The sequence below is a fragment of the Trachinotus anak genome, unplaced genomic scaffold (genome assembly GCF_046630095.1).
Source record: "Trachinotus anak isolate AG129_WGS33_773 ecotype Australia unplaced genomic scaffold, CSIRO_AGI_Tana_v1 ptg000028l, whole genome shotgun sequence".
Lineage (NCBI taxonomy): Eukaryota > Metazoa > Chordata > Actinopteri > Carangiformes > Carangidae > Trachinotus > Trachinotus anak.
This window is the reverse complement of record NW_027273879.1, coordinates 14588652-14710547: the sequence shown is the minus strand read 5'-3', so window position 1 is coordinate 14710547 and position 121896 is coordinate 14588652. Positions and strand designations below refer to the sequence as shown.

Here is a 121896-nt window from a genome sequence, read left to right as displayed (position 1 = left end):
CATGCTTGTAAAATGGTTAACATTGACTTACTTTTCGGTATTATAGACAAGGTTAGAAGACTTTTGGCCAAGGAGGTCAGGAGGTTCAAGACTGCAGCTCCTGTTTTTGGTGCTATCATGGTCTATTTTAAGTTTTGCTCCATGTTAAAATTTGTTCCGTCTTGCCTTTGGTGTCAGCGAGCTGATAAAATATGCATGGTTTGGACTTTTCACCTTTCCGATTTTTATTCCTTGTATAAATCAAAGGAAAATGGAGCCTTTTATGGTTGGAGCTCATCCATGTTTGATGTGCAGCCAGGAGGGAGACCTAGATAATAGAAGCTATCAGAGACATACAGCGCTCTGAGTGTGTGTGTATATGTGCGTAGGCGTGTGTGTGCGCATGGGCATGCATGTGTGTGTCCGCGTCCTTTTCCAGATTCTGTTTCATTCCCAGGCTTTAATGGACTTGAATGTATTACGACATACACTTTCAGAAGGTCTGACACTGAGCTAAATGGGTTCGCACGCACATGCACGCACTTCTACACATGTGTATAATGACCATATTAAAAAATCTGACTGCAGTAAAATGCAACAACATGAGAGAGAATCAGCCACTGCACCAAATGAGGTCAAGCTGTCAAGGATTTCTTTTTCCATGTCAGACAGATGTTAAAAAGCAGAAAGACATTTCAAATGTGCTCTGAAATGTACTTGTCTCAACCTTATACATCATTCATTCATTCCTTATCCATTCAGACAAATTCATCCATTCAGAGTAATTCAAACATTCACTGATTTTTCAGCAGAGGAAGACTACAAAATAAGATGAAAATACCCCGAGGGGAACATCAGTAAGGGAAAAGTGATCAAAGTACATCGAAGTGATTCATCATCAGCTGCGGATGATGACTGATCATCTGCAGGGATTGTCTTTATAGAAACGTCACTCATATTTCCCTGTGTGCATTTTGTCGTGGCCCTTGGCAGCTCGGTCTCACTGTGGGAGAAAATCAATAGTCGTTTTAGAAACATGACTTAATAATGACTTATTACATACTTAATGAGCACTGCTGGTGGGGAGAAGGTCAGTCAAAGAAACCCTTCCTTGGAGATTTATGTTCATTTGCAACTATTTTGCATTAGCTAAATACCTTTTGCAACCTTGAGTATTTTTTTTTACCAACATAAAAGCGAAATCTTCTTATAAGATTATATTAAGTATTATTTTTTTCTTATTTCAATCAGGAAAGACGCAAATACAGAAGCATTATTTAATAAAGACTTTGGTGATGACCCTGTCAGTTAAACAGATATATATATAAGGATAGAGCCTTATGAATAGCAGCCTATCTGAGATCCCAGAGGGAGCCTTACATGGGGCCTTGACATCAATGGTAGTGGGGTGGTGAAAGGGCGAATGTGTGAGAGGCAAAGACTGGAATGATAGAAGAAAGAGACAACATTGATAAGATGGTTCAAATAGAAAAAAATAAATAAAACCTGGTGAAATCAATGGATAACGTTGGCGATGATAAGATAAGACTGACAGTTTTCTTCCTGTTTGAACTTGCTCGAGAACCTTTATTTCCATCCTTATGATATCGGCTTCAGGTAACGAGAGTGTTGTTCAGGTAGTTAAATAAAAATGTCTTTTATCTTTGAGATTTCTGATGCCATCAAAAAACACTGGAAGTGAATAGAAGCTTCTGTGCTGCTCAAAGCGTTAGGAGGATTATTACCTCTGCCAAGCATGACCTCCTTGGCAGAGGTAATAATGCCATTTACCTCTTAAATTACTGTGGTGACAGACTTTCAGATGTGGATGTCTCAAAACTTAATACTGAAAGTATCCGCGGGAGTAGATGCTTTTAGGGATTGTGTTGTGATCTGGGTGAGCCAACCCTTAATCTAGAAAAAGTCAAATGCTGACTTGAAGTATAAAAACAAACATGAACCCCAGGCTTCAGGTATGAAAGAGAAACACTATGAACACAGTATGCCCAGCCTTCCTCACACATCTTCACTTGCTCCTATGCTACATGATTTCATACCACTCTGTGCATTGGCCAGTGAGCGTACCCCACAATTCAAATGCACTGTATAGGCATGAAAATCCTGAGAGACGGGTTTAAACGAGAGCCACTTCATTACACATCTGTGATGCATTACACGTATGTGATATTAACAAATGTGCAACAGACGTACAGTTAGAGGGACCGAGGGAGAAAAATTGTCACATACTCAAATAGTAGACAGACAGTCACACACACACACACACACACTTTTATATTAAAATACAATATCCAGGTGATGCATTGCAGTCATTAGTTTGTCTATGCAGAGCACAGTGAATATTAAGACAAATGGGCTGTTTTTCCACAGACACCATGACATTCTCACAGCCATTAACTCCAGTTTATACATATCTGAGGAAAACCACAAATTTTACTTCACAACAAAAAGCGGTGGATGTGCCACACTATGTTTTTCTGCTCTGTTGTGAGGTGAAGAATTTTGATCTTTCTCAGATTTGAAAACGTGAGCCTCATCATCTACAGTACCAACACTTTCTGGGATCAAACATTTTGTTACCTACTGATATGATTTGAAATGAACTGAATTACATTGAAGTGATTGGGTTGTAATGAACAGAAATTAACCTATTATACTCCACCAAATTTAACTGAGCTGATTGAAACTAAAAAATCTACTGAATTTACTGAATATGCAGATTTAAATGTCTTAAATGGTAAAGATGAATAGATTAACTATTTAAAAATTTGTGTGTGGATTTCTAGACAGGAAAAAAAAAACAAAACTACTTTTAACTTCAGAAATTAAAACTATTGTGACTTGCTCAAACTGTGAGAAACATCTGGCCCTGCTGTCCCTCAGGACTTTTTCACTGTGGGTTGCTGCTGCTTTGCATTACTGTACGTAACATGTTAAACCCAGTCACCATTACGAGCAGGTGAGCTGTGCAAACATCACTGTGAGGGACAAGGTTAATAAACAATCTTACGTGGTTTATCGTGAGACAGCAGCAATGTTGCAGTGCCTCTGAAAAAAAGAAAAGAGTGTCTCTAATGAAGCCGTCAGCCCAGTGTTTTAGCATCCTGCACGACTATCGCTGTTGCTGAAGTGCCTTAATTATTACTAAATAATGGATTACATTCATTAGTGACACTACTCGTTACATTATGTTTGCATTAAATAGTAAAACAATTGTGCTAATGTAATTTCTGGTCATTAGCTCAATTAATTTTGCATCACAAGCTGTCAAAGTAAAGTAGTGCTTTGTGTTTTCAACATAAATAATTAAGCACAAAGAACTGTGCTCTGAGCTTCAGCATTTGATCACCAACTGTAATATGGTTATTTAAACTGAATCATTCATCTTTATTACAGCAAAGAGTAAAGTGGCTGCGGTTCATTTGTAACATGTTATCCCCAACCACTGTTACACACACATTTTGCACTCGCACGCAGCGCACGCACAAATGTATCCATGCGTGCATGGCGGGACTGATTATGGAGAATGTATGGCAAGCAGACGCTGTGGAGGATAATTCGCTTCCAGCTCTCAGTGGGTAATGTCAAAATAATTATCAGAAGAGACAGCTCAGTGGGCAGCCAGCACCTCTTCATTATGGAGCAAGGCTGAGGGGGCTAACAACCTCCAAATGTGACACTGCACACCATGCAAGGGTTGACGTGAAGCTCTTCAAATCCTTTTCACTTTTATCCTTAGTTTTTGCTGCTCTTTTTTTTTTTTTTTTGTACCTCTCCGTGATCCCTTCATACAAAGTATTATGTCGCAGCTGTAGAGCTTGGTCTCTTCGACTTCTCACGGGAGCGTTCCCTCCGAGTGTGAATTTTGGTTTGTTTACCAGGTGAAGTCACTGTTGAAACACAGACATCACTGAGTGAAAAGGGTCTTATATGCATGACAAACATCTGCATATGCAAAACTTTTTATAGATTTAAATACAGATAATTCTATTATATTTTTAATAAAATATAACCAATTTCTATGTATCTTTCTATGTATCTCTGTACATTCAAGGACTAGAAAATTTTGTGGGAATTCTGTTTTAAACAATAGCAGGTAAAGATTTATTTCTTGTTGACAAAGAAAAACACTGACAGACTGGATCATGTGATAGAAGGATATTGAAATATGATACATGTAGCATGTCTTTTTTAAATAAAGACTGTGTAAATAAACATTAAATTCATCTGACTTTGAGTCTTTTCTGACATATTAGCAATAATTATTTCTTAACATCATAGGACATGCATTTTTATAAGGTCATTGCAGTTGATTTCATCACTAAACATGGTTTGTGAACATTTAGGAGGATCATGACTGAACTCGTGTCAGATAAAGATGCTTGATTTTCTTTTCATAGACAAAAAAGGAACAAAGACCCTGTGCCCAGTGAAGTCAGTTAACATCTCTGTGTGTGTGTGTGTGTGTGTGTGTGTGTGTGTGTGTGTGTGAGTGTACGTGTTAGAGTGACAGACCTCATTAGACCAGAAAAATGGCTACTGCATGTGTGTGTATGTGTGCAGTGTGTGCAATGTATTGTAGTTGTTATTAATATATTACCTCCCTGTGTCTCAGGTTAACTGCATTTTCATCTCACCTTGACTGACCTTCCACACACACACACACACACACACACACACACACACACACACATGCATGGATGCACCTACACAAACTTAAACACACACATAGAGCCATTGCACCCGAGGGATTTCACATTAGGGACATTTCTGCTCACATGATTGACTGCTTCGAATAAAGGACCTTGGAAAAACATCTGGGCAAGTGACAAATACGTCCCTCTGGCTGCCTTTCTATGAGGGAGACAGAGAGAGAGAGAGAGAGACAAAGAGAGAAGCAAGTGTGTGTGTTGTGTTATCTCTAGTGCTACACAAAGACCTGCCAGACTGCTACCGCTGGCGAGGTTTCTCTCTCTCTCTCTCTCCCCCTCTGTGTGTGTGTGAGAGTAAATGTGTGTCCTTGCCAGCCACTTGACATCACACAGCCCTCTCATGGCAGGCTTCTCGGATCAGTAGCAGAATGGATAAGGCTATTTACCAGCAGCTTATTTGGTCCGGGTCAGACCTCTAGTAACAGTTTAATGGGTGTTGAGGGTGGCTGCTACACAGAGAGAGAGCAGCTTTATCTGTCCATATGCACCTGGAGCTCACATCTGCATGAACAATGATTAAAAGAATTACAAACTAGGAAGCCAGGAGCTGGACATAAGAAAAACATGAAGAAAACATGTTTTTAAATCTTCACATGTGAAAATTCTATTAGTATCATTTCCTAAAACCTGCCCACACTCAGTCCTACATTTCGGACACACTTCATTTCCTCATTCAACTGATCATATGCTTCAGTGAACCTGCTACATAAACATTTTCCGTATTTCAATTTCCATACTTCCATTAGTGCACTAACACGTAGTATACTATGTACACCATATACTCCCCTGACTTAAGAATTAATGTTTGTGTGTCCCCTGTTTCTTATGACATGGAAATAAGGTTGGCACTGGCACCAACTTTGTGTCCTCCTTCCTTAGCCGCCATTTTTACAACAAGTTTCTACAACAGTTTGAAAATACGTTGGTGGTCCCTCCCCTTCCTCTTTGTAGTCAAGATGGTGACCGTTGAGGTTAAGAAATGTCCAACATTTCACACTCTTTTTGACCATTTAGAGTGCAACACCCAGCTTCTTATTACACTTCACTTAAGCACTCAAAACAGCAAATATGCAGACTGAAAACCAAGTATGCGAGTATGGAAGGAGGTGAATTGAGATGGAGCAATTGTAAAAACACTGCTGGGATTGCTGGGAAGTTTTAAGTATGTAAAAAAAGAAAAACATATATCCCAATATTTTTATTTTTTTAAGGTTATTCAAAAGTGAAAAGAATGCTGTATTCTAACAGTAGGTACTGTAAATGTGATTTTAATTCAGTTTTTTTTTAAACAATAGTCAACACAATATGCACACCTGCACACAAGCACAAGCTATTATTTCAGCGCCGATGATTCCTTCTTGGAAAACAGAATAAAAATGTGAGGTAACAATAACGCCATGAAGCTTAGCCTATAATTTCCCTGCAAGTTTCTGCAGTTTAAAAAGGCTAGTTCAAGCCTGAAGTCTGCTCTACAACAGCACTGCCATTTTGAACACCCACCCCACTAAAAAATCTGCACCGGCAGCAGCTTTTGACTGCAAAGTACTTCCTGCACCCCTTTCCTGTTGGGCTCTTATGATAACTTTTTTTCTTCAGACAAACAAATTGCATAAAAATGTATGAATCAGCACACCTAAAGCAAACATCCCACACAAAAACTCCACTCCAAACACACAGAGACAGAAAAATGCAGGCAATATGCCCACAGACATGCCGACACTCACATGCTTACACAAAAACGCATAGATTCCCAGACACCCACACAATCACACCTAAACTGACAGCTAAGGTTCTGCTGAAGGTCATTCATAATGATTAAAGAGGCGTCTCTGCAATGATTTTCAAATGACCCTTGGGATGCCTCGACCACTGACACCTCTTCAAAAGAAAATTACTTTATTGTGCCCTGGGACACCTGACTTTAGACTGACACAGTGACGATCTAATAGACAGTGAGGGAGTAAAGAGTGGCAGACTGGGAGAGAGATGTTAGGGCCAACAGGAAGCCAGACAGGAAGAGCTAATAGAGTCACAAAGCAAATGCCATGCAGATATGGAGATGTACGCCACAAGCGTGTAACAGTCGAGCAGACGGAGCCGGTCAAAGCAAAGAGAGGAAAACAAGAGGGCGGGTATGTGAAGACATGCATACATACATGAGACAGCCAGGTTAGCCCGAAGCCAGAGACCTGTCCATCCATCCAAGAACAATCTCAGTCAGCACCAGTGGGAGTATGGCCCCAGTGCAATCTCAACACACACACACACACACATACACACACACACCCTGCAGCTCTTTTCTTCAAGCCGCTGATACAGAGGTTTTGGTAATAGCCACACTGATGGTGTGATGGCTAATTTCACCTTCATACACTTTATGTGTGCGTCAGTGTAGTAATCACCTTGAGCCACGCAGGCAGTGGATTCCCCCAGAGATCAGACAGGCCTGATTTGACATCATAAAACACACACACACACACACACACACACACACACACACACACACACACAAACATTCAGTGATGATATTTACATACAAACTACTGTAGAAGCGGATGAACTGAGCATCACCTTCACACATGATTCAAGGTTATTGAGAGAATCATGAAAAGATGTGTGAATTAGATCTTTTTTATGTATTGCACATGGGATTAAGTCGATGATGTTCTATTGCAAAAATCAGTTTGAAGAATTTAAATAAGAAATACTAATGAATGTTCACTACATTCTGTATATATTTTCTGCAAACAAAATCAGATATAGTCTTTTATAATACGCAAGGCTCTCCCATTATTGACTCTTTTGTGTAAACGTGATCGCACAATTATATGAGCTGCTGACATCATCAACTAATTTCACTGCATCTGACAGACACATCATTGCCAGGCCTTGCATCATCTGGTTTTAACACATCATGCATTTTACAGAACCTCACAGCTCATTATCACTATAACCCAGCAATGAACTGTATTCTACTTGTGTGCAGCCACGAGGCACCACTGACAATGAGTTTTACCACATAGCTCAGCACAGGGATGGGAACAGCGTTATTTAGGGTGACTTTCTTTTCTTCTTTTATTTTCTCCCTACATCAAAAACTGTCTCTGTGTTCATTTAGCCCATCCATCTGTCTCCATCTATCCCTCCCTCCCTCTCCCTATCAGGACAAAGAGAAAAACTGCTAACTAGCTCCCTTGTTACCCTGACAATCGGTATCTCAACCAATAAACCATGTCTAATTGCATTGCTGGGAAACATCTTTTAGCAATTAAATTGTTTGGCTAAAGTAGCTCATTACATAGAACCAACCAGGGATATAAACACTGACGAAAACAAATAACAAATTCTTACAAAGTGCATTACAGTAAAGTGCACAGCATGTAGTATGGTCTGTTAACTGTTGAAGATGAACAGCACACAGCTGTATAGATAAAACATTTACTAACTGAAATATATTCTATTGATTATTCTTATAATTTGAAAGGTAAGTGTTTGAGTTCCCGATATTCCTGAGGTAAACTCAAAACAGGCATTGTTGCTAAGGACACGGAACAAGCCAGCCCAACAATTGTTGGTAAAATGTCTTGAGCTTGTGTTAACCGTAGACCTTATTTCAACCACGTAACGAAAAAGCCATTCAAAAACCCACAGACTTCGAGACAAGGGAACCGGAAGTGCCAGAATGCTCACTATTTTCTGGGTTTTCTGGCTCATTCCTGCAGTGCTGTATAGCATGCTGATGTTTAGCAGATGATGATGAAACATCTTCGTGTAGTAGCAGGCTAACATTTAACAATTAACAGTCGTGTGTTGCTTTGTGAAGCGGCGAGGGCAGCGAGTCTGTACGAGAACAGATATCAGCCACAGGCAAGTTGAGCTGAGTTTGTCCAGAAACAACTCATTAAACCCCACCTGCCAATGTACTGTGTCATGTACTGGCACTGCCACTTGGGTAATGAGACAATGACAATCAAACATCAGGAGCTGATTTTTTCAAGGTTTTATTGCAAAAATATAGAATTTGATAACACACTACAAAAACATCAACACAAACATAATACATGACAGTCTCAAAGACGAACCAATAGCACATCAATAGCTAAGTTTTTTTACTGTGCTTTCAATGAATCACAAAACAGTTATTCAATTGTTTAAAACCTTATGTGTGAGTTACCGATAAAATGATTATTGTCTTTGACCTGGGGAAAACCTAATAACTGCATAACTGCTTTTGTATGTTGACACTTTGAGGGAAAACTGCACATTTTGCCCCTAAGACCACATGTGTTATGTCCCAATGAATGTACCTATTTTCCACTTCCTGAGAAGTTATCTATATAGTTGCAAAGTGGGCGGGGCCATTGGTCACAGAAGTATCTTTCCCACTGCAAATTTTCATTTTAAAATGTACTTTTAACAAATATGGGTTTATTTGCCTCAATGTGGTTTGTCAAATGGCACACAATATTACAATACCCACATGCCTCATTAGCTGCTGTTACAACAAAGATGTCGGCTAGAGATGTGAATTCAGTTCAAACTTATTCCAAACACCAAGGGGCAACCAGGGACAAGACTCTTGATGTACAAAGTCTTGTAACATTGACTTTATCTGTTAACAGTTGCTCTTTGAGTTGATGATTCAACTGACAAAATACAAAGCAAAACAAATGACCTAAAAGTTTATGAAAATGTCAAACTGCTAGTTGAAAAATGTTAGGACTGTTGCTATAGAACCCTGGCCCCAGATATAACCCCGCCCACTTCTCTGCTTTATTTCAGAGACCTTTTATTGTTGTTATATCCCCATGCATTTGTGTATGCAAATATGATTTTTTGCTAATAATACCAGGTATCAGGTATTGCTTTTGTACATTTGCTAGAGCTCAGTCAAACCATCAATTTATGCAGTTCTTTCATGGAGCCAATTTTAACAAACCCCGATGTATACAAAAGCAAGAACCTGCTGTGTCTATTGGTGTAAATAAATGAGATTACCTTCTTCTGAAAGTCCAGAGATCAAGGAACAAAGTTCTTGGTTCAAATGTTACACCAAATGTGTTAAGTAATGTAGCTGGACATTACAGGATTGGTTCCTGCATACACACTTCACTGCATGGTTGATGGAGTTCCAGCTGACAGTCACTGTAGAGTAACAACACATCAATAAATCTTTGCTAATCTTTGCTGGTTTGCTGCGCTTTGTTTCTTCCTGCTAAATGAGAATTGGTTTTTAAGACACGGCCAGGATAAAATCATGCCATTGCAAAACTGAAACAAATCAATACCTGTTTTCAAACTGTTTCACTCATCAGTGGTAATGCTGAAATGCCACAAATACTGTCAAGGCAAAATCTCCAATTGAAGTTTGTTGACATCGAGAGCTAGTGCTACTGACCTCTTCTACAAAATCATATCATCTGCTCACTGTCCTAAAATATTCCTGTAAAACCCTGTGCTCGCGTTCTGAAAGTGTATAGTTGTGTTGTGGAAATGGTGCTCTACATCAGTGATGCTTTAGTTTTCCATGTATATATATATATTATATATATAGCTTTGATTTGTTTTGAAAATATTACAGATGGCTTGTGCTTAACTGTCAAATTGGGAAGCATTGAGAATATGGAGTGATATAATCAGCATCAGGGAACACATAATTATAGCAAGTATATAGTAAATTATTAAGAAAAACTTTGATGCTAAAAAGTCAGTTACCTATAGACATTTTAGTCAAACAGAAGGGCAACAGATTTGTCATAAAGTGCAAATTAAATTAGTTCCAACATACACATTGTCTGACATTCTTCTTATTGCCTGTAGATATTGTTGGCAAAAAGTAAATACATACTGTAGAAAGTTGGGGCACAACAGGAGCATAGCATTTTGGCGGGGAAGGAAATAACGGTGCTCGAAAGATGAGAGGCACTTATAAGGGTGTACTTTTCACCAATTGTTCATGCCCCAGGCATAGGTTTTAGGTAAAAAAAAAAAAGGGTGGGTGTAAAAAGCCAATAACATGAAACTTGGGAGGGATCAAAACACTGTGAAACTTCATCAAATGCCTGTGGTATTCATATGACTGAGGAAGCTTTAATTGAAAACATGCTGGGTAGTAAAATAAAAACACCCAGTTCAATTACTTTCACTGTACATGCCTTATACTGTCTACTATAAAAAGTGCACCATATTACTGATGCATTTCCCCCCCAAAATTACAGATCTGCATAGCCGCAATAGTCCACATATATACATGTTTTACTTCCAAAAAAGGACAAAAAGAGAACAGCTTGAATAAAAAAAGTCTGCTGTGGTTTAAAAAAGGTACAAAACCACAGATCTAATGTTCCAAATGGCAACTGCTCTAAAATATAGTATATTAATGTACAAGCTAGGGCAAAGCCTCCAAAGTGATAAATGTAGACTAAAGAGACTATGCAGATATTTTATCTGACAAGCAAACTTTCACTTTGTTAGAACACTTTGACTTTTAAAAACACATACCCATGTTGAATATCATTTGTGACCATTCCTTACTCAGATTCTTTTATGAATCCAGTCAAAATGATCTTGATTTTGACACAATGCAGGAAAAGCTCGAGTGCCAAGTGAGACAACTTTCTTCCAGCAGATAACCACTTCACGTTCACTTTGCCTCTACCTGAACTCAGAGGGAGGTCTGAGTGTTTAAAAGACAAACATGTTCTCTAAAAAAAAAGTGAAATACCCATTTAAAACCTTACATTCTTCTTGTGTGCTTTTCTATGCTTTTCATACAGTCAGGTGATGCCACCTCCTATAAAACTAACTTTACAATCTCATTTCATTTCCACTCTTACGCCACAGCACTAGTAGTACACTGTGTGTAACCAAGAAAAATATTAGCATGTCATCCGAAAAGAGGATATATATATCTACTGTCAGAACTCAGTTCCTGCTTTAGGTGAACACAATGGTGAAAAGGGTCAAGTTTTAGCAATAAAGCACTGAGCAGTAATGTATAACATACCATACCAAAGAGAAGTAAAGCAAGGGCTTGATCACTGACATCATTGTATAACTTTAAACCACTTTAAATCATACACCAGAGGCTCATATATCAATCCCTGTGTGCACTTCTCCTGCTTTAAGAGAGGCCCATTGAAAATATTTCTAGGTGTTGCACCAAAACTTGAAATGAAACACACTCACCAACAACATAATATGAATATTTGATCTGTCTGCATACCCAATCGGGCCTTCTTAGTTGGAGACAGATGTGCTGGTTGCCCCCACCTGACAGTGGCCCATGTCTAAGAAGCAGGAATGCTGATTTAGAGTATTTGTCACTACTTACTAATGTATACTACTCTGAGATGCTTGATCAATACCAACTTGTCCACGTGATGGTAGACAAAAGAACGATGCTCCCTGCTTTAAATATATAATACATTATATACATGAAAGACGTGTAGGCAGAGCTGCTCAGTAGTCCAAGAGAGTATTATGACGAAACACAAACTGTCTACATCATTTTTGCTCATGTCTTTAAACAAGTATAAATAAATAAATGATTATCAAGTTGATCAATATTGCCTCCTTATTTTCAGCAGTCCTGTTAGAGTGAGGTTTATTGTGGTGTGGCAGATGTGTGGGGCAGGCAGGCTCTGCAGCATGGTGAACTGAACAGATTTTTGAGGGTTTTCTGCGGTACCTGAAGGTTGTGGGTTCTAAGCGAAGGCTCCATGAAGATCTGAGTGCACTCTTGAGTGAAGGCTGCACTGGAATCCCAGTAGAGGTTTCTTTAGAATCTGAGTGAAGGTTCCATTAGAATATCAGTAAACAGTCCCACTGCATTTTGGGAAATCCTTTCCATTAGAGTCTGAGTAGCAGTTTCATTACTACTTGAACAAAGGTTCCATCAGGGTTGACTGAACTCTTTTCGACTTGAACTTCCATTGGATTGAATATTCCATCAGTCCTACTTAATGTGCCCTGGAACATGATGTGATATTTCCATTAGAACCTGTGTGACTGTTCAATATGGATGTCCGATGTTGCCCGTTAGAACCTGGGTGAATCTTAATGAAGGTTCACCAGAATCTGGGCGTGGGATGCAATTATGTCTGAAAGGAGGGTCCAGTTGAGTCTCAGTAAACAGCTCTACTAGACTCTCAGTGAAGCTGTGTGACAGATCTGTGATGTTGCTAGAAGTTGCATGAAAGTTCCTCAGAATCTCAGACTGACAGTTCCATTAAAACATGAGTGAAGTATCAAGTATATGAGGGACTAGTCTGAGTGAGTTCTTTAGGGACTCGTCAAAATCTTTGTCGAGATTTGTACAGATTTACAGGGAAAAAATGACAGAAAGCCAGCTGTATCTCTTATACAATCTGCGGCTTCATTCAGAAGCTGGTTTTAAGGACCAGAATGGTTCAATTGCCACATTCTATCCATATTTGACAGCATTTACATATCAAACTGTGACAGTTTGATGCTGCAACTGAGCATTGTATTCTCTGTAGTCCTATACATTCAGCCAGAAGAGCAGGTGTAGATAGTATGTCAGAGCCTAAAGCCTTGCAGCTTTTCACTCTTTTCCTATAGGCTCAGTAGGACCCAATTTTAGATAAAAACCTCTTTATGCAATGAAGGTTGCATTATGTCCTCTTCTCTTGCATTGCTTTGGAAGATAATGATGTATATGATGCTGAATATGAATCTGGACCTTCCATGAGTTGTATAGCTGGATTACATCAGTCTTGTGGCATGGATACCTGCCTAAGACAGGAAAACAAGGACCACAGCACATCAACATGGCAAAGCAAAAATTTAAACTAATGAAGATTTTGCTCTTGAGCCATTATTACATGGTTACACTGACTGAGAGTGGTGTTCAATTCAATGATGCCTGACGGAAATGTACTTCCAGAGAAAACTGCCAGAGAATAAGCCAGTCTTGTTCAGATTGGCTGGGCTCAGATCTCCTGAGACAGGCTGAAAATGTTCAGTTTGAGCCCCCTGCATGAAACTCCCATGTTTGTGATACAGCCAAAAAGTGCTGGTTGCTCTTAAAGCCAGATCTGCAGTCTATGTTTCACGTCAGATCTGAGAGAATCCAAACAGTGCACGAGATATCAAAGTCCCCAAGATTCAAACAAATGGAATACTTAGAATGTAAAAGTCTTGAGTTTAATGCAGTTCAGTTCACCATCATCTTCCCTTCGTGTAGAGTCACTCAGTGCAGTTCAGTTTGGTTTAAGCGCTGCAATGTCAAATATCCCCAATGACACCACAACCAAACTCCACACACAAGCACCACAAAAATGTGGATCCTCCAGTTAGATCCATAAAAACTGGGTGTCCTTGTCCAGAGAAAGTGCTAAGCCGCTCTAGGTCCAACAGTAAATCGTCACATACTAGGTCCATATATTGTGTGCATGTGTATGTGTATGTGTGTGTATGTGCGTGTGTGTGTGTGTGTGTGCGTGCGTGCCTGTACAAATGCGTCAGATGTTTACAGTAGAGTTGGTGTTGTTCATATGGACTCTCATCTCCTGAATGCTAGTGATGATTTTTTTCTGATGTCCGGCCAGATTGACGCCTACTCTCCGCAAATCCCTGAAAAACAGCACACAAACAGGCAAACAAAGACATGTATGGCTGAACATTTTTTAATGAGATGTTTCTATATAAGGTCTATTTCTCTATTTCTATCCTCACAAACCTCAGTTCTTTTAAACAGCCTGATTAAAGCAGCACATTACAAAATTTGTTAGAATACTAATATGGTAGTTTATAGTCATGCAGATTTTTGCAGCTCGTGCCAGATTTTTTAAAACTTTTTTTTTCTTTTAAGAGGCTTGCAACCCTGTAATAGATTATGCATTGTCATTTTGCGTTGACCTTCACAACACTGACAGACAAGATTAATTGCTTCTCTAACTAAAAAAAACTATAATGAAAATCTGTTCAGTTTTGTCTGTACTACAGGGAGTGTCATTAAACCTGCACTGCACATTTGATTGTTGCCATTTGAGTCTGGGTCAAGTTATTAAACTGAATTTTGAACTTTAAGGGTTCAGTCCAGCCAAAGTATTTGTCTGCAAAAGAAGTGTTGACAATGAGGTCTGTGGCTTAGCCTGAGAAATAGGGAGATTTTGCTGCTGAAATTTTTGAGTGAAATTTTGCACTGCTGGAAGAGCTACACACAGAATTCCATTTAACTTTATTGCGTTAGGGTGAGAGCATAAATCTTAGCCACAGACATCTCAGAGTAAAACCAAAGTTATCTTTGTGGATATACTGTATGTCATAGTGCTTGTATATGTTTACATATGCTGAGGCAGCCTTACTCTGATGTCATCTGAGCCACTGTTTCCAGTGTAGAGTAACCCCCTTCCATGAAGAGCTCAGTGTAACGACCCATCTTGATGGAGTCGAGCCATTCCCCGACAGTCTGGGTCCGAGTGCTACAGTCCCCTTCTACACTGGCATGCTCCACTAACAGGTTGGAAACTCTGGGACATGGACAGAGAAAAAGAACATGGAGAAAAAAAAAAAAAGTAGCACAACGATCAAATTAAAACACAAGATTATTCATGTATTTTCTCAAACAGTATCCCTGGTTATCGGTTTGTTTTGCATCATTATCATAAATGTAAAGGAATGGGTATCATCTGCATTTTGAAGCTCAATGCTTAGCTCCCGACAGCTACCAGTGAGGCATCAAAAGCTAGTTATGCACCATCACGCAAAGCTGAAAATGCTGTCCACTCAAAGCTCTTTGTCATTCAGCTCACTCTTCATGCTAAAAAACAGAGCTCTCCATGCTATCAAACAGAAATGTTCATGCTAGCTAACAATATTCTCCACGCTATAGCTAGAATGGACTGTCACGTGGGACAAGGGCTCTTGGTGTCCCTTTAATCTGGCTAACTGTCGTATGTTATTGCATGGGCTGTTAGATATGGCAATGATTCATTAAGCGGGTTCCTCTGTGTGTGTGTGTCTGTGTGCGTGTGTGTGTGTGTGTAAGTGGAAAAGAGAGAGGAGAGCGAAATACCTCGCATTATTTCATTATCTCTGCAAAGAAAATAAGGTAATGAGGGTGTCTGACTAAATGTCTGCTTCAGAGCACTTAAAGCAATTTAAGGCCATTATACACTAATGCAATGCATGTACATAGTTGGGAAATACTAAGTGAATGTTCAAATGTTACGATAATCAAAGGACACTCCACTGAAAACAGTTCAGACTAACGCGTAATTTTAAGAAATTCAAACCACTTTCATTTATTTCTCTGCTCCTCTTTGCTGGCATGCAGCCGTCAGAAACTATGCCCATTCTAATTTAATTATGCAGCTAAACACTTAATGATGAGTCTATTAAGTTGCAGTGCTGGGTTTAATTCACTTAAGAAAGAACAGGTGAATTAAAATACAATGCATTTTGATGTCTGAACATGATGAACATTGATGTCTCCATGAAAAATATATAAATAAATAAATAAATTTAAGAAAATATTCATATTCATGTGGAACTTTTGGCAGTCTATTGCTCAAATCCAGAAATATCAGTTTCTGTGTTGACACATTAAATCAACTTTATTCAATTCTTGAAATAGATTTTCTTAAAAAAAAAAAAAACAACCCAAAAATGTGTTTCAAAACAGTCCAAATGGATATATCATTGTGTGAGGTCCCACCTGTGTGAAGAGTTCACCAGCTTTTTTAATGAGCTGGGGTTGCGAATGAGTTTGTCTAGTAGACAGACAATCTCATCAAACTTGGGGCGGTTGCTGCGTTCTCGCTGCCAGCAGTCCATCATGAGGTGGTACAGAGCCTCGGGGCAGTCCATAGGACCCGGCAACCTATAGCTCTCCTCTATTGCTTTTATGACCTGCAGGGAGACAAGGAGTGAAGTCAGTTTTGTAAAAAGCCATGAGGTACTATGACACCTTAGGACAGTCCAACAGAGCCAAAGAATGACTTTGAGGGCAAAGTCATCAAGGGTTAAACCATCATCCTCATGATCACCCAAAAATATTATACGAAGACTGATCATCAGCTAATTCCAGTTGGAGAAAATGAGATGGTGAATACAAGAAAATCTACTGCAGGCTAAAGTGTGAAAGCCACAGTGAATCGGGGTGTGAAGGGGACACAACTTGCTTTGGCACCTGAACATGTATTAACTTTTCCTCAACAGCACCATGACACGCTTCAGCACAGTAACGTTACTTCCAATGTGAATTCTCCAGAGTGAGATCCTGGATTCTGATGCTCCTGCTCTCTATCTGACCCTAGATGAAAACGAACCCCCTGCAAGCATCACAACAGTAAAAAACATTATTTGTTTACTGGATATGCTGCATAGCCCAGTTAATCATTTCCTCAAGTAACAAGATGCAGCACTGAATAACAGAAATGTGTTTTTTTTTTTTTGTCGGGGGGGAAACTGAGTTAGATGAATAATAAATAAACCCCGGCTCTCTCTGTCGGACCCTGCAGTGAAAAGAGTTTTCAGCCTAGTTCTGCCAGTGCAAGACACTGGAGGGAATTGATTTGTTGAGTTCATGACAGCCTTTACTTGTGTCAAATTCACACAAAAGACAGACGTGATAGCGCTCCAATACACATGCGTGCATGAAAGCACACGTACGAACACCAAAGAGAGTAGCGCAGCATCAAATCATTGCTGGGTGCTGAGAGGGAGAAGAACTACACATAGCAGACTGGCAGGGAGGAAAGATCAGAGGAAAAAAAAAAAAAAAAAAAGAGAGAGACCTAAGAGAAGGAGAAGGCGGACGAGAGGCAAGAAAGAATACAGAGATTGCGTTTTTGAGAGACAAAAGATAGGGCGAGAGAAAAGAAGTGAGGAGGAAAGGGAGAGAAATGGGAAACAGAAGGAGAGAGCTTAGAAAAGAGTGTGAGAGCCTGCACTTTCTTGCACAGATCAGAGAAAATCCAGCATAACGCTTTCAATTAAACATCAAACGCCTTCTCCTCTCCCTCTCCTCTCATCCTCCTCTCTTCTCCACTCCTCCCCGTCTCTTGCCTTTTCGAGACAGACAGCCTAATAACCAAAAGGAGGAGGGAGGGGTCTGAAGCAGGGGATGAAGAGGTCACTGGAGGGCTGTGCGTGCATATGTTTCCTGTGTGCGTGTGTGCGTCTGTGGGTGGGAAGCGAGTGCGTGTGTGTGGTGTCGGAGTCAAATGCTACATTCTCACTCATCGCCATGTGACACGATTGCAGATCTCTCCATTAAAATGACCTTCAGGCCGCTGCCCGCTCCTCTTTTCATCACCCTCATCTTCTCTGACTCACTTCTCTTCATCTCCTCTCTAAAGAACAGACACATGCAGGTCATTGTGGTACTTGCTGAGTAGAGCTAACTCATACTTCCTACCACTTATGTGTCACTCCACATCCACTTATTTCTAAGTTTACAATTTTGCCTTTGGCCAAATATTTCAAAAGACTACAAGATTAAAGCTGTAATTTGGAAATCAACATCTGTATTTTGTTCAGAAGGGAGCTAAAAACCTTAGAGAGACTTATGGGTGATCTGTAGCTGAAACAAGCTGGATATTTTCCCTGCCACATTTTTCTGCTTAGCACTGCACCTCCATGTGTAATCATCTGTTTCACCCTTTTGCTTATGCACACCTTTCTCTACACCCCACTATGTTCCCTGTTATTGTCCACACTCTGCAGTAATAGATTTATAATAATAAGTTCCTACACAGCCTTCCCTATTACAACTCCATTCAGCCTCCTGACACCAAACATGTATATTTCGCCTACGTGTCTTTTTTTTCTTTTCAACATCACCATCTCTTTTTAAATTTTTCCAAAGAACATAACATTTTCTTCTCTAATGCAAGCAAATACATTGTATGCCAATTTAATGATGACAAAAAATATCAATGATTTTATGCTGTTAATTTGTAGATTTACATTATCCTTTTCGTTATATTAATTTGACTATGAAGTACATTTATATTTAAAAAAAAAGTAGATTACACAGAAGCTCTTCAAATTGGTAAACATGACACAAACATCAAAATACTTGTAATCAGAAACCTGTCATGGCCTGTGCTAACGTACTGTACCATATGAAGCTGCCCACGGTTTGGTCTTGCATGCACGACCCAAAGGGTGACAAACATAGTTGCACTAGGTGGTTGAATTGTGAATAAATCAAAACAAGACTAACTGACACAGAAGTTACAGCATGAGCAAAAGTAATTTCCATGACAATGTTACATCAAACTTACATCTTGATTGGACATCTCCCAGTAGGGCCTCTCTCCATATGACATCACTTCCCACATGACAATCCCATAACTCCACACATCGCTGGCTGATGTAAACTTCCTGTATGCGATCGCCTCTGGAGCCGTCCAGCGAATGGGAATCTTCCCGCCCTGTGACAAAATAAAAGAACATTTACCAGCTGACGGTGGATTAAAAGAAATCTGAATGTAAATGTAAACTCTGAGAAGGCTGAAATACCTTCCACATGTTGAGCAGCTTTGATATAAATAACTGTAATATGTTTACTTCGAGAGCAGCTCAGTGCCACACTTGTGCAAATGACCTTCTGGTATATAAATACAGCTGCAGTCATTGAAAATTTTTACATTTTGCTACACAAAGATGGAAACCAAGAACAGACCTTAATTGAGACACTTCTGCCACATGTGGTCCTACCCACAATTACACTAATGAATACCAATTTAGGAACACATTCATGATACCAAGTTTCACTCCCTTTTACAAATTTCCTGCCTTAACTGTCGGGGGGCCCGAGATTCCTCTGCGCCTTTCCCCCGTCTTCATTATTGTGCTTTCATTGCAAAGATAGTAAAGTTCACAGGATGACTGCTGAGTTCCAGAGGAAAATGTGTTTTCAGCTGATGAGTAGTGAAATTAGCTTGATGCAGTATTGATGAACACAGCAGCAGGATATCTCAGGGTCTGATTATTTGAAGGGTGTGAATTATGTTATTCTCACTGCTCTGTCAGGAAAAGAGAGCCAGGCAGTGCGACAGAGACAGGGAGAGAGAGCGAGAAGAGATGTAGCCTGGCAGTGAGAGGTGAGTGACAGGATATTTGGCGCTAAGGCAGCAAGACTCAGTGCTAATTGAGTGTTGCGGAAACTGAGCCGAGTACTAATTGGCTCTCCTCCTGCAGGAAGCAGCCCGTCTCTGGTTGACAGGACGCCACTCAGCTTGGGACACACAGCTCAATTTAAAACCCACTGCTGCCGTCTGTGTGTGTGTGTGTGCAAGACTGTATGTGTATTTGGTTAGAGCAAGACCGTTGTGTAACAGTCTCCCATTTAATCCAAAGTTTAAAATACCACTATCGCTGTGCACACACAGAGATACACACTGGATTAAATATAAATGCTTTCAAAGACACAACAATGTGCCCTCTAAATGTACCGTCCTCTTCCTCTCCCACTCCAATCCTGAATCCGAATTAGTTGATTAATTAATTATAGCTGATTGGCAGAAAATTGACCACAATTTATGAATTAATTATGTTTTTATTAAGCAGATACTTCAAGCTTTTAAATATGAGGAATTTGTAAGTTTCTCTGTTTTTATATCAAATTGAATATCTTTGGTCACACGGAACAAATGATTTGAATAAATCACCCTGGGCTCTGGGAAACTGTGACATGCATTTTAGATTACTTAAAATGATAATCAAAAGATTAAATGACAATGGAAATAATCCTTACTTGCAGCCCTATCACACACAAACATGCACAGTCTTACCCGTGTGGTGTATGCAGCCTCTGGGTCATCCTCCAGGACTCGGGACAAGCCGAAATCAGACACTTTACACACAAGGTTACTGTTGACCAGGATGTTACGGGCTGCTAGATCACGGTGGACATAGCCCATGTCGGACAGGTACCTGAATTTATCAGCACAAAGGAGACAATTAAACATTTTGCCCTAATGATGTGTTCAGTAATACATTGTGTGTTTGTGTAGACTCGTATCTATACCTCATGCCAGATGCTATGCCACGCAGCATACCAACCAACTGAATTACAGTGAACTGACCATCATTTTTCTAAAGAAAAGAATTGATAAACAGGAAGAAGACATTATTGACATTTGTACAATCAATGCAAATTGTGAAAAGAGGATGATGGGGACAGAATAGGAGAAACAATATCACATATCAGACAAAAAAAGATATAACAATTTAAATATCAAATCTTGTATGATTAAAATATATGTTATTATCATTTTACCCATATTTGACATGGCATCTTAATCTGCTTTGGTTGACTGCCTGCCAATAACACCCAATATGAATGCTGCTGATCCATGATGCCCTATATACACTTTCAGTTATGCAGCATGTAATGCAGTGCTTCCCTTTAGTGCCTACACTGCATTACAATTCTGTATAATATGTAAGCACATTATTGCAGCTTACTCTCATTTATTGTATCATATATGCAGTAGTTCTACAGTGAAAATGAAGTCACCACATGGTTTGAAGTTAAAACAGGAAAAACTTTACTGGTAATGTGGCTCAGCCCCCACCCCCTGTTCTGTAAGGTTTAAAGGAGCTATTTCCAAGTTTTGCTTTTGCTACCTGTCCAACATTAGCATTAACAGCTGTTTACTTACCAGTCTAGAAGAAATGTTAGAATGAAACATTACTCAGTTGTTGAAAGCAACCCTCTTGTTTTGCTTCTATTTCTATCACTTCTTTTCTACTTTTGAAGTTAGCATGCTAACTAGCTAGCCTCGGCCTGGTCAGCATCCAGTCGGCCCTGATGAATTGGTCCTGCTCAGAGGGTGCATTCGAACCTCTTGTAAATGGAATGACAGTAAACAGCTGTTAAGGCTAATGCTGGCTATGTAGCAATGGCAAAACGTACATATAGCTCCTTTAATTATACTTAAACCTCTAAGTTCAAGACATACAATTGGGTGTTTATCCTTTAAGGTATGTAGCCTGCTAAACTGGGTCAGCTTGCAAGATAAAATAGAAAAGCAAAAGAGAGAAGAGATGACCTCTGCAGTGAGGTAGCCGAGCATTCTGCTAATGGACACTGGAAAGTTGCCCTGTAGCATGAAAGCCACACACCCTGACAGCCAAAAAGCCAATTACTGGAACCTACAGTACAGCAATAAAAACACAACTGTGCACACCCAACTTTATCTCAGTTTTGTGTCAGCGGTGGATTTGAGGGTAAGCACATTATTGCAGCTTATTGTCATTTACTTCTAATTGCTGAAAACATAATTCCCAGGTAATTGTCACTAATGTCTACCATTTCTAATATCAGTAATGATAGTCATCCAATCATTGCTCTCGCCCTGTCTGTTATCATGTGTGCACCTTTGTACCTCAGGTCATTCCTCCCATGCATCCACATGTGTTCTTGTCAGTAGATCTCCTGCTCTACGGACGGACCCGAACCAAAATTAAGCATTCCACTAATTCCGACCAGGGCTCATTGCTGCTCTGAGTCACACCATGTTTTATGACTGACTCTGCTACAGCATGGCAGTTGCTCCCTCGAGCAAGTCACAGCCACTTTCTCATTCTTCACTCCTAGGCCTGACTCAACCTTCTCTTGTGGGCACTTCAAATTTCCATACCCCTGTATTCATAATTAGGTCTTTCAATATCCAACACAAAAATTATGTTAGAGCAAAGGTGCTTTGCCAAGGACAGACTCTGGTGTCTCTGCACCATTGCATGCTGATCAGGAAGGTAGCCCCCTTGAAACCCCGGCCAAACTTGATTCAAGTCACAGCACTGACCAACCAGCCCACAGTGTACAATTTTCAAAGTTCAGCACCAGTGCAGGAAGTAGTGTATGCTTTGCAAGACAGGGTGTAGAGGCTGTGATGATGGAAAGGTTTTATCTGACTTTCATGCTGCAGATTAGAGTTTGCATCCCATCACAGACCAACAGTTTACGGAATAGTTTCCTAAACTCAATAAAGTGTATTAGTTGCATAAACATGCATTAACCATATTTTATATGCCAAACTCCCTTTAATCAGATCATAACCATGATGTAGTTGCCATGCACAAGCGTAAACATTCAATTGGTGATAGGGTTTGTGTACGATTGCTTTTGCGGTGCGTAAATGGCTACCAAAGGCTTCCAAAGATATCTAATGCAAAAGGAGAAGCTGTTGTCAACTCAGAACAGAAACTAGCTTTGTACAATGCTGATGAAAACAGTAAAATAAAGTGACTGCTCTTTCCCTCCTACTGAAAACCTTTCCACTGTGGTCTCTCTTAGTTCTCTCCCGATGACAGCTCTCACTGTTAGTTTAAGCCTCAGCTGCTTCCAATCCAAGTGTAAACCATTCAATCTTCCTTTCATCCTTTCTCTATATTTCCACAGGAAGACATGTACTGTAGTTATGGCTCTACACTTCTCTTCCCCTCATGGTTCAACCTCACTTCCCATCAATGCTACAACTAATTTTCCCATCCATCCACAGCAGAACATCCCACTTGCATGCGAAATGAGATGTTAAGCCAAAGATGTGCGTTATGAGCCTTACGGTGCATTGTCCATAGCTGTGACGCTTAATCCAGGAGCCAGTCAAACCCCTGGTTTTCTCATGACTGTGTCATTTATACCAGCCTCAGTACACCAGCCATCCATGTAATTACTTCACAGACTTTTCTGTACTGCTCCGCCTGATGGTCCCCCAGCTCCTCTGCCTCCCCTTTGCCATCCAGGATCAATCCCCGAAGCACAGAGGACAGTCATGTCAGCAGTTTCCACAGACGATATAGCATATCTCATCCCGCCTTCCTCTATCTTTTGTCTCACAGCATCCTCTCATTCCACACAGTCTGGGTGAGAACATCCTGTGCAGGTTTTTGATATTTCCAGTCTGCATCAACTTTCAAGCATGCCTATACCTTCAAACACTACCATGTTGTTCTCACCTTTTCCAAACTTCTGCTGTTTCTTCTCTGAAACATGCTTTCACCATCTTGGACCTGTATGACCTCACTTTCTTTCATCTCGCCATTAGCCATCTGCTGCAGGAGTTTAGCCCTTTTTTCATGCAGGATTTAGTCTTGTCTGCCAACTGAGCATCATGCCATTGTAACCAGTGAACAGAATGAAGTGCTCTGGAGAGGCATCACTTAAGTCAGAGATTTGCCAGCCTGCCTCTTCATTACAGCACACCTGAAGTCCAGATTGTCTAGACAGCGCAGACGTGATTCAAGTCTTGAGTGCTCAGATGTCTTTCATATTTCCTGCCAAATGATCCGTCACATAGCCTGGGCTACTCGACATTTTTAGAATCTGAAATTTAATCTCTAAACCATGTAGACGGACTCAGAAGTCAGCTCTTTTGATTATTCTGTATTACTTATTGCTGCTCTCCTCAATGTTTTATATCATCTATTGAGTAACTTTGCTTTCCCCTTGAGCAATGTCAGTGTAACACCAGCCAAGATTTTACACAAACACTCATAACTATCACATATTGTTCTTTAGCTAATTTCTGCCTGAATGTGTAGAATGTTGAGCTATTGAATTGGAATAATGATAGGGTTGACGAACATATCCTGATCCTCTTTGCCCACAGTCGTGTATCTCCATTACAAACACCTCTGAAAAATGTATTTTCCTTTCCAGAAGATTAAATGTTTTTCCAACTCTATGATAATTGTCCTCCTAGTTTGCCATATCAGCAAGTGACAGCTCTCCACCCTTGTCTGTTTGTCACTTACTGAAGTAATTCAGCACAAAACTGATCTGTGTTTGAGAGCTCACTCCATTTCCTTTTAATAAAGCCAGACATGCAGTTTAAACATTTCCTGCTGCTTTCTTTTTTTTCCCCTCCCAACTTGTCACCATTCTTTTGAATCCCTGTGCCCCTCCTGTCCTACCTTAAGGAATGTGTCCAGTGATCCATTCTCCATGTATTCAGTGATTATCATCACTGGCTTGCCTGAAAAGCAAAATATAGGAACACACTTTACTAAAAAAATCTATAATACACATTAATGAACATTATGTTAACCCATCGTTTTGATGTTACCTATATAGAGGGTAAAAGTAGGTACTCAATATATATGTTCTTCTAAACAACTTTATTTTAACAAACATGAAGAATATTACAAAACTATAACACTGATGGGCATAAATGAGTGTGATCTATGTGTGACGTTGGCAAATCAGAAAGATAAATTCCAATGCAAGCAAAGAATTCAAAGCCATGTGGCTTCAGGTCTCATCTTTTCAAACTGAGTTCTGTTTCCACCACTCTAAACTGTACTACTCTCCCAATGAGCTGTACTAACCGTTAGTGTCATTATTGATTAATATGAAGATTATTTAATCGATTAATAGTTTGGCCTATAAAAAAGGAAAAATGTCCATAACATTTTTTTCAGAGCTCAAAGTGAAGTTTTCATGTTTATTTTGATGTTTTGTCCAACAAACTCTCCAAATCCAAATATTTTTTTGATCTTTTTTTTTTTTGGCTTAAAAATGACTTTTAATAAAAACAAAGAAACATCATACACTTGTTGCAATATGGTGCAATAGTTGAACAATCAACGAAATGAGCAATATAAAATTCATGAATTTAGTATTTATGACAGGACAGTTGTAGTAGATAGTATTAGTTTTATCTGTTGAAGCTAATTAACAGGGAACTGAGCATATGTCAGTATTCATTTTGCTCTCATTACCACCTGACATAGTCAGTGTTAGTTATGTGGCTGTAAAATACCAATTAAAACTGCACTGCTTTAGGATTTAGTTATCTTGGATGGTGAACCTGGCTGATTTGAGGCTGTTGTATGCTTTTTATTGCCAATTTAAATGTATATTGGACATTTCTTAAAAATATGAAACTACTGTGTGACTGTAGCACTTGAATGATGATGTCAACTATATGTGTAAGTCAGAAAAAAGTCAGAAAAAGGTGAAAGTACAACTCAAAGTGGAAGTGAGCTTGATAAACCTCAGCTAAAGCTGTCAAAGCAAATGTGAATCTGATTGATGGCACATAGCTGAGTCTGATGGATGTCGAAACACCTTGACAAAGTGCAGCTTTCAGGCTGAAGAAATCAGACTCTGACAAGTAGACTTGAACCTGACAAGTTGAGCTTAAGTTTCCAAGATAACTACACAGCAAAACTGCCATCTGAGGAGTCCCAGCAATCTGCATTGTGACATATGTTGCATAACCTATAGGGTGTAATTTTGGACCCACAACACAAAAAGCTAAAACACTTGGCAGCTAAAAGACTTGGCTCAGACATGCTGATGACTCACTCTTAGTGACCACGCCCTCCAGACGGATGATGTTCGGATGGTTAAACTGGCCCATGATCGACGCTTCCCAAAGAAAGTCACGTCTCTGCTGCTCTGTGTAGCCTGCTTTCAAGGTCTTAATGGCAACCTGGATCTCTCTTTTCCCAGGCAGCCTCAGTGGTCCGCTGCACACCTCTCCAAACTCACCTGAGTCAAAAAGACAGAGCTTGAGCGTGGCCTCAACACTTTAACCTGCAAAATTCTTGTCGAATGGTAAAACATCCCACCATAGATGTTTTATTTTAAAGAGGCTATTAACAACGTTTCTCTGCTGCCAAACGTGGTTTTGGAGATGCTGGTGGTGACTGTCGCTTCCCAAGAGCTTCAGCCATCGTCGTCCTTATAATAAAAGAGGTTATAATACACCCTCAGAGCAGTGCTATGTCTTCAGAGCTACAGTAACTCGAGATTGGAAAGTGACGAGACGGGTTGGAACGGGCCGGGCTAGCTGGTTAGCATGCTAACTTCAGTAGAAGAAAAGAAGTAATAGAAACAGAAACATTGGTGTTGCTTCCCACTGCTGAAGACAGCTCTCGGTGAGTAACGGAATGAAGTTTGATGCTGAGCAACGTTTCTTCTAGACTGGTACGTAAACAGCTGTTGCTAAAAATGGCTATGTAGCAATAGCAAAACTTACAAAGTAGCCTTCCCTGACAGAGATTTCTACCATTACTACCATCTTTACATTTCCCATTTTCACTCTTAGCACATGCTGCCCTTGGGACCAATTTCTTTTGCTTTTTGAGATTAAGGTTGCAATGCATTCATTTAATTCATGTATAAATATTGGGCAAGCATCACTCAACTACATATTCAGTGCTCATTATCACAATGGATAAGTGGCTACAAACCATGAAAATTTTTGCACTAAAGGCCTATGTCATTGCTGCACAGCTATAGAGTTTGTGAGGCTAACAAATGCTGCAAATCAACATGTTTGTCAGCAGAGCAGAAACACCATTTATAGCTGTGTGAACTGTCATTTTCTGCCACAGTGTTTGGCTTAATTGACGGTTTGTAAGCGTGCCTCTACACAATGTCATGCAATTATGAATGTGACAGATTTATGCAGGTTGAAGAAATGTGAGGTGCTGTGGTAGATGTAATGAGAAAGTGGTTAAATCATATACAATACAACAGAATTAGGCTAGACTCATTACTGTCATTATCGTACTCTAAGTATGTTTTCATAAATACATTTTTACCTGAGAATGCTCGACTGAACCAGTGGTTCAGAGTGAAGAATAATGAATTCTATAATGAATTATTTTGGTCAAATCAGCTCCAAACTGATGCTCAGAATATGAATGAGTGTATCTATAAGGCAGGCACACCGAGTTGACTCACCAGCTCCGATGATCCTCTCGATGGAGATGAACGAGACGTCAATCTCCTGAGCAAATTCATGCACAGCCTGGTTGGGATCTTCATAGGTGAGGGGGTCAATGTAGGTACGCACCCCCGGGAACTTAACTGCAGAGGCACATGCATGACATCATTACCATTTAGATGTCATTTTAACATATTAGCATCTAGTCAGTCTTGTATACACAGAGCAATGTATGCATACAAAACAGCTTCATAGTATTAGTTCCATTCTTTTATTCCAGGAAATGTTATTAGTTAACAAAAATTAACAAACAAACAAAAATAATAATAATAATAATAATAATAATAATAATAATAAAATAATAGTAAAATAAAATAAAATCTGAAATCTCTGATTGATGGGCTAACATGTCAATTCAATCCATGTTAAATTAAACCTACAAAATAAAGTGTGAAAAAAGTGAAGGGGTATGAACATAATTTCAGAGTTTTTCTATCAGCACAACAGTCTCTTAATTTGTTTTTGCTGATTACACTGAACCCCTGGGGCCTTAAGAACAAAATACTATGATTCATACCTTTAATTACTCCAAAAAGAAGATGCACTTTCAGTCACTTTTTGTGTGCATAATTAACATTAACAACATTAATTCTACAATATTCTTTCATGGTATAAATCAGTATGGCAGTATAATACATATACTGGTATTTCTGCTGATTTCCCCACAGCTGATGTTTCCGTCAAGGTCGGCTCTGATACCAGCAGATGGATAGCAAAACTGTGGCCAAATATATAAAGTTGTCAGAGCCTATAAATCATCAGCGTCCTCTACCAACCTTGCTGCCATGGAGAAGGTTTGTAACTGTCTCATTTAAAGAATAGCTCCCAGTACAAAACACTGTCAGCGGTACTGGTTTCCACACACATGCACGTGGCCCTGCAGGGATGGACAAACTCATACAGACGTGACCGCTGTCTGAACCCCCTGCTGTAAATGTAGAGTAAACTTTGGATGAACTGGCCCACACAGAGACACAGACACAGACACAGACACAGACACAGACACAGACACAAATAGAATAGGTGTGGGCTTTCTTAACTTACTGTGACCATTGTGGAAGTGCATCTTCTCCTCTTCAGGATCCTGTTTTGCTTTGCTGTAGCCACATCGCCTGAGAGGGAGGAGACCCAAACACATTAGTATCAGTGCCATGCCATAGTATTGTTATGTGCACGTGCAAAAGCATTGACTTGTGTTTTTATTGCATAAGATCTTACAGTGACACAACTGATGACTTTCACTGCTAAAAATGTAAAACAAATTAGGCTGTATCAGCTGTAACAGTTCTGGTAATCAGCACCTCTACTTTTTTGAACTTAACAACACTTCAGAAAACATTCAGTTTGAGAGATTTCAAATGGTCTGAATTGCGTTATTTAGCAAATATTATACAGAATTTTCATATTTCTAGCACAAAGTTTCACAAAATATTGTATGGCCTTTTGCATTCTATCTATGGTTTATCTAAAAAGGAGCAAACAGTGACATTTATAAACTGAGACAAGAAAGAGTGACAGACAGAGATCATGGTAAAGATACCATAGAATGGTCCAGACACAGTAAAGCAAACTCTGGTCAACACAAGACATAATCACACTTGGATCAAAATGCAAGATACGCTTTTTATTTCCTCATAGGATCTGCAAACTTACATTTCAAGGTTTTCAAAAATATTGCTGAAAACGCTGAAAACTACCAGCCTTTAAGATGAAAGCAAAGGACTGCAGTTTTCAAATAATATCATTTTCCAAGAAAGCCCTTGTCAACAGATCAAGTTTGACTTCTGACATGGGAGAAAACAGTCTTGCACTTTTTGATAAAGGCCATATCCAAAATGAAAGATTTTTATGCCAACTTGCTAGAAAAAGTCAAACGACATGTAAGAGAAATTCTTCAAACTGCTGGCTTTTGGCTATATCTGCGTCATATCCTATTCTCTTAGGTGTGTCTGAGCCGGCATATTTGTGCTTCCCTTCATGGCTAAAACATGTACTAAGCTGCATATTGTGTAGTATGTGTGTGAGTATAAGTCATGGTGTATGTCTGCACATGTATGGGCTCAAAAAGCCTCTGTATGTCAATATTTAGACAAGTAGCATCAGAGATAATCACAGATAACCCAGATTAAACAGCAGGATTGATTTTAAACTTGATCCTATACGCAGGCAAACACACACACACTCTCACACACACACACACACACGACAGACCGAACAGGCACACACAGTCAAATCACCATGTTTTGTGAGGTAGAAACACTGATTTACTATGAATTTATACAACTAAGAGTCAATAATTTTTCACTTTTTCCATTGTTCAGTTCTTGAAGACAAAAAGTGCATGGACACACTAACATGTATACACACACACACACACACACACACACACACACACACACAGGGGTCACGTCCAAGTCTTTCCTATTATGGCTCTCTGTAGGAAAGCTGGGCTTGGCCAGAGGGGTTTGATATGGGCAGCTGTATAGTCAGGGGGAGGGGAGTCTGTCTGTGTGTGTGTGTGTTTCGCACATGTGTGTCTGCCTAAGGGTGTTTAGTTTTACCGGATCTGTTGAGTCAAGAGGTTTGAGCTCGCTCAGTGCCCAGCCGGCCCTCCAACTTCCTGCATGTGCGCTTCTGGGTGTGTGTGTTAACTCATGCATACATGCATCAGTGCGTATGTGTGTGCGTGTCCACATGTGTGCCGCGTTTGGATGTCTATGCATGCTTGTGTAGTCTGGAGGGTCATGCAGGAGGAGGGGAGGTGGGAATTCAGTGGATGGAGGGGGTTGTGGTGCTTGTGTCCCAAATCGACCACCGGAAAATTTGGCATTCCTCCATCTCTCCTCCCCCACACAAAACCAGAGTGATCATCCATCCTCATCCCTGTTGGGTTAAACCAAAATCACCACTGTCTATTTCTGATTTGTTTTTTAATCCTTAAACCTCACCAGTGGACGCACTGTCTATTCATTTGATCAAGATCTACATTATCACCATGTGTGTGAATACAATTGACAATAAGGATGAAATAAATTACTAAAATTATAACCTAATAGTTGAAGGGATGAAGAGTTCAGTGAATAAAGAAGCAACAAAACGTGGGTATAGATGAATGAAGATGACTAAACAGATCCATGGATGGATGGATGTAAACACTATTACAAATGTGTGCTTTATGAAGCTGCCCCCAGCTTTGTTAATTATGGTTCAGCAAAAGGACATGGACATAAAGTATAAAGCCTGTAATTAACTTAATGAGATACATTTCATTGGGAGATGTGTTTAACAAAGTGGAAACCAGGTCGAGTTCAAGAGTCCAAGAAACTTTTACAGACAAATAAAAGCGTTCAAGGGACAAAAAATCTTTTAAGAGGCTGCATGTTTGCTCAACAACAGTTAAATACATTTTACCATGGCCAGTGAATACGTGCTCTGCATGTAATTGAATTGTTTCTCTACTATATATTTACACTTGTGTATGTCTGTGTGTGAAAGTGATATCAGAAAATTGGTTGTACCAATTACAACTCAAGTGAAGGTCATATGAGCCCAGGGGCATGCAAATACACCATTAATGCGGTGTATAATATATGGAGGACAGAGACCTTAATGCTGGCATGTAACAGAGCAAAGACTTAAAGAAGCTATTTATAGTTTTAGCTTTGCTATTGCTACATAGCTAACATTCGCATTAAAAGCTGTTTGCTTACCAGTCTTGCCAAGAGCTTCAGTTCATCATTGCATTTACAATATAAGAGGTTATAATACGCCCTCTGAGCAGCGCGATTTCAGCAGGACGCTACAGTGACTTGGTGTTGAAAAGTGATGGGACGGGTGGATCAGGCCGGTGCTAGCTGATTAGCATGCTAACTTCAGTAAAAGAAAAGAAGTGATAGAAATAGAAGCAAAACAAGAGTCACCACTGGTGTCGCTCTCCACTGAAGACAGCAATAAATGAATTAAGTTTGATGCTGAGCTTGCAATGTGTTGTCTAGACTGGCAAGTAAGCAGCAGTTCATGCTAACGTTGGCTATGTAGCAACAGCAAAAACAAATAGCTCCTTTTAGGGAAAATCCACTGACCTGCATCCATCAGCCTTAAAGCTTTAATCTAAAAAGCAACTCTTCATCCTGACCCATTGCAAAATTCTAACCTCAAGCCATGTCTCATAATGCTGCTCAGCAACACAGAAATATGGGTCAGATATGTGATTTGATATTTGTCATTTTTGTTAGTCAGCAGTGGGTCAGAGAAGGATAAGGGGAAGTCCTCTGACTGAGCTACCATATATCTATATATATCTATATATATATCTATATATCTATATCTATATATCTATATCTATATATCTATATATATCTATATCTATATATCTATATATATATATATATCTATATATATAGATATATATATATATATCTATATATATATCTATATATATATATATATATAGATATATATATATAGATATATATATACATATACATACATACACACACACATATATATACACATATACATACATGTCTGGTGTGCTTCACAAAACAATAATAACAGCATTTAATAATAAAACATACAATAATAAACACTACAACTTCAATAGGGTCCTTGCACCCGTCAGTGCTCGGGCCCTAAAAATAAAATAAAATCTCAGTTTCACACGTTAAGCGTCCTTTTCCTCTAGAATCTCATGTACAGAACAGTACAGATGTTCTGTCTTTGTTGAATGCAGTTCATTGTTATTCCCTTGGATTGAGCAATTAAACTCATTAAACTTGAATCTCACAGTCAAATAATAACATTACTTGCCCCAAACATGAGAGGATAAGGGATGTCGCAATCCACACGTCAATGTCCTCCAGTAATTCCCATCATGCAGTTAGTATCAAAGATATGACTGCTCATACACCCTCTACTCAGGTACTGTTCAGTGTACCCCACAATTTAACTTTATGAGTCCAATAACACTTATTATGCAAAATTATAAGTGTTGCATTAGTACTTTTGTATTAGATTCTCGGGTCATAATCGGCATGCTCTGTTTTTTACTTTATGTTGGCACAGCTGGTAGCATTTAATGTACTGTGGAGTACTGTTAAATTCTCACAGGAGAAAGATGTGTGTAGGTAGTTAGTATGCACCTGCATATGTATCTATATACTGTACATGCGTTCCTGGTGGTGTTTATGTTTCTTCAGGTGTGTATTTATGTCTTACCGTCCACTGAGCAGGAATCCAGCTACCACTGCCAGCAGGACCAGAGCCAGTGTGATGGCGACCGTTACTATCAAAGCCTGAGCACGCTCACTGGTAGCAGTTACTGCCAAAGAAAAGGAATAAATAAAGAGTTAGATACACACACAAAGTATGCATGCACGCACACAAAGACACACCTGGCATCTGATGTTGATGCAGCCTCCAAAAGCAGGTGGGAGTCACGAACAAGCTGAACTTTACTGTACATATAATGCTCTCTCACACTCTCAGGTGTACTCACAGTAAGGGCTGGTCTGGAATTCAAAACGCCGGCTAAACGCGCCGTAGCCTGCCGAGGTCCTGGCTCGCACCTGTGATACATGATATCCATATACATCACATCTAGGATGAATGTCACGTCATATGTTTAAATATATTCATATGTTACACAAGACTTTGATTCAGAAACTTCTTGATCATTTTTCCTCATTTAAACTCAAACTAGACTACAATGTTTTTAATCATTCATTTCCCCTTTTTTCATCCCATTATTATTTATCAGTGCTTTCTTTCCTCATTTTTTGACCCCATGTTTAACCTGGAAGATGTAGACTGAAGAGGGCTTCAGGCCATCAACCACCATCTCAGTCTCCTTGGATTTTATTATAGTGTAACTGGAGTCCTGCTCCTGTAGTGGGACAAAGGGAGAGAGGGTTACTGCAATTATTTCACATGCCCTACATACTGTATATTATATATTACTGTATACGCTACCTGTAGCCTATTATGTATGTATGTATGTATGCATGTATGTATGTGTGTGTGTGTGTGTGTGTGTGTGTGTTTGTGTGTCTGTGTGTGTGTGTGCGCGCAATTGCATGTGTGTAAGGATCAGTTTCCCAACCGTAACAACATCAGGTTTAAACACATAAATGCCCCCTCCATTAGCCAGAGGCCATTAGCTAACCACTGACCACAAACACTGAATACCTTTATTCTGACCTTCCCAGAAAAGACTTTAGAAGATCAAAGAGAGAAAAGAGCAAGGGCATGAGAACAATGGTCTGAATACAAGCATCAAATTGCTGAATCTATCAAGTTCCAACTTTGGAAAAAAAAAAAATTTAAAAATAGCTGTCTCGCATGACAGAGTCATGAAGAAGTAGTGGACCTGATGTAAAAGGCCACTTCAGTGAGCATAAAATCTTCATAATTCAGCTGCATCTCTTGGTCAATTTCGACAATGTTGGTCAAAAAGTTTCTGCAAATGCAATACATTAAATATGGGAAGGCAAAAATCTATTGCTGGTAGTTGACCTCGTAGCATTATCAAATTCTCACATGCATGGAAACGTAGATTTTCAGCATCTGTGAAAGTTCACTTTCAACCAGGTAACTTCGTAGAACACCAAATTTAAGCCCCGTGGTATTGCTTTTATCACTGACGTTAAAATACAAGGTTTTATAGACAACACAACTAATTTAGATTGCCCAGTAATCATAATCTTCCAAATCACAAAATCACAATCACAGATTTTGCAGTATTGTGTACTGTGTATCAAATACACATACACAATACACACACGCACACGCACACATTGCACTAATGCATTACTACCTCTATGCCCAAAAAAACAACGAACAAACAAATAATTTATACGTACTGCATATATGTTTTTTTTACCTTTTCAAAGTACTTGATCTCGTACTCCAGGATGATACCGTTGGGACGATCAGGCTCTGCCCAAGAAAGGGCAATGCTGCTCTTCTCTGTGTGACCTTTCCTCACCACACTCACTGGGGAGGGCGCTGCACAAACAGAAAAATATAAAGACAGTACAGTTTCAACCAACATTACTAGAAAAGTAAAAATCTAGCAGTTTATCATTACGCAAAACAGATCATTTCTTCAACTGTAGTATTTAACATGACTGACATAAAATCCTAATGAAAAGTGATTAATAGTGCCCAAGTTGTAAAGTCTGCTGGGTAAAATCTGCATCTATAAGACAGTTGTCTTTTGATGACTTCTTATCCTTTGATGTTTACATTTGCTGTGATTGTTGTACATTATGGAATTTTCAAGTGAAGATGAATCATCAAGGAACAAAAACACAAAAAAAGACCAAAAATGGTTTTAAAGATGGCGGTGTGGAGAGGTGGTTTACTACATTAGAATTCACAGTGTTTATTTACATTGGTCTTTGCTGTCACGTTATTTCTGTAATGCTGGGTAACGAAAATAATAATAATAATAATGATAATGATCTGACATTTTTTTGTTACATTTCTCCCCCGAATTTCTTGTTTGGAATTCAAGTTTGTTTGTTACCAGAGTTCCTCTGAGGTTGCTTGGCTCAGTCCACTGGGCTTTAACTCAACAAGTGAGACTATTTCTGCTTCCAAAGTAGCTCTGCCTCAGAAAGAAATGTCTGCAATCTGGGAATAAGGTGCACCTGCACCTAATTACACCATCCGTTTATATCTGGCTATTCAGTACAGGCTGGTGCAGGAGCCCGTGAAGTCAACTATGACTCTTCAGAGTGCTAAATTTGGATAGGATGCAACACACATTGTAAAACTGTAATATAGTGACAAAGCATCCATTAAAAAGTAGTTCCATATAGAGTAAGTCACTCACATGTTATACCACTATAAACTCAATTGCTGATGTAGTAAGTAGTTTAGTAAAGGTTAGTGCTCTTAAACCATGTTTATTAAATGATACTTAGTGTACAGGCTCTTCCACTACTCCCAAAAATCTCGATTATTACTATAGTGTGATTATACATATTAAAACCTGGGAGAACTTGGTTGGTTGGAACCAACTGAAATGTTTTGCTTTATGTCTGAAATGGTAGCAGATTTCTCAAGCTGCAATATTATCAGAAAGAGAACCTCACTTTGTCTGAGGGTGTTTTTTTTTCTCTGCTTGTTTTCCATTGTCATTATAAAATCTTTTTTTGTAATTTATTCTGTAAGTCCTGAAGTCAAGTGAGCTCAGTTGTGTGAGTTTGCATCAATCATCGAACTAACCTGTTGTAACCTGAGCTCTTGGCCCTTCTCTCAGAGGGACAGTTGGGGAGTCTCTGACACATAAAGAGCTTTTAACCAGGCAAAATGCTCCCTCAGGCAACTCTGTGTGTGAGTGTAAGCCTCTACTGCAAATGCTAAACACCGTTTAGGTTTCAATAGCCTCAGCAGAACTCCACAGGGAATAAATCATCGCTACAAACACAGTAACTGTATCCTGAGTGGATGGTCGCACAGAAGTGTTATCTGCAACATCTTAAAAGCCTGAAACCAGAGACCGAATCTCACACACACTCTCACACACACACACACACACACACACACACACACACACACACACACACACACACACACACACACACACACACACACACACACACACACACACACACACACAAACGCTTAAATGGTAAAAAGGCTGGGATGTGATGATAAAAGAGAGGACCTCTTTTCCCAGCAGCTAAACGGGTAACAATACACCACACTCTAAGTTTAAATCCTCCAAAAATGGCTGCAGTTTGCCATGCTATATTCAATTGAAAGTTTGAGGGTGTCATATGAGGTTGTGCAGATTGTAAAGTCCTCTAGTGTATGAATATGATATATGACATTCCACATGTAAAAATATGTATATTTGAACTAGACCTACAGGTATCAAATATTTCTTAGAACTGATTCATCTGTTTTTCCAAGTAATTGTTGTCAATAAAATGTCAGAGGAAAAAACAAATCAAAACAAAACAAAACAAAACAAAACAAAAAAAAAAAACAAAAACCACAGATCCCAGTTTTCCAGAGCCAAGATGATGTCTTCAAATTGCTTGTTTTGCACCCTGCAGAAAAAGACCAAACACCAAACTGTTTTCAGTTTACAGTGATAAAAAAAATAGAAAAAAAAGAGAGGAAATACTCATATTTGAAAAGCTGGAAGTTTTGCTTGATAAAAACTTCGATGATTAGTCTTCTATACCTGTTACTCTGCCATTTCCCCTTAATTCAACACACGAGTGAGGCCGAACAGTAGAGCAGATTCAAAACCACCAAATGCTGATTTCGTCATCAGCTCACTTCCGCCGGTTCCTTCTCAGCCTTAAAAGTCTCTTTTCACCAAACGCCAAACACCGCAGTCTTAAACTGTCCATATATATGACACCCAAAGTGGTATTTTAGCCAACAGAAGCACCCTTCACATTCCTAGAGAGTTTGACACCTTTCAGAGCAACAACTCAGCTGATGAGACCAAACAAACAAGTATTTTAAAATCTGAGAAACGCGAATGCTGAGAGAGAATGGGAGGTGATGGAGGAGAAGGAATGGGTGCTAAAGGAGGAGGAGGAGGAGGAGGAGGAGGAGGAGGGGATGAAGAGGGGTGGAAAAAAAAAAGAGTGAGAGATGAAATATGAGAGAGAGGGGAAGACATGGTGAAAGAGTGTAGACAGGGACCCAGCAACACTTTCATTTTAGCAACAGTGTTGACGATGGAATCACAGTCCCTGGTTCAGACACTTCCAGCGTGTGTTAAATCTGCTAACGAACACCTATGTAACAGTAACACAGAGAACAAATGATACATAATTTACGTCTGTAAGGCCACTGCCTGTTCTGTCCATCAATCTGCAGCCGAGGAGCATCTTCTATTTTATGAGGAGAAAGGTCAGAAGATGTTGTAAAAGTTGTTTAGTCGACGAGAGCAGCCCTCCAGTGTAAAGACCCTGGCCTCAGATAAGAGCAATGCTATCACAGTGTAGAACATAAGCTTCTCAGACCACTATCTGTCTGAACCATCACCAAAATCAATACACGCCTTCAACTATCTGGTTTATTATCCTTTTACCACCCTCAGAGAATAACAGAAAGATAGACCCCGAGAGAGGCAGAGAGAGAGAGAGAGAGAGAGAGAGAGAGATGGCTTTACTAAGGCTGTAAAGTACTGAACCTTCTCCTATTTCTTTTGTTTGCGACATCCCACCTGACAGCATTTAGTACATGTCATTCTCCAATTTTTCCTACATTTTCAACACTGACATCCTTTTGGCAGCCAATCCTTGATCAAGGACCAACACACAATGTTCTGCATTCCTGTCAGTTGAACAAATTCATATTTCAGTTCATAAAAGTCGTGATAGGGAGAATGCTGAGAATGTTGAACGTACCTAGGGGGTTTGGGCATTGACCAGGAACTGCAGCATCCACAGCTACTGTCCAGCTGGGTACCTTTGTCCTGTCATCTCTTCACTATGTTGATAAAGGCATATGATTGATAAAAAATATCTTTAAAAGAATAGTGAATGTATAAAGTCAATCAGGGGGAAGAAAATCTTCTCATATTATATTATTTTTAAGTGGGAAAAAAATGGTTCTGACTGCTCTAGTTGGGAGTGAGGAAGAAATCCTGCAGCAACTTTTCTTTCATTCTTTCTTTTTTTTTTGAAAAATAAGTTTTTGTTTTTGCTACTTTAAACCAGGCTTTTTGGTATAATATAGTAACTATAATCACCTTGCATCTGATTTTTTCCCCATTCTGTTTTAAACACATTTCACGAATCCATGACGGGTTGAAATGTTAGCTATCCAGGACTGTGATACGTCAATGCTCCTAACTCAAGGACATTGACAGCCATACTCGAAATAAGAGATGTCACCTGACCCAAAAGTGAAGTCACTCACTTCCTGCCTTATTGTGCCTGTGCCCATGACAAGAGTCTTCCCAACCCTCGGCCCTCTGAACCCGCTCCGCTCAGATCTACCAAAGGTCTCGTCCTCTTTAACCCTCTCTTATTCCAGGTTCAGTTCCACTCAGGCTCAGAGTTCCACTCCAGCAACCCCACTACTTTTATACACTATCTGTGCCTAAAACAAAAGTAAGACACATGGCCTGAGCACCAGACTGTGCACTTTACCACCCACAAGGTAATGTAGCACGATTCATTTGATTAATAGCCCACAATAGCAAAAACAATGTGTGGGAGCATATAGTGTGCCGTTACCTCGCAGCGCTCCCACACTGTGAACAACACAAAAAACAAATGATCGGGTATATAGACATAAAGAGCTACCACAGAAACCCATTTAATGAATATATTATCATAAAGCTTGGGCTGAATGCTCTGTGATTATTGACCATTAATAGTCAATTCAAGCCTTCACAGTGGTAAATGAGCAAATACTTAAAATGTAGATGCCTTTAGATTGAAGGGATAGCTCTGTAGTCAGTTTGGTGATTTTGATTTAACTTCTGAGTACATTTCTTCAACTTCATAGTGGTTTCTAGCGAGCTATCTCATCAAAACTATATGCATTGGTGTGAAAGGCAACATCAAAGCAGTGTAAAATACATGACTTGCTGTATTAAAACTGTTGCTGCACCAGACTGAGCGTTTTTGAGTGTCCACCGTCTCTATCAGCCTCACCTCTTCTTTACTTCTGCATCACTTCTCTTCCACAGTTTCCCTTCTCCACCTCCGTCCTGTTGTTTCGCCTTTCCCTTTCCTCCTTCTCGCCTGCCTTTCACCTCTCCTCCTCACGAGTACCAACACTTCATTATTCAGCAGGGCTTCACAGGGACACCGTGAAATCACCTTTTTCACGGATCCCTTATCAAGTGTGACACTTCCCACACATCAAACGGCAGATCCTCCGACTCTGTCTCTCTGCCTCCGTCTATCCAAGTCTCCCTGTTGCCCCCGTCTCTCTGTACTTTTGTTTCGGTATCTAGTCTTTGCCTTTTTACCCTCGCAAGCAGAAGCGCGGCCGTAATACACAGTCACGTACAAGCACAAAAAGGCAAAAACACAGATGCTTTCAACGCTGATCAAAGTCCTCACAGGGTAATTACATCTGCAATGCAGAGGCGAGGCCGGATCAGAGCATGTTAAGCTGTTCATTACAATTATGGCTCCGGGATTATTGTTAAAATGATTCTTCTCATTACTTTGTTAAGTCAATTTACATATATGACCTGCAGTGCTTGAAGTTCCCCCCATGGTGCAGTGAAAACTACCTGATGGGAGAAACAGATCAAGTAAATTCAGTCTAGTTTAAGTGCCACATTAAATAAACAGTGATTGGTTAAATGTTGCATTAAGAAGCTACAGCTCAGGCCTCAGTGCTTCCCAGCCGTTTTGCATTAGGAGCCCTTCAAATGAAGTTGTTGCTAGTGAACCTGTTGTCACGTATTTCTATACGTCAGTAGCGGTAGGCGGAGTGATTCCTCCTCTTCAGCTGAATCATTTTTGGAGGGCTAGATAGTTAAAACTATCTGGTGCTGCAAGAAAACAGCAAAGATGTGGGAAAAATTAGGCAACAACGAATATAAAGAGTTTTCTCCTCTAATCACTTTCTCCATAGAGGACACACGGCCTGAGTGTCAGGGTTTGGTGAACCAATGGGACTGACTGCACTTCATGAAATATAGAAATAAAATAATCACATTAATTCAATAATCATAAAACTTATATTAATATTTGGGTAAGTCATATAAAACCCTTCAGTACTTATTTTTATTTAAACTGATAATAACAGGTTTAGAGACTCACAGCCTTGCAGTTGTAATTTCTTGATGGTGAACTGCTTTACTGCCTGTGCTTGTTAATATATGATATTAGAGTTTACTGTAATGAAAACTGACTGTAATTTGGTTCATTTGAATACTTAACACATTTGCATATGAACACTGATGTTTGCACATATGTTATGCAATCTGTACTCCAGACGTATTGAACAGCTAACCACCTCTACACTTATGTCAGCTTAAAAACCTGTAAATCTCCCAATACTCAAGTCCTATTTCTTTGGTGCCACATAGGAGTTGTTTGCTGCTAGATCATAGTCTTCATGTATGTTTACAATGTATAATTTTATCATTCTCATTGTTGATACTGTAAATCTAACACATACTCTTTTCTATATAAACAACATCTATCGTCCTTCCCTCCTCAGTTGCTCTTCCTGAGGTTTTTTCCATCGTTGTTCCATGTTAAAGGGGTTTTGGGGGAGTTTTTCCTTCAGTGACAATCAGTGTCGTATGCTCTGCAGATTGTAAAGACCCTTGAGGCAAATTTGTGATCTGTGATATTTAAATGTGTTTGACTTGCTGCTCTTAAAACAACCTTGAAACATGAGTCATACATCTTTCAAGAAAAGTCGAGTGAATTTTGAAATAAAAAAAAAAAAAAAAAAAAAAAGACCATTACCCCATTAATTAAGCCATTTAATGTCACCAGTAGCTCAGTGGCAGAGTGAAAACCAAACAGAAATAAATGAAGCTGTTAACTAAGAAAGATGCTCTCAAGTTCAGGCATTGATGTCTATTTTGCTTTTACAGTCGGTGTTCCCAAATCCAGGATAATAAATCTTATATCTGTACTGTTTCTTCTTTTACTTTATATGCATTTATTTCCCAGTTTTTTATCCAACACACAAATACTGAGACTAATTAATCACCTGTCCAGCACTTCCAAATGGCTTCATAATCAAAACTGGAAATAATTTTGACTCATTGATCTGCTGATTTCTTGGTTTGTGTGCGCTGTGCCACTATCTACTCCTAATGTACTGTATGTCCAAGTTAAAAACACAACAAAAAAACACACACACACACCCTTGCACAGCCTGTGCCACATCCATGCCAAAGAGCAGCACATTTTTATCTGCCTGCGTCTCTGCCAGTCGTGCGTAATCTATCGTAATCCCTAATCTCCCTTTGGTCCAGTGACTGTCTAACTTTAATCCAGCTACAACTCCAATAAACTGAATGCGAGTTGTGTAGTCTGGTGTAATCCACTCAGTCTGCTGACAGCAACAGTGACAACACAATTGAAGGACTGTCAGCACTCGCAACTGTCAGACAACCATCTGCCTCTCTCTCTCTGTCTGCCTGCCTTTCTCACTCCGACACAAACTGTACCCTTCCTATCACAACTACTACTACTACTACTTCATACCATTCCTTGACTGCCAATGAACCATCTGTTCAACAAAACTGAGCAAACACGCTCCTTCAAAACAGTTTTTCCTCGAGCCTTGCCTCCAGATGGACGCCTTGGGGAGGAGCACATTAATCCCATATTTTTCTCATTTCATTACGCTGTGTGCTACCCATTTCATTACAAGCAAATAAAATAAACTACACAAGCACACACCTCCCGTAAATATGAAAATGGGTTCCCAAAGCAGATATGAATTCTAATCTCCATTTAAAGAGAAGCTAACAAAGCATCACATATTTACAGCTATGGGGTGTAGTGGGGCTCTTTCATTGTCCAATATTAGAGTGGTCTTTTATGTTTGGCCACTGTGCTGCTCGCTTTGACACTGCTGCTTCGGTGCCTTGCTCAAGGATAATTTATAGTTCCTCACACAGATCTTCTAAGCTACTCTGGGATCGCATATAATAATATATTCCCAGCAGCTACAAGTGCAAAAGATTATACCTTTAGTCAAAGGTATACTTTCCGTGCATGTTTACAGCCTGGTTCATCACTGATAAGCATGTAGAATAACAACTGCTGCCACACAAGACGCCCGTTTCACAACAGCCTGAAAATCGAGACTTTTCATTATGCCACAGATTCCTGCAAACCTTGTTGATGAAGGGCACTGCCTAATTGAGGGGACCAAGCTGCTTCTTAAATGACATTATCTGGAAGCAAAGGCAAAAACAAAACAAAACAAAAAAACAAATAAACAAACAAAAAAAGAACAGTTTCCCACCGAGCAATGATTCCTCAGTCACTGCAGGGATGGCGCACAATTGAAAATTAATACAGTGACAGATTTGCTGGACAAATACTGTGATAACTCAATCATCTGGCGTCTCTGTTATCAAACCCAAATATTCGTGCTTTGCTCTGTGCACGTTAGTCTGTGGCAGTTTCAATAAAGAGGGATGGGAAAAAAAAAAAAAAAAATTATTATTCCCATTGGGAAATTCAGAATAAGTTTGAATACTGTGGGGAAAAAGAAACAGGACAGCTGTGACAGGACAGCTGTGGTGCTGATAGGAGCACACATGGGGAGACTGTGATTGGCAAAAAAAAAAAAAAAAACCTTATATTGATGCTTGTGACAGATCTGGCGCAACATACCTGCCTGATTGGTTGTCACGTTAAGTGACACGTACTGCTTCGCGTGGTCTTTGGCCAGCTCTGACACCCCGTTGACAGCCTCCAGCAGGAAGCTGTAGTTGGTGTGTGACTGCAGGTCGGCCACCATCACTGAGGTGTTTGACAGGCCGACGCGGCGTGGCAGAAAACGTACATTGGGGCCACATTCTTCCAAGCCCCTTCCGTCTGGCAAGACCTGCCGGCACAGGATGTTGTAATGCACATCCTTCCTGCCACCTGTCTCCACGGGAACAGACCACTCCAAGAAGACGCTGGTCTCATTGACATTGGAGATGGCGTTACGTGGAGCAGAAGGAGGGCCTGAAAGAGATGGAGAGGGGTTAAATGCACAAAAACAGATACGTGCAGTGATATCACACAACCGATGATTCATAAAAAGGTATATCCTCACGTGTGCAGGCCATATTGGGAGGGTCAGAGTCAATCTTATAGTAGCCATCCTCACAGCTGCAAGAGGTAGCTCCCATCTGCCTGGCCACACTGTGAGGGGGACATTTACTGCAGGCCAGAGACTCCAGCAGCGAGCGGTAAAACCCCACTTTGCAGACTGAAAGAAGGGGAGGAGGGTGTCAGGGATGCCAAGGGGGGTTTGGGGTTGGATAAAGAAGAGATGAGATGATAAGAGCAGACGTAGAAACAGGAAAGGGAAGAGGGTCATGGAGAGAGAGGTAAAAAAAAAAAAAAAAAAAAGTGGGGGAGAGAAAAAGCAGGACAGCATGGTTAGTTCCTTTAAAAAAAATGAGGTCAACATCACAGCGGTAGAAAAATTTCCCTGGGCGGCTGTGGTTGTTTTGAGGTTCTTCATCAGAGATACGAGTATAGTTGCAGAGTTGAAAATAAGAGAAGCATTTGTTGCCTCGTTTTTGTCGCACATTTGTATTTTTTCTGCTTCTTTTGAAGTGTGATTTCTTCTTTTATTCCTCTTGGGATTACTTCTTTTATCCAGCCTGTACAACCCGGCTCTCTTCTTCATGTTTCGTTATCTTAACCCAGAAAAAAAAAAAAAAAGCTTACTTCCTCCTGTTAGGGGGGGTTTTCCTTCTTATTCATAGTCAGTCTTCAGTTCAGCTCAGTGATCCGCAACCAGCACCTGATTGAGAGCTTGCACTTGCATCTGCTGCACTATATTGTGCCCACCTAGCCCCATATGTGCATCGCCATAAACAAACAAATACAACAAGCACAGACACAGACGTAATCACTCTTCCTCACATACATATGCAGACTCACACGGGCTGATCTAAGTGGGGCAGGTAGACAGGAGGGTGACACACTCAGAATGTTAACATGCAAGAATCCATCAACAACCTCTGTCGCCATGGCTGCACCCCCGCCCCCAAGCCAACCAATCGCTCACTTATCACAGCATCATTTTTGTCCTGAATTTGATGTCGCACTCGAGATAGATACAAACAGACACATGCAATAGGGGATAATGGGATATTGGACTTTTGATAAGCACAGTTCCATAGATTATTGAGTTCAAAGACAAATATCTGTTTCATTTATTGTTAGGGAGAGGAGAGAAATAATAGATATGAGGAGAACAGAGGTGAGGATACCAGAGAGAGGAGTGTAGAACAAAAGGAAAGAGATGTGTTATGTCTGTGTTTGTCCTCTAAGGGCTCTAAGGCGGCTCTTGGTGCTGCTGTTTTCACCGACTGCTTCTTCTAATATGGCTGCGGTGAAGCCCATTCAGCCTGCAACTGTGATTAAGAACTACATAATTAAACTTCAGGTAAAAGGATAGGGGGACAAAGAACACACAGGGAGAGAGTACAGGAAGGTAAAAAAGGCGATAAGGTGGGAGAAGGGAAGGGAAAAGGAGGGAGAAAGCAAAGTTTATGAGGGGAGATATAGAGAGAGGATGAAACAAAGGAGGAGGGGAAGATTTGTGTGTGTGTGTGTGTGTGTGTGTGTGTGTGTGTGTGTGTGTGTTTCATGCGTTAGGTGGCAGTGGCTCTGATTCACCTTGACGGAACCTTGGCCCGTTGTCATGGAACATTAGGCCTGAAAAATTCCCCCTCTGCCCTGGATCGCCATGTGTCTCACCTCTGCCACACACACACACACACACACACACACACACACACACACACACACACACACACACACACACACACACACACACACACACACACACACACACACACCTCATACATAACTGTGTTTGGCATGTAGGATGCCACACAATTATGCCGCCTAATTATGAGTTGAGGCTCAAGACGCTGCTTTTCAGGCATTCATGAATCTGGCCTAGTTTTGACTGAGCAGACCAAAACATCTGATGACATGATTCATGCACAGCAGAGCACAGACACTAATGTATGCCTTTAGGGTTTATTTTATTCAGATGTCAAAAGTGGTAGAAATGTTTTGGGTTTTTTGGGGGGTTTTTTCACCGTTTTACTTAGTTTGTTCATTTTTGTTAAAAGTGGATCAATGTGGAAAACAGGGTCCATACCTATTGTACTGATGGTTGCTGACTAAATGTTTTGTAATGTACTACTACCTTATCACACTCTACATGTGGGTTCAGCATTCAGGGCAATAGGACACACCTTTGTCTGCTTCTCACACACACACACACACACACTTAAGGTTGCATACAGATTTATTGCCGTTGTCTGGCGTCTAGCTCTCCTTGACTTCATCCTCCAAACCCCCACGGCCAAATCAATAAAAATGTGGTGGCAGCTCATTTCACATATACAGACACACAGGCACACATGCACAGAATGAAGAATGGTGGAGAATAGGAGAGAAGCAAGAGGAAGTACTGGTGGATAAAAAACTGCTTAGGGTATATTAATAACTTCAGATAGTACATTCACATATCATGGCAGAATAACTTTTTGATTAAGCTTTATTTATTTATCTTTTTATTTTTGGTGCTGAGCTCTCACTGCCTGGTGTGTCTGTTCTGCACTCCCAAAAGATCACCTGTCAATCAAACAGTATGGTGTGGGCACAGTGTGGTACTATAATGGCTCCTTACTTAGATTTCCTGTTGATCGAGTTTTGAATTCATGTATATATTTTTTTTCTGTTTTATTTGTCTGTTGGCCACAGTTGCTGCCAGCTGTCACTGCTGAGGATAACTACTCAGCTTTTCTATTTCCTCCACACAAACTTGGAACACATATCAGATAATGTTCACTCACTGATCCAGGGGAAGAGTTACAAGGCTCCTCGTCAATAAAATAGAAAACAAGTGAACTGTACTTTGGCATTTGGAATATGCAAAATAAAACTGAAAAAATGTTGCTGTAACAGAAAGACAGACAGCGGGCGAGCCGACAGAGACAGACATTTGCATAGACAGACAGACATTTGCTGAAAATGTGGCGTTAAAGATTAGATGAAGTGTTTTGATTAAATTAAAATAATGCATGGAAATGTCTTCCCCCTGGAAGTTGCAAATGATTATAAGAATGATATAAACATTTGCAATTAAAATGCGCAAATTGGTGTGAACGAAAAAAAAAAAAAAAAATCCATTGGATGCCACTTTAATGAAAGTCAATTCCAGTTGACTAATAAGCACCAACAGAGTAGATAGTAAGGTATTTATTATCATTAATTCTAGCTCATTTCCATTTAGGATAAATAGATTATCCATGCTCCATGCTCTACATCCATGCTCTACAGGAAAACCAAACAGAGAACATGTGTGGAAATTAACTACACGCATGTATTGTTAGATATGGCACGAGAGCGTGAGTGCAAATGAGTGCGTACTTATATCATGTTGCATTTTTGATATTACCACATGCATGTGAAAGAGGCCATGAAGGTCAGGGCGGCCAGCTGAAGGCTGAAGCTGGGATAAAGCGATTAAAATGCCACAGAGACCAAATAAGAGCATGGATGTTCAGCATGGAGCAAACCACATCTTGAGGGCAGCCTTAAAGTCCTCGATGTAGCTGTCAGGACAAGAGCGAAAAAACATCCAAGTTGGCTGAACGTCATTTAAATGCCAACTGGATTATGTACATGGGATTTAGTGATTGTTGTTTTTATGACACATTATCTGGTTTATTACCATAGTGATAGTAAGGTTTTTATTCCAAATGACAAACCGATGCACCCTTGATCAAAAGCAAAGCTGTATAATGGACATACAACTAGCTGAGGGAATGTTTTACAGATAAAACAGCGACATTGCTGATGATTTATGATGTCGTATATTAGCCATGCTGGTGGTATGGCTGTACTGATGGTAAACCTGGGAGACATCCCCATCTGCCTCAGCTCGTCTTTGTGTTAAATGAGAAAATGTTAGCATGCTAACATGCTATACCAAGAAGCGAACACCGTAACTACATTAGCATATTAGCATTTCACTGTGAGAATATTAGAATACTGATGTTAGCATTTAGCTAAAAATTCCAGGCCTCAGTCCAGAATCACAGAGCTGCTAGAAAGGCTGTAGACTCTGGTTTAAAGATTAAACATAGTGTAACCTTTTCTTCCCAAAAGCATAAAGAGCAAACATGGTCAAATATGTGCTCTTGATGGACAATTTCCACTTATGGTTCATGCAAAATATTCATGTTTGTAGATTTCAGGTAAAATGTGAGATGCATTACAAACATTAGAAACACTAGCTATAAGTGTGATCTGGAGTATGGCTGGGTCCATACGCCACAACTTTGAAGCCCACACAAAGATCACTCACTTAATGACATATTATTTATAATTTTTTCAGTGACTATTTTCTACATTTAATTTAACAATCAGTCTTCGTCATTTATGCTCTCCAACGAAGGACAGGCATGTGGTTAGATCTGTGAATCAGGTGCTTTAAAAGTTTAATTGTCTTGAAGGGGCACACCCACTCATGAATACATAATTATAACCGATTTCACATGGATACACACGCAGAAACACACACAGAAACACACACACACACACACACACACACACACACACACACACACTTCCCATGGCGGGATTAGTTATGGTCATGGCTGGCTGAGTGAAATGGCTCATTCCTCATTGTGAATGCAACCTGAATAGACGGCGTTGGTGGTATTAAAATGTGTGTGTGTGTGTGTGAGTGTGTATGTGTGTTGCCCTTGGGCAAGCTGTCTTTCTGATGCCACGCAGCTCTTAATGCACAGCACAAAGGGTAAAAGGTAATTAATATGCAATACACACTAATGTGCCCGTATGCAATTGTGTGCGTGCGTTTGTGTGCGAGGTTAATACGTAATTAATATGCATCACACACTGGCATCCCAGGCAATTAAGGATCCAGTGGTGTCCGCTGATGCCTCTTAACGAGCGTCCTCTTTAATTGGAAACATTTCACTGTAAACATGTTGATTTATATGACTGGCTGTCGTTTGGTGGGATTAAAGGGAGTAAGCGATTAAGGCAGAGGGAGAGATTCATACTCTTTTGGGGGGGGTGGAGTGGGGTCGTGGGCGGTAACCACCACATTCTCTGTATCAAGACAGCGTTCAAATTTATTTCATTAAAAAAAATAAATAAAATAAATAAAAAATATGTGAGAGTGTGTATATAATAAATATAATAGATTCCTGCTGATATATAATAAGATATAATATATTCATAAAACTCAGAGGATTAATGGTAAATCACTAAACTTCTGCGGACTCTATGGGAGATCTGTTATGAAAGAAAAGGATTTATGACTATTGTTAGTACCAGTTGGTTAGCTGACCAGCTGATGTGTGAGCTGTGCTTCAAGTGTCAGACACCAAGAACTAGAAAATGTAATGGTAATTTAAAAAAAAACCCAATGTAGCAAAGCCACCATGCAAAAATACTAAATTTTAAATAAAACTCATGCTTTTCAAGAACAGACACATTTCTAGCACAATAAGCTCAAAGTATCGAATCCATGAATATGCACACATTATTAGTGTAGATGAAGAATGTCAAGGGAACAGTTCAGACAAAACAAGCACAAAAAGCCAAATGGCTCACACCGACGGTTGCACGTGACATCCACTTATATTTTCATCTTTCCTGTCACTTTTCCAACTGTACACAGATTCAGCAGGATTGACATTAATGTAAACTTTGACAGAAGAAACACAAAAAATGGTGAAGCTGAATTTCAATACTATGCCTGTGTTGTTAACAGATACTATTGTGAACTAATAAACCAGCCAAGGAAACACGCTAAATATCCTGTTCCTGTATTTGTCCCACAGCGAGCTACTGGCCTGAAGAACATAAACACAGAGTGTGTGTGTGTGTGTGTGTGTGTGTGTGTGTGTGTGTGCGCGCGCGCATGTATGAGGGTTTCATAACTTCGAGTATTGTTTTTGTATTACTGTGTTTGTGTGCAAGCCACTGTGTGCATGTGTATGGGCTGATGCATGCTCATATTTGTGCACATTTTTTTGCACAAACAAAGTCAGATGATAATACCATAATAATATACAATCAAGTGAATGGGGTTTTCCTGTCTGCTGGATGACAGAGGAGGTCATTGTCTAGCACCCATTTATTCTCACAATCAGACCACAAGCAGAAACCAACAGGTCAAAAAGGTCACAACAGCAGTCCTTCATAAACCAATTTATTGGACCAGTGAAAGTCTAGAGGGGAAAATTAAACATTAGCAATACATCATAATGATAAATCAAGTGTCAAGTTATGCTGACCATATGTGCTGGGAAATAATTCAACCAAGTAAATAACGATGACACTAGACTACATATCATATTACTATTCAGCATTTAGTTGACACTCATTTACTTGAAAAAAATGAGTCCCTAGAAATGGACCAACAATTGTGAACAAAATTGCAAGCACCCACAAATTAGGTGTGCAAGGGTCAGGATCTCAGTGCTATTACAATACTCCTGAGACATGTGATCTCAGCTGAAGGTGGAGGAGGAGATGTGAAGTGATTGTGCATGAAATTGGTTGTGAATTTAATAATATTTCTTCTGAGCCATTTAAATACAAGTATGCAGAACATTTATGTGTCTGCGTGACCCTGCATACCTTTTTGCCGATGCATGAGCTGTGACTGCACAAGTCCTACTTTAAATGATGCGTGCTGATACACTTCTGTACAAACTCTGATTCTACTCCCAAGGAAAAATTTTTTTGTTTCTTTTTTTTTTTTTTTCTCTTCAGTAAGACGTTACAAGAAATGATCAGTTAATTAGTTTATTTAGAGACATTTACAGGTTTGGCATCACAGTTGTTTTTCCATGGCTCTTCTGAATTGTAAAGCTGAGATAAATGTATGGATAATCGTACTGTACAATGGCTGTGTATGTCCAGGTTTCCCTAAAGCAATGTCCCTAAATGTCAAAGCTTGTAAATTTGCAGGCATCCAGAAATGTATCTTTTTTTTTTTTTTTTATGAAATGAAGAAGGTGCCAGTAAGGGCTCCAACATATGCATAATTATTATATGGCACAGCTTTGTTAATCTCACTATCTGTGGGATTAGAGACAGCACTGAGATACAAAAATTCAGATGCATGTCTGATCTCAGTGTATTACAACCTATTTCTCAGAGAAAGAACGAGAAAAAAAACTTGTCAACAATATGTACCCGTCGCAAAACTGTAATTGTTTTGTAAACTGCATCATATGGGAAAATGATCATGACCTACATGCATTAGAAGTGTCCATAACTTCCGGCCTCACTAGTCATACAAGACTGACTGGGCCACTGGAGACGACCAGGCTTTCATGGAAAGAAGCTGGCTCTGCTGAATGAAGTATTTTATGAATATTTCACTACCTGCAGGATCGTGTGTGTTCTCGTACTTGTATCTCTGTGAGGACATTGAGAGGGGTTGTGAGGATTTAGACTTGGTTTTAGGGTTCAGAATCAAAATCAGTCAGACTCAGATTCAAGTTGAGCTTGGGGCAGTAAATGGGGTTATGAATCTATTCATGATGGTTGTGGCTGGAGTTAGGAGTCAGGCGTTGCACTGTGTCATTTAGGGTCCTCACAAGTATAGAAAAAAAGCATGCGAGTGTGTGTGCACCTTAGCAGGGGGAAGGGTAAAATGGAGGAAGCACTTCTGGGAAAGTCAGTTTACCCAACAAGCACTCAGGAAGCACTTTAGTTGTCATGACAGCATCACCACGTTGAGATGATGGGGTGATGGAGAGGGGGTGGGGAGAAAGATGGAGAGAGAGAGAGAGAGAGAGAGAGAGAGAGAGAGAGAGAGAGAGAGAGATGCAGGAGGAGGTTAGGCTACAGAGTGAGAGAGTGTAGAGAAAGCATCCTGTAGCAGTTTCCAATTGAACAAGATCTAAAAAGATGAATGGTCCAGTCGATTCATATTTCAGGAGATGATGGAAACAGAAAGGCTTCCTGCCACTTTTCTGCACCATCCTTCACCATGATGTTCTGTCCCAGGAGCAATTCAGGGAAAACAAAACTTCTATATTTGTAAGGGTAACAACATACTGTTTAACCCGAACTGTAGAAAATTAAAAAAGACACATAAAATAGATATAGGGGAGCAAACACCTTGACTTGTGATGCCAGTGGATTTTTTAGGGTCCAACGAGTTATGAGGGAAATTTAGACTCTAATACTGAATAGCTAATCCTAGATTTAATATATATAGCCAGAAAGTCATATTAAAGACTTACTTACTTGAAACTCTGTAGTAATGTAAAAGGAACAGATTTTTTAACACAGTGATTTTTTTAAATACAGTGATGATGCACAGATACTAAGTTGGCTATGCTCAAAGTAAGGTACTTGAAGAAAAGTTTGGAGATGATATAAAAAAACGTTTCTCTTCTCCTTTTTGGGTCTATGTAAGTGGTGAGCACAATGTTCGATGAATCAGGACGTTTTATATTTAAACTTTGTAGAAAAACATATCATTGATGATTTTCATTTTATTTTCCATGTTTTACTTGCAACAGTGTCTTGTAAATCCCATGTAAGCCAAATGTTTAGCAAGTATTGAATGAATAAATCCAACCAAAAGCAAGACGGTGGTGGAACTCAGATCCTTATTAGCACATGTGGATAATCATGTTGAACTGCCAGATGCCAACACGATCATGTGTGTGTCTCTGTGTTATGCAAGTGACTGTAATACCCTTGTCAGAATGCCATCACCGACAAGCCCCGCACTGCAAAGTGTGAGCCTCTCGCTCGCTATCCCATAATTCCTTAGAGGGAGAAGGCAGAAAGCTTCCTCACATTACTCCACCAGTGAGTCAGTTTCTGATGGCAGCACCACCAGCGTGACCAGATCGAGTTTGACATATGCTGCAGTGACGTCTGACAGGCAGGCAAACACAGAGGAACATCAGGGGAGCCCTGGCACTGAAACAAAGTATCGTCAAGGGAAATCCAGCTCTACCCATGACACACGTAGACGACACTCGCTGAATGAAACGCTCTGCGGTTGTATTGTTGGACTCGTGAGCCGCACTTTATCATTCCAAACATTTCTTTTAATTGATAATGCCAACAGTCATCCTCGTTTTCGTTTGCACTCATCTGCTGTCATTCTTCTTCCTCGTCTGTGCCCCCCCCCCACCCTTTCCTCTGGCTTCACTGCCCATCTTGTACCTCCAAGTCTTTTTTCTTTTGTCACATGAATTCAGTGCAGCCTGAATCCCGCCTGAAAGCTGTCAATTTCAGGATTTCATTCAGCCTTTAATTCATCGTCTCAACCAGGCATTCAGCTCTTATCCTGTCATTCCAACATCCAATTTCACCCTTATTTCATTATCCCAACATTGAATACATCTCTTATTCCATTATTCCATCATCCCAGTATGTCATTTAGCTCTTTTACTATCATTGCAACATTACACTCAGCTCAAATGTCATTATTCCAACATTCCACCCAACATCCCATTCAGCCTTTAATATATCATTTCAACGATTCATTTGGTCCTTATTCCATTAACGGAATATTATTTCATCCCCAAATCCCATCACTTAAAACAGTCACTTCAACCCTTATTCCACCAGTACAGCCTTCCCATTCCTCTCAGTTATTCTGTCAGTAAGCATATTTACATGAAGAAGAGTATTCGGCTCTCATCCTGGTTTTGAGAAACCTGACAATGCTCAAGATAATATACCATGCAAACACCTCACTCATGATTCTGATACATCTGGGTCATTACTGCATGTGCATTCTCAACCAAGTTGCTTAGTAATCAGTAAAGTGAAACAAAAGAAAAGAGATAAAATATGAATAAAAATTTGTTGATAAATCATGCTACTGCAGCACAGTCTTGACAGCCAGTCTACAAACTGGGTTCATCCTAACAATCTATAAAAGGTTGCTCCATGCTCTATATAAATGTCATTTCCTGAATATAATCCAAACCAGGATGAAACTGAAAACTGGGTTTCTAGTTATTCTAACATCCCTCTCAGCTCTTCCATAAAACCAACATTCAGCTCAAACATTATTCCAGCGCTCCATTCAGCCATTATTCCCCCATTCCTTCTCGTCTTCATTCAGTCTAAGTCACATCTGTGATGCTGAAGTCAATCTACAATCCCCCCCTTCCTCCTCATCTCTCTCTTCATCCATCTGCCCACTTCCATCCTCAGTTATCCTTCCTCTATCGCCATCACCCCAGAAACAACACTCATCTATCTCCATGTCTCCCTGCCCTCCCATCCTGCGGTGTGAAATCCTCTATTTATCTTGTGTCCCCTTGTTTAGCCATCAATTCTCCTCTCTGTGTTCCTCCCCTCTTTCCATCTATCTGTTCATCTATCCCCTCTCCTCAGTCTTGCTGGGCTGACGGTGCTGCAGGCGATCACCAATTATCCCAGTTAAAGTTGTGCCTACATCTATACATCTAACACAGTCACATAGAGACTCTTTAGATGTCTTCTGACACAATATTATGCCTGGTAGAACGAGACAGGATCATCACACGCTTCAAATGTAAATATGTCTACTTCCTAGGGATCTTTTATTTTCTGTGCTGACACTTGAAGAAAAAAGAACACATATTAGAGTAAAGTTATTATCAGCAATCCTGCGCAGATCTTACTGTAAAGTTTCTGTCGTCAGTATTTCCCCACAGTGGAAATTACACACACTGTGCTGATGCACTGTGGCTTAATGTTTTCCATTAATAGAGATATACTTTTGAGAGAGACGTGTGTGTGTGTGTGTGTGTGTACATAAGAGAAGAAGGGGGGAGGGTAAAAAAGACAAGAGCTGGATTGTTGATGGAGAAAGACGGACAGATCTTTGCAGGGGGGGAAGGGGAGAGAAGTAGAGTGAGAGGCACTGGCAAGAGTGTAAAAGACAGGAAAGTGCTAATGTAGTTGGCAGATTAAAGAGGAAGAGAAGGAGGGAGGGAGTTGGACGGATGATGAATGATAGGCAGTCAGGGAGAGGTAAAACAAGAGAAGGTGCAAGAAGCAAGGAGTAGAGATGGGAGAGTGAGATAGAGCAGCAGAAAGAGAGGAAGAAAAAGACAAAGAGGATGAGAAAGAGGTGTCCATAATGAGTTCTGTCCTACATTCACAAAGGCTGCGTTAAATCATGCTCTACTAGGCAGCACACACAGCTAATACAGCCAGGATCCACACAGACTTGCACATTTACTCTGATATACACACATTGTACTGTACTCTGACCTGCAACCCACTGATTCAGTCTACAGTGAGGCAAGCATGTTTAAAACATTAACTGAAAAGGCTGAACAGGCTATAAAATAAAATCTGGTTATTACCGAAGCGCCATCTCTTTTTAAAACAGCTCTACCCTTTTTAAAAACGCACTGACATTCACAGAGAGGGCAAAATAGACATAATGGGGAGAAAATTAAAACCACTACATCCAGCACAGGTTCTCCAATCCAGCAGGGCAGATGTTCCACATCTGAAAGGCAACCGGAATCCATCCCAAAAAAGAAGACACTGAATACACAACTCCTCACAGTATGGAGTCCAGGCACTCTTTTAATGTCTCCAAAACAGAATTCAATACTTCAAACACTAATGTGAGTGACTGAAACACACATGAAAAAGTGTTTGCTAAGGCAGTGAACACATATGGTTAGAGAGCTGCGAGAGAGGAAACCCTGCCATGTTTCTCTCTGTAGACAGTTTCAAAGGCTGTCAGTTTAACGCTCTCATCTGCATACGAAACCACAAGAAAAAAAAAATCATCCTGTAGCTTAGCTTCATTAAAGGTGGAGTATGCCATGCTGGAGAGAGACTGTTGATATCTGAACTCAACAGCAAAACAAATACAAACCTCCCTTCAATGTTCCTTCAGAAACTCTGCTATAAGAAAGTATCTACTTTCTTATAGCTGACGCAAAACAAACCTTGTAATATAAAACGCCATCAAACAAACGACATGTACACAAACACAACATGCAAAACACAACCGAGTAAAAACTGGCGAGAATCAAGTGAGATTGTTTTTACAAAACTCAAGCGACGGACTGTGGGTTTGTAGCTAAGCTAACTGGGAAGGTATCATTACCTAGCACGGCATTTCGAATTATGAACAAACTTGTGCTTTCAGGTCTTTGTGGCTGTAAAACTCTTGGCCTGTTGTCTGGACAAATAAAATGATGCTGAGTAAAGAACGAGACAGCAACCTGCTGCTACAGTTGCTGCTGCAAAGCCAAGACGTAGAGAGGAGAGGACGAAACGGTTTCCCATAGCCAACACATGGACAGCGGTACAGCTCTCCTCCTACTATAGCAAAAGTAAGCCGAACGTCTGCGGGAATGTAATTGGATATTATCGAACACATAAAAATGACACCATCCTGTGAACAAGTGTCTCCTGTTGCTGATTGACTGGAGTAGTGCTGTGTGGCTCGGCCCAAGCCACTTTCTTTGTTTCCAATTTATAGAGCTGGGGCTGTGTAATTATTTTTTTTCAGTGCACACAGGACAGGCAGCTGGCAGACCACGAGGAGATATCCACTGAATTTGACTGGTTTTCTCTTATCGTTGATTACAAGGAGTGTGTTGTACGCTGACAGCTATTAACATACTGTTAGGTATGTTTACTTCATTATGCTGTACATATGACCACGCTAAAAAAATCTATCACTTTTACCGAGGGCACTAGAGGTGTTTGTATTCTGCAATGTTTAACCAGTAACAAAAATTTGCATATCACATAACTTCATCTTCCTAGGAAGCAAAACACTCTGAAACTTATTATAATGAAAATCAGTTATGCAAATCTGAAACTTTGCTCTGCTGCAACAGGACAGTGTCGTAAAACACCCACTTTGTGAATTGGGGTACAAAGGAAACACTATCTGGCTGTCTCTTTTGAGTTCAATCTACACCAGAACAGACTCAGTGTTTGAAATGTGGAAACACATCGGAGGCACTATGTGATAAGAGCACAAAGTTCTAAAACTACAACGGTGTACATTAAGCTCTTTCAAATACAGCTGACATAGCTGCTGGAGCAATGCAGCTAATGTACGGTAAATTATCTATGACTTTCATCACCACAAAAGTATAAACCTTTAACTTTAAAGAAGAAGAAAATACTCTAAAGAATAAGAAGACTGTCTACAGCCATGCCAGCAGCTCTTTGAGGCTTTACTTCTAGGCACAGTGGCAATTTGAGCTAAATGCTAACATTAGCATGCTGAAGCTCACAATGACAATAGCAAGATGCTCAAGTTTATCAGGTATTATGTTCACCATGGTCGCCATATTAGTTTAGCATGTTAGCATGCTAAAATTTGCCAATCAGCAGTACGCTCAATGCACAGATGAGGCTGACGAAAAAGTCATTCACTTTACAGGTATTTAGTCATAAAGCTAAGAATCAGACAAGTAAAAGGTTTGATCTGATGATGGCACAAGATAAAATTAAGAATTAATTAACCCTAACCCTTAATTAAGAATTAAGAGGGAGACTATCTATCTAGTCTCAAGATCACCAAAGTCATTAGGATTCATCATCTGGGGATTAATGTCTGTACAAAATGGCATCTATCAAGTAGTTGTTGAAATATTTCTGTCTGGACCAAAATGATGGGTGGATGGACCAATCAATCGACCAACGTTGCCATCACTAAAGCCACACCATCATCATGTTAAAAACTGGAGAAAACAACTAACAAATGTAGAGTAAGCATCAACTGAAAGACAAGCAAAGCTAAGAGAGATCTGCATACTGATGTGTAAAAAAAGACATCCAAGAGCAGCAAAGTTTGAAAAAAAAAACAACAACAACAAAAAAACAACCTCTTTACTTGAAAAAGATGCTTACATGACACATAGAAGCCATAAGATTCCATTATTTCTGGATGAAACTACTACACAGCAAGTGTACTTCTTAATATTCTCCAGTACGCTTCAGCTGACCCAACTGGTCAAACCCGATTAGTCAAAAGGCACAAGGCTGTAAAGCATAATTAGCTGTGCCATAACTGGGCAGCAAGCTAATGAGTGGTAATCATAGTAATATTCAGATGTTCACACATCTTTATTCTTGCACATGTGCCCCTTCCCAGTTCAGTGTTCATGTAGTGGTACGCTCATGTGCAGTACATAACATCCTCATAGATCTTCCTTTTATAAAATACACAAATTTTGTTGATAGAGAACATAATGAGCTCTCAGATATTCCTGCTGAACACCAGAATGTTTTATAGTCTTGGCAGCCATAGATCAGAGTCTGCGTGACTGCACAGTCTGCTGCAGTATGACTCCAGGCAGGCCAGTGGCCTACTGACAGCTATTTCCTAATGATCTCCCCACAGTGACTCCATGTCTGATGAAGTAAAGCTAGAGATGGTTTGTTACACTGGTTTACCATTCGGTTGTAATTAACTAATTGAGGTGCTAGCTCTAAAAGGGAGGGGTTTAGTGTTGGACCTTCTGGAGGCAGTGTGTGATGAATGCAATTGAAAGTCAGATACATGTTACGTGAATGATCCCTGAGTCCACAGCTGCCAGGCACACCACTAAGCACCTTTCCCTAATGTTCCAGCCAGTGTGTCATACGAGGTGTCTGAAACAGGAATAACACAGTGTATCTGATGTAATAGTACTTAATCCATGGCTAGTTGGACATGGCTTCAAGCTACAGACCAACATTCCTGGTTTCAGTACAGAAAGAGGAAAAGGAATTATTTTTGCTATGGAGTGGGTTTACATAATTCAGATTTCTTATACACCACTAACACATGCAAATTAGCAAAAAAGTTAGTTCATCACTTGAGAGTTTGTTCAAAACTTGATCGGGAGAACATTATGTGACGAGATGAAACACTCAAGAGCAACCAGATAATCACACATTTCAATTTTCTGTACCACACAGCTCCATGCTGCTATGATAACCGTTCCCTGGAATTTTTCTGAAATTTCACCATGCCACTCAGAGCTGCTTTTGGAGTGAGCAAGTCTGAAAATTGAGTAATTTAAAGACAGCACAGAGGAAGATTGGAGAGGAGTGACGGAGAGAAAAATAGAGAGGCCCTGGGTGCCTGTGGAAATGGCAGTTAAGGTCGGCGGTGGGAATGTTTGGGCTCGAGACGGAGCAGAACAGCGGCTGTATGAGAGCAGCAAAGTGCTGCAGGGCTCAGGGGAATACCCTGCACTAAGCTGGAGAGAAACACACACACAGACGCACACATACACTCTTAGGAAAAGAATAAACAGATCCACACACACACTCGAGCACACAATACTAAAAACAAACATTTGCATGGAAATAAAAAAACAAACATGCAGGATGAAGACAGAGACCGAAAAGAGCAGCATGCACGTATGTGCACTCACATCTAAAAAGACCAAATTGTGAACACAGGAAAATGATATGAAAAGTAAGAAGCAGCAAATTCTCATGTTTGGAAAAACTGGAATAATTTTTGCTACTTCAGCATTACTTCACACACGAACTCTCCCCTCTCACCTTTACAGGAGCCGTTGATTTCCTCAAACCCTGGCTGGCATACACACTTCCCGATGGGCACCAGCCATTCTCCCTCTGTGCTGCAATGCATCCTGGGAGGCTCGTATAAAGGCAGGGAGTTATTAACGCAGCGGCCCACTACCTCCACCAGCTGTGAGGCCTCCGAGCCCGGGATGGTGTCGGGGAACTCGGCCAGACTCTTCACTAGAAATGGGCAGCGTTTGTAGAAAACTCGCACTGAGACTAAAGCAATGCAGGCCCCCAAATCCTGAAATGCCAGGTAGAAGCCTTTCCGGGTCAAGGGACCTAAATCACGGACTTCAGTGTTGAGCTTCATCACACGGTCTCCCAGGTCCAGCTCTGTGAAGCTCTCATCAGCTGCTATGGTGTCAATTTTGATGTACCTGCTTTCCTTCATCGCCCTGTCTTCCTCCTCTGTCATTCCCGTTCCATCTCTCATCTCTCCGTCCTCCATGTCCTCCTCCTCATCTCCGTCCGTTTCGTAGTAATACATGTTAAACGTCTCCTTGCAGGTCCCGACTCCACCAGGCAGGCTGTTGCAGTCCCTCAGGGTGAACTTGAGCTCGATGAAGACCCGCTGGGCACCCTCGGTCAGGATCCAATTGGTGTGGAGCCAGTTGTTTTGGTTCTGCTCCATGACCCGGCACACTTGGTAGGTGTGGATGGGGGCGTAGTTCTCGTCTACTTCACCAATCTCCTCCCACTGAGGCAAAGAAAAGGTGGAGATTAATTGAGGAGAAAGAGAAAACAACAACAGGACCACTCCCATTTGATAACAGGGATGTAGCTGGGTATTGAAGCTCAGTACGTTTTGGTAGTACAAGCAAATGTAGATAAAGTATGAAAAGTAAAAGCCAAAGTGTAAGTAGCATTTTACTGTTGTGGCTGATCAAGTGAAGGCACTGGTAACTACTTCACACACACTTAGTTTAGTCCAGTGTTCCCAACATAGGGATCTCACCCCTCCAAAAGGGTCACAAGATAAATCTGAGGGATCTGAGGATTATTTATGGGAAAGTTTTCTTTTGTGTTTGTTATGAAATATTGGTAAATTTTACATTTCAGAGCCTTGAACAACTTGAATCAACTATGCATTGTCTTTTATAACCTTATTATATGTTTTGTTCAGGGAAAATCCTAATCTGAAAGGTAACTAGTAAATGTAGTTGAGTCTGAAATGCTATAAAGTTTAAGTATAAAATGGCAGTAAATAGAAACTTTCAAAATTTTTTGTGGTTGAGTACAGTACCTGGGTAATTTGATTTAGTCACTGCTGATTGATTGATTTAATATTTGAGACCTTTTTTATAAGGTTTTTGTGGAAAAAACATGAAAAGGAATCAAAAAAGTATAGTTTCAAATCAGTGTCAAAACTGAGGTATGCATTTTTGAACTGCTTAATAGGGGTGAGGAAATGTTAGAGAGAGAGAGAGAGAGAGAGAGTGAGAGTGTGTGTGTGTGTGTGTGTGTGTGTGTGTGTGTGTGTGTGTGTGTGTGTGTGTGTGTGTGTGTGTGTGTGTGTGTGTGTGTGTGTGTGTGTGTGTAGGTACAGAGAGAAGAATAATCCCTTCCACCTCATTCCCTGTGACAATGAGATAGTGTTATGGGGTATATATGCATTTACCATGAATGAGGGGTGGAGTTCTTGTCAGCGAAAAAAAGAATTAACGTGCACCTGCAGGTGTGGTCATCTGTATGTATTGTATAGCTAGACCTCTATAAAGTGTGTGTGTATGTTTCCACTCCTGACAGTGTGTGTGCATATATGTTAATGATTCTGTCAGTGTTCAAAGCTTGTGTGTATGTGAGCGCCTGCATCCACGCTTGTGTGTGTGTCAGACAGCAGCATTAATTCCCTCTGCCGGTCTCCTGGGACATGGCTATTATCTGCATCACTAGCACTCTCCCATGGCTAATACAGGCGCTTCATCATGTCACTGTAATATGGCCAGAGGGACCAGACTATGATCTGGTGTTATAGCTTAATAGCCCATATTAATCAATTCTTGCTGTAGCTGTTGTGTACAACCTTCTGTCTTTGTCTTTTCTCTCTCTTCTCTGTGTCTTGTTCACCATCTGTCTTCTTTTTTTTTTAATCCCTCCCTGCTTTAGTCTATCTCTTGTTTTATGGTTATTATCATCTAGTTCCTGAACCATTTGTGAATGGATGCAGGCATTGCCAAGTGGTGTTAGACAGTTGCAAGTGTTGTTAGCTGCATATGTCTTTATGTTAATATGCTTATAGTGTGTGTGTGTGTGTGTGTGTGTGTGTACTCTTACTCTTACTCTTGTAATTTGTGGTGGCCATTTTCAGACCTTGAGTGTGAGGACATTTTTAGAAAGTGAAGACATTTTCATTATCATCAGTTCTTTGAAAGGCTGTCTGAGGGTTCAGACATGTCTTAAGAGTTAAAGTTAGACACAGGATTAGGTTAAGGGGTTAAATGCATTGCATTGATGAGGATCCTCGCAAGTATAGATGCAGAAATATATGTGTATGCTTGTCTGCGACAGAGTTCCTATCTCTTCAAGACTCTAGCCCAGTCAGTCCCAGTGCAGACATTAAGCTTCTTACTGGTTAGATCACACAGATCCACCAGCCTGCTCTGAGCTTTACACAGCTTAACAAACACACACACACACCAGTCATTATTGGTAGCCCAGCAGGGAGCTGAACAGATGACCTTCTCTGGTTTTGCTTGGAACCAAATGGGTTCAGTGTGTGTGGATGGCACGTGGTTGCCATTGTTGCCAATGGAAATTTTCCCACTCTACAGCTCGACTGTATTAATAGTGTTAGTGATTACTAATAGAAAGGGGAAATGACACTGGCATAAGCCAACTCTTTAAACTAAGTCATTAGTTTGCAAACAAAAACCTAAATGAAATGAGCTTAGAAATACACTCCTACAGTAAAGGTTAGTAGGGTTCAAACTTTTGCTTTCCATGAAATGTCCTTAATTCCTTGATGTGATGTATTGAAATAGGAGGGATCCAAATATCGGGCTTTTATTTATGTAGTAAAGGACATTATTGGACTTGTTAGTGACACTCACTACTGCACCATGATATGACCATCGAGCATGCATGGTTTTCCAGGAAGCAGCTGTTTTCTAGGAAGTTCAAGTGCCTATTTCATTTGATCAGTAAATACCACAGTACATGGTATTAGGTGGGTAGGGTCCTCAGAGGTCAAACACAAAGCTTGGTGCACAAAGCAAACACACGAACACCTCAGGGTCAGGACCACCCATGCTGATAATGCTGTCGAGTTGTTGTAGAAAAAAAAAAAGCACGCACTAAAGAGCGTACTGTTTAAAATCTAATTCTATTTCTGATTTTCCTTGTCATCTCTCAATGATTCTGCAAATCAGTCCACTGCCCCTTTGTTTAAAAAAAAAAAAGTGATATTATAATCTCCAGTCCACCCTCCCCACCTTTCATGCAATTCACACAACCTCTTCTTAAAGGGTCAGTTCACTCAAAGTCCAGGAAAGAGACTTTTTCCCGCTTATCCCTTGTGGTATCTAGCCATGCAGATACTTTCATAAGTACCTGCTGAAGTTTTTCAGAGATTTCCTGAGAGGTTTCCTTAAAACAATATCCCCGTTACTCAGAAAATCCACAGCTTCCTGTGCATAGTTTATATTGAAACCGCAACTTTAAAAAATTGACTTTCTAAAGAAATTATTTGGAACAAAAATTGAATTATCCTGAGTAACCAGGACATTGTTTCCAAAAAGAACTGCCTCTCTTGTGGTTTTTAAATGTGTGGTTTTTCAAAGCATTGAGTAACAACAACCAAATTCCCTGTACGGTACTCACACTGCATTAGAGTGTTTTCAGAGGCATACATCTCAACACGCTGACACAAAACCAAAACTATCTGAATGGCTTAATACCACTAGCAGATGGATGTAAGTGTTTTGTAAGTGAATTTGGTGCTTTATTGTGAAAACCCCAACAGACTTTGGGGTCCCAGTGGAGGTAAATGGTCCTAATAATGAGAAGAGCTTAATTTCAGTCCTTTCAGACCCCCTCATGCAGCCCTTACCCATGACTCTTCCCCGCCTTCTGCCCTTTTTCTACTTTGCTCCCTACACTGAACGTTCCCTCTAGGCACGCTCCTAGCTCCTAAGTGTGCGTTTGTTTTGTTGACTACCATGTGTGCGGTTGTGCTCGTGGGTCCACGTGTCACATCCGTCAGCAGCCCCCCTGTGGCTGTGCTGAGTGCCCTCCTGGCTCCTAGTCTATAAAGCTGTCTGCAACTCATTATTACCCCCCATTACCACTGACTGTCATGACACTATAATAGATCTGTCCTTCTCCCTGCTTACCCATACAAGAATCCCCCCCGTACCCTTTCCCCCCCATGTCTGCCTCCATCTCATCCACTCTAACAACCCTCTTCTCATGCCTCATTCCTCTGCCTTTTCATTTCATCCATGTCTATCATGATTTTCTCTGTGTCCTCTATTCTTCCTTTAATTATCCAATCTTAAGTCTAACCCAGAAAAACTGTTCAACCACTCTCCCCCTTCTCCATCTCTCCTCCCTCCACTTGCAGCTTCTGTCTTCTCATCTTCCCCCTTGTCCCTGATTTCTGCTGCTCTCCCTTTCCGTACTGAAACTTCTCTCCTCCTTCCCTCCCTCCTGTCACACTTCTTCTAGTTAATCTCCACCATTCTCTTATCTTTCTCCTCTCCTCTATCCCTTTTACCTCTCCTTGTCTTCCCTCCTTCATGGTACTGTAATGCGCCAAGGGAAAAAGAGATGATCCATTGAACAGCGTAAGAGCTGCGGCACAACAAATCTCTAAGCAAACACTCCCTGAACTGTTCAAACAGCCGCTCCCCTTCCTCATTAGGGACAGATAGCTTAGAGCCCTGACACACCAAGCCAACCGTTAGCCGTCACTGGGCCATCGTTGAGTGTCTGTGGCCGACCACTGCACAGAGTTATTGCAGTGTGCTTAGCACCTTTGATGCTAGCTTGCCCTTATCTTTGGTCAAGCGAGCATGCTGAATTGGACTGGCCTTCAATGAAAGAGAGCTCTCCAACTGGCGGCTCAGCCTGGCGAATCAGTGATTAAATCAGTTTAGTGTGGTTTCACCGTATTTTTAGTTTCACCTCCTTTTTTCCCTACTTGCACAGGGAAAAGACTTTAGGCGTCATTTCACATTGAGTGTGAAAGACAGATTATTGGTGAACAGAGTTGGTAAAATCTGCCAGTTACACTTTCAAGTAAGGGAGGGCAATCTGGCCAAAAGATCATGACAATCTTTTAGGGTGGAAACGTAATCCACAATCTGCATCCTGTTCCTGCAGATTTTATTATGAAAGTCCTGATGGGAAGTTGTAATTTATATCTTTCCGTCATTCTCACGCTTTTTTCAGATGTTTGTCTGCTCGCCGCTATTCTTTGCCCACAATGTAATTTTCTGTTTACGAATTATGTGACAACCACACTCATGCCCAGTTTACTCGGAGTACTCATTTGGACAGCGTTGTTATTTATTTATGAGGTAAGTACTTCAATTTGAAAGTTCCGTCATTGCCTCGTGTTTCTCCATGGACTACAACTCTACCATTTTGGTCCGAAGCTGGTGACGGTAGTTCTCGTTCTGCTCAAGTCTGGTACATGTGCTGCTACGCTGAGCTTGCTGAGGCTGCAGAACAAAACAAAGTGCCATTCCAAGCTGCACTTGGCCATAACAATAATGTGAGGTCACCGTTACCTTGAACGTTTCCCACCAAAATATAATATGTTCATATTTCAGTCCAAATGGACATTTGTGCCAATTTTGAAGGGGTTCCCTCAGGGCAGAGATATCACAGTCAAGAGGCCAAAAACTGTGTTTTGTGAGGTCACAGTGCCCTTGATCTTTGATCACCAAAATCTAATCAGTTCATGTTTGAATCCAAGTGAATGTTTCTGCCAGTTCCCGCAAGGCATTACTGAGATATTGTGTTCACAAGAATAGGACGGACAATCCGACAACATAGTGCCCCAGGCCCTGGCTGGCAGAAGAATAATAATCTTTAAATCACTATCTCAATATAAAAACAACATTTAGATACAGTATTTCTGTTTTAAATTGATCAGCCAAAGGCAAAGCTAAATAATACTTTGCAATGCTGGTTGCAACTTTTGTCAGACATCTTCTCAGCTCATATCAGACCCATTTCAACAGATTCAGTGGTGGGAAAATGGTGGGCTACTTTGGCGTTTTTGTCTTCATGTAGTGCCAAGTCCTGGGGTTTTCTATTTTCTTTTTTCCCTCTCACACAGGCTCAAAACTAGGTGCATGTCAGCCATCAGCTGCATCATTTGTGCCTTCTCCTGATTCAAGTTTTAACAGAAGAACTGAAGTGATGCAAAGCGACACAGAGGTTTTCATCAGTCAGCCTTTGTCGGCGCTTGCTTCTTTGTGGTTGTGGCTTAGTGTGTCAGGGCCGTTACAAACCCAGTAACCATTGCCTACTTAAGTTCAGATAAGGACAGCATTAAAACGGCTCTTGGATTTGGCAGACTGATGGGACTTAATGGAGATGGATGGATTTGACAGCAAAATAATCCATATTGTGGGATTCATCCCTTTAATGACACCTTCCTCCCTGGCTTTTCTTTATTTATTGTTGTCCCTTCATGATGCAGCAGATAAAAGCATCCACATAATGTCATATTATCGGCAGCCCACCCACCAGCACTCCTCCAATGCATTGGGAACAGGAAGTAATGGAGGTATTAGATGACAAAGGGTTGGCAGCCAAATAGCCATAATGGGCAGGGAACCAAAATTCCTCCATGCTTTTTTTTTTCTCCTCTCATCTTCATGTCTTATCCCCTTATTTGTCAAACACTACACTCATATAAATGCTAAGGATGTCAACTTTCATTAAGTAACTAAAATTCCAGTTTTGACATTTTTAAATATCAGCTAAATGTCTTGTAATGTAGCATAGCAGTATGGAGTTTCAGATTGTTTTATTGAACTTGGCAGCTGTTTTCTTCCTAATTGTCCTGTTTTCTGTGTTAGCAAAAAAATAAAAAATAAACTTTTGAATAATGTCCAACATTCTGTCTCTTCTCAAGTGTTAATTAATTGCATTGAAATCTGCCTGCAACTATTTCAATCTATTCTTTTGCCTCCATCCAAAATGCTCATCAACCTCATCTGCTCTGCTGCTGTCAGACACCCACAACGAGACATGGGTAGGAGACAAAAAGTAATTATGCTCTAGAGACACATTAAATGCCACACACTCTCCTTCCCCTTGTCTCTTTCTCCAATTTATCTTTGTCTTCTTGACTCCCCATATGCCCTCTTTCTTTTTTCTACCTTCACCAGTGATTTTCACCTCTCTAATATAAAACAGGAGGAGACAGAGGACTTGTATTGTCGAGGTCACAGGAAGCCTGGTTTCTTCTCCCTCACACTCCTCGTCTGTCTCAGCCTGTCACGGTCTGACTGTCTGCAGCTCTCCATCTCTCTTTGACTCTCTACACCTCTGTCTTACACCACATGTGACTCCACGTTGCCAGATTAACCTGCCAGGGGGGCGTCCCATGACAAAATGAAACTTTGGTCGTCTGCTAGCTATGATGTCTTTAAATCACATTTCCAAATTAGATTTTACATCCATTTAAGGCACACTCAAGATAATAATAGTCAACATGATGGCATACTTTGAGTGATTTATGAAAGCTGCAAGGCATAAAACTTCATGTAAATAATTTTGATCATGTATTGTGATGTCTCACTTGTATTGTATGTACAGAATGGGTCTAAAGTTTGGATGGGAAAGTGTGTCAAATTAATTTTTTTTCTCATAAGTACACATAAATCACTGTCAATGACAGGAGAATTATTGTCCCACACGTAGGCACAGAAGATGGGTGGTGCATTATCTATTTAAGATCATGGTTGTAAGAACAGTTTTAAATATTTCTGATAAAGGTCTAGAGAGGATGATCAATAAACTGTGACGCTGAACAAGAACAGTGTGTGGGATATTAATCTTTTTTTTCCTGACTGAAGTAACACTTTCCAACACACCTGCATCTGAGACATTTGGATGTGCAAATATTGTCATAGAGAAAATTTGATTTTACATGTTTTCTTGAGGCCTGTATAATTTCAGATTATACAGTATTTGTGCATATAGAGGAGAAGTCTCACCTCTAAGAAGAGAAGCCTTCTCTGTGAGAATTAAATCCATGTTTCACAATCAACAGTTTATTCAGTTCAGTTTCATGCCACTGTATCAGTGTCATTGTCTTCACTGAATTGTGCCCAAACATTTCAAATTCATCCATCACATTTCAAACGTTTTTTAAATCCTCATTTCACCCCAACTCCCTCGAGCTTAAAAGCATGTTTCAAAAACTTTGGAAGCATATGGATGCTTTGGAAGGAGCACACACACGGGAGCGGGGAGAAGAAGGTGAGATTAAAAAAAAAAAAAAAAAAAAAAAAAAAAAAGCGAGCAGATGACAAGAATGAGAAGAAAATGTGAATACGAAGTTAAACAAATGTTTGGAGGGCATGGAAGAATGGGAGGAACAAAAAAATGAGAGGAGAGGTGATGATGGGGACTGAAGGGAGGAGGAGAAAATGAGGGATGAAACAAACCATCTGGAGCATGAGACTAAAAAAGGAAAAAACAAACAAACAAAAAAAAAAACCTTCAGTGGCTCGTCAATATCATATTTAGCAACGGTAGAGGGCTGCTGCCAAGTGTGAATGCATGTCGGTGCGCGTGCGGGAGGTGCGAGAGCACGCTGCAGATTGGGCACCGTTGTATAATTAGTGAACACGATAAGAATTATAATTGCCAACATTGGATAACTTCTGTTGCCAAATGCCAAACAGGAAATAGATTATTTATTTTGTCTGATGAGTTTGTCAATTCAGTGTCAGACAACAAATTAAACAGAAAAAAAAGACATTTCAATCACCTGAAACTGTTGAGTTACAGCTGAGTAAAAACAAAACAGCTAATAAGAAAGAATGCCTTAATGAGATCCTTACCGTCTTTAATTTTCTCTCCCTCCGTCTACCCTGAATGCAGTTATTAATGCTGTTGCATTGTTGAAAGCACACACACTATAATCACATCTTCATTAATATGATTGTGCATACGACTGCTTTTGTCAGCACTATCTCTTCCCATCTACATACAGCCACAGAGTGGGCCGTGATTTGAATACCCGGAGCTGAGAAACCGCTAAGGTCAGCAGTATTGGTCTGGTGTGTATAGCTTTGGCAACAGGAGTTGTGACTATATGAGGGATTCTTCCATGTGGATCAAATGGATGCACAAATGAATTCCAACCACAGCACTATCGACCCCCTTGAAGTTCGGGAATTGAATTTTTCCAAAGACAAGGTGACAGATTCGGGTGTGGACTACTGTCTCATGAGGCAAGGAAGTCTTGAAACTGTAGAATACATTCTTAAATGTTTTTAAATACCACTTCTTTTTCATTAAAATACACTATTTAACACCATGAAATAACTATTTTCCAACTCTGGTAAGTCATTCTCTAATTAGCCGTCGTCCTGGGAATGCTTGGAAATGGAAATTCAGTTCCTGGCTTGAGAATAATGTATTCCATGGTGACTTTCAATATCTTATTCATGAATTCAATTTACTCTGATAATGAACTGAGAGTTCTTGGAAATGAAATGACCTTTAACCTTGATAAAACAAACGAAGTACCTGCACTTCAGTGTAAAACCATGAAGTTATCGATGTCTTTCGTCATACCCACAGAAAATGAGTTTGCCACTTAAACTAACAAAAATGTGCTCACGAACTGTAGCTGCCCATTTGTTTCAGATGGACACATGTTTATTTCTAGGTTTGTGGTCGATTGACTTTTTGATCCTCCTTTGCTTATTCCTTAATTTTGATTATTTCTAAGGGGTAACTGGGTTTAATTTCCAAAACACTACAAATATATTTTAACACATGACATTGAGTATTAATGGTTTGAAAAGCCATGTAGACAACACATCCAAGTACCACAAGCACACCCCCTCAGTAACATGGGCACTGTGATCACTGACAACTTCAAGATTCTGTCAAAAAAAAAAACAAAAAAACATGAAAACTATTTTATACATCTGAGCAACAGTCATACTTACCCCATTCTTGGGGTAGGCCACCCATCCCGGGTCTCCCATCACAGAGCGGGAATCCAGCAGGTTCACTGTTACAAGTCGAAAACACAGTCAGTGAAAAACATCAAAAATAATAAAAGCATATCACTGGAAATTTCACTGTCTTATCTTAAAATGCAGCCTTGAACATTCTCACGACCTGTTCATCTTTCACTAATGATAAAACCATTTACAGTCATTCTAAATGTTCAGCTGATGAAGGTCAAGCTTTGCTCCAGGTGGATCACAAAGGCTGACTGCTGAGTAGGTTCAAATTTGAAATAAGGATTAAATATAAAGCATTTAATCTATAATGATCATCTTAACACAATGAACAGGATTTCTATTACTGGGTGGTTTGCACAACACATTTTCCAATTTAAAATCGAGTGAATCTTGCTCTAATATTCTTCACTAGTGTGACATGACACCCAGCATGGCCTGAAGTGTTGTGTTATAACTATGGCCATAAACCACACTCTTTACTGGAGGTGCAGTTTTGTGCATCTAAAAAATGCCACAATGGGGTGCAATGCTCATCAGCGATCACTCCAACTCCCAAAATAGATTTTTAAAAAGTAAAAAAAGTAAAAGTTCACTACAACATGTACAAAGCCAATGTGAGTAAAGCCTTCACAGCTGTTTGTAGATGTGCCGTGCCCGTAAGATGCGACTGGTCCTGAGGAGACTCTCAGCCAGAGCTGTGAGAATCAGGGTGCTGCAGCAACCCCACCTCCAGGTGTATTTGCATCATTACTGTTATCATTTTATTGTCGTATTACAACCCACTCTCCTGATGTCTGTCACCTACAACAGACCTCATATTCATATTACTGCGAGCAACACAGGTTTCCCAGGTGGTTTCCTATACTCTGTGCAGCCTCCTGTAGTAATCAGTCTCTGCTGGGATTCAGACAGCCTCTCCAGCACAGAGAAAAGAAATTTCACATCCAGCTTCCAGCCAGCAGCTGCACTTAAAGATTGGTTTTGTCATGAGTGACAACTCTGTGCTGTCAGTGTAGTTATCTTGATTTCTCCTGACTTACTGTCATATTGTTTTGCTGATTTAACATCATGATACTGCTGAGATGTGATTTACTATGTTGCAAGGGATTATGAAAGTGTTCTTTATAAAAATGGAAATAAGTGTAACTGTAATGCTGTTTTATTGCAAATTGCAAATGCATTGTACAGTATGCACTGGTTAACAATGAAAATCAGATTGAAAAAATATTGTTCATCTTATAAGGATCATAATGCACCACAAAGATTAAATGGAAAAAAAAATCTGTCCCTGTATTATTGAATTCTGAATTCCAGTATTGTTGGGATGAAATGGGAATGGAGTATTTTGAGGAGTCAGATGTTCAAGTTTTCTCTGGCTACAGGGCTGAACACAGCTCTAAACTCAAACTGATCCTTTAAAATCCTCCTCTCTCAGCTTCTCAGTTGAAAGCTGTCAAGTGCAATTACCTGACCACTGCACTCAAAACATGTTTCCGTCTTTTAGTGCAGCACTGGTGACAGTGTAGTCCTGTGAATTTTGCCTTATCTTCCCTATCAGTGTGTCCGACTGCTTCTTTGACAAAATAAGTCACAAAAGTTCTTGTTGAAAGAATCAGCTGTGACCTCACAGAGCTGTTTCTGGACACATTTTACAGAAGTCAAAGCAGAAAGCATGTCTTCTAGCTGCGACCTTTACTTTCCTGGCTCTGTGTCTTACAGCAGCTTCAGAGTCTGGTTCGCAATGAGAGGAAATCTTCAGGAGGGCATGGATGAGTCCTGCAGCATCAACATAAAGCTCAGCTTGAGGCTTGTTTTGCTGGGAGCCTGGTCATAACTCTACAGCTGCATAAAGTGGAAAATTCCTGAACAGCATTTTCACAGACACTGAACGGAGTAAATCACATCAGAGAATGTGTGGTGTGTCTCATTTCAGGCTGTAAGCTGCAACACCTTCAAAACTCATGTTGGCATGGTCATAAACACGAGTCAGGTTTTGTTCAGGCCGGAGTTCAGTTTTCTTTATCTCATCTATGATAACGTTTGGCTTATTCTGCGTCTGACACAGTGTGCACTCAAACAATAAAAGAGAAAGTCCAACCGAAGGATCCTCTGTCACGCTACCAAAGCATTTCAGTTGCCCTGTAATGGGAGCAGATTAAGAGGGAGACATCTGAGCATTCGACTAATTGAAGCCAAGTAGAATCTGTTACATGCTAGCTGCATTTTTACTCATTTGTACATTGATTCGACATTCTGCCATGAAAGAAAAGTAAAAGAAAATATGGGTACACAGACGGCTGGAGGATGCCGACAGTCTGGTCTGTCTCAGTCAAGAATACAGTTTTAGCCAAAACTACGACTCCAATAATATTACAAAGAGCTCACTACATTTTATAACAGACAGTAGTCATGTGGGAAATCAGACTGTGGAGCTGCTCAAGCTCCAAGACAGCTGATTGATTTCTAACATGTCAAAAATCCAAGTGATCGTCCAACAGCCAGATCGCTGAGTGTTTATTAATCAGGCATCTTTTACTCCCCTTCAGCCCTGATTTAACAGAAATTCACGATATACCATCACTGTAAATTTATGATTTGATGATGATCCAAAGATGAAAATAAGCTGAGTACTTCAATAAAAATTCCACAGCTTCTTTGATGCATGCATTTCAGACAGTTACTTACTGGAGTATAACTAGTTTGGGTCAGTGTCTGTCTGAATCATCCACAGTGAACCCATCTGCCACATGTGATCTAGTCCAACTACAATCAGCAACTTCTCATTCGCTGCATTCTGCACACTGTCACTTAGGAGCTCCTCTAGTTGAGGGGCAGGGTTCATCCACGCTTTTCCCTGATTCGAGTAATAAGTTTCCAGCCACTGCTAAATTCATACTGTTGAAAATATTCCATCTTCTTTGTCAACACCTGTCTGCCTTACTTAGTCGGCCAAGCTGGCAAATCATGGGATAAACTGTCATCGCACTCACGAGAAAGAATCCCATCGATCAAAAATATGCTTATATACATATTCCAAAACATTTTGCAAACTTCTCTGCCATCGGTGTCATGCTTTTACTTTTTCATACAGTCCTCTTTAAACATAACATTTCTATGCAAATAACTGGTTCTGTCTTTGGACCACAACTGGAATGGACTTCACATTTCCTACTCAGTTGAAATTCTGGGATTGGATATGTCACTTTTTTCACCTACAGGACCTGACAAATTAAAATAAAGTGTGAGTGAGTGTTAAATACTCCACATTATTTCCTCTTTCTTCCCTTGGGTTTGATAAAGAATCCCAGACCAGCCAGGTTGGTGCAAACCAAGAAGACCACCTTGCTGCTTTTACCATGACGACAGATTAAGTTAAAATACTTCTTCTCGCTGTTGTTTGGAGCGTCCAACTAGAGATGTTAACACAATTAACACAAACACTTAACTAATCCAAAAACGTAATCTCATAAATATTGTTCAGCTTTTAAACCATCTGTGGAGTACAATCTTTCCAGTCACAGGTTGTGTGATAAGCCATGTTATAAAACATATCAGCCGGCTTCAGTGTCAGCAACAGGATAAACATCCGCAAGGAGACGGTGGTGGAAACTCAACAAAATATGAAGCAAGAGCTAGTTCAGCAACTGAGACACACTGGGTGTACAAATCCTTCCAACACACACACACACACACACACACACACTACTCTAGTCTTACTGTCTCCACTGCTCTACAGAGAATAATAAAAGATGTCCTTAGGACGCGATTAGACAACTAATTAGGCCATAAAGAAGAGATAAGTGATGCTGAACTAGATCATAAGGGATGTGTTACCTCTTTCGCTCTCTCTAAGGATCAAACCACCTTACAAGTTACTACTCAGCTGTGACAATGATCTACACAACTTATTATTAAAAGTCAGCACCACTGAATGACTGAAGTGATTTAAAGTCTTGGAGTGACATTACTTCAAGGATACTCCAAGTATTTTAGATACGCTGAGGAGTAAGTGGATTTTCAGCTCAGGGATTACCAATAAAATTCTCCTTGGAATGACAACGGAATATTTGATCTGGGAGGCACACAGCTGCCAGGGTTTTTATTTTCAGTTGCACACGTTTGGCTCTTGTGCAGGTGATGGGTTTAAGTGCAAGCTTGACCTCAGAGATCCTTCATACAATCTTGTCGGAGCCCATTTGAACAACACCATTACCAACAAAAAGCAAAGTGATGGCTTTTCAACTCCCTAATGTGTCGGCTCACACACGCCAGATCGTCCTCATTACTCAGCCGTTATTATTAATCGAACACTATAATGTCTAAAACAGATGTGAGGCATCTGGATCTGTATCCAGAGATTCTCTGAAATTGATCAATTTAAATAAGAATGGATTAGATTCAAGAGAGGAAATAAATCAACTTGGCAGAGTGCGTACAGTTTTCTTCAACATCATTCATCAGTGGTGGAGCCCCGCTGCAGGAAAACTGTCCCTACTGCTAGAAGAATGATAATATCACGAGAGGATTTTTCTCTGCTCAGTTTTTTTTACTCCTTCAATTAGTCACCGATCAGGAAACAAAGTTGGCATGTAGCTGCAAATTAATTCAAACTGAATTAAATTAAGGGTTTTAAAAAAGCCAGCTGATCGAGGTAAGTCTGCTGTGTAATGTGAGGACATGTTACCCTGCAGAAGCTCAGCATGTTGCCTGACAGGATGCCCCTCTCATATCAAGGTAAAAACTGAGATGGGCAAGTGGCCAAAACCCCCAGTGACTCCTCGAGGACGTCTGAAGCCAGCCGCAAAATGGTTTAATCTTACGTTCTCAATTGCAATAAATTAGAATAAATTATGACAGAATAGCGGCTATTTTAATTTTGGGTTTCCTCTCTCCTCTCCAATTATGCACGTAATGGCATGATTATCCATTGCAATGCAAATATGTGGCAAATTAGTCGAACATTTGAGTTGAACGGCAGCCTCTGGCAAATGATTCTTGAGGTGTGAGCTGTTTAATAGTTTTATTTTATGTGTATAGTTAAGCAGACGTTCTTGGTCAAATAGTTAAATTTGAGAGTGAGAGAGAGAGAGGGAGAGAGAGAGTGAGAGAGAGAAAGGGGGGGGGGCCTTTTAAGGAAATGAAACAGGTTTTTGACAGCGACGTTGCAGAGCTCGACAAAAGAAGACAACAAAGACACAGAATGTCTGACCAATTTAATATGTGAAAGATCAAATGTTTTTGAGTCTCTTTCTCTCTTTCTCTCTCTCTCTCTCTCTTTTTCTCTCTGCGCCATTGATTCACAAATATTCTCACAGCCCGAACCTTGGCTTAAACAAGGCTGTGTTTTAACAATGTGGAACTTCGAGTTAACAGAAAACAAACCTCATGAGTAATTTATTTGGATAGATTTTTCAGAAAGATACACTTTTCAGGTGACTCTGGTGATGGTGAACTCTTTTTTGGGACAGTTTACACCCATATAAAGTTTACTTTATCATAAGCTGAACACCCAGAACCCTTGTGTTTTCACTTAATCCAGAGGACACTGATACAAAGAGGCAACCTACACATTCTGGGTGAAGTTTAACTGTTTTATATGTTGCTAAGGTTTCCCTGCAAACCACTCCAGGACGCATGTGTGTGCCATGGCCACACATTGGGAGCTACCTTTGTGAATCTAAACTTTTGACCAAATAAATCTGCCATGTGAAGAATGAGGAGGTTGATGAATGTTCCCTCTTTCCTGGATAATGCTGTCTAATAGCCCCAAACAATGGCATTCATCTCCAGCTATTAAAATGCTGCTCAGTCTGCAGACAATGGCGTGGGAACAATATTAGACACACTCTTTCACAGGCCGACTTTTCTTTTTTTTTTTTTTAATTTTTAAACCACGGTGCAAATATCCATATTGGACCCAGTGAGGGGAAATGCATGTGTGCATTAGTTCAAGTGAGATGAAAACTGATTAGTTAACAGTTTGCAACCAACTGCACACATATGGAAATAACTGCACCAAATTGTGTGTGACACATAAACTGTAAATATCTGACACGAAACACCACTGAAAGGGACAAGTGAACTTATCGGCTGACATGTTACAGAATACAGAGGTTCAAGGATTCAGTCCACATCTTTACAGACAGACTGCCAGATTAGACTGGAGCTGAAACAACCTTAAAGAAAATGAAGAGAAATAAAGCAGGAGGACCAGCCATGAAGCCCCGTTGTTGTAAGAACTGAAAAAAAAACTGAGGTCACTTAAAACTTACCACTCAAGCCAAAAAAATGCGAATTCCTATCGTGATTCTATTCTTTTTTTTTTTTTTTTTTTTTAAATGCCACAAATGCCTTCAGGTCATTGTCAACTCAACACAAGGGGGGGGGGACCTTACTCGCTGCACAGGAAAATGTTTCAGATGAACAGAGAGATTTTCGCAGCGCACTGCGCGTCTGTAGCCGCTACCAGCTCCTCAGAGGACTGGTTATCTGGAGAGACGCGTGTTCTGTTTAAAGGTCCTTCTTTTATATCTGCTCTTGCTGTTTCGGAACACGCAGTCACCAGCGACTTAGGGGACACTGCTGTCATAAACATTATGTGCTCATATTAATTTTATAGGCGACCTCCTTTTCTGTCAAACGCCATCGCAAGCGTAAAGCCAGCTTGAAGGAGACCGACGGTCTGGGGCACCAAAGGTACACAACGGACCTTTAACAGCTCAGACTTGTCGGCGACATTTAACCCCCTGTCGTGCACTAAAAGGCTGTGACATTTACCTTCATTCGCGGGGATGCACCACGCTCCGAGCAACGCCAGACTCCAAACCCACGTCCATGCCACCAGCCGAATGCCACAACTCCACCGGCGAGATTGCATGGCGCATCCAACAACAACGAGGAAAAAAAAATAAAAAAACACAACCGGTAACAGGGGGAAAGGGGGTGGGGGGGGGTTCTTCCTAAACAACAGCAGTTTCGGTCAGCATCGAGCGGGATACCGTGATAAAACCATCTGTATCGCTGCGCGTCCGCTCGGAGAGATGGGAGCTCATGTTGTGCTGAGGGTAGAGGAAGGTACTGAGGAGCTGCGTGCGCTCTGAGTTTGGGGAGGCGGGCGGCGCACCGGGGGTGGGGGGTGGGGGGCGGAGTGCAGTGCAAAGCCCCTCCAATCACAGACCCGCCACAGGTGAACCCCATTGCCATCGGAGCCGTTTCTCCAAATGATAATCAATGACTCTTCACTCGTTACCGCTTTCAAATGTTACTTCATTCATTCATGGCGCCTATTCGCCCACTCTCGCTCCCGCGTTGGATTTCTGCACGAGTGACATTACGCGAGTGGATTGTTACTTATTAAGCTCGTTACCATAATGCTCCAGGGGCGGAAATTTAAAAAGAAAAAAAAAAGCTGCCGGGGAATTTGCAGTCAAGCGGCCCCCAATTTGATACTGACACAACGTGTTTGTCAATCATCCAGTCATCAGTTAAAATAAATGAATAAATAAGAAAAAAAAGAAGGTTTGTGTGTAGTACAGAAAGCTAAAAATCACGGTTTAATAAATGTAATAACTATCTGACACCCAATTTTATTATCCTCCTTTATTATCAGAATATTTTTAATATATATATTATTTTTAATAAGTCAACAGCCTTTAAATACAGAAGTAAATTAGAACCTGCAGACTCTAACCACAGCCACACCGCTATACTCACACTATATTTACAGCAAATTAGATTCACTACATTCACACAGTATCACACAAAGCACACTATAATCACAATGGTTATCGTTTGTGATTTTCTTTCTGAAGAGCGAGAGTGCAAAATGTTGGAGCTTCACATGTCTGGGGTTGCATCAAGAATGATGAAAACGCAACAGGCCAGATACACAGAGGTCTCCCTGTGTGTGACTCAGGTTGCTGGTTGGTTACTCATCATGGATGATGGACTCGCTTTAGGTCACAAACAAACACACTCACAAGCAAATCATGCTTTCATACTTGTCTGACCGATACATAGCCATCTTCTGAAGACAGAAAGAATCAGTTGTTAAATAATAAAACACAATCTGCTTGTTTACCAGTGCTCTGTTTACATAAAAAGGAGTTGTGTGACATTTCCTCGTTTTATATTCACAAAATTCAGAAATAACTAGAAACCATTTTGCGATGAGATCAGCCGCAACACCCGTCAACATGTTGACGTTGGAACCCACGAGTACACAGTTGTCATTAGCCTACGTATTACATGACTCAATAGAGAGAAAAACTTGTCACTGTATATGTGAACTCAGCCTTTATTTTTTATCACACACCACACACCTGCAAAATTTCATGACTGTATCTTGTTGTGCCTCTTCGCAAGTGTCCTCATCATCACCTGCAGACTGCTTAAAGAAATCTGTTATCTCCGCACACTTTGTGGTGCCAGGCAGCAAAGCCTTTGTCTTTTTTTGGTGGGCCCCCTCTCTGCACTGAATGATAAATACTGTCAGTTGTGGTGACAACTGCTACCTGCTATTACAGATTGCTCCAGTTATAGGGCTGCAGCTAAGACAACCTCAATGTCCGAATAGAAGCTATGTAATGTCAGGGTTGGGAAAAAAAAAAACAAAAAAACAAAAAACCAGACCAGCCCTCAAAGGACTTTTGCCTACAGGGAAAAATCCTGAACTTCCTGATGGCCAATCTGCATCTGATATACTTAGTCATTAAAAACCATTGCAATTACTCTTTTATGCTACTTCCTGTTACATGCTAAGATAAAGTGGAGGATGGCCCCTGTGTCTTTCTGATTATTATCTGTGTAGTTCATGGACGCCCTCAGGCTACGTGACAACACAAGGTGTGAATGTAGGCTGTAGTCTTGCCTCACTGTGAAGGTTTTCATACTGTACTCTTTATTTGATATTCAGTGGTGCTTTTTTATTTTTAATGGGCTTTTAATCTTCATTTGATAATGACAGATAAGCTTTATACTAGGAGGTCACCAGGACAGCCCCGCCCCCCCCTTCCTATTCAAGACTGGTGACCAAAGTCTTGCTGTCCTGGCACCATAGCTTGAAATTACCAGTTTAAACAAAACAATGAGGATGTTGCCAATAGAAAAGTCTGCAAAAACGTATGTTAAATGAAACATTTCCACATGTAAATATAAAACTTGATATTTTAAATCTAGTTGTATAAACCCTCAGTTGGAAAGAAAGTGTTTGGAACACTCAATAACTGTTCATGTGTTCATGTATTGTACTCAATAACTGCACCTCTGAGGGCTAAAATCAAAGATGACCTTTGCTGATGTGCTGTGAGCCAAATCACTGGGAACTTTCTACACCCCCTAAGCACCACACAACAAGGTGTGCACTATGTGCCTGTATTCATTATCACTGTCAGTTAATTCAATGCGCTGGGACAAAGTGAGACAATGTAGACAGAGACAGTTAAACAGTAACAGGTTTCTTTTAAAAAAATGTGCCCACGAAGGCCCTTTTACTAAGAACCCTCAGTGCAGGTGAACCACTGGGGCTTTAAACGGTGAATATGTATTAACCATACACCCCAGCACAATCATGCACATATACGCTCTGCCAACTCTTCACACTGTAGCTGTGAACGACAATTTATTCTTTGCCTGCTTTCTAGTTAAAGCTATTCTTGCCATAGATTCTTCCCTGTGAGGCTCCTCTTGTAGAGTTAAAGCTGTAAATCAGTGTTGTGCCATCATGATTCTTCAAAGTGTGTTAAATTAATTTATATATATATATATGTGAAAGTGGATCATGAAAGTGGAAGATGTCATTTGATGATTCTGTAATGGCATCTTGGCTTTTTATCCCCACTTCTCTTCAATCCTGCCTTTATCTCATATCTCACCATCTAACTCAGTCTCTCTCACTTTTCTCGCTGTTAGCTACACACATTTGAGCAAATACAGGCTGTACTTCTGTCTCTCTTTCTCCAGGTTTTCTTTCTATTTGTCTTTCTTTCATTCTCACAATTTGTGCTATTTTTTCCCCCATCTTTTTCGCCCTCCGTGGTGCATTCAGATTCTTTGATCTCTGAGGGATTCTGGGTGATATTCCTGTGGCTAACCCTGCTGACACCTCCCACGCTCCTTGTGTATGCACACAGACACACATATACATACAGGACTAATTAATCCCTCACTCGCCCAAAAAAGAAACACATTCAGACCTTCATTGACCCAACTGTGACCTTCCTTATCAACCTCGCTCTATGCACTGATCCCAACCTCCTAATTTTGCCACAAATTTTAGCATCAAATTTGAAATATCACCATTTTTACAGTAAATGATACACATTGTTTGCCAAGCGCAGCCATTACTGTAGGTGTAATGCCAGGGTGGTGGTGGTGGTGGTGTATTGTAGACGTGTAGGGGCCTGATCAGCACTGACAGCGGGTGTGGAGGTGGTTCTGGATGCCAGAAAATGTTGTTGTCTCCTGGAGGTGTCGTCGGCTTAATTCTATAAAATGTCTGCGGAGGAATGTGCAAGAAAAATCCAACCCCCCCCCCCCCCCCCCCCCCCCCCCCCTCCCCGTCAGCTATGGTGATGTAGCTTCTCATTTTGTTGCTGGGGGATGCATTTTTCTTGATCTCTTGGCTGGTTGGTAAATGGGTGGATGAGGTGAGGTCAGTTTGAGAAATTCCCAGATCAGCCACAATGGAGTTTGATAATATTAGTAAATGTACTTAGACGGAAGGCAGAAGAAAGGTTGGAAAGTCAGGAACTTACAGGGGAATAGACAGTGCAGGATGTGTGTAGGGGATATATCAGAAAAACTGTATATTAACTAAATATTATCTGCTCTAAATACATTAAACATCAAAAACCACCAAAAATGTCATGTTTCTATCAGAAATCCTACTATTTTGCATTTGCGAAACACATTTTGAAACAGAAGTCCTGGTAAAGTTTTTTACATTTTTCCTCCACATCGGACACATTTTTATTTACATAAACTCCTCTCTGATCTATTTCATATTGCTTATTCCTTATTCCTGTATAATGTGGCCACTGAAACTCATTGGTAAAACCCACTGGTTAAGGTTAGGGAAACATTGAGCTCATTATAAAAAAAAACAAAACAACATACAATTGTGAGGCTTTGATTTTTTTTTTTTATGCATATGTCAACATTTACTACCCAGACCTCCATCCTGTGTGCTGTGCAGTATTAACGTCACACAACTTCTCTGCTGTGATATCTAAAGGTGTCATCAACCAAACAAGCATTCAGATTTGTGACGTTACATCATGCACAGAGGTAAAAACAAAACAAACTGAAACAACCACAATCTGATGTAAAAGGTCAAAATGTTGCAACATATTACAACAGTTTCCAAAACCAATGGTTTGGTGCAGTCAGATGTGATGATACCTCGGGGGGGCTGAACAGTCAGCTGTGATTTTGTGTCTGCCCACTCATGACAGTGGGGGAGAGAATGGAAAAGCAAGGTCATGGAGGGTCAGTGGAGCGTGCGCACACACACACACACACACACACACACACATACACACACACTCACTCACTCACACACACTCTCACACACACACACACACACACACACACACATTTTGCAGCAGGGAGCACCTTGTTGGAACAGTAGAGACACCTTTGTCTGTTGTGGAAGTCAAAACTGAGTCAGTCCTCCAAATGAGAAAATCTCGCTTCACAATCACACACACAGGAAAAGATGTACCTGAGAATTACTTTCCACAGATCATTATTTTTTTTCACCTGTTAGTAATAAATTGCAAATGCAATACAGCGAGTATATTCTTGTATTTACTGTAAATTTTATTTTAGATTGCAAGCACCATGAAAAATGTTTTGAATTTCCCAGTTTTTAAGAAAATGTCTCTCGATCAGGTCAGGTCTTTTCTTAATCCTCCCGATCCCGTCGCCCTCTGGTGTTTTTTTATTATAATAATTTTTTTTTAAGCAACTCAAAGGTTTTCATAATCTTTGTTGCAAACTGCTCTGAAATGTTTGCTGATTCCATTTAATTCGTTTTTATAACTTAGCTGAAAGGTGATTTACACAAACATGATATTTCAAGTATTTTGTTAGCTTCTGATTCCTTCTGATCAGCCAGACTGCCCCTGAGGAGAAGTAGGCCTCAAGATACAGTTGAACACCACCCACCCCACCCCACCCCCACCCCTCTGCTTCCCACACACATGCCCACACTGCACCCCCATTCCTAAAATAATCAGCTTTGGGACTCGACCAGCTGGCCTCTGATGCAAGGAACTTTGGGATTTTCCAGAATGCCATGGCAATATGTGGTGAGACATGGCAGCACATTTGGCCTCCAGAGCAACATTTACAGTATTTCATATGGGTTAGATGCTTTTCCCTCTGGGGCTCTAGATCACATCAACATGAGGTTCAAGCTGTAAAACCGAAGTTCGTTTTGACAACCACGCCTTATTCCTCTCCATTATTTCTGAATTTGGTGGATATCACAGCTTTATGTCATAAAAGCAGGTGTCAAAGTTCAGAGGAAATTTACATTTTAATAAACTGGAAACAAGTTGAATCTAACACTGCTTTACTGCCTTGAACCTGTAAGATTTATGTTTGGGTGGCACACCATATGCAAAAAAAATGATGGACCATTTTCATGGCAGACATTCTGGCACATCTATAGCAGGAAAAGCATGTGTCTAATTACTAACATGAATGATGGCTTCATTCCGTTTAGATGTCCCAATTCCAGGGCCCTGCTATTGTGCATGCTGGCTCACTGGCATGGCTCACTGGAGCGCTTAAATGCAGAAGAGCTGACGTTAATGTTGCTACCTGCTTTCCCTGACAAGTAATATCTGCCACGATACAGTTCTAATTGCAGATGGGAAGTCAGAGGAAGATCACCGTCCAGATAGATGATGTAGGAGATAGTGTGAGCCTCATTATCTGGTCAGATCTCATGGTGAAACTCCTCCTTGTCAGTCTATCACGACTCTCAGCTGCTTTGATGAGGCAATACAGCAAGACTGTTGTAGTATATCAACTGCTGTGTGACCACAGACCACCCCAAGTTGCAGGGAGAAGAGACAGATTAAACGAGTTTGTCTTCTTTCTGTCCATTTGAAACAACCTGCGTCTACTCAGACAGTTTACCAACTACTTGACAAGTTGTAAACCCTTAAACAAAGTTCTGGTTTTTAGATTCTCTGGCCTTTATTTGACCCCCGAAACATGGAGCTCTTGTTTTGGGCTTACAAAGAAGGAAAGCACAGATAGAAATACACTCACACACTCACACTGACACGCACATACACACACATACACAACCCCCTGGGCATCGTTAAGCCCTGCTTAGCAGCTCAGTGAGGCTGGCAGGCAGTGCTGCTGATATTCTCTCTCTATTTTGGCTGCTCCCCTCTGCACGCTGCTCCAAATCCTACTGCTCTCTTTTCACACATTTTATCTCCCAACTCAGGACCTACACAGAATATATACTTTATATGAAAAATAGAGTGTAGGGGCTGAGGGATAACTTATCCTCAGTGCAATCCACAGAGAAAACAATGCCAGAGGATCGAAGAGGAGCCGCAGCATAAACACAAAAACAAAATGCTTTGATTTAGATTCCCTCTCTGTGCAACAAAAGAAACATTTACTGTTTTCTGGTAGTTTATGTAATGTTACAAACATGTAATTATCCATGTTTGAAAGGTAGCAATGCACACAATTAGACAAGGATATCAGCCATATCAACTGAAGAAGCATTAAGATTTTAATAGATCAAATAAGTAAAACACTTGTTCTTTACCATCATCAATCAATTCATATACTTGTTTTTGTGAATGTTGTTTTTCTCAATTTCACTTAAGACAAATATATAGAAGTATAAATAATTAGATTAGACTGTAATGCATCATAATCATATGACATTAAGTAAATGGTTGTGAAAACAGGTCCTTCAGAACAATCAGAAGTGGTGATACACCATTCATTAGCTTCCATAAAGGATGTGTGGGCAGGGAATTATGATGAATGCTGTTTGTTCAGTCGGAAAAATAACAAAATATAAACAATAGAGCAATATATATATATATATATATATATATATATATATATATATATATATATATATATATATATACACATCCCCTGAGCTGGATTTCAATTCAAACAAACAAACAAACACAAACAAACAAGCAAAAATCAGATTTTATACTCAATCCCTCTACATAGCTGATGGACAAGTGGGATCAAACTGATCCTATTAGAGATGCTTCTGACCACTCATCGCTTAATATTTACCATGCTGAAATCCCACAGTGGAGCCATGTTGACTTGTCAGCCGTGCTTTTTTTTGACATTTTGGGATGAATAAACAACGCTTCAGCTTCAGCTTCCCCTCAGGTTCATGCAGCTCCATTCACAGGAGACAGTGTCTGCGGTTTGATTACACAGAAGTCAACTTGGAGGAGAGATGCTACAGAATTCTGATTAACCCACAATTCAGCTGCCATTTTGGAGTTATATAACACAAGCCCCCCCCTCCCCTCCCCCCCCCAACACTTTGGCATCTTTTTCTATCGATTGCTTCCATTTCCCAGAGGCATGCCCTGCTCCCCCATCCTTTTTATCTGTTTCATCCTTTTTGTCTTCTCCAATCTACCCCCCCCCCCCCCCCCCCCCCCCCTCAGCCAGCCTCCCCCCACATCCATCCTCGCACTTTTCTGTCACTTTGCTTTTTCTCTCCCTCAGCGTTTTCTCCAGGAAGACATGCAGTACATTCTTGGCCTCTCATCTGTCCTCCTCCTCCTCCACTCATACATTCATTTGTAAGCACAGCTGAGGTTATGCACCAATCCAGCTAATGTGTTTATGGCAGAGCCAACGTTGAGTTTGGTCTTTAAGCTTCAAAATTTACAATTGTATTGCTCCGAGGAATCCGCTGTACAGCTGCTAAACATCTATGTCTGTGTAATCAAGCTGTTTAATCAAGCTGAATGTGTGTTGTGAGAGTTGCAAAGAATGAAATCACTGGGGGCCACACTATTTGTGCCTTGTAAGGACAGTTGGCCCACAGAAGTATAGAAGTTAATTCATCTACCCACACACAAACACACACACACACACACACACACACACACACACACACCCTCCCATCTCTAAAACCCTGCATTTTCCCTTCCTATTAACCTACAACTTCCACATCATGTTGGGTACACACGCACACACACATACACACACACACACACACACACACACACACACACACACACACACATACACACACACACACAGACAGACACACACCCTGCGGGTTCAGGGCAATTCAATCAATTGTTTGTCCAGTTCAGTGGTGTTAGCAAAAAATGCTGGCATCTCTCTTTGTTTTTCCAATTTCTGTCCATCTGTTATCTGTCTGTCTCTCACTCTCTGGGCAAAACAATGACAAACAACTTACCTTTTCACCAAAATATAGTCCACACAATTTCTTATTGGGAAATATCACAGAAACATGTGCAGTATGCTTCCTGAGCATGAGGTATAGAGACAAACAGAAAAGCTCAGGAAAAGCAGATTTATAGATATCACTGTATGATCATACATCAGAATAAGAATATATGAGCTGCATTACTGTAGCAGCTCTTTGCAGTTTTCAGTGCTCTCCTTGTTACTCCAGCCACATGAAGTCAAGGGACTAAGCAGAGCACATTGCATGGCACAATCATTACAGCACCAATACCATTGATTTAACAACTGAGCTGAGCGGCGCAACGATATGTCAGTCTATATTTCTATCAACCATGACATCATTTTTCAAATCTTCGGTAACCAAAAGGCCTATCAGGAGACTGCATGGCTGCATGACTGTAACATAAATTTTATTAAGCTCCTCTATAGGTTGGCAATGCTACCACAAATGGCCCTTAAATTCTAACACTCACACTTAGAGGTTGTGAGTGAGAAAGAGTTGGAGTCATCCCCAAATGAGATTGCGGAAGAGTGAATGAAGAGGTGGATGCAAAACAAAGCCTCAAGGAGACAAATAACCACTTTGGAGTAAAGCAGCACACCATCACCATGGCTACCAACAATAGACATTTTTTGACACAAAATACTGGCTTGAAGAGATTTTCTTTACAAGCTAATTTGGCTCAGTGGCTTCAATTATCAATCAAGTTCAGCAGGAGTGTGGTGTGTGCACCAAGAGGGAATCTAAAAAGTCCACAGGGCCAAAGGAAGTGCAACCATGTCAGTACCATCAGCTGAGTACACTGCTGTAGGTGTTGGATTAAAACAGCAACATGAAAATAAAAACTTAGCCAGTAATGCTAATGACAATGTTTCATGTTTGTAGTTAAAGTGATTTGTATATTTTCCATGTGCTCATGATGGACAATAGCAGAGTAACTGCCTGGAGTCATTTTCCTCTTTTGCCACAGGGAGGGTTCATTGACCAATCAGAAGTCAATTTTCTGATGATCTGCAACAAGCGAAATCTAGGTATTCCCTCCAGCCCATGTCAGTCACATGTAATAATTGTTCACGAAGCTCAAACTCCTGCAGTATTCACACACATACTGTTTCCATATTTACCTCCTCCCTCCATTTCCTCCCACTGAGAAATTAGCCCCCTGCCCACACATGCACATGCTGCTTAATTTGAATGTTACATGTGAAAATAAATGGGTCCCTATAGAGCAACAATAGACTAGATGGCGTGTGTAGATTGGCATTAAGGAAGGAGAGTATGGGTAGAAGTTCCCTGAGGAATAAACATATATAATACTCGCCTTCTCGTTACACAAAAGGGAAACAGTTACATTCTAGTGTGCACTGTGCATTTGTGTGTTTGTATGCATACAAATTTTGTCTAACGTTGGGGTCAGGAGAGTTGATGGGTGGAGTCACAGTGGAGCCGAACAGCTGCCACTGCTGATTGAACAAGATGTCACACATTCATACCACACACACACATTCAGTTGTATTTGTGTGACTCAGTTTACGTTTATCACCTAACCCTAATTACTCAGAAAGAAAGCCCCACCTTCCCCACCTAAGCCAAAGGCATTCTCACAACTTCTCCATAATCATTTCGCAGACACATGTAACACTTATTAACACTAATATTATGCTAATGCTTGTTTACTAAGTCGCCTGAATTGCAAAAGACACAGGAACCAGAGAAACACAGCTGCCTTCTGTTGTGGCTATATTAGATTTTAGAAAACTGTCTCACATCTAAGTACACAATACACACAGTGGACCTGTATAATGCTGAGGTGTATTAGCTGGTCTTTGTTTAACCAGCTGACATAAAGAAAATAAGCAGTGGCCTGCACTCTGAAATGACCACTTTTTCGAGACAAACCTTGGCCTTTATTTCCCACTATTTACTGTCAAAAGTGAGGTACTGCTTGGTTGTAATGACCATGTTGGTGCATGCAATGCACTTTTCACAAAATATTAATCAATTATTATTTGCATATTGAGACATTGAGCTTGTTTTTTTTTAAGAGCAATTAAAAGCAATAAATCCACAGTGAAGAGAAAGGACCAGGAAGAGAAAGAGGGAAAAACATTTAGAATGAGGTGTGAGGTTTGAGGTGAGAGGCAGCAGAAATCAAATCTTGAGTTGTCTGGGACAGAAACTCTGGACAGGAAGAACGAATGAGACGGCTGAGACAGGCCTTAGCTCTCCTAGAAATGGAACTAAACCTGTCCTTCAGACATGAACATGCATGCTACACTGTCTATATTGTCTATACTGTCTACATGAATGCACTGTAAAATATAAAATTGCATCATCTATTAGTCTTGTAAAAATTGCACGAGACTCCACACCAAGTCTTACTGAAATATTAAATAATGAACCCATGAAATTTCCCTCAAAGGGTGAATTCTCCGAGCTAGGTGGATGTGCAGTTCAAGTCATGCAGAGAGCCACCTGAGCACAACAGACTAAAATTTGCCACAGTCTGGGATTTAACTGTGGTCTTATAGCCAGGATTGTCTGTCGTTTCCACAAGGGAGCCATATTTCTCTGTACCTTGCAAAATTGATTCATCACGCTATTGTATAGCAAAACTGCACCAATAATTAAAGCTTTTATAGCCGGGTCAGGGGCTATCTTTCTCAGCAGATTGCCTTCTTGCATTGCTTTTAAAACATTTTCTTTCTTCTTTCATGTATTATATGACTGAGCTTTTCTATTTTTTGTTTGCAGCTTTATTACTTAAATCTAGCTTACATTGCCAGAAATAAGAAGGACAAAGACATTCAGTTTAGTGCGTCACCACGCAGGTTAAACTGCATGTCAGTTTTTTAAGTGATGTGAAAATATTAAAGCTGTTCTTTAACTAAAATCAAACCGGGAAATACAGCTTGTAAAAAAAAAAAAGAAAGCTCTTCGTAGCTGTGGAGGAAGCAGCGGTATATTGCCAGTTTAAAGGAGGACATATATAGTGTGCTGGTGTCGCTGCCTGATGCCCACAGACACAGATGGTTCTGTGACTGTATGCTGCCTGCCAGGAGAGAGCTGGCACAGCTGGTAGACACTGCAGAGGCTCTCTAATAACAGCTTGTGTACGGGCTCACTGGATGCTCACAGCGTATCACTGAAAAATTAAGCCTGTTGTGCTCAATAGGTCATTCATTACTTTCGCATTTACATCTCTTGGCATTCAGCTGCTCTACCAAGAAACTGTTACGTGTCATATAAAGAATTCTGGTAATTCTAGAGGTGGGAATTGGTACAGAAATGCCTTGCACCAAACTTAACAACTACACTTAATATGTCAAATTTCAGCTTCTCAATCAGTCTCTTCTCAGAGGAAAACAATGACACCCATTGCTTTACTGACCATGTCAAGGATGCCTGAAGGTCAATATGATAATAATTTTCATGTTTCAGATGTTGCCTGTTTGCCATATGCCATGACACATTACATTACCCATATTTTATGTTAAATGCAGCTACTTGGGATGCAAAACAAATTTTTACTTAAAAACCTGACGTTACGGCGCTATCTCGTCTCATCAGGCCTCATCATTTACCTGCCAGGGGAGCAGTGGCACAGCTGGCGACACTGCAGTGGTGCTGGGAGAACAGCCTGCAGCCAGACATATAGGAAAGCAATGAAAAGAGACATAAAAAGGCCTTATGGCTTTATGTTTCTTTCATGTGCTGGGAGACACTGTCGCCAAAAGTGCTGAAATGGCTGATTTCAGTCAGGGGTTTGCATTCAAAAACCTTCATTTACACAGATAAATGAAGCGGATTTTGCAGGGGGCTGGTAAAGACAACTGCAGTCATTTAATGCACAAAGCAAATTGATTGTTTGACATTACATTAAGAAAAACAAATGTACTTTATCAAAGTAATTAGTGGAACCCAGTTCACCTCAAAAAATGAGGGACAACAAATGAGAGCTCACTGACCTACATCTACTTTTTGGAAAGGCAGATGAAAGGTTCTCATGCCCTTGTACTATGTGCAATGATGCACTGAAATGCAGTTTTTAAAACCTCTTTGCACTGTTATTAGCAGTATTACAAATGCACAGGGACTGGAATGATGCATAAAAGAATAAAGTTTCAAAGCTACAAGAGTCCACGTTCCTCTCTTAGTTTATTCTAATCCCCTGGTTGTAACCTCTTTAGGGATCAGTGCTTGGTATCTGAATAATGCAGGTATGAAAGAGCTGGCTGATGAGCTCGCCTTCCAATTTACCATACAATTCTTTCTTAATAAATAACAAAAACAACGTAGAAACAAGCAGGGCACATACAAGGTGATTGTCATTTTGTGTGCATATGTGCTTATGGGTGTGTGTGTGTGTGTGTGTGTGTCCAGGGCAGGATAAGCAGTTTAGAAAATGGACAGATGGATGGACCCACTTATTCTAATTCAGGGTTCACAGTGGATTGGATTGGAGCGTATCCCAGCATACACTGGACAGCGGACAAAAAACCCACTCTGAGCACGTCAGCATTGTAGACCCTTATATGTAAAGACAATGGAAAATTTCATTTTGCACCGACCAACCCACATTGTCACAGAAAGAGAGCAGAAGAGGATGAAATGCCTCATCAACAATTCACAACAGCTTGGAGCATCTGATGCCTGATTTGTCTTGTGTGACAAATGTGTTCTGCACTGCAGCTTCACAATGCTGTCGTAAAACCAGTCAGTTATGCAGAAACCAATCTCCTGTAGCACAGAGAGTTGTTGGACAGGTAAGGGAGCTTTTATCAATATTAAACCATGACAATCAGTGTGGTGATGGCACTGTGATTAGCTGAAATTGGCTAGTTGTAAATTACAGTGGGGAGATACACGTTAATGATGTCTTGTGTGTTATTATGTACCTTATAAGCCTATGGGGGATGGGTATTTGATTAAGAAATACATTTTCTGAGGCAGTTGAGCCCAAATGACTCATCTGCCTGTTGTAATAATAATAGTGACATTAGCTACCTGGAATACTATGGACTTTAGTATTGACCACTATTCAAGTTTTTCTTGAAGAATTCTTAAGTCTTAAATATGAGAGGATTACCAATTATCAGGTCTCTGAGGTTCACTAAGGACTGACGTCCATAAATCTGATTAGAAATCATCTAAAAAGCTGCTCCTTACAACTTCAGATCTTGTCTGATAATCCTCAGATTCAGGGTTTTATTATATGTTGTGTGTACAACACAAACAGGAACTGCTGGTAGCCAAAGCAGCATGACTTTTCATTTGCAAAATGAGAGCAGATAAGCCACAGGCTAAAAACATGGAGGTCTACATAGTTCAATATTCAGACTTCCAGAGAGGTTCATCTTCATTAACTATTCATCAGTTTTCACCAGATTAGTTGTGCAGGGCAGGAAAAAAGTTGACTGATGTTGTGCAGTTGTGGTATCTTCATCTCAGGTCCAACACTGAGGCCTGACACTGTGTGTGACTTCACAGAGGACATAAGCTGAAGTCAGGGACTGTCTCAAAAGTGAATGCAAATGAGCCAAGGATGCTTTTGGATATATGTGAATCATTTTCTATTTGTTTTTCAAAGAAATGTCAACTTTAATCTCTTTTATTTAATTTAAATCAAATTTTTATCTAATTGTTTTTTTTGTCAATACCTTTCCCTTTCTTTATCTTAGAAATTTCCAATAAACTTTATTTTCTCAGTGCATTTATGCAATTCCCAGATTTTAAAGAAAAATAATGCAATATGACTTTTTCAATCAAAACACAAAACTTGCTTGAATCTTTGATTAATTCAGGCGACTGAATGACTGTGTTATTTTGTATTTTTTCATTTTTGCTAAAAACTTTAATACATGTATGAGAAAACAATTCAATGCAGAAAATATATTAATATAACAATAATAATAATATAAAATACATATCCTGACACATGCTGCATTTTATTGGATTATAAACTATAACTTGAGTGCAGGCTCAAAGTGTAACAAAATGAATCACACGACATTCAGTCTCACTGTCTCTCTACCACAGTCTCTTCCTCTCCCACATGCAGCAAACACAGCCAACAAACATGAGGCGAGGGAAATTAAAACTTCAAAGGAGTAAATGCATGGAGAGATAGAAAAAGAGAGACCCCCCCCTCCCTCCCACACACACACACACACACACACACACACACACACACACACACACTCTATGGCATAATGACCCCCTGGTGGTTGCCATATCTAGTTAGTTTCACCATCCATGACAGCTTTGTTAGGGGTTTCAGTGTTTGTGTGCAGGTGTTTATTTATGTATTTATGTACTTTAGTCTATATTCCACTGTCACATTATATAGCTTATATGGAGTCTGTGCATGTTTTTGTCTTGCTGCATTCCTTTACCTGTGGATGTGCATACATTTCAGTCCTTATACTGTATCCCTGTCTGGATACATTTACAGCAGCATAATAGTAGGTATATGTGTCTGTATTTGTCTGACAGCCACATGCTGTTTATCCTGGTGATGCAGCTCTCTTCGGTGTGGGGGCATTGAGACTTTTCTACCAGAGGATCACAGACGGGCCCTGTCCCTAACAATACACAGTCTCATCTCCATAATCCCCCCATTTCTAAAGGGAGGAGAGGGAGAGAGACAGAGTGTCGGGCAGAGGGAGAAAATGCAAGAGAGTGAGAGAGAGAGAGAGGGGTATAAAAAGAGGAAGGGAGAATGGAGAGAAGGAGGAAGAGTAAGAAAGGAAATGAAACAAAATAAAATTGAGGGATGTAAAGAAGAAAATGATAGGGAGAGTAAGGATTAAACAAAGGTGAGGGAGTGATATTAGGAGCCAAAAAACAACAAAGTGGGAGGAAAGGAAGAAAAAGACACAGGGGAAAAGTGGGTGAATGAAGAAAAGGGAATAAAGGAAACATAGCTGTGAGGTCAAAATAGATGAAAGAAAAAAAGATGGAGGGATAACAAAGGAAGTGGGACAGACCATGGTTGATGATGGGGAGAGAAAAAGAAAAAAAAGTCACTGCGTTTGGTGACAGCTTTACTAAGGGTTCTGTGAGTGCACACTCATCACTCTGCCAATGGTAATATGCACGCACACACAGGCGCACACACACACACACACATATGCACTCTGCCAGACAGGGAACACTGGTGCACAGGAAGTGTGATGTCAGTTGACCCCAATATAAACAAAGAGCCACCAGAGTCACACACAGACACACATGCGCACACACCGACATACACACATGCACAAACACCCTTGGGGCACTTGGCACAGCCTGTGCTTCAAATTGCAAACAGCCTGATACAGGAAACAACTAACTATGATTAGTGTGTTTAACACACACATACATTAACACATCCAGTGACATGGCGCTTCCACAGGCACACAGAGAGACAGAGAGACACAGACACAGAGGTATTTCTGCAAACTGAGTCATCATCTGAAATTCTAGGATACATTAAGTTTTTTTTTTTCTCTAAGGGGGAGTCAACCTACTTCTGCAGGGATCAGGGAAAAAAAGAACTGGAAACAGAGAGAAAGAGACAACAAAGATGGAGAAACCAAGCCGATAATGCAGCAAGTAGAAACTTCAACCTGTCAGATGAATTCTAAACCATCAATACGTAGCTGCAGGCATAAAGTAAGAGTTATGTGATTATTCAAGGCAACTGTGCAGTGATGTGAGGAGGTAAGTTTTTAAACTGAGATTTTTTTGAAAGCTGTATTTCACTTTTTAAAGGTAACAAATCAATTCTCTCAAAGATGTTGCTTTGAGAGCTACACTCGTCTTATTTGTTGCTCCATAAATGAAATCCCAACACATGTATTTTTCTGACATATTGATGGGACAAAGTCAGATATTTTGGGGGAAAGTAGTAAATAAAGCAATTTATCTCTCATGAAGCTACAACTGTTCCACTATCTTAGCAGTTCCTTGTTTCTATGTCTATGAATCAATGCACATGTCAGTTCAAGGAGTGCAGTCTGTACAAAGTATTGGAGAACAAGTTGTACATGAAGAAATACATTTTAGGTATATTAGAGTTGATTTTTGGCGGCTGTTGGTCTACTCAGGTTGTATTGGAGAGATATGTTGAGATAAGCAAGATGTGAGAAATGTGCAACATTCTGACAAGAATCATTTCATATAATGAAAATGAAAATGAGAAACATCTCTTTCTGTGTTAAACCAGACCAAAAACATTCCCTGATGCGAACCAAGTGCTGTGAGTGCCCAATCATTAACATAATAATAATGCTGTACTCACTACAAGTGGATATTGTACTACAGGATCAGGTATTGTGGCAGAAGCCAAATATATTGTCTGCGAACATTTTTCTGGTATCTTCACTATCACTGCATTTGCAAACTGCCAAATACAATGTTGACATTAACAACATATCCTCGTCATGTTAATAGAAAACATAATCTGATCTCAATTACATTTCCTACAAAATGTATTTGCTGTTTAGTTGTATGTACATGTTGTTGTAGTTGTATGTCATTTCAGTGTTGCCCCTAAAGGATTCCCTCCAAGAGACCTCAGTAGTTAAAATAGCAAACTCTCATATATTAGCAAATCTTTTAAAATTAAACTGACCCAGGTTTCTGGAAAAACCTCCCCTTTACAAAGCGTATTACATAAAAGCTGTTTTCTCACTGTCTATTAAGTGCAAGACATGCCCTGCTGGGGTAAGACCCTGCAGCAGAGTTTGGAGGACGGCCAACTCTATTCTACAACCCATGTAATTACTGTAAGTCACATTTCCAGTTCATTTGTTATTGGCCATCGAAGATGTAATAGAAAAAATATTTCCCTCCTGAGATCTGTAGAGGAAATTGGATGGACATATACTGCTGCAAAAATAGTCATTTATGTGTATATCCCAAACAATGAGAATTCCCATAAATTTCCCTGGTTGTCATAAATATGTCATTGTTTTGTATCATTTGCACCTAATAAAATTTAAACTGAGTTGTTATTTTTCTATTCTCTGCACATCCTGACAAAATAACAAATACAACAAAATGAGTGGACAGTACAACTTAAAGAAGACCTCACCGAAACCCTTCCATTAAGTGCAACTATTGATCTTTAAAGGGGCAGTGTCTCCTGCTATTGATTTTAAATGGGTGTGCTGGTAGCCAGAGGATCCTCTAAAGTTTCAGCTGAGTGCAAATCTGAGGGTTTTAAGTAAAGGATGGAAGAAACAATGCTTCTAAAATGACATGGGAGAAATAAAGTGACGGTTGGAGCTTTCCTTATGACTTTGGGTGCCCTCTGTTTCACTATGTGACCTTTTCTAACAATTCATGAACCATGATGTCCCCCTCTGCCTCCCTTACAGATGAAACACTGTACTGTAAGTTTTTATTTAGTCTTTTATTTACAGGCGGTCTGAGGAAAGCACTTTTTTACCTGAAGTAACAGCCAGTGACAGCCAATGCGACCCATAATGCTTTTAGAGTTTAAATCAAATCAGGACTGTCCTCCCATTAAAACGACCCCATAGGTCATTTGTGCAAGTAACGTATTATGACCCATAATTACATTTTATTGTTAAGTGACATCTAGAGGTCGTGTTAGACAGCATCAGTCGTTTCGACTAAAACCCCAAAATGACGTTTATATTCAAGTGACAAATCCCTCTAGTGGCCGTAGTCTTTATGACAGGAGAAGAGGAGGAAGTAGGGTGATGTGATAACTACAAAGTTTGCGTGGAGAAGAGGCTGGGGTGGATGGCGAGGTCGACAAAATAGTGGATTTTAATATAAGAGCTCACTGTTTGTTTCCCATTTCACTGTTGTTATTATAACCACAGCCACGATGGTTCAATAACCTTAACCATTATTGTAACCATGACAAAGAAGGTCAAACCATGACGAAAATACTTATTTTAACCCAATCTGTGATCTGTCCCTAAGCCTAGTTGTTTTTGTGACTAAACCCTACCAAAATATTGGTGGCATACAGTATCTCCTGTCGGGGAGCTAATTCTGGAGCAGCTCCTATGGGTCGTACCAGACGGTGGGGACAAACAACTTATACGGTGGTTTAGGTAGAGGGAGCTATTGATGAAATCAATGAGACAGAAAATCACTGTCAGTTGTCAAAAAAGCCTCCTACACACTGGCTGGATGTTAATAAGATTCTGAATTTATCAACAATAAAACAAAATCACAAGATGCCTTTTAGTTACAGACACCAAATAATGGTTATTTCATTGTTGACGAGATAGTTTCTAAATACTGGCTGGAAGAATGATCTTATGACAATTTACTCGTGAGCTGACAGCACACCAACAGAAATGATGTCTCTCCTCAGGCAGACACCTTCACTCATTTCAAGAAAACGACTATTTCAGAATGAAACACAGCATTGCTACAAATTTGCTTGATATTAAACTCTATACCACATGTTTTCCAGTGCATCAGAGATTATTTCATCGCCTCACAGGCTTATTGATCACAGTGATTCTTGTTGGCAGTGATATAATGACATTAGCATTTAGAGAAGCCACCAGACAGTCTGAGAACTGCTGAGGACTATTACATGTAACTCACACTGTAATATGAGAGACAAACACAGTGCTCTTTCCCTAAGTGCTTCACTGTGTCTCACACACACACTGATATAAAAATACAGCTACAATGAACAAATGTTCAAATAAAAAAAAAAGCTGCAAATTGATAAAAGCTTTACATCCATACATATTGCTATGTAAGCACAGATGTGTGTGCATGCAATCATACTAAAAAACACTAAGCAAAGAGCCAATAACACAAAGAAATGTACACATACACACACATTTAGGCGAAATGAGAAAGAGATGGGCAGAAAAGGAAACTGAAATATAAACCGATCAATCAGGAAGCTTTTGTAAACCACAGAAATGTGCTCATGGGATTTTCAATGCCAGAGACTTACTAAGCAAATCTCGGTGAGATGAAAAAAAAAAAAACAAAATAAATGATGTAATGTATCTGAGTGAAGAACACTAGAGCATGATGTAATTATTCTGCATTTAGTAAGTGCTCTACAGAATATTTTGTCTGTGTTTGCTGTTATGTAGTCGAGAGGCGAAGAAGTGAGTTTTTGAAACAAGTTGTTGTACAATCCTGTCTACAGTTCTTTTACACAAAAGAAAAACAAATCACTTTGTGTGAGGAGACTGTTTGTGTATGTGCATGACATAATACAAAACATGAGCTGATGAGGGACAAAATACCTATGTTAAATCATGTTCACAAAGAGCAGTGTGTTGCTCCTGCTCAGCCACATGCATTGTACAGTGGGACAGTGGTGTCCATCAACAGGACGTCTTGGTGCATGTACCTCTGAGTGAACGTGGCTCCACTGTGGTTCTGCGTTAGTTGTTCTTGAAGCTCCGTGTTTACCAGAATACTGGCGTGACTGTGTGGAAGCAGGTGCCAAGATGCTTAGCCTTGTTCCAACTCTATTTGTGGTCACCTTGTCCTGCCCTACACCTCTTCCAAGGGTGTGTGCTGTGGGGGTGTGTACGTGCATGCTTGTGTGTTTGCGTGTGCACCAGGGTTGTGTGTCATTGTCACAATTCAGCATTCTACTTTTTCTGCTCTCAGCTCCCAAAGGAATACTGTCCCCCGTACGCTTACACCCACCCATCCTCCAGCCGCACAACCATACACACACACACACACTCACAAATGCTCCATCCCAGTCAAAAAGTCATTGGCATTCAGAACATGTACAGTACTGTGGGGTCGTGACTTTCTGCTGTGTACATGGCCCAGAGCTATATAGCAGGGGAGAAAGTGCACACTCTCTCTGTGATCTCTCACTGTCTGTCTGTCCCAGTCTCTCTTTCAAACACACACACACACACACACACACACACACACACACACACACACACACACACACACGGCTTCTGAATGATATTTGAATTTTGATCTTCTTCGCTCCCAGCACCAGACCAGAGAAATGAGATCCAAACTTTTGCCTCCTTGTCTCACCTCTTCAACAAGAGAATTGCACCTGTCTCTTTCTTCCTTCAAATCTCTCTTCTTGCTCTCTCTCTTTCAGGTTTCAGCAGCATTCGTCACAGGTGGAAGGGAACAAACCGTTTCATACTAAGCAGATATCTTAAATGAGCCGTGCACGCAGTGGTTCTGAAGAAAAAAGAAATTAAAATGCAATTTTTTGCTTTGAGGAGAATTTCCCTACAAAAGTCTGACAGAAAATCAAGAGGATCGTTTGGTAAGTTAATGCGTTCAATGCTGGTACATTTGTAAGAAGGAGTCTTCTCGCTGTGGCTATAGATTGTATGGGAAAAACATGCAGGGAAACCATTAGTCTCCTCACCAGGCAGCACAGTTAAGCTTGAACAAATGCATTCTCCTCTCGCTTTGGTAAAACAAAGGACCAATGATAAACTTCTCTCTTTACTGCAGACTCCTCCCCCCACCGCCTGATAGAGATGTCTGTCACAACGGCGAGACGCAACCCCCCTCCCCTGTCTTAAGCTCGCTCTCTCTTTCTCTCTCTCTTCCCCCTCTTTCTTGCTCTTTCTCTCCTATATTTTTCAGCATTTCTCCGTCTCTCTTTCTCATGCCTTTAATCTTCCAATTTCCATCTTCCTCTCTCTGTGGTGAACTTAGCCTCTGCAGCATGTCCCCCTTCATTCTGCTGCATCTCTGTAAACCCAAATCCTGTTGCCTCTCTCCTCTTCTTCTCTCTCACCCTCTCATCCTGACACTCTCTCTGTCTTCATCCTTTTTGTCACCCTGTTCCTCACTCAACCCTCTCATCCTTCCTCCCCCTTCCCCCCCCGTATCTCACTCTGTCCTAGTTTCCACAGCCTGCGTTATGAATTATGTGCAACTCGCTTGCCTCATGAAAGAATCATCTTGGCCGATGAATAATAGATGTTGAGGAGAATAGAAGTGTAGGTTACAAACTGTGTTTACCCTCACTGCCTCATCCACTGCCTCATTAATTTCACCATAGTTAAACAAATGACTGACTGACTGATCTTATCGAGTGGCACACTAGTTCGAAACAGGAAACCACTGTGGTCTCAAATCTGGGAAGCACAAGTATACTGGATCACTGCCTCATGCTGCTTTATTGGTTTCATCATACAAAAGACTGATGGATTTCATTAAGTGTCTAGTCTGTTTGAACTAAAATCAGTAGTATTATGTTAGATAATCCTGGGCCTTATAAAAACACAGTTTTCCAGATCTACCAGTAGATAATAAGGTAAAGTGCTCCAGATTAAAAGACAGAAGAAATTTTACACTTTTTCCTGCTCCAACTGACTGAATGACCAAACTATTAGCGATGCATAGTTAAGAACATCAAAGTATGTGGTGAACTGCTAGAGGTGCAGCATGTCGAACTGTCTATGAGCAACTCACCGAAACCTAAATTGTCCCCTGTGGAGGCCTGCACCTTGTATGGCAGCTTTCTGTGGTCAGTGCATGAAAAGCTGGATGACAGATAACTTGCTCCTGTTGATCATTTGCAAATAGTTTCTAGGTTCAGAGCACTTACTCCTGCAAGAGAGGACAAAAATAGGAAAGAAACACTTGCACACATTTGTTGTTTTTTCTCTTTTTTATTTGTGCACCTGACAATAACCTCCGTTTTAGAGAATATCTACAATATCTGTACATGGCAGCTATGGTATAGTTGTGGTTTTATGGTAAGGTAATTGTAATATCAAGGTTTATAAACAGTCAAATTTTAATTGCAGGCGTGTGACTTGATACAAATTAAAATTTTCAAAGTTCCTCAGGCCCATCCACCACCCAGCCACACAGGCTACTTGAATTCTGCCTCCCTACACATTACTTCCTGTGTTGGCCCTGAACATCGGTAATGGATGCAAACTGTGGGATGAAAGGATGTGAATGAAATGAAAGGCTACTGAGCTGCTCTTAGCAATCAGTGTACTTGTATGATATCACATGTAAACTGAACAGCTTAAAACAGAACTCCATCTATTTCTGTTTAGCATTATACTAACCCTGTAACATTGTTGCACTCAGACTGGACAGACAAAATTGATGCAGCAGAACCACAGACAGCATCTTTTTTTTTATCCTATGCATTCTTCTCCCTTGTCAAAACCTGGCATAGTCTTCTGCCTAAATTGACACGGCCTCCAGTGACATCACATCTGTTTATCTGATTTTGTGCAATTCCCTCAGAAGCCAAAAAAAGCTTCAGAGGGAAAAAAAAAAAAGCAGCAGTATTCCCCAACGCAGGCTCTGATGTGTTTAATCACTACAGGTACCCTTTGATACAACAGGCCAATTACCTACGACCTGAGAGTTGTGAAAACTGGACAGTCTTGGCTTTTCTTTTTTTCTAATCTCTACCCAAAAGCACAGACAGCAAAAGATGTGAACTGAAAAAAAAAAACAAAAAAAAAAAAAACTGAAGGAGATGCAAATTTAACAAAATATTTCAACTTCAGCATAAAATACCCCTCGCTTACCCCAGAAATGCACCGTAACACCCGAGTTGTCAAATCTGAGAGGCAAGAGAGGCAAAGACGTGCCTTGCACATCTTATGAGGGTGATAACCAAGTGTGCCATGACTAGACAATGAGCAAGCATGAAAGAGAAAGGATCGGGTGTAGCCATCAAAAATTAGTTTTTAGATGACATGAAAAACATTTGAGGCAGCTAAAATGGCACATTTGCATATATGCGTTTACCCTCATGTTCACAGCTGCCGTTGTTGAATATCTGTGATGCTCAGTGATTCTTTGTATCCGCTGAGTCACCTGTTATCAAGGTGAAAAGATGTCACATTAGGCATCATACTCTCAATGTTTTCTTTATGGCTCATCCAATATATGGGTCATACCATCATGCATTTGTCATGCAGTGTGTTCAACATCCTCCATTGAATGTCTCAGTGATTCTTGTAATTTTTCATCGCACAACCAGGACAAGACTGTTGTCAGAAAAAAATGTTTAAATGATGATGTATGGATCCTGTGTACACTGTGAGGCTGGCTGGCAAGCAAGCAAGGAAGAAGAGAGCCAGGGGTAGAGAGAGTTGTGTGGTAATTATAGATCAAGAGGATGGTAATTCTACTGAGTCTCTATCCCTATAGGGTGGGGGAGGCAGAGAGAGCGAGGGGGTGGGGAGTGGGGGGGGGGGGGGGGGGGGGGGGGGGGGGGGGGGCTCAGTGGGAGAGAGAGAGATGGGGAGGGGAGAAAGAGAGAGAGAGAGAGAGACTGAGGGAGAGAAACAGAAAGGAAGGAGGAACAGAGAAGAAGAGGAGGGGAAGGTGAGAAGAGAGGGGAGAGAGACAGGAAAAGGAAGTGCGGGAAATGGAGAGAGAATTCTAAATTGAAATACTCATTCAGTGATATCTTCTTCTAACACCACTCTTCAAGACATTACAGCACATAGGTCAGGATTAGCATTCACTGCACCTCATCCCACAGAAAACCAAGAACAAGAAAAATTGCTATTCTTGATTATTATCGGTGTGTAATATTAATTTGTAATTTCTATCGGTGCTCGACTTGGACAGGATGCAACAAAGTAATTGACTTTTCAATCTTGGGAGTGTGAAGCAGGTGCGGTGGAAGTGATGTATTTCTTGTTTATAATGAACAGAAGTGATAAGAACAATATTCTTACTGTTCTGCTGTTGCCTCTCAATGGACCATGATTTCACTGTGCGAGCACCTGGCTGCACACACCTTCTAATTTTCCATTATTAAAGGTGCAACAGATAGCAGCTGCACAGTCTGACCTTCTGTCTAGGATATGACTAATGCTCCGAGTTATAAAGTCATAAAGAGCTTTCGTTCACTACCATCTCCCAGTATAGACGACACCATTAATGTTCCAAAAGATAATGTGTTAGTCTGGTTTACCCACGAGCAGGTGCTCTGGGTCAAACAGCTGGCAGCATGGTGTTAACAGAGGAAAACTAGGCTAAGGGAGACTTGCTGTTGAGTCTCACTTCATTTAGCATGACTTAGATCAGTCTCACTAAACTAACTTGTGACTTGTCCAGCTGGACTAACAGAGTCAGCCTTGTCAGTCAAATCATCCGCACACGCGAATGATCTTAAACGGGCAGAGTAGAGGAAAACACACCTCACATCATTAGCTGCAAAGAGCACTACAAAAGAACAGGCTGTGCCCTTCATGGTCACGGAACAAGTGCTGATAATGCAGTTGTATAAAGATTACTAGAAGTGTATCGAAGTTCAACAATGAGATTGAGCCAGGCTCATGTGGCCATTCACTCTAGTACTGCCCCTCCTCTCTACTTTTAACTCCCAATTCATCCCATTAATTCAATCACTGCATGTGTTCAGGCCTTCTATAGTAGCCCCCATCAATAAAGCAGCCCTTCTCTCATCAGCCTCCCTCTGAAAGAACAATCTTCTTCACCCTCGGCTTTCAAAGGCTTTGGAATCTGAGTGAATCTTATGTGTGGCAAAGTCTCCTCCCCTAATTAACTCATGTCCAAATCTAATCACACCACATGACATTTATGTCTTTCAAGATGGTTACCATGTCAGATTCAGGCTACATGCACTCTCATATGTTTTCAAAAACTATATCCCTCCATACTGACACACCTGAAAATGCATATATGATCATTCACGCACACTGGACATTCACATCCTGGTGTAAACAGGAAGCAGATTGACTACTCAAAGACAGCAAAGACAGTTGTAGCCTTAGAATGCAGAATTCAACCAGACAACAGCTGCTAGCAAAGACAACAAGATCAGAGACACTTGTAATTTGTTATCCATGTTGCAGTCACCCCTGGCAGTCGTCACTGATAAGACCCACTCAGAGAGCAAACATAGCTGTCTGCATCAGTGTTTTCAAAAGTCTCCATTTTAGAGGTTCAGAAACTTCGCAGTAGTGTGGATACCAGGCACAAATGTTGCAAAAGTGATGCATTTTCAAACTAAAAAGTAGAAGTGTGGGTGTACTCTCAATTGCTGTTGGTTTGGGTCATTACTGGGATGATATTATGTAGCCTGATACAAACATGATACAGGTCAAACCCAGAAAATCTTTTTAGGCTTTCCTAAAGTACCACATCAACCGATTCATAGATATTATTTATATATCGCCATATTCTTTTTTAACACTTTTCTATTTCTGTTAATAGTAACATCAGAATGTCTACAATCACTAACTTCTGCGGAACATGACAATGTGCCTAGAAAGCAATAACCAGCTCTCCCTGACTGAATTCATTTGCAGCTTGTATAACTCACTGCTTCGAGACAATGGTTCGATTATACACAGGCCGCTATATTCAGTGTCTGCAGCTTCACTGTTTCCCTGATTTTCAGTAACAGGAGGTTCAGACACCTGCTGGTGTCAGCTGACTGACTGGGCTCAGTTTGCCACCCTACGCAAGAAGTCTTGGGATAAAAATCTTATTTTGGGCTTTATGATGGCATTCAACTTGTGCTCTCCTTTGTATAAGAAAAAGAAGAGCAAAAAAAAAAAAGAAAGAAACAAAGAAAGAAATGCCTGAACAAAGAGAGAGCACATGAGAAAGGGAGTGGGGTGTCCATCAAGACAGAACTGAAGGAGACAAACGGACAAAGCAGAACGGGAGACAAAAGGATTGTAAAAAAAAAAAAAAAGAAACAGGCACAGGTCCAGGTGAGCAGAAGGGGAGAGGTGAGTGATAGTGACAGTAGGAGAGTAGTGATACAGAAAGAAAGAGAAAGAAGTAAAAGACACACAAGGTGGAAAAAAAAGACAACAAAAGCAATAGAGAAAAGAAAACAGAGACATAGATGGGCCTGCCTCTCTCTTTAAGATACTGAGAGATATCTCAATATTGACACAGCTAGCTGCACCACAGCGCAGTCTCCTTGGTTGGAGTCAGGAGGATATAGACACCGGCTGCATCCACACTTAAAAGCTCCAACACCTGATTGATGTTTCTATCCCCACAAGGATCGACATCAGGACAAAGCTTGAAGTCCTGCTCTTCTTCAAACTGAATATCAAAACTTTTTCTTATGTGATCTGAATATGAAGATCAGATCAGATATCTGTTCTTTACCTCTCCCCCTTAGAAGCAGCAGAGTAGCAGAAAGAGCTGTGTTACTTTTTTTCATCCATAACTTTCAGTTGCTAAAATTTGACTTTCTACACTTTAATGGTGGAGAATGAGCTGCAGCATTTGGAAAGGAGGGGGTGTTCTCTCAAATTTAAACAAAGAATACTGAAGTATATTTCCTGAAGAACACCTTTTTATGTTTAGAGGTAGTGTGGGCTACTAAAGTTTTGGTCACAATATAGTGTTATTTTAAATTATATTTTTTTGTTAGAAGAAAATACTTTCTTTTTATCATGCAGCTCACGTTCAGTAATAGTTTTTTTCCCCCCACACAGACAGAAATGTATTCTTATTTCGTAAATCAAACATTTATAATAAAATAATGTATAAAGTGTATAGTGATCATGTAGAGTTTTATTACAAAGAACGTGACAAATAATATGATGCAACCGACGGCCTTATGTTCATCTGTGTGACAGCTGAGAAGGCTCAGGAGATCCACATCCTTTGTCTTTGTCTTTCCCTGAACTCGTGGAAGCACAAAATTTCTACTATGGAAACGTTATTTTTCTTTTTATGTCAGGAATTTCAATCAAATGTTTCCATATTCTCATGTGACTGAGAAAACAACTGTAAGTCAGTGGTGCTTCGCCTTTCGGTTGTCAGTGTGCTTTGGTGGCAAACATTTGAGCATATATTTGCACAACTGAACTGCGACTTTGAGAAGTGAAAAAATAAAGAATTGTATTCAATCACAGCCTTTGTCTCAATGGTGAAACTAAATAAATGAAGGCGCTATTGTCGAACTATTTTGAATGAACTTCTTATCGATCAAACACAAGTTCACCTGGTGCAACCAGCAGTTGATTTCCTTCACCTCCTCCCTGCTCCTCACTTCTCCCCTTCGACTGGTCAATGCATCACCTCTAATCCGATGGCTTCATTAAATGATAAAGAATGTCTTTAATGAGCAGCCCTGTCCATTCACAGAGAGGTGAGAAAGAAAAAGAAAGGGGGCCCTAAAGAAAGAAGCAAAGGAGAAGAAAAGGAAAGTAAAAAGAGAGGGGGTCAAAGCGAGAGAAAGAGACGAGAGAAAAGACGTACATCTGTTATGACACCGGTTTTCATTATGATAATAAACAGTAACAGTAAAAGTCATATTCCACCAATCACAATATAAGTTCACCTAATAATTTCGATGACCTAAAATGTTCAGTGTCTGTCTAAACTTGAATTATGATCAGGAAACTGTCTCTGTGCTCACAATTGCTCAGGCTTAATTTGTGTCTGAGCATCCAGCTCATAAAGGTCTGCAAACGTCTATCCACGCTTGATGTCCCCCCAGCCAGACCATGAAATACTGCAATAGTCTGGATCTAAAGTGATAACACACTCATTAATATAAATCCAATTCTCATTGTCAATACTAATTAGCAAAGTTTGACAGAACTGTTACAGGGCACAGAGCTTTAAACTTGAGTAAGGCAAAAGATTTCTGTGGCTAAAGTTGAGTTGGGTGTGTTGCCTAACAAACTTGTGTGGGTGTTTTGACAAAGCTCATACTTCGACACACACTTACTGTACTGTTGTTGGAAGAAAATAGACTCGAAACCTAAAATGATACTTCACGGTTATACATGTGAAGCACAAGCTGTTAAGATGGCACAGCAGTACTAATTAAAACCGAAGCAAACTGGTGTAATACAAATGTGAGATGGAAAAGTGAAAATGTGACTAGAACACGTCAGGTGTAGACAGGGTGGAACTGTCATAACTAACTGGTGAGGTACTGAAGTTTCTCAAAACTTTCTACAAATGAATAAAAGTCGGACTCATGGGTGGGGCAGGGGAAACACACTCATATTCCCAGCAGCAGCATCTCTGACCAACAAACACACCTTACTGTGTGGGAAGCCAGTGAGGGATCACGTCCTTGTCACTGCATTTGCAACTCATCAGGGCTTGTGCACAGAGGAGATGGGTTGTCTTACAGAGGGGGGCACACTGCTGTCTCCTAAACCTTCCAGTAGAGTTAGCAGCCCATATATGGAGCATTTGGTAAATTGAGAGGAAAGTGAACATGATGGCCCTCGAGTTGCTCTGGGACTCATGGTATCGTTGCCAAAAAACCTCCTGTCACTCTCTCAGGGATCCTTAGAAATTCATGCTGCAGGACGTCAGAGGCAGCTCCATTCCTGACAGTAAATGGAATGAGTGACAACAGGAGGGAGCTCAAGAACAAACACATCTGGTGACACCTGGAGGTTATTCTCTAGGCTCCAGTCTTGGCATGGATTGGTCCAAGGTGGTCCAGTTCAGCTTCGAGCTGGACGTGAAGTAAGTGGGAACAGTTGGTTGAATTCCGACTTTTGGCAGGATGCAGACAGGAGGCAGCTGTACAGTCGAGTGGAGGGTTAAAGATTGAGGGGAGGGCATTATTGGCAAGGAAATGGAAATAAAAAGAGTCACAAAGCAATGTGGAAAAAAAAACATTAAAGTAATCAAATAACAACACCAAGCCGAGACTGTTAGATAAAGTTAACGGTAATTTAAAAGGATGCTTTGAGTCTAAACTTTGTCACAACCCATCAATCCTTAATGCTCTGAAGATGAACTTTGAAAAGTTGTTAGTTGGTAGCACAATGATTTGGATTTAAGGATTATCTTGATACATTAAATTCATTATCTGAATCTTACATAATCAATATTTCATAATCACTCTTTAGTACTATCTACAGTACAGTAGTGAAGTCAAGCTAATTATATTTTCTTATAGTTAGATTCAAATTGTCCAGTTGGTAGTAGTGGGACAGCCATCATATACAAGCCTTAGTCAGCTGCAATATATGTGAACAAGCATTGTGTGTGTGTGTGTGTGTGTGTGTGTGTGTGTGTGTGTCCTCTGATCCTCTGCTGCGCTGAAATGCCCACTTAAAGCCTTTCAAGCCTGAAGAACTTTCACATGAATGAAGTTTGTTGTGTCACTTGATGCACCAACAAACAAGCCTGCTGCACCAACAGTTCCCACGTTAGACCAACACGCACACATTCCCATGTGGGCCACTCTCGCTCTCTCTCTCTCTCTCTCTCTCGCTCTCTCTCTCTCTCTTACACGTGCCACTCCTCCTCAATCTTCCTCTTTCCCGTCTTTGTTGGGGGTAGGAGTGACGGGAAGGTCTTGAAAGATCAGGCAAGGATATAAAAGGACAAACGGTGCTCATTAATTAAACATACCCAACAGTCAAATCAGCTTCGGTGATGATGGGCAGGGAATACAGGGGTGCGCTTGATTCAGTGGATGACAGAGCAGCTGGCCTGAGGTAACTCCTGTGGCCGCCATGTTTGCGTGCAAACTTCCACTTAGTGTTGATGTTCACAGCAGTGTAAACGCACAAGCCGAGGCAGGCCACAGTGTGTGTGTAAATGTGTGGGCTGGCGTGAGTGTTTGTTAGGCTGGGTGTATGCCGGGGCTCATATTTTATTGACGTATACTCCTCTGAGGGCGGCTAAAGCTGGCACTGTGTGTGCCTTCAGAGAGCTGTGTGTTTTGGCTGAGGGGAACTGTAGCAATCACACACAGATAAAAACATCACAATACAGAGAACAAGGATACCTCAACATAGGAACAGAGGGGGGGAAGAGGGCTCGGAAGAAGTGGCGAGGGTGCACACACACACACTTGCCGGCTCTGCACTTGTGTGTGAATACGTGATTTTACAGAGAGGCTGCTACAGAAGGATGTACATGTGCATTACAGTATAGTCTCTCTCTCTCTCACATACACACACACACATGCAAAGGGATGCAAACACACATGCACTTAGCCATAAAAAAGGGCACCTTCCTTCTTTCAAAGAGATGCAAGCACATGGACACTCAGTTTTTATGTATGGGCGCAGACACAATAAATAACATTCATACCCATACATACTTTATGTGGCTTGTCTGACTTAAATAAATCCTTTGGTTGCATGGATGGGAAGTTTCATGAATCTCCCCTCCACTCTCCTCTGCTCTCCACTAACATCTGTGATAGCAGCTGGGCGCAGATTCTTTCCTGAAATAGCTGCCTAATATAATCACAGCTAATAGCATTATACTTCACACTATTTACATACTGGCTGAATAAATTATCCTGCCCCACTCCTTTATCATAACATTCCTACACCTGTGCTTGCTGCGTCCTCCTCTCTATCTGTACCTCACATCTCCAGTCCACCCGTACTCCTTTCCTCTTTTATTTAATACCATTCTCTCCCACTCGCTCTTTGTCTGTTGTCAATATTTGAGCTGCCAAACCAAAAGGGGTGGGAGAAAATATGAATTAATTAGATTAGATCAGTCAATCCACTCATTAATGTTTGCTGTCTCCTCGTTATTTTTAGGCGCAACTGCACACATGAGCTCCAATGAACGCACACGTACACACAGTGTTGAGGGTTTTGCCTCTCTCAGCAGTGTTATAAAGCTGCCATCAGCAAGACACAACCAGTGGGTAATCGGGGGTTACAGGACGGGAGGTGAAGGTACGCATTTGTCTGCGTGTGTGTGTGTGTGTATGTGTGCACATGCGTCCTTGTCATCTTAACCTACCGAATCAAAGAGCTGTGGGTGGCTCTAAAGCTAAAGGCGCGCGCGCGCACACACACACACACACAAACACACACACAGAAGGACTGAGATCATTTAAAAGCAACTCCATTAGCCAGAGGGACAAACACTAAACTTTTTAAGTGAAACAGGTAAAGTTTTTGATGCTCCAAAAAAAAAATAAAAAAAACCTTTCCCAAGCTTTGATGGAAGAACACACATCTTCAAATGGGCTCAGACTCAGTGTTGACATGGTTTTGATAGATTATTTGTGCTTCCTTTGTGAATTTTTGATGTTGAAAAGTTCTGAATATTTTAAACAATGAAGGTAACTGTGAGAAGTGATTCAGAGCAGATCTGTGGCTCGGTTTTCGATGACTATTTATTCCTTTAATAAGGTACATTCTCTGAGTGGAGAGATAAATGCTACACAGGAAGCAGTTACAGGCCCGGTCTGGAGGCATGTGGCAACATTATTAAATATTATCTCACAAGCAGCTTTGTTTAAATGTTGAAAGTCATTGAGCTGGTGCAAGAACCAATGGTGCAGTATGTGACAATTAAAATATAAATCACCTAGAAAACAAAATTCAATTGTGTAGCCAAAACATAAATCCTTAAATAATGTTAAAATTATATCCTTGATAAATGCAAAATGTTGGTCTCATATGTCTGTTATCTGGAATTGTAAGGATGTAATGGCTTTGGGTTTTTATAAGATTTTCAAGGGCACAGCTGCACTTTTGTAAGAGAGCTGTCTACAGTGGCCTTTCTTGTGAGCTGCCTTTAAAGGCAGCGCTATGTAAAAAATAGATGGAGCTGAATGGTAAGCTGAGAAGTAAGCTGAATAACCAAGCACCAAACTGGCAAATGTTTGCTATGTGAAAAATGCTCTTGAAAATCCTCTCATCTCACCCCAGAGTTTGGTTATCTTCTCACAAGAACGTGAGACAGATGCAGAGTAGATCAATTATGAGAACCTTGACAATGGGAGCCATTGTAGCAGAGCAGCCAGAGCCAGCTCCGCTGTCAAATTATCTGCTATGATAAATAATATCTTCATTAATCATAATAATGGCCTTTACCACCTGAGACAAACAGGGCAGCTGGTAGGCCAGACATGAGGCAGCCTGACCAATAGGAGCTGTTTATACTGAAGAGGCCAGGGAGCAGCCAATCCTCAACTGTAATTATTCTCAATAGAAGTCTCATCTCTCAGCAACATGACCTGACCTCCATCCTGACGCTGTGTGTGTTTCTCTATGTGTGTGTGTGTGTGATAGGGAGAGAAAGAGCGAGCAACATAGGAGAGTTACAGCACAAGAGATGGATTTGGAAGATGACGTGAATGGATGAGGCATGAATGGACGTCCCAGGGTGTGAGAGAGACATGACACCTCATTATTCAGGTCTTGGTGTGTCTGTGTGTGTTTGTGTGTATGTTGAGATAGAGGGCAGGGGGTTCAGGGATGCCAGATGTCTCATGAATTCAACAGAAAGTACACCCTCGAACCTCCTGGCCCAACATGTTTGTTCACACACTGATCTTCTTCATGATTCCTAAATGTTGTTGCATGGTTTGCATGATGTTCGCAGCTGCTCAGTTTGGCATCATACGCCTCAATTTTCTGCCTATAGAAACATCTTGAAATACAGCGTCATGCACACAGTATATCTTGTATTATTATATAATTATGAACTGCGTGTATCAACCAAATGTCAAATGTACCACTTGATACCAAAATAAACCCCAAAAAACTTGTATTATGGCCTTGTTTACCCTTAAGATGACCATTAAAATGTGTTATTGATGCAAATTTATGACACCGCATGATAATACAACCACTTGTGCTTGCAGAGACAGGTGTGAAACCATCTGGATTTGTCAAAAAATATTAGCTTTACATCAGTTAGCAAACACAGCTGCTCAGAATCTCAATAGCATTCATTTTACTTCCGAGCTGAATTACTGGAAAGGACAGGGGTTGAAAATTTCAAGTGGAATTTACATCATGTTCCACATTCATCGGCTCATTTCCGATGTGGACGATGATTGAGGCTGGACTGCCTTTCTTATGTGCACTTACAGTATATGTCTGCACAAGCAGGGGCTATTAAAACTCATAGTTAACACTGTGATTTGCACAGTCCTCCATCTGGTGTGGAGTGTCATTAGAGAAATAGGCCTCCAGTTCCAGAAAGGATACAGACATTTGCTCGCTGTGGAGTGTTCAATAACAATTTCAAATAGAAGTTTCATTCAAGCCTCATTGGCACAAATTGACATGTAGTTCATCATTAAATTACATATTGAACGTGTATGAATAGGAATGAATATGTGCACTTATAGAGAGACAAAACATACATATACCTGAGGAAAAACAACTGGTCCTCGTCCCTTCTTTATATACAGGACATCGACCTGATCCTCAGACAGTGTGGAGTGTCTGTGTCCATACCAATAAACTGCCCTAATCAATAATTGACTTCAGTTACACCACCTCCTGGCCTCTTTGACAGCACTTGACCTCATGGCTCAGCTTTATTCTGCTTATAGATGAATAAAGACAGCTTCTGCACACCCGAGAGGTGTCGGAGTGACTGGTGTGGAGGAGAAGTCAGACACGACAGTGCAAAACAGTGGAGAAAAAAACAAAAAACCTTTACCTACGAAGTTATTTTACCATCATCTGGGTAGGCCAATGAAATTGGAAAAAGCTAATTATGAGGCATTTAAATCTGAGGATGTCTTGTTTCTCACCACAATGCTTTGTGTGTATCCTCGAGGTATCCTCAAAGATGTGTTGAAGGCATTTCCTTTGTCATAAAGTCGATTTTTAAAAAAAATATTTTACATTGTCCGTTTATTTTATATTTATATTATCAATTTGAAAAAAAATGGGGAAAAAGGCGGCACTTGCATCCTTGTGTGCGTACATGTGCGTCCTCGTGCGTGATATAAACAATACAGGGAGCCACTCATAAAATCATTGCTTCACAGCACTAGTCTACAAGGTGCCTTTAATATCCAGGGACTCATCATTGCCTCAGCTTGATTTAAAAAGAATACTTGACCCATCTTTCATCATGTTTCCATGTATTGTAACACATGTGGCTTATCCATAATATTCATTTCCATGTCAAGAGGTAGCTACCTACACCATCTCCACATTCCAAAAAAAGCTGTTATATCTGTATGTAATTATACCTGGATAGGATTTGTCCTGACAAACTGAAGTTATAATAATTGATGTTATGTTGTGAAATAAATCACTGAAACATTCAGACTGGTAGATATAGCCATACACCTGACCTAAACTGATTCAAATGTAGTGTTACCCAGGTAAATAGGGAAACATACTCCACTCTTAACCCAGGTCTGTTTCCAGCTAAGCAAACCAGATCACCTAAGGGGCAAAGCGGATGAGGCAACCTGATCCATTATTAATTAGCCAGCAGGTCGAGTGTTAGATCGATTAAAGGTTCTGTTTTTACAGTACAGCAGGAAGTAAGACCACACTGGTAAATATTCCCCGGAGAGAGATTAAGAGAAGGGTTTGATGACTGGAGAGAAACCAGAGAAACTGACAATGTGAGGGAAGGAAATTTTGTCAGCATTGCTTTTATTGAGTGGTTTATACCTTGTTGAGAAACACAGTCACGACTTAAGTCTTGCGTGAAGAATTAAAGAAAGAATTAGTGAGCTTAAACAAACAGTGTCACGAGTGAAGTGTTTCATTGCCCTCTGCAGGCTAACAAAGCTAACTTTTCATTCAAAAATAAGCCCAGTGTATAGTGTGGTATAGGGCAGGATTTAGAAGCATTATTTAGACATTGTGTTACTGTGGATGATTTTCATTTTCAAGTGGAGATCTTCATTAGAGATTAGGGAATGGAGAATGATGACTCTCTGAGGGATGATCAAAGACCTCAACACACACAACAACAACACACACACACACACACACACACACACAATTGCTGTCCCTTTATTCCTCTCCAAGTCATATCAGCTTGCCAGCTTTGTGTGCTACACATCTCACCGTATGCCCTGCCATCTGGGGACGTTTTCTCCTCCCTTTGTTTCATCCTTCTGTTCTCCATCTCCCTGTCTCTCAATCCGCTTTTTGTTTCATCCACTCGTTTCCACCCTCGTTTCCTCATTTCCTGTCATCTCAGAAGAGTGTGAACTATGGATTTCCTCCACAGTATGTTGCGATGGGTCTCAGGTGAGTGCTGTCTTCTTCTTGGCAGTTGCCTATAAGCTATCACTTTCCTTTCCTTTGTAAGGCTCTCCATCTCTCTCTGGGAACATGTTAATTGCTTCTGGACACTGATCAGTGTTCATGAAATAGGCCTGTATTCACCATAACAGATGCTCATTCACAGTCTACCAATTGTTGCATTTGTTTGTTCTTGTATTTTTTTTTTTTTTTTTTTAAGAATGCTACCTACCTAAGCCTGAACAGGCTACAAATGTAATTGCTTCTCATTTATCATTTGTTTTCTTGCATTAAAGTCACCATTATTATTTTAATATAATTACTTCTATCTCAACAAAACAAGCTTGTTAAGTGAAGATAATGAAGTAATGAAAACTGTCTTCTTGTTGTGATTAGTTTGTCATGTTTGAAATGTCTCTTATTAAGGAACATGATGAAAAGAAGGTCTTCAAAAAAAATAATCACTTTTCTTCTCTTGTTATTTAGTATACAAGAAATAAATTAAAACCTGAGCATATATGAGGGATATATGAGAGCATCTGTACATGTAGCTGTGTAACTGAGACTAATTCCTTTCATTTCATTCCACAACAAATTAACAGACTTTTGTGTTTCTTTTAATGGCATCAAATTTAGAGTGTGCATAACTGATGTTCTGCTTCATCGTATGCCTTTTGTCACTGTACACAATGCCATCATTCCACGATGACCCCAGATGCATTTCCTTGACGACAGGAAAGGCTTGGATAATGATGACTGATGTTATCACATTGTGGTGTGGTTGTCAGGGCGATGAGCCAAACCCTCTAATGAAGCCTAATGCAAGTCTACAGATCAAAATATTGTGGATGGCACCATCCGCTGCGTTGTGTGTTTGTAGATAGTGACTTTGGAAAACATGACAGCGATCAATGACTTACTTTGCAAGTGTTATTTTGCTTGGTTAGTATTTAACAATGATGATATGACTTCAGATCACTATCACAATTGTTTCAAAATTTTACCTGGATTACAATTCCTGAATAATTACTGATTGGTCTATCACTTTTTTTTTTTTTTTGGAGCCATGCACTCTTCATATTTCACAATGTGATTATGCTCCAACTGATTTTACTTTTGGTGGTGTTACCTTTTGCTGCTATACATGTTACATTCAGCACCGTCAGATAGTTGTGAATGTTAAGACCCGATCAAGAGGCAAGGTGGGTTGTCTGTGTCATTGTTTCCAAAAGTCTCTGTTTCTGCCCATCCAGACTATAATGCAACTCCGGAGTTTTTAAACTAAAAGTGGGTGAGCAAGATGAAATTGGTGAGAGGTTCTAAATGTTGGTTTTGATACTTTCAAGGTTAATTATCCATCCCTACCTCTGGAGATGATTTCTAATGATCTAGGTATACCGCTTGACATTTTGTCAAGTGCTTCCATTAAGACATATGCTCCCTTTGACAAAAGCTTTGGTCCTTTACAAAGAATAACAAAAACATGGAAGGACGCGCAACCAATTAGTAAGTTTAATATAGTTATGATATATACATATGTCAGGCCAAAATATCCACTTTGCATATATCTCATAGTGTAATTTTTGGCATTGACACATTCATGTGTCTTAATCCCATTTTTGACTTTAATTAATACATGCCTGAAGTTAGCATTAAAATAAATATCATATAATATGATCAAGGTGAGAATTTGAAGTCAAGTCTACAGCTTCAGGGACATGAAGGTGTGTATTTCTTGGCAATCCATCCGATAGTTGGGGTTAGGGTTGAACATTTCACTCAAAACCAGAAAGGTGAACCTCATGGTGGTGCTATTCATCCTCTGGGGGCCACAGCTGTCTTCACAAAATGTTGGCAATCTGGTCTAGGCCGTGACTCTTTGTCTGTCTGTGTGTGTGTGTGTCTGTGTCTGAGGTGTGGCGCTCCGCTCTCTCTCTCTGTCACTGTTACCTGTTTGCCAATCAGCCAGCACACCTGCAATTCTTCAGCTAATCAAGCCCAGCAGGTTGGTGTATATTCCCTGGTCCTTCATCTCCTCAGATCATTGTTTTCACCGGTTCGTGAGCTCATGCTCAGGCTGCTTTGCATTTACATTCAAAATTTTGCTCTAGGCTTTCCTTCCTTGTGCTAACCTTTGTTTCCTTGTGCTCAGAACCACTGCCTGCCTTCCTGCTCATCAGTCAGAGTGCCATGCTCCAGACAGTCTGCTTCACATTGCCAGTCCCCAGCCGCCCAGACCCCTTCAGCCCCCTCGCTCATCTGCTCATTCCCCGGGCCAATCAAGTCAGCCCCAACTCCCTCTCTGCCTCTCCTGGCCTGCTGTCTGCTCCCCTCTGCCCCCCACGCCAACCCTCTCTCTCCCCTCAACATATTCCCTCCAGAGTCTTAGTAATAATTTCACCCTTATTAATTTGAACTCTGAGTCAGTGTCCTGCATTTGGGTTCCTCTGTTGATTGTGGCACAAAGTGCTGGAATGGCCATGTGTTATAGGGACTCTAAGCAGTGACGGTTGAAGGGGCGGCTACAGCATGATGTGTATGACATAGATTCTATCTCAACACTGCCTACCTTTGCAGCCGAAGTGTCTACAATGGCAAACCAGTCATTCTCTGGTAGTAGTCGTCCCTTCAACCTTCCCTAATATTGTGAGACATTCCTGTTGTTGTGCTGACTCTGTGTATAACAGTTCAACCACAGTCAGTAGCTAGTGCCCTGGTCATTTCCATAAAAAATGGACATACAACATCTTTACAGCAGTAACAATGTATCATATGCAGGAAAGAAGCTGCAGGACTACAAGTCTGACACTAAACTCAAAACTTTGTCCACCCACTCTTAATAATATTCTACAAAGATTTCTTCTTTTCTGGGTCAACTCCATTAAGAGTTCAGACTGACGGGCTCATCAACTGGTGATGAGACCAAAGTCTGATAACTGAATTCGTGTCCAGGTAGGATATATTATATTAGAGTGATATCTGGCTCTGAGTGGCCACAGTCATTAATGTCCTGATACCCGAAGGGCTGGATTTCTCCTCGCTTTCCATTCTTCCATCCACTGTGCAATCCCCTACTCCCAATCACATTGTCCATCAGTAAAGGCATAATTATCTTTTAACCCCTCAGGATTGTCAGACAGAGAAACAGGTAGAACATATCATATTCAAGGTATATTAATAGGTAGATATTATAACAGGTTTTCTTCATTTATCATGCAGTCCCATATCCCATGTCTCCAAGCTCATGAAGAATGTCCTGTTTTCTTTTTTCTTCCTCCAACAGATGTATGTCTAAAGATATAGATTCCTATAAATCTCAGCTTGTAATATGTCCATGTGTTGTGTGTGTTTAAGACACTAACACAACCGGATAATAATTAGCCTGTTTAATCACATGTATCACACACACACAAAGGCAAGGAAATAGTCTACTGGCTCATCTGTCATTCAACCAGATGGAGCTCTTAACTGGACCTTTTAACTGTCACTTGAAACCATAAACACATGGGCACACTCTCACACACAGAAACAGAAGACACACACACACACACACACGCACAAATAAAAAAAAAGAAAAAAACCACCATCAATCCACAGCCTAAGAGTAAAATATCTTTGAGAGCACAATGACAATCATTTTCCACACAAATGATTGTGTATGTGTCAGTGGGTTTAAAATGACATGTTTGTTAAAGCCACAGAAAAAACAGATGTAAGTGCTGTATTTATAGAATTTGAATTATAAAAAAAGTTCAAATTGTAGCCACTTTTTTTACTACTAGGCCAACTTGGCCCGTCACACTCACACATGTGTTTTTGGTTACAGCTGATTAGACCTCTGCCCGGCTCACCAAACAGTGACAATGATAAAAGTGTGAGTTGTCTGACCTCAGCAGGTGCAGCAGGAGAGTAAGAGAGATTTCAATTGGGCCCTGAAGCTCAGAGCAAAACATTTTTACATCACAGTCATTAAGTTAACACCAATTCAACATGACATGCACACGTGAGATGAGCCTTATTAAGATGTCATAGAATTAATTACACCATTTTCATTAGTGTTCTGCCAGCTGAACAGATACAGTAGCTTACTGCGTATTGTTTGGGGATGTTGAATTCATATTTTGGTCACACACAGCAGGTGGGGGTTGGGGGTTGCTAACGCCACAGTGCTGGAGCCAGTGGACATGTTGTTTAACAGACAGATCTTTCAAGATTTTAGATTAGATTTTACAATCTTTCAATGTCTTGAAAGATTCTAAAAATGACTTTGCGGGCGGTTGAATTCCACATGCAACCTTGTTGGCCGCGGCCATATGTTTCATTCATATAGAGTTCTAATTAGATTTAAATATAATTGAATCGTGTTATAAAACCACTATAACATGTACCATAAGAAGAGATCTCTTGAGAACATTAACCCAGTGCTGATCATTGTCCATGTCAATTGTTCAGAAGATCAGCCACTGACCTGCTTTTAACCATATAATACTAATTAGAGCCATTAATTAGCCCAGTCCAGTGAGATTCGTGGCAATGAAATGGTCTAGAGTGTTGGATATATGTGTCATATATCTAATGTACATTACAATGGGTTTATTTTTTCTCATATTCAAAGCCAGTTTTTATGAGAAAGGAAAGACAGGTCAAATGAACCAGTAATATGATAAAATAAAATATAATAAATTCAAAATGTCTGCTTAGGTTAGCTTTATATTCTAAGAATTGAAACAGATATTGCAACCAAACTGTAAGTGTGCTTGCTAATATGGCCAAGGCGATAATGTTGGCAGTGGGACTGATTCACACCAACACTTTCCTCCCAACAAAAAAGCTCTTTTTGACGAGAGAAAAAAAGCCGATGAACCTGTGATCATGATGGTAGTGGTTGTTGAGGGGTGGGAGGCACTGAAAAGAGCGAATAAATGAAAAGTTCTTCTTTAGTTCTCCATGGAAATGACAGCACATCAGCCACATGACAGCAGCAATTGTTTGCAATTGTTGTAACAGACAGATCAGTCTTCTCTCTAATAAGCTCTGCACCCCTACTTGATGCCAAATGTAGAAGAACTAATATGCTGTGTGGCAACCATTCATTACTGAAACAGATTTTTTGGAACATACATTTTTATATTTATATTGTATATTTAATGAACCTCCTCCTGAGGTGTCAGGAGACAGTGTCTAAAGCATGTAGGACTAGCCCCCCCTTGTGGAGAAATGGCACATGTTATGCGGTTAATTGTATTACTCTTGTCATATGTAAAGTGCATGATAGGAATTGTTACTTGTATATTGTTACTATTAATTACATAATTAAAATTATTTTCTTTTTTTGTTTATCGAGGGAAAATTTAGCGATGATGTATAAGATACTCTTTCTTCAACAACCTGCTTCACATTTATACAGATTCACTACTGAAAGCTGCTAAACATAGGACAGGCAGTCTTTTACAGATTGAAGACTGCATGTACAGTAAGTACAGTGAAGGGCTTTTTCTACCAGGCAGCAAGAAATTGAAGGAATGCTATAATTTACTCTTTTCATGTATCTATTAATTATGTTTATGATTCTGCTGGAACTCTAGGAGGTTTCCTATGTTCTCTCTAGGTCTCTCCAGGTTATATTAACCAAATAAATATGTCAGTCCATTCTTAAGAGAGTACTTGACACTTACATAACATATCAAGCACAGCCAAGCTAAAACTAGAATTTGTACAAGTGCATGAAATCATATAAGAATAATAACTATCAAATACAACTACAACGTGATACTACTACTGTGTGGGAGTACCAGGTACAAATCTGAAGCTCATATGCTTATCTTTATCCTGCACTGACATGCCTTTGACCTGTTTTCCTGTATATGTATTTTTAACTATAAAATATCATATAATCAAAACAGAGTTCACCATGGGGCTAAAGAACTCTCTGGTAAATTACCAACAGTTGTTGATATGCATTGCTGCCCTCTGCAACCAAATAAAATGTCGACCCTGTCACCACCACGCTCGGAGTGTACATATGTGGACTGTCTTGTTCCCACTCCTGTAATTCTGTTGTGACTTTAAAAAAATCTTGATTCCCCTTTAAAGAGCTCCTTCTATCAATTTTGTTGAAGTGCCCCTCTAAGCTCCCATCTTTAATTACCCTGATTACTTCTCTAGTGAGTTACAGTGATGTATTTTAAGTGGCCCCGCTGCCAAGCTTAAAAAGGCATGCTAAATAAATTCAGTTCATGTCAAAGTATTGTGACACTAATTCATTTTTACCCAATTATGCCTCAGAGGAAACTCTTTTTGAACCTGCCTTGCTGTCACTATAATGGGCACATTCTTTGAAGTCCTGTTTATTTTTTTTTTTTTTTACACAGTTTTACATATCAGCAGCTCGAGGAACTTTTACTGATAAGAGACTTCAATGTATAGATGCTATCCACTATCTAACCCATTTGTTGGAGGCTATTTCTAAGTCCTTAGAGAACATGATGTGACAAATTGCTTCTTTAGCTTCATCCTGCATTTATAGTGTTAGGAGTTTCCAAAAGGTCTACGGAAATATTCTGATCCAGCTGGTTCATCTTCAGAATCCCTCCACTTTCTTTGCAAATCTAATGAGAGAAATCAAACTGTAACTTTGAGGATAAAAAAGATTTTTTTTTTCTATTAGACTCCAGAATATGAGGGTCTTTTCAGGACATCATACCACATGACGATTGAATAAAGGTTTAAAGTTCTATGCTGAACAATTCTTAAATGGAAATAATGATGTACTTTGAGTTCAAACTTCCTTCCATTCATTGTTTATCAGAATACAGGTCATGTTTTGTTCTCCGTAGCCACATCCTCCATCCTTCCTGGGGGGGATTTAAGACATTCCCAGACCAGACAGGATATATACTCCCTCCAGCATGTTCTGGGTCTGCCACATGGCCTGATCCCAGTTGGATGTACCTGGGATACTGCAGAATCAGATACCACCTATTGAACCAACTAAACCTTTTCCATCACCCCCTCAATGTGACACAGGAGTATGTATACCCCCATAAACCTGAGGGCAACAGTTCCTGGTAAATTGGTCTGAGGTGAATGGTCCAAATAAGAGTGATTCCAGAACAGCTGGGGAAAACATCTATTTTGGCCACAACAGGAAGACTGAGACTCTCCTGGACCCAAGCCAAGGTACGGTGGTTGTCCTATACTCATGAGGCTCAGTTCTAAGGGACAATACGGGGCCGTCGCCAGTATCGGCCCACCGCATACAAGGCTAGACCTAAGGATTGGATTCATAGCCAACTGGATGACAGATGACGGTGGGGTCTTGACATGCTGAGGCTAAAAAACACTGGAGTCCATAATGGTCTAGTTAACTCTTCTAAGAATTCAGCCATATCCTGGATCATAAACTGCTGAGCCCCATACATCACTAACACTAAACCCGGTCCCTAATAAAAGAAGGGGAGCTTGATTTCAGCTAGATAAATACTAACACAACACACAGTAAAAATATTTGTGTCTGAGATTTTATGTACTGTATTGTACAGTATGATTATCCCAGCAGAACAAAGGTGTTTTTTTCTTAGATCTCTTTCCCCTCACAGCTCTGCATCCATCCATCCATCTATCCATCCATCCAAATATTAATTTATCCATCCATTTGTTGTCATTCATTCAACCTATTACTGATTCTAATGCTGAACTACAGTACCATCAAAACACATCAGACATCACAATGCAACTGCTAAATTCACCACTAGATGTCAGAACCAGCTAATCTATGAACCAGGCAGGGCAGCCCAAACATTGGCCTGGTTTCCATCAGGGACTTCAAGGACTAGCCCAGGCTAAGTCATTATTCATGACACCCAGTTCCCCTCAAGAAATCAATTCACTGCCTCCATCCTATTTGGAATGTATTTATGTTAATTTCTCAGAGTGACTGTGCTTGGCTGGCACAAAACACACAACTTGGTTTTGATTACACAACATGTGCAAAGGCAAATTGTGTATTTGTATGCACTGGAGAGAGGAGCCCTGGTGGGATTAAATCTTGAGGGTTTCACATGTAAAGGATTATGCTGGTCAGTTATATAGTACTTGCGGACTTTTGGAGAATGTGAAAGCTACGAGAAGTATCACAATGAAAGGAAGGAATGAAAGACAGACAAGGAACTTAGTTAAACTATAAGAATTTGAATACATGGGGGACAAAAAAGAGAAAATACAGAGTGGAAAATACCAAAACCTTTATTCTCAAAACACTGACAGAGCTGCTTTACTGTATTTGCCAAGCTTAAATGTGGGATTCATTTCAGACAACTTCATACGGTTAGGAAAGATGCAACAATTCATTTGGCAGCAATGTCTAAAAGTCTCTATAAATCTTTTGAAAAGGCTTACTTTTGGATGCTCTACTGAGCATAATGGAAAATTCCACCATCTACTGATCATCATTTTTGTGTACATTTCCCAGTAATACACCATAACTCACAACAATGTGTACAGTATCTTTGGGAACATTGGTACTACCAGAATTTCAAAGACATATCTGTAGGACTGAAGAATGTTTGTAAAATTTGTAAATTTGTAACTTCATGATTCACTCACCAAAACATCCAAACTATTTGAAAAGGTTAATCTGTATTTTATCCAGGGGTATTGCTCTACCTGACTGACCCTGTGTTCCAACTATAACACACTCAAAGATCTGCAGGTACAAGCTCACAAAAATACACATACGGTTACCGCAGAGCAACAATTTCTTAAGTGACAAGTCAATTCTCATTAACCAGCATACTAGGTCCATCAGTCACCAGCTGGTAATGGCTGCAGAAGCCAAACCACTAACTGCTAAGTCAATGTAAGCACTGTTTACATAGATGGTCCCTTATGCTTTACCCATTGTTTATTTTTCAAATCTTAAAAGATTGAGGGTTTTATCTCTGAAAGTGGTATATTGGCAATTAAAGGTATGCCGTTTGTTTTAATTCATCATTTGTTTTAATTGATGCCATCAATCACAGTGTAATAGTTTTCTGTGAAATGTAAATCTCATTTAGGAAAAAAAAATCCGTTTCCCCTTTAATCTCATGCCGCCTGGCTTCTTTTTGCTGCCTCTCTCACTTTCTGTCAGTCCCGGGTCTTAAAGGTCAAGGAGGCACGATGTCATGTGATCCAGAAAACCTGATGACATTACTCGTTTCATCATAGGAATCAATTTTTCTCAAGCTGTGTGTTCTGCATTTAATCAATCAAGCCTGACATATTATAACACCAATCACTGTGTTTCCTAACATTTTCTGCTCAGCTCTCTTGCATCACAAATGTACAGTATGTGTGTGTATTTCCCGAAGCTCATCATTCTTGGTTTTCACCATTTGTCATTGAAAAATACCAAAAGTTATTTTAAAAGGAGAAAAATCTGTTAAACCAATTTTCAACAAACACAATTAGCTCTGCCCTTTAGTAAATAACAATACAGATAATATCTAAGAGAAAGCTGCTGATTATTCATAACAGTTCTTCAAAATAAGCAAAAATTACAAAAAAAAGTCACTATTAGACAGGCTACAATTTAATAATTAATCAAGTAATAATTACAATATATATAGCACTGCTTTCATTACTCACCACAGCTCTGACAAAGGTGCCTTTAAGCAACTTCAAAGCTTGAGTTTGCATATGAAATGTGGTTAAACAAAAAGTCAGCCTGTGGTTTGGAGGTCCTTACACAGAAGCTAGCTCAACATTTGCCCGGTTGAAAAACACATCACATTGTAGTCCTTTTCACTACTTGTGCAGAAAAAAAATTCAATGCTGTTCAAGTAAGTAAAGTATCAAGTACTGCATTGCTGACCAACACCGTGTTGTACATTTTATGTGCTTTTCACATTCTTTTGTATATGTTTTAAAATATAATATTTAACTGTTTTCTGTTACACACAAGGCAGATATATTCATATGTTTATATTACAAGTGGAGAAAAAGCCAAAATGATTTCCTCAATTTGTAACACAGTATTTGTGTTCACACATCCAATCACACACCTACACAGGTCTTGGGTGCGTTCACGCCTGTACTTCTATCCACTTGTGTTCAGATCACACAGCACGGATGTTAATGCCAAGTCCGAACACGGCCAAGGAAACATACGTGTGGTTCCCGGTAAGAGTTTAAACACGTAGTATAAGTGAGATGTCTCTGCAGTAAGGGAAAGGAGGACTTTGGAGGAGGGAGGCGGCATCACAGAGGGTAGCAGAGACTGGGATGTTATCCTTGTGCCAACTAACAAACCCTGAAGTAAACACACTTTGTTTGAATTTGATCAGTGAGTCAGAGGAACCTTTGGAGTACCACACACCGAGGGCCTGCATGTGTTCAATCGGCTCACACTCAAAGGAACACAGAAGAGGGAGAAAAAAGAACGATTACTGTATAACCGAGCTTGACGGCCACTACTTATACTACATCAAACTCTGTGGATTAAAGAATATTTCAACAGTATACCAAACTGCAAATCAAAGCTTTTCCTGAAACAAAGTCAACTTCATCAGCACGTACCACGCAAGCAGCCGCGATCAGGGTGCAGGCATCGAGGGGAGGAGAGCTGAACTAAGTGTTCAAAAGAGCTGTAATGAATATTTACCAAGAGAGTGTAACAGAGGGAAACAGATGCAGACAGAGGTGGATA

General features: G+C 40.3%; 1 protein-coding gene across 1 annotated transcript; it reads right to left on the bottom strand.

The window, feature by feature from the left end:
• Nucleotides 1–8694: 8694 nt before the first annotated feature.
• On the bottom strand, nucleotides 8695–75932 carry LOC139611547 (ephrin type-A receptor 5). Its single transcript, XM_071466302.1, has 19 exons — nucleotides 75627–75932; nucleotides 68829–68893; nucleotides 58654–59377; nucleotides 43178–43333; nucleotides 42748–43086; nucleotides 34314–34438; nucleotides 33228–33317; nucleotides 32931–33000; nucleotides 32651–32753; nucleotides 28478–28545; nucleotides 27391–27516; nucleotides 26005–26190; nucleotides 24609–24670; nucleotides 20716–20783; nucleotides 20480–20621; nucleotides 18968–19117; nucleotides 16393–16586; nucleotides 15041–15205; nucleotides 8695–14306 (listed from the first exon to the last, which is right to left on the bottom strand). The coding sequence occupies exons 1-19, from the start codon at nucleotides 75724–75726 to the stop codon at nucleotides 14195–14197; spliced, it is 3045 nt and encodes a 1014-aa protein (XP_071322403.1). The 5' UTR covers nucleotides 75727–75932; the 3' UTR covers nucleotides 8695–14194.
• Between the last annotated feature and the right edge of the window lie 45964 nt (nucleotides 75933–121896).

Excerpts from the sequence above, each read along its gene's own strand:
- LOC139611547 (XM_071466302.1), bottom strand. The coding sequence starts at position 75,726 with ATGCAATCTCGCCGGTGGAGTTGTGGCATTCGGCTGGTGGCATGGACG. Across the intron at positions 59,378-68,828 it reads TGGCCTACCCCAAGAATGGG|TGGGAGGAGATTGGTGAAGT; the intron begins GTAAGTATGACT and ends TCTTTGCCTCAG. Across the intron at positions 33,001-33,227 it reads CTTCAGTCTACATCTTCCAG|GTGCGAGCCAGGACCTCGGC; the intron begins GTTAAACATGGG and ends CATGTATCACAG.